General features: G+C 44.3%; 1 protein-coding gene and 1 long non-coding RNA gene across 7 annotated transcripts; one reads left to right on the top strand and one right to left on the bottom strand.

Moving 5' to 3' along the window:
- Window positions 1–33512: 33512 nt before the first annotated feature.
- ZNF652 (zinc finger protein 652) lies at window positions 33513–104021 on the bottom strand. 4 transcript variants are annotated; one of them, XM_032615713.1, is made up of 7 exons: window positions 103737–104021; window positions 65848–65944; window positions 54148–55307; window positions 51427–51574; window positions 50955–51070; window positions 50345–50489; window positions 42163–42674 (listed from the first exon to the last, which is right to left on the bottom strand). In XM_032615713.1, exons 3-7 carry the CDS (start codon window positions 55048–55050, stop codon window positions 42163–42165), a joined length of 1824 nt encoding a protein of 607 aa, XP_032471604.1. In that variant the 5' UTR covers window positions 55051–55307; window positions 65848–65944; window positions 103737–104021. The 4 variants fall into 4 exon arrangements, with proteins under 4 accessions (XP_032471607.1, XP_032471604.1, XP_032471605.1 ...); XM_032615714.1 differs by lacking the exon at window positions 65848–65944; XM_032615715.1 differs by lacking the exons at window positions 65848–65944; window positions 103737–104021 and adding an exon at window positions 55531–56283.
- A 222-nt stretch (window positions 104022–104243) lies between these two features.
- Window positions 104244–114765, top strand: LOC116744953. 3 transcript variants are annotated; one of them, XR_004347223.1, is made up of 6 exons: window positions 104244–104355; window positions 110301–110526; window positions 111303–111497; window positions 113346–113493; window positions 114379–114482; window positions 114709–114765. It is a non-coding gene; the product is annotated as an uncharacterized LOC116744953 (long non-coding RNA). The 3 variants fall into 3 exon arrangements; XR_004347222.1 differs by having other exon boundaries at window positions 114379–114755; XR_004347224.1 differs by having other exon boundaries at window positions 114352–114755.
- Window positions 114766–123370: the final 8605 nt, after the last annotated feature.

Below are 123370 nucleotides of genomic sequence, written 5' to 3'. Positions count from 1 at the left end.
TCTCCTTTGGGAAAGATGCCTGGTGTTCTCCTTATTGACTTGTTTTTGTTTTTGTTTTTTTGCCCTACTGCCTGGCTTGCAGGATCTTAGTTCCCCGACCAGGGGTTGAACCCGGGCCGCAGCAGTGAACGTGTGCTTTAAATGATAAATTCTTCCTTCTCCTGCTCTTTGGTTTGGTTGTGTCTTTGGCTCAACACCCACCAAGGGGCAAACCTAGTTTTCAGGTAACATAAATATTTTTCCATATGTCAGTTCATGAAATCCTCACCACCCTATGAAGTGGGTGCATGGCTCGTTTTACTGTTGGGAAATCAAGGCACAAAGAGTTGAGCTAGACTAGGGTCACTCAGCTGGTGAATGGTAGAGCTGGGCTTCCAACCTGGCTACCTGAATCATCACGCCACACCCTCTCATTCAGTGTCTGCCTCGCTGCTTCTCAGTAGGCAACACGAGGGCAGAGACCATGCCTGTCTTATTTATTAGTGTCCCCCTAGTCCCTAGCATATAGACCCTGGCACATGGTAGGCCTTAGATATTTGTTGTTGGATGAAACAAGTCCCCTGCTGTGTTCACCTCAACGTTAGTGCTCCACTTGTGTTCCCTGTTAAATCTTCACACCAACAGTCACTTCGGATTTATTCCCATTTTACAACAGGGAAATTGAGATCAAATGACTTGTCCAGGGTCACATGCTCTCAGGAGGCGCTAGATTCTAATCCCTTTGATGCAATTAGCCCTTTTAACCTTGTTTCCAAATTCACCCCTGGGGCTGAAGGAGGGGTGGGCAGAGAGCTTCCTGTAGCCGCCTATAGCGAGTTCTTACTGCCTGATTTCGCCTTCCAGCAGGAATACCGAAGTTCAACAGGGGCTTTGTGCAAAGCACCTTTATGGAATAAATGTAGAAACTCCTAGCTCTCCCTGCACTAAAATTTTCAGGACGCAAACCTATTTCTCTCTCTTTTTTTTTTTTGCGGTACACGGGCCTCTCACTGCTGTGGCCTCTCCCGTTGCGGAGCACAGGCTCCGGACGCGCAGGCTCAGGGGCCATGGCTCACGGGCCCAGCCGCTCCGCGGCATGTGGGATCTTCCCGGACCGGGGCACGAATCCGTGTCCCCCGCATCGGCAGGCAGACTCTCAACCACTGCACCACCAGGGAAGCCCTGTATTTCTCTTTAAACTTACCCCTCTCATTGTGCCAATGAGTAAGCAAGTTGGATGCTCAGCCATGTGTCTCAAGATGGGGACAGAAGGAATGGGAATTCTCACCTGCTACCACACCCTATCCCCACCCCCAGCAGGTTGAGGCCTCTGCCCAGCTCTCTGGCTGCAGAACTTCCTCCCCTCCCATGGGGTTCACCTTAGAACTCAGCTCAGTCCATCTGGCAGAGAGCTTGTGGAGATGGGAGTCATCTGAGGTGACAGGGACAGGAGTCCCTGGTGAGGCCTGACTCAGGTGGCCAGGAATGGAGCTCTCCAGCTGGTCTTCACAAAGAGGATGTAACTCTTGCCCGAGGTTTTGGTTGTAAGGCCTGGGAGGCCGGGAGGTCAGGAATGTGGCCTCTGACTCTCCAATCTGCCCGGTGGTGAGAGGGGCGCTTGGCAGAGGGAGGAGCAGATCGCCGCCGGGACGATGGCATTCAGGCACTGGGCACCAACTGGGCGCCAAGATCGTAATTCCCACATCAACCCTGGCAGATGGGTTTTAGTATTTCCATTTTACAAATAAGAAAGCAGAAGCTTGGGGACATTAAGAAAGCACCTTGCCCAAAGATGCTGTGTAGCAAGTGGTGGTCAGTCCCGATGCTCAGGTCAGCACTTCTCTGTCTGCAGAAGGTAGAGGTTCCCTTGGGGACCTGGTAACTGATGCAGGTGGGCTTAGTGGAAGAGGCCACTGGGAGTGACCCCGCTCAGGCAGTTCTGCAAGATCTGTTTTAGGTGCTCTGGGTCTAAGGCGTTGTGCTGGGGCTTAGGGATCAGGGCTGGATAAATCCCTTTCCAGGTTTTTCGGGTAACATTTCCCTCCCTGCCTTCTCCAGCCCCGGCCCCTTCTCCATACAACGGGCTCACCCGGACTGAGCTGTCTGCTGTCCTCCCCCATTGAACAACAAGGTTGGGGAGTAATGTGGCAGGGGGAACAGGATAGAGAAGTGAATGAGCAAATACCCTTTCTGCTACCTAGCAGACCCCCACTACAGGTGAAGTAGACAAAGTAATCCCCTAGGGCCTCGTCCGGGCCAGGAAGTCTGTGCTGTCTGACTCAGATCCCACTTGCTGGGGTAGTTCCTCTCATTTGGCTTCTAAGCACCCTCCTTCTGTGAAACAGCTTTCAGAGGCTTGAAATCTGCCACTCTAGTCTCTTCATTTTTGCAAATGTCACATTAGAGAGAACAGGGCGATTTAGTCTCTGCCTGCCTCGTGTCCATGGTTACTTCTTGCATCCCTCTCCTCCTCGTACTGTGTGCTCTAAACATACCAGCCTTATTTCAGACTTTCACATGTGCTACCACAGGCCCTTTGCACATACTGTAGCCTCTTCCCACACCATCCATGGCCTCTCACTGAGTTCAGGGCTGAGCTCTGTATGTCACCTCTAAAAGGAAATTTGTTATGCCCACAACCCCTCCTCCCACCTTGATGTCAGGACCTCCCATTCCACATCTCCACAGCACCCTGTACTTGTCCTGGGTGATTGATTAATGTCTGCCTCCCATCAGACTGTCACCTCCACGAGGATAGGGCCATAGTGCGTTTGCTCCCAGGATATCTGCTGCAGCTGCACAGGCCTTGATCTAGAGCAGCCAGCCGCACAATAAATACTTGTTGCCTGAAGGATTACAGGAGTCTCTACCTCATCTACTGGTATAGGGTGTGGCCTTAGGCCTGGAATGAGACCAAAGCAAGCTGTCTCAGCCTCAGTTGTGTTGCAACCTGGCCATCTGACTGTGGATATGCTAACAATAGATGGTGTTGGCAGCTCAGCATGTCTTTACACCTTCCTCTGAGCAAGCTGACCCACCCAGGAATCTCCCTATCCCAAGGCAGGCCTGTGCTGATGGGAGCTGGAGGCCTTGAGGGCAGGTTGATAGGAACATTATTTTGGGTTCCTTTTGCCTCGGTCCAAGGTGCACCAAAAATAAGAGTCCCTCATGTTTTCAGTAGACTTTGGAGCTTACAAAACACTCTGGGGACTTCCCTGGTGCTCACGTTTCCACTGAAGGGGGCACGGGTTCGATCCCTGGTTGGGGAACTAAGATCCCACAAGCTACGCTGCATGGCCCCCCCCAAAAAAAACTTAAAACAAAAAAAACACTCTCTGTAATTCACATTATTTTCCTGATGAGGAAAATGAGGCTGAGAGAGGTTAGGTGACAAGTCCAAGGTCATACAGTCAGTAGGATGGATAAGGCAAAACTTGAACCCAGGTCTTATGAAACCAGCCAGTTTTCCAGAGGTGATTATACCAGGGGAGATGATGTGCTGCTAGCCAGCAAAGAGTCCAAGATTCCGGCCTTTTTGGCAGTTGACTCTTTTGTTCTTTTTTTATTCATTCATGCATTAATTTGTCCAAGAGACATGAGCTCCTCATTGCCTTCAAGAAGGTCACGGTCCAGTGCTAGCATTTTGAATCTGTGGTCCATCTGGGAATGTCCTGAGTTTGTTACATATATTTTTGTGTGTTCATGTACCAACGTGCATTTTTTATGTAAACTTTCAAAAAGTTTCGTGACACCACCTGCCCTCCTCCCCCCTTCCTGCAAAAATGTTAAGCGCCACTGGGGTAACACATGCTACTTATTGTAAATGGACAGCGGCCCACGTGCTCAAAAGTCTGTCCTGCTTGTTTGGGTGACTAAGGCCCCAGCACGTGACCGTCTCTGGCCCACATGACCCATCCTCGGCACTGAGACCCTGGACAGCTCCTCTCAGCCACTTCTCCTGGAGGAGTCAACATATAGAAACACAAACACACGCCACACGCAGCTCTAAAACTGCTACTGACGCCAGGGAAATACTTTGGTTTTTCCCTCTGGTATTAGTAACACACAGTACGGCCCACGATGGCTACATTTCTTGAGGGCTGTGTGGGTCAGACACTGTGATGCTTACGCCCTCATCTCTTTTCATCCCCACAACAGGCCCGTGAGTTTAGCAGCTTGCCTGAGGTCACATGGCTGGGAAGAGGTGGAGGTGAATTATAAGACAGCATCGCGGGGACAGAGGTGGGGGGGAGGGGGAGGGAAGCTGAATGTGGTCCAGATCCTTCAGGGATGGGGCAGTGGTCACAGCTATTAGCGCCCCGCGAGAACTGATTTCTGCTGAAATCATTCCTATCTTCCTTCTTTCATTCTACAACTGTTTCTTGAGCATCTTCTCCGTGTGGAAGATGTGTTGGAGATTGGTAGCCAGCGTCCAAGATGGCCTCAGCGATGCCTGCCTCCCGGTGGCCACACCCAGGGTTAGTCTGAGTGACCAGTGGCATTGGGCAAAAACGAAGGGACGTCTCTTCCAATATAGGTTATAAGACTGTGGCTTCCCTCCTGGGGGCTCTCTCACTCTCTTGCTCTTCCTCTTTTTGGATCACTTGCTCTCGTGGCAGCAAGGTACCATGTCATGGATAGTCCTATAGGGAGGCACACAAGGCAAGGAACTGAAGCCTCCGGCCAGCAGCCAGCGCAGACCTAAGGCCTGTCAGCAACTACACAAGTCAGTGTGGACGCAGACCCTCAGCCTGGGTCAGGCCTTGAGGTGACTGCAACTTCACCTCTGGCTCTCAAAAACTGTGGGAGATAATACATGCTAGTTTTATGTTGCTAAAAATTTAGGGTCATCTGTTACACAGCCATAGAGAACTAAACGAGTGATACATCTGTACATATATTTCTTACATTCTGTAGAAAGGAGACAGTGGAAGGAAGGAAAGGATGGAGGGAAGGAGGGAGGAAAGGAGGGAGGGAGGGAGAAAAGGAACCCTATATGTTAGATAAGCAGTAAGTGCTATGGAGAAAAATAAAGCAGGGAAATGGGGTGGGAGTGAGGGAGGTTCCATTTAAATAGGGCGACCAGGGAAGGTCTGACTGCGAAGGGGTCAGTTAAACAAAGACCCATGGGTGTGAGCCCTAGAGAAACCTGAGGGGAAGAGCATCAGGCAGAGGGAACAGCAAGTGCAAAGGCCCTGAGGTGGGAGCATGTCTGGATCATGGGACCTACCAGAGCTCGCACTTTGTAATATATTTTGCCTCTAGATTGATTGTCCTAACCAGGCCTGGCTTTGGCCACATCATCAGGCAGCCTCCAGGAGCAGGGAGGTGGTGTGCTGAGCCCCCACTCTTCTACCCCTAAAAGGTCTGGGCCCTAGACCTTGGCTCTGTGGCTGTATTCCTGGGAGTGGGTCTCAGGCTCTTGGGAGGTAGAAGCAGCTGCAGTGCCCATATTTTCCCAGTCTCCTAGGCAGGCGGTCTGGGAGAAACTCAAGTGAAACTTCAGGATGAGAGAAACGATGGAGGAAATGCAATTTGGATGCAGAGATCAAATTTCAGAGATCCTCCAATAATTTAGGGGGATAACAGGTAGAACAATTTAACTCCAGCTTCATTTCTGTAGTTGTAGGCTCTTCTTTGCAATGTCTGTCTTTGGAGCAAGCAGAATACAAAGTGTGTGATACGGACGTATCACGGCAAAAAGTGCCGAAATAAGAACCCGCCTCTGCCTCCTAGTAACAGAATTGTTGCTTGTAAGTGACCCATGGCCTGGGGACTCCCTCTTTCGGTGCCTTCCTCCCTCTCAGCACAGGGGTGTCTGCCTTGTCCTACAGTGCGTCCTCAGAGCCCCTCAGGGCTCCGCAATGGCAGGCCCATGACGATAGCAACTGTATATTCCAGATCAGAACGGACAGACAGTACAGCAAGCCTGAAGTTATACTTAGAGGACAAAGGGACAGAACACTGAAGATGGGGCCTTCTGGGAAAATGAAGGGCCCAAAGCAGCAAATACCCCTGCCCCTAAGAGACCCACTCATCCTGGAGGGCAGAGGAGCCAACCCTTTACTCATCAATGAGTTCTTTCAACAAACTTTTTTTTTTTTGGCCGTGCTGTGCAGCTTGTGGGATCCTAGTTCCCTGAGCAGGGATTGAACCCGGGCCCCCTGCAGTGGAAGCACAGAGTTCTAAGCACAGGACCACCAGGAAATTGCCTTTCAACAAACTTTTCTTGAACACCTACTGTATACCAGGACTGGGCTAGGTGTTAGAAACAATCTGAGCAAGACAGAGTTCCTGCCCTGGGAGCACTTAAAGCCAGCAAGCGAGAGAGACAAAGTGTATAGGCAAGGGCCTGGCCCTTCAGGTGAGCCTGGGAGGGACACTCATTCCAGTCTAAGGGAGGACCTGGGAGGAGCGTGATGTGTGGTGATGTCAGGGGAAGGGTCCATGAGAAGTGACTTCTAAGCTAAGACCTGCAGTATGAGTAGGAGCTAGATGAAGAGAAGAACTCTTTGCTCGTGCAAAGGTCCTAAAGTGAGAGAGGCGGTAGAAAGGGCAGAGGGCAGTGGGTGTTATGAGCCTCATCCCTAAAGGCCATGGGGAGCCGCTGAAGGTGTGGAGCTAGGGATTGACAGAGTCACATTTGCATTTTAGAAACACCACTTTTGCTGCTGTTACTGACTGTCACACGCGCCCCCCCCATGCCCCCCACCCCACCCCTGTGGCTGAGAATGCCGAGCTGAGGCAGGGGCCTCTGGGGAGACCACAGCCTAAGCTGACCCAGTCCTCAGGGTGTTGGGGGCATAATGACAGGCTCTCCTCTTTTCTGCACCCCACCCGCCCTGGCAGACTGCAGGGTCAGGTTCTGAGGGCTGCTATATTGGGCTCTGGTGGGTGAGGGTTCCATCCTTCCTTTGCCCGCCTTGGGCTGGCTTTTGCTGGGATTGAGGGGTCATTTGTATCTCCAGGTTGGCAGGGCCTCCTCCCCAGAGCCACGGGCGCCTAAGATAACAGGGCAGCCTAAGAGCTGTTTATGAAAAGGCAGCCTAGTGGGGGTGGGCAGGGCCTGAGGGAAGGGTAACTGCTACCACAGATAGCAATTGGGGCGGGGAAGGCTGTCTAAATTACAGCTCCCAGAATAGAGGGACCCCGGAGGGAGCGCTGGGGCATCCTACCAAGGAAGTACTGGTAGCCTGCCAGGCCCGTCCGGGCTCCGGGCCCTGCAGCAGGCAGAGGTGGGGTGACCACACGCTGGCAGGGGCTGTGGGGATTGCCCTTCATCCTTGGCCAAGGCAGCTGTGAGGTGGGGCTGGGGCCCGGTGGCAGGGTGGCTCCTGGGGGTTGGGAGAGAATCAGCCTGGTGTGACCTTCTGGAAGGGGTGAGAGCAGGAAGGGAGTGAAAGCCTGGGATGAGGGAGGGGACGTCTTGCTCACCCCGGAGGAGACTCCATAACATGTCTCTGTGGATATTTCACATAGAAGTGTGAGAAACTGTAAAAATAACAAGAACGACAGGCCTAAAAATAGCAGCTATGTGTCAGTCACTGCTCTAAGCAATAACATGCATCAGTTCACCCTCACAGCTTGCGTGACATGGGTATTATTACCCGCATTTTATAGATGAGGAAACCGAGGCCCATAGAGGTCAAGTAAGTGCTAAGTAGAGCTAGTGAGCTGTAAACTTCGTCTGACTCCAAAGCCCGGGCTCAGAGTTGGGAATCTGGTTAGGGCCTTTACCCACTGGGTTTCGGTTTTCTCTTCTGTCACATGGATCATAGTCTCCTGCTCTGTAGAGATGCTGTAGGAATCACATGGGGACAGCATGCTGGGCTGGGAAGATCTTCAAGTCCAAAAACCTGGCTGAACTGTACGACTTACCCACTCTAGGCCTCTGTTTTCTCATCTGTAAAATGGGGATCTCATAGGACCCTCTGATAATCTGATGAGAATATATATGTGGAAAAGTATTTACATCTTTGAAGGCATTTTATAAATCAGAGAGTGCCACATTTCAAATGATTGTTATGTGGAAGTGGAATATTCATAAAGGCAACAATTTCCAGTTCACTAGGGGAGCTCACCCATGCCCACTATCCCCAAAGAGAGTCCTTCTTTAAAATATGGACTTGCTCCTTGGTTTATCCTCAGGAGCTATGCAGTTTTCCTATAAGTGGTGGCTTAAAGCAAGGCACACTCATATTCACTTTCTGTGAGGATTTGCTGCCTCCAAACTGTATTTCTTTTCTTTTTTTTTTTAACATCTTTATTGGAGTATAATTGCTTTACAATGGTGTGTTAGTTTCTGCTTTATAACAAAGTGAATCAGTTATACATATACATATGTTCCCATATCTCTTGCGTCTCCCTCCCTCCCGCCCTCCCTATCCCACCCCTGTAGGTGGTCACAAAGCACCGAGCTGTTCTCCCTGTGCTATGCGGCTGCTTCCCACTAGCTATCTATTTTACGTTTGGTAGTGTATATATGTCCATGCCACTCTCTCACTTTGTCAAACTGTATTTCTTCAACTACTTGTACCCCAGGTGCTGATTTTCAGCTGAGGCTGGGAACCCCTCCCCACCCCCAAGTTCCCAGCATCAGCTGTTTTTTGTGCTGGGGTCTCTATACGGAGACACAGCCTTGGCCCTGGATGACCCTTGACCCCAGGCTGCTGCTGGCTTCCTGAGCCTCCTGCCCGCCCAGGTGTATTACTTAATGTCACGCAAGATCCTCTGGCCCCGAGGGAAGTGCAGCAACAAACCCCAGAGGATGGAACTTGCTGATTCATCCAGGGAGCCAAGGTCAGGTTAAGGGTACTGAGTCAGGGGATAAGAGGGGACACCTGGCCACAGCCTCAGCCACTCCCATCACACATGACTGGCTTCTCTCTCTCTCTCTCTCTCTCTCTCTCTCTCTCCTCCACCCAAGCCCTGTGGTGGTCCTTCCCGAGGCCGGGTCTCCCTCTCTCTCCCCGGGATCCTCATCATTCACTGTGAGGAACTGGTTCAACTTGGCACCTGCACCTTCTGCTGAGATTTACGATCTGCTCTTATGACTGCTTGCGGTGAAATTGCCCCAGGACGTAGCTGGCTCCTACGCTGTCCCCAAACCAGAGCTCCTGCCACCATGAGCAGCCCTCTCCATCCTAGGGAGGATTCTACGGAGAATCCTTAAGGGGAAGTCATTCACGCACTCATCCGTTCAACGAATACTTATTACATACCTACTATGTGTCTGGTGCTATTCCAGGCACCAGGGGCACAGCTCTTTTTGCCCTCATGGAGCTCACATCTAATGGGAGAGGCAACCAATAAGTAAATGTATAGAATGCCGGACAGCTATATGTGCTATGGAGAACATAAGGCAGGGAAGGGTATTGAGAGTGGGGGGAAGGGCGATATTTACTCAAAGACAGCTGGACGAAGCCCAGCTGATAAGGTGTGGGTGCAGTGAGGGATCCAGCTGTGCAGATGTTTGGGGAGGAGGCTTCCGGCAGACCGAACAAGCAGCAGGAGGCCAGTGCTTGTGAGAGAGTCAAGTGAGCCGGAAGGGGCCACGGGAAGGATAGAGCTGCTATTTATGGAGAAGCAGGTTTGAAGGATGGACGTTTTGGCTGTGAAGATCTAAACCCAAGTCCCTCAATCCAGTTAGTTTAATTCAGCTGGAGTTAAGGTTTCAGGTCCCGACCTGCTGCTTCTTCGACTCTGACCATGTCTGGAGGGACAGTAGCCCAGCTTCCGCCCCGCAGGAAGGCTGTCCTGCTGTTCCTCCTGCCTTTCCACCCAAAGCCTTCTCCAGCTCCCCCAAATCCAGAGAGAAGATGACTTACCTGCCTGCTCGCCCGCCTTCACCCCTCACCCAGCACACACCTGCCTCATGCCATCACTTCTATTTATGTCTTCTCTCTCCAGGTACATTGAGGGCAATGGGAGGGCAGGGACTAATTTTAAACTGCTTGGAGTTTATTGCACTGGGCACATTGGAGGTCTCCATAAATGTACTTGAATTGATCGGGATGTAGCTGCTCAAAGGAGGCCACCTCTCTTCTTGGGGACGTTGGGGCTTCGAGCAGCTTTCTCTGTAAACTGCCTTCATGGGCTTGAGGGATTCGAGGAAGCCTGGTGAGTTTACCAGGCACCGGGGGTATCTAGGATTCCCCCACCTTGGATTTGACCATCTGAATACCAAGTTCCTGTCACCTCGAGGACGTCAGCTGAGACTGTGGTCTTTCAACCCCTGGGTTCCAAGCAGGTGCCACAGGGGCTGCCATAAGGCAGAGGAGGCTTGCTGAGTGCCCCCTACCCTGCCCCAATCCACTTCAACAGGAGGAGGAGCTCTACTTTTTTTTTTTTTTTTTTTTTTGGTACGCAGGCCTCTCTCTGCTGTGGCCTCTCCCGTTGCGGAGCACAGGCTCCGGACGCGCAGGCCCAGCCGCTCCGCGGCATGTGGGATCTTCCCGGACCGGGGCGCGAACCCGAGTCCCCTGCATCGGCAGGCGGACTCTCAACCGCTGCGCCACCAGGGAAGCCCCTTTTGGTTTTTTTTTTTTTTTTCTACTTTTATTTTACATGTGTACAGGTACATGTTCCTTTCGAAAAAAAGATTTGCTACAAATCACACACACACAGAGTCCGTAAAACACTGGGGTAGCTGCAAGTGTTGGAAACTCCGGTTCTAGGTCTGGCATGAAGCTGACCAGGTTTGGCCACAGTCTCCTCATCTAGAAATAGGAACATATGGAAATATCTTTCCAACCACAGGCTGATAAGCTGTCAAATTCTTCAAATCAAGTGTTCTCCAACTCTAATGACTGCAATTCAGGGAGCAGACACTCTGGTGATTCTGACTCAGGTGGTCTATAGAGCATGTCCTGACAAACATGGCTTAAAAAAAATTGCTAAAAGAGAGGGGAGGGATAAATTAGGAGCTTGGGATTAACATATACACACTACTATATATAAGATTATCTAACCAACAAGGACCTACTGTACAGCACAGGGAACTATACTCAATATTTTGTAATAACCTATAAGGGAAAAGAATCTGAAAAAAAGATACATATGTATGTATAACTGAATCACTTTGCTGTACACCTGAAACTAACACAACATTGTAAATCAACACTTCAATAAAAATAAAGAAGTTTAAAAAAAAGATCAAGAGGGCTTCCCTGGTGGCGCAATGGTTGAGAGTCCGCCTGCCAATGCAGGGGACGTGGGTTCGTGCCCCGGTCCGGGAGGATCCCACATGACGCGGAGCGGCTGGGCCCGTGAGCCATGGCCACTGAGCCTGAGCGTCCGGAGCCTGTGCTCCGCAATGGGAGAGGCCACAGCAGTGAGAGGCCCGCGTACAGCCCAAAAAAAAAGATCAAGAAAAAGACAAAAAAGATTAAATTCATTTTTCACTTTAAAGTTCCTTTAAATTTCATTTCAAAGTGAATGTTTTCACTTTAACAATTAAAATCATCTATCTAAAATGTGCCATAGGTCTTCCTTGGGGTCCAGTTAAGACTCCGCACTTCCACTGCAGGGGGCATGGGTTCAATCCTTGGTTGGGAAAGATCCCACATGCTGTAAGGTGCGGCCAAAAAAAAAAAAAGCACCATAAAATAAAGCAAACAACAATCCTCCTCCCCCCACAAAAAAAATTCCTAAAAGAGAATATTTGATTTCTGGAAGGACATAAAAGAAATTACTAAGAGTGGTTATCTCTGGGGAGGGGAACTCAAGGCTTGAGGGCAGGGGAGTGAGGAAGACTTACATTTTACTATATTCTCTTTTGTACCTTTTCAATTTTTTACCACATGCATGAGTATTTGAACCATATACATGTATGGGTAAATGTAAATTTATTTGAAAAATAAATGTAAAATATTTAGAGCATTGTTCAGGTACAAGGTAAGAAACCAAACATCCCAAATATGACCACCTGCTGTGTTTCCACTGCAGGTTGAAGCTGAACCACAAGGAAAGCCAGCAAACTTCTTCCGGAGGTTTTTGGGGAAAGGTTTTTGGAGACCTCAGGAAAAGGTGACAGAGAGTCACCCAACTGACCTCTCCCTTAGGTGTGGCACCCAAGCTGGGTGAAGGGTGGCAGGTCCTGAACTGTGCATATTTCCCTTAAGGGAGCTGCTCATGATGGCAGAGAAGGTAAAACAAAACAAACAAACAGAACAGAACCAACCAACCCAATACACTGGGAGGGGAGGTGCTGCTTACATGCCCCGTGGGGCTGTGTACTTCTTGAAAACCCGCCTTGAGGTTCTGTGCTCGTACCTGGCTGTCTTCTACCTCCAGCACTTGTCTTGCTCATCCTCTCAGTCCAGTGCCTATGCGCAGCCCTATTTATGGACCAGATGCAAATGTCTAAGGTAAGAAAGCTTCTCATAGCCCCACGCCAGGTCACAGTGTTACTGCTCCCACTGCTGCGTCCAACAACTAGCCGTTTAACAGCTTATAGACAGCCTTCCCTTCTAGTCCAGCTGAGCTTCCTTCAATCCTGTAAAACAGGCATTATTACTGTCTTCACTGAACAAATGAGGAAGTGATCTTGTATCTGCCATCTTGTGTTTTGTGGTATGCTCTTGGCCAAGTCACTTCACTTCTTCGGTTTTGTCACCTGTAAAATGGGAGCCGTTGTTTCTGATAAACCCACAGGCCAGGGAACACCTAAGACTCCAAGGGTTTAAAGAGGCTATGTGCCAGAGGCAGTAAGGGAGGGGCAGAGATCAAATTCAAACCCAGATTCTGAACTGAAATATTTCTGCTGCCCCACCAGCCTCAGGAGGTGGCTGTCAGCATCCCATCATGCAAGGTGATGCAGAGATATTTGGAAAGAGTTGATAAACCCACTTATTTTTTTCTTTGGTCATCATTAGGAATTTGTTAGGAGACAGCAGAGAGGCAAAGATATACCTTTATACTTACTTAATAGCCTTTTATTGAGTGCTACTATGGGCACAGGTGCTGGGGAGGTAAGTATAATTATGATATGGAGAAAAGGAAGAAAAGTTAACTCCTTACAGCAGGCTGTTGCCTGCAGAGAAAGTATCTGAATTAGAATCCTGGAATATTAGTGCTGGAAAATTTCTTAGGGGTTAATAGAGTCCTTATATAGATTGGAAAACTGAGGCCCATAATGGGGAAGGAGCTTGCTCAAGTTCCACAAGTTAGAACACTCAAGTGGTCTTTAATCAGATTTATTAATGAGAAAATAGGAGTGGTCCTTAGCCTCCCACCCTGATGGAGTGAAGCCAGGAAAGGTGGAGACAGGAGGGGTCAAGTGGAGCCATCCAGTAAAAGGAAGCCAGGGAGCCCAAAACAGGGTCCAGGACCTAGGTCCTGCCTCCCTTCTGGCTTACATCCTTGAAGCCTGCCATTCCCTCACCAGGGGATGCAGGCAGAAAAAGAGGGAGATTGGCCTGTCCAATACTGAGCCCTGCAACGGAGGGTTTTCCAGAGCTTCACTGTGGGCGCTGACAATGGAGGGATAGGAATTCTCTCGTTTCCGTTAGTTGTATCTCGCGATGCGCTTTTGGCTAAGTGGCTTCGCCCCTCAGTTTTGCCATCAGTAAAAGGGGGTTACTGGTCCCGCCGAGTCGCAGGTCCAGATGGCATGAGGATCAAAAGAGAGGCGAGCAGAGGCAAGATTATTTGTGCCCGGCTTTTCCCGAAAAAATTCCGCCCCCCTCCCCTCCAGGACCTGTCCCAAAGAGGCGTCTGGAAATTCAACAGAGCCAGCCAGTCTGGGAGTTAAACAATCAGCTGCCGACGAGGGGATCCGCGGAGACAGAACAGCTATTCAGACGGCGGGGGCGGTGAACGGAGGCCGCGCAGCGACACTCGGAGAGAGCAGCTTTGCACACACGTCCCCTCCCGTCCCCCACCCGTTGCCATGGCCGCCCCCTCCTGCTCCCAGCTCCTCCCCCACCCTGCCCCGCCCCGCGCCTGCCGGGCGTCCCTTGCGCTTCCTGGTTCGCGGTCGCGGGAATGCGGAGCGTGTCACGTCCGGGAAGGACGAGTTGACCCGCGGCAGGGCCGGCGGCGGGGCAGGCGGCGGGCTCGGGCGGGCAGCGGCCCCCTGGCCCCCGCCACGCCTCCGTTGGCGCCACGTTCCGGGACGGGTGCGGCCGCCGGGAGCGTCGCTTCTCTGGCCGGGGAGCCGACGCCCTTCCCGGCCACACGTGGCGCTCCCGGGGCGCGGGGCGGCAGCTCGCGGTTGCAGGGCAACGGCAACCTCGCTGGCCCCCTTGGTCACCTCAGGACACTTGCTCAACATGAGTTGGCAACTTGGGGGCTCAAACAACTTACGCTGGGCCCCCGCCTCCGATGCCCGGAGTCGAGTCACTAGCCGATCGTAGAACTAACTGTAGGATGGCGTCCCATGGTGGAGCGAGCCCAGGGTTTACCCTGTGCGTTTTACTGCTGGGGAAACAGAGGCCCAGAGAAGGGGGTTGATTTGTTCAAGGTCCAGGTCCCAAGGTAAGTTACTGCCCAGCCGGGATTGGGGCCTACGTTTTCGTCGCCCAGCCCTGGGCCCTTTCTCCAACACTCTCCTACCTACGTTCAATTAAATCAAACCCACCCTGGGGCTAAGGACAGGCAGACTTTTTGCCGGGAGAGGTTTGGCTAAATTAGTGAAATGCCAGAAAATGGAAGGTTTCTAATAAAAGCCTGCCTCCAGGGGCCCAGAGTGTTACGAGGTCTCACCCACTGGCTCCACAAATGGCCTGCACAACCTTGCCGGCCGTTTGCCGCCTGGCAGCAGTGGGCCTTCCAACAGCCCCAGGCCCCCTCTTCCCCCAGCACACACACACAATGGCATTCTCTTCTCTGGCACCTGGAAGGGGCGGAGATGCCCAGAGACCTGATTTGACCTCAGAATGCCTGTTTTTTCTCTACCTTTAAAAAATGCCCAGAACTGGGAAAGTGGGGATGGGAGGTGGATTTGATTATTCTACTATCTTGTACCTCTTGATGGGTTCTTCCATTCTACCCACAGGCGATTCTCAAACTGTGTCCCAGAGTAATATTTAGACATCCCTTCATTTCTCAGTCTTTATGGAGGGCTAATTCAGCCATTATCCAAACATACCATGGCAGTGTTTCAAACCACATCAAGGAGGACCCTCGGCATGTAAGTCCCACTTCAAAAGTAGCTCTTCCTAGGGCTTCCCCGGTGGCACAGTAGTTGAGAGTCCGCCTGCCGATGCAGGGGACACGGGTTCGTGCCCCGGTCCGGGAAGATCCCACGTGCCATGGAGCAGCTGGGCTCGTGAGCCATGGCCGCTGAGCCTGCGCGTTCGGAGCCTGTGCTCCGCAACAGGAGAGGCCACAACAGTGAGAGGCCCTGCGTACCGCAAAAAAAAAAAAGTAGCTCTTCCTAGATCCCTGCCCTGCTCCCAAACAGTTCAGCGAGGAAGTGGCCAGCTGTGTCCGCTGCGTTGATTGCAAACCTTAGCCTGGTCAAGACTTTCTTTGGTCAGGAAAACCCAGAGGGGAAACTGAGAATGTCAGCTGAGAATCTGGATCACCCCTCAACACGTGTGTGGTTCAGCAAATCACTCAACCCCTCCAGATATTTCTCTTTCCATCCCCATTCCCTTGGGGAACCACTCCATTTTCTCACCTATTAGAGAAACACCACGTCGTCTCACACTGTGATGAGAGACCTCATGCCCACAGATGACTGATCTATGCCCACAGAAATAAGAGAGGCACGTCTAAACTCCAGATCTTTGTCATGCCTGTGAACATGATGTATCCATGTAACTTCTCAGAGACTAACTAGGTTGGAACACTTGGATCGTGTACACTTGGTCTGAGGGTTTAGGAATCCTAGGTCTTTCACCTCTTTGTGCCTCTCAGGCATTAGGTCCCAATCCTGGAAGTCAGATTGGGGTCATCACAGACTCTTTTTTTTTTTTTTAATATATATTTTATTTACTTGTTTATTTATGTTTGGCTGCGTTGGGTCTTTGTTGCTGCGGGCGGGCTTTCTCTAGTTGCGGCGAGCGGGGGCTACTCTTCGTTGTGGTGCTCGGACTTCTCATTGCGGTGGCTTCTGTGGTTGTGGATCACGGGCTCTAAGTGCATGGGCTTCAGTAGCTGTGGGTCGTGGGCTCTAGAGCGCAGCCTCAATAGTTGTGGCGCACAGGCTTAGTTGCTCCATGGCATGTGGGATCTTCCCGGACCAGGGCTCGAACCCGTGTGCCCTGCATTGGCAGGCAGATCCTTAATGACTGCACCACCAGGGAAGCCCCATCACAGACTCTTAAATAAGGAACCCATCTTCAAGACCACCCTCTCATTTTGGAGAAATTCGTAATTACTTATTTGTATATTGAGTATCTTGAAAGATGAGATGATCAAGATAGTTCTCCTTCCTCAGGAGCTCACAGTAGGACGATACACAGAGGAAGTGGTGCTTGAGCTGGGTTTTGAAGGGTGGATGGTTGGCCCGGAAAGGTGGGTTGTGATAGAGGCTGGAGTTAGGACTAGACACGTGTTTCCTAGGCTGGTGCTCTTTGCGTACATGGTCAGTGTTTCTGTCATCTTGAGATGACTTGCTGGGGAAGCTGGAGACCTGAATTCCCAGCTGCCTGAAACGGGGCACCGATGCAGCAGTCTGGAAAAGGCCATTATGATGTTCAGCCTTGACCCAGCATCCATCAGCAAGACCAGAGCTGCCTGGGCCATTGAGGGAGGAAACGAGAGACAGCGTCGAAGACACACAGACCGAGCTGGCAGCAGCAGTGGGGATCTGAACCCTTTAAAATCTTGGCATCGCCTGGATGGAAACCAGGGTCTAGCGTTCCATTTATCCTGGTCCAGGAGAGGAGAGGTAGTTTCCGTTTCTCTCTCCACTCGTAGACACCACAAGGATAGCCTGGTGAATCTGAGCGTTTGATTCTCGATGATCTGAGTGTGGCTTATCCACTAGTGAAGAAACTATTTCCCAGTCTCCTTGGTCCCTGCTGTCTGGCATGGGGTGCTCAGAGGATGCAAATGTCTCAGCACAAGACAAAGCCAACTCAGAATGGCAAAGTGCCGCTTTAAACGCGCCATTATAGAATGAATATCCAGTAAAAATGAAGCTGGAACCTACAGCTGTTTCTTGGGTTGAATATATTGCTTCCCCTCCTTTAAAATATGAATGAATTAGAACTTTTATATTATTTTGAAAGACTGATATAAGAGAAATACCAACATGCAAGCGTAAGGATGAGGAAAGAGTGCTACACGGAGGTCCTGGGACTGACTTTCCAAAGGATGCAGCCTCAGCTCTGCCATGAGCTGGCAGTGTGGCCTTGATTGGTCAGTACTCTCCAGGAGTCAGTTTCCTCACCTGTAAAATGAGGGCTGAGACTCCAAGCACTGTGAAACGTGGAGTTTAGACCTAGGGAACTCAGACTCTTGAAACTGAAGCCCACCAGGCTAACTTTATCCCCTGTCACGTGGATAACAGTGTCTCCTGGTGACTCTCCTGCCCGTCAGTCTAGGACGCAGGAGTGAAAGTGGAGGAGGAGAGCCTGCGCCTGGGGCCCAGGCCTGCGTGAGCACGTGGAAGGTGAGATCAGGGCCAGGCGGAGGGGCCGTGTGGCGGTGAGAGGGCTGGTCCGGAGGAAGGAAGGTGGAAGAGGCAGAGGGGCTATAGACAGTGTTGCCAGTCGCCGGTCAGGTGGCCTTGATGGATCCTGCTCTCCTGTCAGGCCCACAAGCTGCGATTCAACTGATGGCGCCGCTCTCTGGATTCGCCGGAATGGGTCCCCGAGTACAGTGGAGGTTTCAGATGCTCCACCGTTGGTCTCCTGAGCTGAAGTCCCCAGCTCTCTCCTTGACCCTTCCGTACGGTCTGGTAACTTGGATCACAGAGAGGTGGAAAAAACCAAATCCTCTGAAAAGGGCCCTGTTCTTTCACTCGAGACAGCGGGTGTGTGTCTTCATAGACCCAACCCAAACGTGTCACATCATCCCCCAGTACATCATTCTGTTCATTTTCCTTGTGGGGCCGACCTGGGCACAAAGATGTGGCTCGCTGAGGGTGACGAAGGTAAATAAGAGTCTTAATTTGGTAACTAGCTAATGTTTGAAGTTCTAATTTTATAGCTCTCCAGGGTGAGCACTGTTTTGTGGTCTGAGATTGTCTGGGATATTATTTGCTAACCGAAGCCACCGTCATTTACCTCGGCCTGCCTGCATTCCCGTTGTTTAAAAGTTCTGTGGTCCTAGGCCCGCGCTGGGCTGGCATTTCCCCCAACGAGTTCCCTGATTTCAATCCTCCGCTGGGCCGGCCTACGGAAATGAATGTCCTCTCACCTGGGCCCAGCCTGAGACGCAAAGCCAGCTGGGAAATCAGTGCATCAGTCACGGCAGCCCAGTGGCTTCCTAAACGGATTTTTACAAAGTCACAACCAGAAAGCAAGAAAAGTAACTTGCAAACGCTGAACGCTGACCGTTCTCATTTTTCAGTTCAACATTCCTGACTCCAGCGGAGCACCTCTCATTCCTCTGACTGGTCAACCTCTCATTCCTCTGCTTCTGACCCCTTTCAGGGCTCGATCCGGTCACTTCGCACATGAGGGGACTGCAGGGGGCCGTGCTGCATTCATCCTGCAGAGACCCCGACTCCACCCCAACATCAGCACCTGCCCATCTCTCAAGGGGGAGACTTTCCGATGAAAGTCTTCTTTGGATGAATCTGTGCCCGCCCACTCAGGCTGGCCACACTCCCTGGTTACCATTCCTATCATCCACTGACAACATTACACAATGTGATTTGCCACCATCTGCGATTATTAGCCTGGAGAGTTGTGATCCTGAATAGTTTTCTTCCTCCCTGGTCGTGTATTTAACATCAAAGTCCACATTAATGGCTACCACACAACAGGTGCTTGGGACAGGTGAGCTGTGGCCTTAAGTTGGGTTCCCTGGAAACTGGTGATTTGGGAGCCGGAGGCTTCCTGTCCACTCCCATGCTTCTGTTTTTCTTAAAAGTAAGCCCTCAGAAAGTGATGCTGCAACAGGCCCTATATCAGCCAGGGCTCAATCAGAGAGACAGAACCAGTAGGAGATATATCTGTATCTATCTATAGCTATAGAGACTTACTGCAAGGAACTGGCTTATACGATTGTGGGGGGCTAGCTAGACATGTCCCAAATTTATTAGGCCAGCAGGCTGAAACTCTCAGGCGGGGGCTGATACTGCAGTCCACAGTGGAATTTCTTCCTCCTCAGGGAAATCTCACCGTTGAGCTTAAGGCCTTTCAACTGATTAGATGAGGCCCACCCAAATTATCGAGGATAACATCCTTTACTTAAAGTCAACAGACTGTAGATGTTAACTGCCTTCACAGCAAAACCTAGATTGAATTGGTGTTTGATTGAATAAGGGTGTTATAGCCTAGTCAAATTGATACAGAGAACTAACCATCACCGTCCCTGTGGCAGGAAAGGCAAACCCATACCCAGAATATGCGTTGACTCCAGTCTTGTCTTGCTTCATCCAGAGTGGAAGGGATCCAATGTGGCCAACTTGTTACCAAGTGGCTAGGTGATTTCTTTGAGGAGTGGTGGTGCCAAATCAGGGCCATGGCATTGGCCTCTTAGTGGCAGGTTGGTTGGCAGTAGCTAGGTGAATCTTGGTGAGTGGGAGTCCGTGCTAGTTGGACCAGTTATAACTTTCATTCCCTGCTCTCATGGATCTCCATTCATGCACCCGTTGAGTGAGCACTGGGTTGACCAATGATGGAGACTGGCTAATGTCAACTGGTTGACCAATGATGGAGACTGGCTAATGTCAACTGGTTGACCAATGATGGAGACTGGCTGATGTCAACTGGTTGACCAATGATGGAGACTGGCTAATGTCAGCTGGTTGACCAATGATGGAGACTGGCTGATGTCAACTGGTTGACCAATGATGGAGACTGGCTAATGTCAACTGGTTGACCAATGATGGAGACTGGCTAATGTCAGCTGGTTGACCAATGATGGAGACTGGCTAATGTCAACTGGTTGACCAATGATGGAGACTGGCTAATGTCAGCTGGTTGACCAATGATGGAGACTGGCTAATGTCAGCTGGTTGACCAATGATGGAGACTGGCTGATGTCAACTGGTTGACCAATGATGGAGAACTGGCTGATGTCAACTGGTTGACCAATGATGGAGACTGGCTAATGTCAGCTGGTTGACCAATGATGGAGACTGGCTGATGTCAACTGGTTGACCAATGATGGAGACTGGCTGATGTCAACTGGTTGACCAATGATGGAGACTGGCTAATGTCAACTGGTTGACCAATGATGGAGACTGGCTGATGTCAACTGGTTGACCAATGATGGAGACTGGCTAATGTCAAGCTGGTTGACCAATGATGGAGACTGGCTGATGTCAACTGGTTGACCAATGATGGAGACTGGCTAATGTCAACTGGTTGACCAATGATGGAGACTGGCTAATGTCAGCTGGTTGACCAATGATGGAGACTGGCTAATGTCAACTGGTTGACCAATGATGGAGACTGGCTAATGTCAGCTGGTTGACCAATGATGGAGACTGGCTAATGTCAGCTGGTTGACCAATGATGGAGACTGGCTGATGTCAACTGGTTGACCAATGATGGAGACTGGCTGATGTCAACTGGTTGACCAATGATGGAGACTGGCTAATGTCAGCTGGTTGACCAATGATGGAGACTGGCTGATGTCAACTGGTTGACCAATGATGGAGACTGGCTGATGTCAACTGGTTGACCAATGATGGAGACTGGCTAATGTCAACTGGTTGACCAATGATGGAGACTGGCTAATGTCAACTGGTTGACCAATGATGGAGACTGGCTAATGTCAGCTGGTTGACCAATGATGGAGACTGGCTAATGTCAGCTGGTTGACCAATGATGGAGACTGGCTGATGTCAACTGGTTGACCAATGATGGAGACTGGCTAATGTCAGCTGGTTGACCAATGATGGAGACTGGCTAATGTCAGCTGGTTGACCAATGATGGAGACTGGCTAATGTCAACTGGTTGACCAATGATGGAGACTGGCTGATGTCAACTGGTTGACCAATGATGGAGACTGGCTGATGTCAACTGGTTGACCAATGATGGAGACTGGCTAATGTCAGCTGGTTGACCAATGATGGAGACTGGCTGATGTCAACTGGTTGACCAATGATGGAGACTGGCTGATGTCAACTGGTTGACCAATGATGGAGACTGGCTAATGTCAACTGGTTGACCAATGATGGAGACTGGCTAATGTCAACTGGTTGACCAATGATGGAGACTGGCTAATGTCAGCTGGTTGACCAATGATGGAGACTGGCTAATGTCAACTGGTTGACCAATGATGGAGACTGGCTAATGTCAACTGGTTGACCAATGATGGAGACTGGCTAATGTCAACTGGTTGACCAATGATGGAGACTGGCTAATGTCAGCTGGTTGACCAATGATGGAGACTGGCTAATGTCAACTGGTTGACCAATGATGGAGACTGGCTGATGTCAACTGGTTGACCAATGATGGAGACTGGCTGATGTCAACTGGTTGACCAATGATGGAGACTGGCTAATGTCAGCTGGTTGACCAATGATGGAGACTGGCTGATGTCAACTGGTTGACCAATGATGGAGACTGGCTGATGTCAACTGGTTGACCAATGATGGAGACTGGCTAATGTCAACTGGTTGACCAATGATGGAGACTGGCTAATGTCAACTGGTTGACCAATGATGGAGACTGGCTAATGTCAGCTGGTTGACCAATGATGGAGACTGGCTAATGTCAACTGGTTGACCAATGATGGAGACTGGCTAATGTCAGCTGGTTGACCAATGATGGAGACTGGCTGATGTCAACTGGTTGACCAATGATGGAGACTGGCTGATGTCAACTGGTTGACCAATGATGGAGACTGGCTGATGTCAACTGGTTGACCAATGATGGAGACTGGCTGATGTCAACTGGTTGACCAATGATGGAGACTGGCTGATGTCAGCTGGTTGACCAATGATGGAGACTGGCTAATGTCAACTGGTTGACCAATGATGGAGACTGGCTAATGTCAGCTGGTTGACCAATGATGGAGACTGGCTAATGTCAACTGGTTGACCAATGATGGAGACTGGCTAATGTCAACTGGTTGACCAATGATGGAGACTGGCTAATGTCAGCTGGTTGACCAATGATGGAGACTGGCTAATGTCAACTGGTTGACCAATGATGGAGACTGGCTAATGTCAACTGGTTGACCAATGATGGAGACTGGCTGATGTCAACTGGTTGACCAATGATGGAGACTGGCTAATGTCAGCTGGTTGACCAATGATGGAGACTGGCTAATGTCAACTGGTTGACCAATGATGGAGACTGGCTAATGTCAACTGGTTGACCAATGATGGAGACTGGCTGATGTCAACTGGTTGACCAATGATGGAGACTGGCTAATGTCAGCTGGTTGACCAATGATGGAGACTGGCTAATGTCAACTGGTTGACCAATGATGGAGACTGGCTAATGTCAGCTGGTTGACCAATGATGGAGACTGGCTAATGTCAACTGGTTGACCAATGATGGAGACTGGCTAATGTCAACTGGTTGACCAATGATGGAGACTGGCTAATGTCAACTGGTTGACCAATGATGGAGACTGGCTAATGTCAGCTGGTTGACCAATGATGGAGACTGGCTAATGTCAACTGGTTGACCAATGATGGAGACTGGCTAATGTCAGCTGGTTGACCAATGATGGAGACTGGCTAATGTCAACTGGTTGACCAATGATGGAGACTGGCTAATGTCAACTGGTTGACCAATGATGGAGACTGGCTAATGTCAGCTGGTTGACCAATGATGGAGACTGGCTAATGTCAACTGGTTGACCAATGATGGAGACTGGCTAATGTCAACTGGTTGACCAATGATGGAGACTGGCTAATGTCAACTGGTTGACCAATGATGGAGACTGGCTAATGTCAGCTGGTTGACCAATGATGGAGACTGGCTAATGTCAACTGGTTGACCAATGATGGAGACTGGCTAATGTCAGCTGGTTGACCAATGATGGAGACTGGCTAATGTCAACTGGTTGACCAATGATGGAGACTGGCTAATGTCAACTGGTTGACCAATGATGGAGACTGGCTAATGTCAACTGGTTGACCAATGATGGAGACTGGCTAATGTCAACTGGTTGACCAATGATGGAGACTGGCTAATGTCAACTGGTTGACCAATGATGGAGACTGGCTAATGTCAGCTGGTTGACCAATGATGGAGACTGGCTAATGTCAACTGGTTGACCAATGATGGAGACTGGCTAATGTCAACTGGTTGACCAATGATGGAGACTGGCTAATGTCAACTGGTTGACCAATGATGGAGACTGGCTAATGTCAGCTGGTTGACCAATGATGGAGACTGGCTAATGTCAACTGGTTGACCAATGATGGAGACTGGCTAATGTCAGCTGGTTGACCAATGATGGAGACTGGCTAATGTCAACTGGTTGACCAATGATGGAGACTGGCTAATGTCAACTGGTTGACCAATGATGGAGACTGGCTAATGTCAACTGGTTGACCAATGATGGAGACTGGCTAATGTCAACTGGTTGACCAATGATGGAGACTGGCTAATGTCAACTGGTTGACCAATGATGGAGACTGGCTAATGTCAACTGGTTGACCAATGATGGAGACTGGCTAATGTCAACTGGTTGACCAATGATGGAGACTGGCTAATGTCAACTGGTTGACCAATGATGGAGACTGGCTAATGTCAACTGGTTGACCAATGATGGAGACTGGCTGATGTCAACTGGTTGACCAATGATGGAGACTGGCTGATGTCAACTGGCCCAGTTATTTGGCCTACTTGGCACGTGTAGTGTGGACATGGTAGATGCTTCAGATGGCCTTTAACGTGTATTGCGAAAATCTTCACACCCCATGCCCATTCCCACAGGTCATTCTGCATATCTCTTTACCATGCTTCCTTGTCGTGATCTTCCAAACTTTATTTCTCAAGTCCCTGGACAGCTAGTCAGACCATTTGCCCCTGTGCGTGTTTCTGGTATGTTCTTACCTCAGGCTGCTTCTCTTTCCACATGCGGTGGATGTCTGGGTGTGCCGCCGAAGCTCTGCCCACGGGAGGGTCCTCCCTCACTGCTGTTCCTCGGGAAGACCCAGAGAGGGTTGCAGTGCGTCCCGCAAGCCAGCCCGTTTGTGAACCAAGCTCTCCTTTTTTCTCCCCTCTTCCTTCAGATGATCATAAAGCCCCCCCCCCACTCCCATGTATCCACCAAACACGGATAACTAGTGGAGAGGTACCTATGTAGCGGGAGACATGGGGGACTGGGCCACGTGCTGTGTAGCTTACTCGTACGTCTTACTTGTGCCCTCTGTCTTTGCTCAAGTTCAACCGATGAATCTGACAGAATCGACCTCACGATAGGAAGTTCTGGCTGCATGAACACTGATGGCCGTGGTCAGGTGTTCAGTGGTATTCCAGAAGCTGTTCTGCAAAAAGTGGATAATGATCTTATGCAAATAGAATAGACCTGCTCCAGACCCCACGTGTCTACATAATTCTCCTATTTGGGCTTGCCATAAACTCCACATAATTTCTTCACGGATGCCTCTAATGCCACAGTTGTATGGCCCTTCTCTGCGAGGTGGTAGGCCAGCTTGCACCATGGCCTGGACCTGCTGAAGAACTCTTTTCAACTCTGGACTCTGCTCAAAGTTGGCATCCCTTTGTGCCTTCATTTACATGAGTTGAAGCAGCATTGCCAAGTATGGAAAGTTGTCTCCAGAACCCATAGAGGCCCACAAGGCATTGTACTTTTTTCTTTGCGTTGGGAGGTGCAGGATGAAATCATTTGTCCTTTCTTATGGATGCCCTAGATCACTGGACCCCTAAACATTTCACTGATGTGGCAGGCCCTAGAATCTTCTTAGGGATTATTTTCTACCCTCTAGAGTCAACATGTCTTAGCAAAGCCTCCAAAATACTTGCCACTTCTTGCCCCTCCAGTCTGATTAATATAATGTCATCAATGTAGTATATCAATGTGATGCTATTCAGGATGTCCAGACAGTCAGGTCTCTTCGGACTATATTATATCAGAGGGCAGGAGAGAGAACACAGGTGGAGGGTAGCAGGAATAAGGCCATAGTATGTACATTTATCCATTTAAAGTGAATGTAAATCTTTTCTGCTTCTCCTTGACAGGGATGGAAAAGAAAGCATTCACTAGATCAATGGCTGTAAACCATGTACCTGAGGCTGGGTTAATTACCTTTAGCAAAGATACTACATCTGGCACAGCAGTGCAACGGGGCTACGATTTGTTGAGTTTGCAGTGGTCCTTTTTTTTTTTCCTTTTCCGCTGTGCCACGCAGCACGTGGGATCTGCCCCAACCAGGGATTGAACCGAGCCCCCTGCACTGGGAGGGTGGAGTCTTAACCACTGGACCGCCAGGGAAGTCCACAGTGGTCCATTTTAATCCCCTAGGTCCTGTCTGTTTTTTGCAAAGGCCAGATTGGTGAATTTAGCAAGGATATAATGAAGACTGTCCTTCCTGCCATGTTCTATTAATCACCTCCGTAGCTCTCTGTAGATCAGCTACACCACGCCCCCAAATTCTGACACAGACACTCATTATACTTGAATCCACCTTGCCTCTGATGTTTAAGTGCTACCATCTGCCTCTGTTATGTACGGATGCTACCATCCTTATTGCTATTAGGGAGTCTAGCTCTGTACCATCAGCTCTGGTATGCAGAGGACAGACACATGGAGCTTCTCAGTGATGATGGTGTCCCTTACCAGAGATTTCTAATCCTTTTGGTAAAAGGGGTGTCCTTCAGGCCCTCCTGTGGAATATAGTCAGCTGTTGAATTTTCTAGCTCTTCATAGTATATCCACTCCAGCACTCTCACTTCTCTGGGCCTTCCATAGCACTTTTAACTTTTCTACTTCTCTTAGTGTAGACCATTTCTTTTCTCCCAATTTCCAACAGCCGTCTTAGCAGTGTATTAGCACCATCTCCTGGGATCTTTGCTAGGGTCCATTATCAGAATGCTCCCATATCAATAAACTGTCACCTATCCAACCTTACACCACCCTATATCCCTTGATCTAGTCCCATAATACTGTCCTGGCTTCTGTTAGTACGTGCTGGCTAGGTCCTGCAACTTCAGAATATGGAGCCTGAATCAGTCAGAGTCCAAGGAGGAGACAGAAACCACATTGTAATTTGGACAGGAAAAGTTCAATATGTAGAATAATGAAGTATAATAGGGAATTGGAGTAATAAAGGATTGGCTAGTACGAAACAAAGAGAACTCAAAAGAGTATAGGAGTAGCAGATCTAAGGAACAGCCACTACCCCTAATGCTGGGATGGAGTCCCCAAGGAAGAGGCCATCCACCCCTGGGCCAAGATCCGGATCTTGTTGAGAGGATATGGTCATGGCTCGAAGGACGGCAGAAAAGTCACTGTGGTGACGAGCAGGTGCACTTGCTGGAAGTTTGCCCTGCAAACTCACCAAAATCTGCCCTCCAGGATGCCTGGGGAAGCCATGCACGGGGAGGTGTGTCACTGGAGACAGTCCACTATGTAACTTACTGAGGGGAGTGCTGGGAAATGCTGCTGGCCGCTAGGTGCTGCTGACTGTCATGCACCAGAACTGGACAGTCCTGCTGCAGAAGCCAGGAGCTGGAGAAGCTGCAGGAGGCTGGCTTCCAGGAGTGATACACTAGAATTAGGAAGGAAAACCCCTTTCTCCTGCAAAGGTCCTCCATGGCCCTCTAGTGATGAAGCTTAGCATTTTGCCAACTGGCAAAGGAGAAATATTTCAAGGGCTCAGATCCATTCTTCCAGAGCAGGCAGTGAAGGGTACATTTGGAGCGAAGAGGCAAAAATTGACAATGGGCACAGTCCTTGTCTTCCTTTGGCAAGGCCAGCACTTCCCTGGCTAGGTTATGTTGTGGCTTGGCCCTAGTTACTGGTTTGGTAGCCAGGAGGAGAGATGGAGTAGACTCAGCAAGGTGTGCGAGGCAGAGGTCTCTGCATCCTCTTTAAGCAAGAGGGGGAAATTAGTCTCTTCCAGGAAGGAGTGAACCACTTCTGCAGTACCAGAGGGTTCAGGGAGACCTGGGACTCCTTGGACTCAGATGTGTCCCCAATACAGATCTCAGGGTTCCACCCCTTCCCAACCAGGCCCCTGAACTTGTCATAGTAGACTTGCAGTGGACGAGAATTCAACTTTATCTGGAGCTCTGCTACTCTTATACTTAAGTCCTGGACCTGATCAGCTTTTCTGCTTTCTGACTGCAGGAGATGAGAGTTTCTCCTTATATGCTGCCAAGGCAGTTCGTTTTCTATTGCTGCATAACAAGGGACCACAAACAGCTGTTCTAAACTACATCCACTTAGTATCGTGCAATTATGTAGGTGAGGAGTCTGGGCAGGCTGGACTGGTTTCTGCTCAGGGTGTCAGGTCAGCTGTGCCAGCTCATAACATAATCACAGGAGTAGAGTCCCACCGAATTAACAGGTTCCATGGATTAGGGCACAGAATCTTGGAGGGCCAGTTTTAGAATTCTGCCTTCTACAGTCTACCCCGTGGCCCCCGAAGATTCGCATCCCTCCTAAAAACGCAAAATACACTCATCCCCTTCCAATGTTCCCAAGGGTCTCGTCCTATTATAGCATCAATTCAAAATCCAAAATCTCATCTAAGTATCATCTCAAAAGTATAAAATTTCATCATGTAAGTCAGGTACAGATGAGTCTGCTGAGTACCAGCCAGTAAGTACAGCTCCTGGGCACAGTTCCTCTCCATCTAGGGACCTGTGAAGCTAAAGAAATAAGTTATATGCCCCCAACACACAATGGTGGGACAGGCTTAGGACAATGGTCGTGTTCTGGTTCAGAAAGTAGATGTCACCAGTCCAAAGCAGCTGTTAAATCTAGTCAAGCAAACTCTATTAGGTTTCAAGGCCTGGGAACAACTCTTCATGGCTCTTGACTCTGCCCTCTGGGCTCTTGGATCCCCCCTCTTTGTTTTTCATGAAAGACAGGACATGTTTGTAACTGAGACCTTTTTATCAAACTGCTTCCTGTCAGTGAAATTTGGGGAACCCAAAAGCCTTCTTTCATTTTCTACTCTGTCTTTCTTTTCCTGTGGGTATAAATTTCTCAAGAACCTTGTGGGCTTTGCATTCATGGCACAGGGAATCACTCCATTAGACAGAAGTCTCTCCCACATGTCTTTCTGGAATAATCCCTCTTCTATATTTGGCTTCTGCTGAGAAGGCTAAGGGGCAATAACCCTTAAGCTTCCTAGAGGACCGACCCCTGGATTGATTGAGATCTATGTCAAATCCCTTGATACAGATTGAATCGTGTCCTCCCAAAATTCGTACCTTGAAATCCTAACCCCCAGTACCTCGGAATGTGATCTTATTTGGAAATAGGGTTGTTGCAGAGGCAATTAAGATGAAGTCACCCTGGAATAGGGTGGACCCTTAATCCGATATGACTGGTGTCCTTATAACAAGGGTAAACATACACACACACACACACACACACACACACACACACACACACACACACGGAGATGCCATGAGAAGATGGAGGTAGAGATCAGGGTGATGCTTCTACGAGCCACGGAACTCCAGAGATTGCCAGTAACCCTCCAGAAGCTAGGAGAGAGGCATGGAACAGATGATCCGTCTTCAGAAGGAACCAACCCTGTTGACACCTTGGTCTTGGTTTTGTAGCCTCGGGAACTGTGAGACCATACATTTCTGTTGTTTAAGCCACCAAGTTGGTGGTACTCCATGGTGGCAGCCCTAGCAAACCAATACATCCCTTGATCTCTTGTGACCGGCTTTTAGATCTTTCTGAAGCCTCGGCAAAAGGTTGTACAGCCACATACCAGGGCTTTTCTCTACGCCAGTTTGTGGTAGCCATTTCTGATTTTTGTATCTTTTGCAATCTGGATAGGCTGAGAATTTCTCCAATCATCAAGTCCCAGTTCCTTTGAACGGTTCTTCCCATAATTTATTTCTCTCCTCTTGTATTTTACTCTCAGCAGCAAAAAGAAACCAGAAACCTAGAAAATCTCTGCTAAATATCCACATTCCTTGCTTACAAGTTCTGTTTTCCACGTAACTGCTAGACACAACTCTGCTAAGCTTTCTGCCACTACGGAACGAGAGTTACCTTCCCTTCAGTTCCAATAACACATTCGTCACTTCCATCTGAGCCCTTACCATCAGCGTCTTAAGTTCATCTTTCTATTAACGATCTGTTCATGGAGACTGAGGCTTTCTCTAAGGCAATTTAGCATCTCTACATTGTCCTCACGTTCTTTTGACCTGCACTGTCTTTAATGTACATATTTTTACTAAAAGTCAGTTCAAGGCAATCTACCTTTTTAGGTATTTGTTATGGCACCCTGCTTCCAGGTACCCACACATGTTTTAGTTTTCTATTGCTACATAACAAATATCACAAATGAGGGGGACTTTCAACAACACAAGGCCCTCCGGCTTTCACACTTGCCTTCAGTTGGTGGATAAACACCCTTGGCCATTCATTATCTTTCCCTAATGCGTCAATGGTGCTCACCTCACCGACAGCCTTCAGATTCCACTGTCTTTAGAATCCGTACCTCCCCCGCCTCTCAAAATCCTGTGATATCGCCGCCCCCCCCACCCTCTGCCACCCCAGAAGTGCATTCCCTTTTACAGGGTCACCACTGATGACAGTTTGAACAGTTGTCCCACCTGTCACTAGTGATGGTGTCTCCATCACCAGCTGCCTGCCAAGGGTACAAAATCCCGTTTTTGACTCTGCTTCTCCTATAGCCAGTCCTGGTACCAACCGTGTTAGGTCAGGGTCCCAAGAATCAAAGCTTGGAAAGTCTTCAAAGAAGAACGATTGGACAGAGGTCAAGTTGGGCAGAGTTGAGCTGTGATGAATTCACAATAAAGGCCTGGGCTGATCTCACAGGGGCTCAGGAGAGGGCAGCTCTTCAAAATTTCCCCCTTGAGGTAACAGGTCCGGTCATTACACCTCGGTGCCAACTAGTCATTGGATGTGGGCTGCCCTTGGGGAGGGGAGGAGGTGTGACTTTGGGGCAGGCGGCTGTCTTCAGCTGAGAGCCATTCCTGGAGAGAGACTCAGCTAAGAGCTGTCAGCACAAACGCTCTGGAGCAGCTGGGAGAATGAGTGCCTTGACCCTGAAGAGGGGAGAATCTGGGAAGCACAGCACAGCATCCGCTGCCATCATTGTTTTCTCCATCTGCTAATAGATAACATTTGTACTTCGTATTAATTTTCTATTGCTGCACAAATTACCCCCAAACTTAGTAGCTTAAAACAACAAACATGTATTATTCCATAGTTTGTTGGTCACGCATCTGACCTCAGCTTAGACAGGTGCCTCTGGCTCAGGGTCACCAAGCTAGTGGCTTGGGCTAAGTCACTTCTAGACTCTACTGTGCTGGAGAGCCCACTTCCAAGCTCACTCATGGGGTTGCTGGCAGGCTTCCGTTCCTGGACAAGTCCTCCATAGGCTGCCTTAAGTATTTTCATGACATGGCAGCTGGTGATTGGAGAGGTAGAGACCACGACCAAGAGTCTTTTTGTAACTAATCTTGGAAGTGACACTGCATCACTTCTGTCATATTCCATTCCTGAGAAGCAAGTTGCGAAACCAGCCCAACCAAAGGCGAGAGGATTGCACAGGGTGTGACTGGAGGTGGGGGCCACCCTGGAGCGGCCTGTCACAAATACTACCTGGCAAACACCAAGCTGAGCATTTTACCTGCACGGCTTTATTCAATCCTCACAGTGACCTTAAGGGCGTTGCTATTAATATCCTCCCTTGCAGATGTGGAAACAGATGCAGAGTGGTTAGATAACTTACTCACGGCCACAGAAGTGACGGTTAGAGGAGAAAAGATCGAGCCCAAGTTTGTCTGTGAACAAGTCTGTGTGTTTCTAACTCTTACACTGTCTCCCCGATAACATCTCGGGAAGGTCGATGTCATTGCAAAGATTGAAGCTAAGTAAGGGGCTACCATGCTTTAGGTGCAGGGACTGGGGGTGAGATGTACCAGTCAGAGGGCTCTAAACCCAGGCAGTACCTAACCCAGGAAGTTCTGGGAACACAGAAGAGCAGGCCAGAAATCTGGGTGGAGGGCAATTCTGAAATGGTGGCGTTCTTGATGAAATCAGCTGTGGACATGAGGAAACCCTCCTTCCTCTCTAAGTCCACAGTTGCTGAATAGGGATTGGAAATAGAAGTAGCAGGGTTACACATGAGCTAAAACTGTTACTTCGTCATGCCCCCCAAAGTTCTTGCATAATGGACTGTGCAAAGTTAGAAGCTCTTAGTAACTGTTAGACCTAAATCTGAGGGCGTTTCCAGGTTATCTTATTGCTGTGTAACAAACCACCCTAAATCTTAGTGGTTTCTAACAAAAATCATTTATTTCTGGTGATCCTTTGGGTTGGTTGGGCAGTTACTCTGCTGGCGTTACCTGGGCTCTTAAGCATGCGTTTAGTTGGAGTGTCAGCTGAACTGAAGGGTCTGCGATGGCCTCAACCACGTGCCTGGAACCTTGACAGGGACAGCTGGGACCTCTTCTCTCCACGCAGTTTCTCATCAGTCAGTGGTCTCACCTGAGCTTCCTCAGTCAGTGACGTTCCAAGAGAATTAAAGGCAGAAGCTGCACAGGCTTCAGGACTTGCAACGTTATTTCCCCACATTCTATTGGTCAAAGAATTCCTAAGACCGGCCCGGATTCAAGGGAGCTGAGAATGGCCACACTTCTTACTGGGAGTTTAATGGAAGGAGGGGCAAGGACAGACTACAAAAGGGTGTGGACACAAGGAGGCGTGACTCATCGAGGATCATTGTACCGGCCGTGGGTTAGAGGCCGCATGAGACAGGACTGACTGCAGTGCGCCCAGGATTTGACCTGTCTCGCTGCAGGGCACCGGAATGAGAGATGGCTAATCTGCGCAGGGAGCTTCAGAGCTTGGACCAAGGCAGAAACAGAAACACGTAAGACTTAAAATGTTAGAAGATCCAGTTAAAACAACCCGATTCTGTAGGAAATTGAATTCAAGCTGCTGCTGGAATAAAATAATACACATATACACTGCTTTAGGAAAAGATTCTTCAAACTGCAGGTAGGGCTTAGTGGGTCTTAAAATTAATTTAGTAGCTCACGATCAGCATTTAAAAAATAGAATAGAGGGCTTCCCTGGTGGCGCAGTGGTTGAGAGTCCGCCTGCCGATGCGGGGGACGCGGGTTCGTGCCCCGGTCCGGGAGGATCCCACATGCCGCGGAGCGGCTGAGCCCGTGAGCCATGGCCGCTGGGCCTGCGCGTCCAGAGCCTGTGCTCCGCAACGGGAGAGGCCGCAACAGTGAGAGGCCCGCGTACCACAAAAAAAAAAAAAAAAAAAGAATAGAAAATATCAAAGTGCAGCACAAAGATATTTTCCTTGGATTTTTAATTCACTTGTATAAATAAATTCATAGATATGTATATTGGATAGCCAAGTAATGAGAAAATACATTTCTTACTATGGGTCACAGCCAAAGTTTGAAAGCCACTGATTTAGTATACACTGGGGTAGGGGGAATATCTACTTTATATTCATGAAAAAAGTGTGTTAACATCAGCATCTAGTCAGAGTCACAAGATGATAAAGAATAAGAATGGTAATTCTATGATTTGGGCAGTTTTGTTCCGTTCTAAGAGGTTTGAAACAAAAGGAACCTTGAACAAGATTTCCTTTCTATGTGCTTAACTCCCTCACTGGAATCCTTAGACAGAAAGAAACGGTGGAATTCTGAGCTTGAAAGGCTCGATGGAAAATAGTTGATCCTCCAGTGGCTACAGTAATAGCTCTGAGGGCAAGCCTCACTGCTGGAGAATTATTTACTTGTTTGTTGTCAGGTTTCCTCCACTGGAACACGGGCTCCATGAGAGCAGGGGCTGTGTCTTGTTCACGGCTGAACCCCCGGTGGCCAGGTCAGGGCCCAATACATGTTAGGCACTCCATAAACATTTGTGGAGTAAACAAACGAGTGCACAAATTAATGGGAATAGGGGAAGGACAAGGAGCCTCATCCAAGTGCCCCATTGTATAATCACTGCTTTTCACTGAGCGTACTTTGTAAGCGCTTTCCATCGGTCTTCGTTTTCTTCAAACTGATTCAGAACCCAATCATGATCCTTTTTTTTCAAATACCGTTTTCTAGGATATGTTCAGGTTATCGTTCAGCTACACGGAGTGGTGTTACTGAAACCATCAGCACTGAGCCAGGCAGCCCAGAATGAAAGAGAACTAATCACTCTAACTTTGGCCAGCAGCCTTGAAAACGTTACCCTTCATAAAGAGGTCAGCAGGATTTGTGGGCTGGCCAGCCTATTGTGAGGACTGTCACATGAGGATAAGGAAGGAAGAAATGAAGAAATACACACGATGGATATGACTACTTTTTTTTTTTTTTTTTTTAACTGTGAACATTAGCATTAAGTTGGTTACCGTACACATCCAAAGGCCCAGCATCTCAGAAATATCATGAAGTGGCACACCTTGTACCAGAGTCTCGTAAGAATAAAATAAACAATGCTACATCAAGTGGTTAAAAATACACAGAAAAGTAGTTTTAACAGTCTATAAATTTTTTATACTTAAAATCATGATTGAGTTGAAATTAAAAAGTGCATTTCAATTGCTAAAAAAATAATATTGGTATAGTTAACACAAGGGGGGGAAATCAGTACATTGAGGGATCTGACAGGATAGTGGAATACAGAGGACTCAGGGAAGCTGGGCAAGTTTGGAGACTCAGGAGGGAAGCTTGGTTCCCCCTCACTACGGTTCCCTGGGGACAAGCAGCTCTCCTCTCCCCAGTATCTTTCCCATCTTACGAGATCCTGTCCTATTACCTGTCACCTCCCCAACTGAAAGACTCCTCTAAACTTCTTTGCAGCACGAGAGGTACCTGTCCTACATGAGTCCACCTTCACCTTCAATTGCGTCCTCACAGAGGTAGGAGAGGGACACTGCCCTCTTCTGGACTTGACACAAGTACCCCAGCTACGTGGCCTTAATCCTTATGACCTAGCAGGCAGAACAGGGACCAAGCAGCTTCTGTTTTGTCAAACTCCTTTGGACAAATATTCAACATTCAACAACAAGCTTTGTAAACCTAACGCTGAACAATTCCTGGCAAGCAAACTGGATTTTTTTCTTTAAGAAAAGAGGAAAAGTGCAAGTGATTTCAGTACTGTTGGGGAAAACAAAAATAAAGACAGACAAGTTACACCTGGGCCCCCTGTTACCTAAACCAATCCCAGCTTCAGTTTTGTTTTTTGCCAAGTGCTGGGGTTACAAGTGGATGCCTCTATCTGTCTGTATTGCTCAGGGTCAGACTTGGCTGGGGAAAAAGGGCCAGGCAGGTATCTGTTTGCAAGGCCATTCCAGGTACAAATGCCTCCTGGCTCTACGGGCTAAACAGGGTCTGGTGTTTCCTCTGGGTTGACTACTGACCTGCCTCTTGTGAGGAAGGTGCTGCTATGAGCACAAACAAAACTCATGGTCAGAGAGCCGATGAGGGTTAGGAGCCCTAAGACAAGTAACTGACACAGCGGGAACACACACTGGATTCTAACCGGGAGGAGCGGCTGCTGCAGGGGACTCCCTGCAGGTCAGGACACAGGGCTGACCCTGCTGACTTGGTCCCTGCCGTAACAGACATCTGCTTGGAGCAGAGAAGGTAAGAAGCACTTCCTCATTCAGACTCCAGAGCTACCCCTGCCGCTCGTGTCCTTCTCAGAGATGTAATGGCCCCGCGCTGGCGGTGGGACTTGGGAGAAAAGAAGCAAGGAGGGTGGCCTTCCTGCTCTGCGTTTAGCACACAACGGATCCCCCATGGGAAGGTTCTGGCTTTCGATCTCTGGCACCAATATGTAAAAAGGCTAATTCAGATGCCTGGTCCACAAGGACCTCTGACCCACATATCAACCTTTGTTTCCATCATGAAGGCTGAGCACTTAGTAATAAGGGAAATTGTCTTAAAAACCGAGATCTATAAATAAATATTGAGCCTAGAGAGAATGTTCTATAAGAGACTTAAAAGCGGGATCTTTCTTTAGAAGGCAAGAATAAAGAAGCTAAAGTATTTTGTTGCCCCCTTGTGGACAAAGCCAGTACTGCTGGTGGAGCAGAAACACGCTGCCCATGTCAAGAGGAAGATGTATGTTCAAACACATGGAAGATTGAGAAGAAGTCATCTGCTTTTCAGAGGCTGCAGAGATATGGTTGGGGATACAACTTCAGCAGTAAACACCAAAACTATGCCACACAGTTTCTTTCTTTTTTACTTTTGGAACAAGTCGAATGAGTTGAATAATGAAGCACAGAAAAGGTATTTCTAGGATAGGCTGGAGCTTCTAAAAGAACAAAATATTTCCCACCAACTTCTGAATGCGATTAATCGCAGCCTCAAGTCCTATGCAGAATGCGAGTTGGTGTCTCTGGCCTTGTGATCACACGGTCCCTCTTCACCTGTAAAAGTCAGGTAAGAAGGAAGCTGTGTTTGTTCGGAGGAGCTGGATAGTTAGAAACAACTTGATTCTTTGGCACATCCGCTATAGAGACAGGCTCTTTGGTTGATCAAAACCAACAATGCAAGTTCCAGATTTCCTTCCAAAGTTAAGCAAAATTCAGCTCCTACCCCTTCTTGCCCCATCCCCAAAATCATTTTCAAGTAATTTGTAACATCGCTGACCTCACCAGGGAAGCTCAAATAGTGTGAAACTAGAAAGCAGAGGAGATACTTCTTAGAGGCAAAGGCCCTTTGATACTCGTGCCAAACGTCTCCTACGTACAAAGACATGAAACAAGCCAACAGTCTGTCTCAGGGATGTGGCTCCTCAGGTGTGAGCGCCCCCCCACCCCCCCCCCCCGCTCCCCGCACGGCTCCCACTGCTGTACTGCCTGAGAGTCCCAGGAGAAAAGCCACAGATTCAAAGTGGTTACTTTAGGTAGCCAGTTACCACCTAAAAGAGGCAAACTTCTAGGTCTGGGGACTATCAAGGCATACTAAAGCAAGAAGATTTCAAACAACAAGAAACTCTTGTCACTTATTTCTGTAGAAATCTACTTTTTGCATTTTGTAAACAAGTATTCCCATTCCAAACAGCTAGTGACATCTTCAACTGTCTTGAATGTATCCATTATCAAACATAAGCATTCTCACACTGTCACACTACCCCACCAATAACATACTGTCGCCAGATAAAAGGAACAAGAATTTATTAACAGCTGCCTTCTTAGACTCCCACGTCACGTGGTGGTTAGTTAGCCTTGAAAACCTGAGTATCAGTATTATCAACTTTAAGGAAAGGGGCATGACGTCTTAAGTCAGAAAGGAAAAATTTCGACTAAGGCCAAAATAGCTTTCATTCACTTAAAAAAAAAAGCAATCTAATTTCCTCATTTTAATGAGGTCTGTTTGTCTTCAGTTTGGGAGGAGAACTGAAAGGGAGCCGGACACCTGTACGCAGCACGAACTGCGGTTCTGACCGTGAAAGATGAGCCAATCGCTACAATGTTTTATCAATAAGGTGCTCATATCACACGGAGAACACACTGAAACCTCCTTTTTATGACATCCTTCATATACTACGTATCAACAATATTTTAAAAATTAATTAGATGTGAACAAGTAGAAGAGAGTAACCGGAAGTTTCTGAGGGACAGAAGGATGAGAGAGGCAGATCAAAAATCAGTAAAGGACTTCGGATAAACCCAGAGAGCACTTTTAAATTGATTTGACTAAAATAACATTATGGGTACAACCTGGCCAAATGTTTCTCGAAGAGAGAGAGCGTATCAGAACAGGGCATAGCAAGAGCAGCAATCTGGATCCCTTAATCAGAAAGGGGAGGCATTTCAGGAAGACTAAGACGAGAAAAAGATGTTCAAAAGAGATACTCAATGACCTTTAATTTGAAAGGAACATCTACTTTCTGGTGAAAGAAAGGAACACGAGCAGTTAAGATAAGGATAAAGCCTTTCATCACTAGAGATGTAATACGTGAAGAAATAAGATATAAATAAAAGTTTAAAATGTAATCTAAAAGTGACATGGGGGAACAAAACAGAAATACATAAAAAATTCACATCCAAGGTTTTAGAGCTAGTTTGTAGAGACAAATCAATTGGAATAAGAGTGAGTTCCAATACTCATGGACGATGAATAATCAGAGGTAGGATTTAGATCAGGAAAAGAATGTTCCATGATGCTGGCTTTTTGAAGGCACTCAAGAACAGAGTGAGAGAGACTGAAGCTGCAGTGAGATAATACAGGATTAGTGAGAGATGTACACTCACTAATCTGTCATAAGGAAATAAAAACAACTCCAGGAACATTATGACAAGACATGTATTATCAAGTTATACACAGAGTCTAACAAGGTAGAAATCCGCTTTGTAAGTAGCTTCTTGCAACAATATAGCTTCTACTTAGGGAATGAGAAAGAGAAGTTTGTTTTCCCGATATGCAATTCTGCAAAATAGTTTAATGAAAAATTTGATAAGTGGTACATTATCTAGTTCTTTAAACAAATTTACTGAGGCTAAAGCTTCAAAGCTGGGACAACCAAGGAGTTTGATTTTCCTTTGAATCTTGCAAAACCTATCCTCTAAGACAAAAAGATCTGATCACAAAGTCTATAAAAAGTCTAGAGAGTATAAAAGTACAGAACTATGAAAGTAGATATATCGATGGCAACTTTTATGGCTTCCATAGAAAGTGTAGAGAGGATCTCTGGTTTGCTTTATCGAGGTAGTGTCCAGGGTTGGAAGGTCATTGTTATTTGTTATAAACACTACAGATGACAGAAGCAGGTTAGCTAGGGTGTTGCTAGTACATAATAATGCCAGTATCTCTAGTGGCTCATGACCTTTCATTCCCGAAAAAAATGATCTTTTGGGAAATTTCCTATCTTGGTTTAGGTAAATGAAAATTAAAACCCAATATTTACTTGCTCAATTTTATAGTCTGAAGAATTCCAAGTTAGTTGATTTTTGTAATGGGAGAGAGTTGATAAAATTCTTAGGTGTAACTTATCCCTTTTTCATCAAATACTTCCCATACAGTCTGGAACAGCATCGAAATGTTCATCGTGTGGATCAGCGATGTAATAAAAGTTGTCTCTTCTATGCAGTAGCTCAAACAGATGGGTTTCTCTAACTTTAGTTTTCTTCTCTCGCTCTCTCTCTCTTTTTAGACATTAAAACCCCACGTACTACCATTCTGTGTCTCACTAACGGAAATCTTCAAGATGTGGTAAATATAATACACGTCTGCAATGGATTTCTATTTCTGCTTGATTTTCTTAAGATTTAAAACTTCCAGTGAAATAAAAATTAAGCTAAACAAGCATATCCGTTCAAGAAACATAAAAAGTGAAAAAAATTTCAAGAAGTAGAAAAAGTGTACAAGTATCTCTTCAGAGTATTTTGCCTCCAGTTAGTATACAAGGGACAATCAAATTATAGGGAGCATTCTAACCACAATGAAAAGGTACTTTCAACCAATGTAGTTTTAAAAAAGACGGTACAACTGTGGTAATATCCACGCTCAGTCATTAATTTAGAACGGTTAATGGAAAAACGGTAGACTGTAAAAGTATACATAACTGATTTGCAAAGGTTACTTTGAACTACTGTAGTAAAGTTTTATGTGGAGACTTCCCTGCTTGCTAAAAATAAGGATCAAATCACAAATATACACGGAAAGGAAGCCACGTGCTTTTAAACCGTTCATCTTATCTTCTTCATTCAGATGTAAAATCTGACTCAGTATGAGCCCGCCCCACTCAATTTGAGAAAGCAACAAGCAGCCTTTCATTCAGGCTAAGGAAGAGTTTATATTTGAATGATACATCTATGAGAAAAGAATAGGAAAGTGCAAAAAAAATTCAAAAAGCAATAGCAACTCAAGCTGGGAATTTTCAAGTAAGTCTTAACTCTAGCGACGACACAAGCCTTTGAAGACAGTAAAATTAAGTCAGGAGAAACAGCCTCAATTTGGTATCTATATAATGCTGAAATGTGGCCTTTGCTGTCTTTAAAATTTAAGTACAGATAAGGCCTGAGAACTCAAACTCCTCCACAGTTCTTTTTTTCATAAACAGATAACAAGTAGTTAATAAGTTTTGAATAAGTCACAGGGCGCTGTACTATAGGTGGGAGGGAACACACCATATATAAATGCAACTTTTATTTTAGTAAAGGACCCCAATCAAAATTTTAACCCTGAGTTTGAGTCTTAAGCGTGTTAAACCTGATGCACGTATACGTTTAAGGCTTAATTCTTCAGTCCTTCTATTCAGAAGCATTAATGGCATGAATATTCTTAATGCATTTCATTAGGCATATGTAATATGACACTGGTGAGGAGTCGTTATATTCTGAGCAGTTTTCCCGAAGACCACAAACCCCAAATCAGGGAGGGTATGCTTATCTAGGGAAAAAAAGTTGGAAGTTTCCAGATTGTTCCACAATACATTTCACTAAGAAATGTATTGTTTGACAATGCTGATTTTTAAAAAAAGATAATCCTTTCTTTGCTTCTGTTAAGGGTGGTGGTGATTATTTGCTTAATATTGGTTTTCCTATGTAGTAGATATTTTCTTATGGCTATATTCACTTGAATGGAAAATCAAATATGACTACCTGAATTTTCCAGTGTGTCATTATAGTACACCTCATAAAATGGTTGATTCAATGGTCTCAAGTCTAGAATTCAGAACTGCTGCCCAATATTGTAAATTTATTTAGAACAAAATAAGGTATAACCAATTAACTAAGCTGTAATTTACATCTTAAACATCATTTTAATATTACAAGCTTGGACATGAAATAATGGTATGTCCACACATATACCACACATGGTATATCCACAAACTTGTCATGGAACGCCAAGGAGACTGTGTAAATAAGGGGAGGCAGCCACTAAAGATATAACAGTCATAAATAAGGAATTAACTTTTCTTATTGGTTTGGGTACTTGAGTGTTCAAAGAATGTATACAAATATTTAATACCACATTCCTTAGAAGTTACATCCAGAAACAGGAAAAGTATGTCTTGAGATACTTTTCCGCCTCATTCCCAAATTCTCCTATGCTCATTATAGAAGACAAAGGCAGTAATCAGAAGGAAAAAATCTGGAAATATTAAACCAAAAAGCTAACAGAGAATGCGATATTTTAAAAATAGGGACTTAACCTCAATGGAAAGAGTTCCAGTTTTCCTACCACAGAGCTAATCAGCCAGAAAAAGTGCTGTAAGTCTATCTGCACACTTAATATTAAAAATAAAAAAATAAATAAAAGTCAGGGTTCTGATTCAGGCAAAGATTTAAAACCTTGAGGAAAGAAAAATGAAGAAATTTCAAGATTAAAAAAATGAGAGGGGGGGGGGGAGAAAGAAAGACCTCGCTTTGAAACTCAGTTCGCTGAGATGAAAAATTACAAAACTTTTATCTACACTGAGTCTGGATAAATGTGATCAGTTAAATATAACCAATCTGTCAGCCCTTCTGTTCAGCCTTTCTTATAATGAGCTCCTGACTGACCATGCTCTTTAGAAGTTACCCAAACTCTTTCAAACCTGCCCCATTTGCGGCTCTCCTTATCACCAAGAAGGCTGCTATCACATCATCGCTTGCAGAGGACAGGGCAGCAAAACGTCATTTTCTCTCTCTCACCACAATTTAAACTGTGTCAGAATAGCTCGAAGTTGTGACTACATCCATGGATAGAAGAGACATTTTAAAAGTCATAACCAATTTGTGTTCTTATCCAAATTTCTCAGCCGCTATCAGGCAACACCACGTTTGTGATTTTAGTGTACTATTTTATCTTTTTGTGACAATTAGAAAAATAAAGCAACCTTAAAGTGAGCAGTGTATTAGGAGACTTCAGTTGGTCGTCCCACAGAGGCTGAACCTGAATACATTTCTGGGGGAAGCGAGACGTGACTGAGAGGAAACAGCCTCCGCCACCTCCTCCTCTTGACGGCGAACGGCTTTACTCAGATTTTCAAAACAGGCCAGCTTCAGGTGACCTCCCTGGAAAAGGCTCAACCCTCTGCAAATCATTCCATTCAACATACTAACTGAGCCGAACGAAACACGGAGGACACAGCATGTCCGTGAGCCTAACAGGCCCCCGAGTGTTAAGCAGAGATTAAAAAACTACCAAGGACTTATGCCAAATTCCGAAAGCAAAACCTCATTTTCGCAGTAACCTGGTCTGGAGACCCTTTCAGATACATCTAGTCTCTGAAGCACCTTTGAGTTGTACGGATGTAAGAATAACTTTGAACTATAGAAGTTATATGCATCTTTAAGAATCACATTTTGATGATTATAAAAATTTTTTCTATTTTACAACATAGGTCCAGCTACACTGAAAAAATTACACTGCTTATTGAAATACATTTCATTTTAGAAACAGACTACTAAAGAAGTCTATACAAAAACTCTAAAATAATTTCTGTAGTAAAATAAAGAGTGCATTAGGAGAGCTACACAAAGAAGAAAATTTCTGTCTTTCTCTATAATGCTTGATATACTGTGAAACATGGCTAGCTCAACTCTGAAGCCAGCACCAAAAGCTGAAAAGAATGTTACAATACACAGTGATACAATTAATGCTCTGGATTAATGTCACAGCCTTCCCGATTAGTACAAAGGAAACCAGGCCTGTCCCCTCTTTGAGGAGAAGTCCAGGATATAAAAGCAAGCATACCTCATCAGCTGATATGAAATTATAAAATTCCACAAGTCTGAGTATTTGAAATTTATAAAAGTCACCAGAAAATGCAAGCAAATTGGGCTTTAGTTCGGTGGTTCCCTGGTTCGACAGTTCCCTCCGTGAGCTCAGGGTCTTCTCGTCCACTCCCTCGGATGTGCTGATTCACCAAGACAATGACAAAGCTCTTGGTGGAGACTGAGGAGAGTCTGACAGCTACAGAAACGCTCACCGACCCCCACTCTGCAAACTCACACCGGGGCACGGAACTCGCGGAGAACACATTTAAGGAGATGGATGTTAGTGATGCTGGGCTGAACTGTTCTTCTCTGCCAGGTGCCGCAGAAAGGTGTCCTCACCCTGGCCCCTGTTATTTAAAGGCTCGCTCTTAAAGAGAGCTGGAGGTGGGGGGAGGTGAGGGACCGGGGGGATAGGAAGGTGGTGTGGGTGGTGAGGGTGTGCGTGGATGTGCAGGTGCGAGAAGGGGTGGGGCATGGGCCGAGGCGTTAGCGTGCTGACGGGGTTCATGCTGATGGGAGGGGCGGGGGTCGTGGGGGTGCTCCCCACAGAAGGAACTGGGGTGGCCGGGGAGGTTGTGAGTGGGATCTGGACAGCAGGCGGCACGTTCACGGGGCTGGTCACCCGAAAGCACTTCTCTTTGTGGGCCTTAAGCATGTTGGAGAAGCGGAACCGCTGGCCGCACACATCACACGGATAGGGCTTCTCGCCTGTATGAGTTCTGCGGTGCCTCTTCATGTTGGGGCGGCTGGTGAAGCTTTTGCCACAGATTTCACAGATAAAGGGTTTCTCTCCTGAGACGAACACAGACACAAAAACAGGATTAACACACTAGGCGGCAAGTATGTGCCCCAGCTATTCCTCATACCAAAAAAGGAGGTTACCACTCCTCTCCCTTATGGCATATTATATTCTAGTAGTCATAAAAGAGTTCCCCAAAGTTGGGACTTAACAAAAAGGAGCAGATACAACTAAAACTTACTTACAACCTACCATCTGGGCTTGGTTAAAAGAACAAGAAAGGCTTCTACAGTAGTGATCTTCCACATCCTACAGGAAGAAGTGTTCAAATGGCTTTCCTGTGTTCCAGGGAACCAAGCCCACAGATGAGTCTCTGCCTCTAAGCATAGGCGAGCCGATCTGTGAGCAATTTCTGACATTCCAACCCAGAGTAGGACTTTGCTGATAATGTCTTGTGGAGGACATAAGTCTCCGCACGTCTACTCGAACATAATCCTTAGAATGCAGCTTACGCTTTGCTGTCTGGGGAAATTCTGGACTGACTCACCCTACAACACAGATTTCGCACCACAGTGTTTCTCTGCAGGCGGCTCTCCATTACGTGGGGCTGTCTGCACACCTGAAGAGCGCTCAGTGGTCCTGGCGCCAGACTACTTATATGCCCCCAAGAAATTCTGACCATCAAGAATGTCCCCACACCATTGCCAAATGCCCATGGGTGTGGGGATGGTTGAGCGGCAGGCTACCGTTCTTGGTGGAGAACCACTGGGGAAATGAGCCAAAAAGGAAACAAAACCCCCTAGCTCTAAGGGCACTTAGGGAGGAAATTAGGTCTGGGTTCTAAGGGCTTATTAAACTTCCTAACTTTCCTTTGGACTTACTGCTTAGTTCTATGCTATGTCTGCCTGCCTCTCTCCCCAGGCCACAGGGAGAAACAAAATGATGTTTGGACACACACGTCCATGGTCACTGCATCCAGAATGCTGTGGTGCGGTGCGGAATACCTGTCCACGTGTGCTTCAGCGACCATGTGCTTGTATTTAGCAATTCCTTCACCAATGCTCAGTGTATGTCGCTTGTATCTCGACTGTAGCTCCTGCTACAAGAGTTTGCTCTCACTTCAATGATTACTCCCTCTGTTTCTAACAGGTGTCCTTATTCTACTCTGTATAAATAAGAGCTGTTGTGTATGGAGTCTTAGTGCGTGCTTGGCACTGTTCTAATCCCTTGACACCTTATTAACCTCTGGTGATCCTCACAGCCTTATGAGGTAGGTACGCTATTATCCCTATTTTACTGATGAGGAAATTAAGAAACTTGCTGGAGGTTCTACAGTCAGTGGAGAGGCAGGATTTAAAACTCTGCAGTCTGGCGCCAGACACGTAAAACAACGGCGCTTCACACCTCAACGTCTTGTGCATTCCTGAACACACAAAGGAATGTTATTTTCTTACTGTTTTCCTCCACTTTGGGACTCCTTCTAACACTATGCGCAAACTCCCCTTTATCCATGTTGTAGTCCTTATTTCTTCTCTCTGCCTTTGAAAACTGACATCTCCAGTTGCCTCCTTCCATGGGAGCCAGACTTTTCCTCACTTCCCATGAGAGACTGAATCGAACCATCAGGAGGGATCAGTTTTCTCCATGGTTACCGGTACTATTTGCTGACTATAATATTTCTTTTATCTTCCTACCTTTCATTATTCAATCACTGCCACTGCTAGGCTCTTCACTGTGATTCATACTCATCTTTCTAGATAAATTCTGTACTGGCTTGTGTTCCTTCTTTTTAATCCATTTCCTCCAATTAAAAACTTCAAATTCTATGTTAAATGGAATTGATTAAATCAGTTGTGGTAATGCCCATCTAATGGAGAGTGCTATTAAAAACAATATTATAAAAGTATAGAAATGTAGTTATTAACATGAAAATCTATAATCTGTTATCTATAGTCTATTAAGTAAAACAAGCAAGTTATGAACACGTACACACGGTATTATCCATTTTTAATGAAAAATACGTGTAGGAACATATGGAAAGAAATAAAACAAATGTTACCGGTGATCATCTCTAGATAATGGGATTATGAGTGACATTTTACTCTATTTTTGATGCTTATATGTACTTCCTGTTTTCTAAAATAAACATGATTTACTTGTATAATAAAATGTTTTAAAAGCACACCTGTTTGATAACCTATCAATCCCCTTGACCCCTTCCTCCTTGACTTCATTGCTAACAGCCATGCGGAACCAGAGCCTAAGGACCTAATGTTTGAATTGTTAGTCTAATACGAGCAAACATTCTCCACTTAATTCACTAATCACTTCCTAGGTTCACTAGACACTTTATTCATTGATAGTTTACTTAATGTATGGACATGTAACTTTCTGTTATGTGCTCAAACCTGGATCCAGTCCTGGATCTCTCTCATCATCCATCTCTCATTTGTAGTCTTCTAGGCTATAATGATTTGCCACAGAAAGACTAAAAACTGTTAGAACTGGCCTACCATAAATCCATGTATTCCAATTTAAATGGGTCCTCTTAACTACTTAGTCATCTTTTATCCATTTCTTGATGTCCTACCAAGTTTTCCACATTTGTTACTCAGACATAAACCCACAATCCCACCCAACTCTAACTCTCATTATTCATTAGGCCTCATCTCCTAACTGTGCTAATGACTGATGATAAGGTTTCCCTGAAACCTCAAGGTAAGATTACAATGAGGCTGAAACAAGGAAAAATCAAAATGTAACATTTGAAATCAACCACCTGCACAATGTCCCACCTTAAGGAAGTGCTAGTAAATGGGTGGCTGGAGGAGATACTAACAGCTAAGTCCTTAGGTAACTAGAAAGCACATATGTCGATACATCTTATGATGTAACCTAACTGTTACATACAGATAAAGCTAACCTAATTATAAGAAACGGTACTGTAATGAGTCTGAAGAACGCACATAATAAATGAAGACAGAATCTGCAGGGAAGATAGAAAGAGCAAGAATTCGGCTACTTAGCTGTCTATTGAACTTTCAAAGGAAAAAGTGATCTGGCCAGTGAACACAAGCACCCCAGTCTGCTTATGAATATCCTGGAGCAGCATCAGAAATCTGTGTATCTATATATCTGGCCTACCATCACGTTACAATCGTTCCCCTGGATTACTGCAATGTCCCCCCGACTGGCTTCACCATCTCTATTCTTGCTCCCCACCCTCCAATCCACTCTTCACACTGTAGCCAGAGAGACCTTTCAGATGTGTCACGTTCTGCTTAAAGCCACCGAAGAACGTCCCACTGTCCTCAGAATAAAGCTCAAACTTTTCTACATGGCTCATTCTGTGATGCGGTACTTGCTTACTGCTCTCCGGTATCGTGTCTTATTATACTCCCTGCCTCCCCTCCTCCCCCAATCCATCAAACTCTAACCAACTTCATTTAGTTGTACTTACTGTGCTCTCATCACCAAACCACTGTTAGGCCTTGCCTGTCTATCACCCCAACGTGACTATAAGCTCTGTGAATCTAGGGACTATTTCAGTCTTGTTCGCTACAGTAGCCCCGTTTAGTAGATTCTTGATTAATATTTATAAATAAATATTAGTTAATTCTAAGACATGCATTTCCCCCCAAATATTTACATCTGTGAAACTGACATATACCATAACAATCGGTGACGTGTCATTCTTTAATTTGCAGCATTTTCTTAGCGATACATAAATGAGGTTTGTCTTAAAACTGATGGCTTCTTGGATTCCATGAAGGATGGTACTCACAATTAAGATCACTCAATTACCTTCCTTTGCTGTAATTTTCTGTCCCTGATGATCTTGTGATTATAATTTAGCTTCTCATATAAATTTATTTTACGCAAAGAATATTCAGACCAAAGAACATAAGAGTTCGGAAGCACTTGTCACTCACTCAGGCTTTTCACTGTAAATTAGCAACTTTATTTATATATTATTCAGATTGTTTAGCACAGATCAATCCCTCTGACCCTCATCTGCTTGGGTACACTGACAAATTCTGGAAGCTGAGAACCAGACTCTGGGATGGTGCTTTTTGCCCTCATGATGTCCCGCGTATCCCTCCATTTTATTACTTGCTTCATTAAATTTGTATCAGAGTAACTAAGTATGTGTTTCTGGAGTCAGACTGCCTTGGACAAGTTCTTTACTCTCTGAGCCTCATCTGAAAAATGAAGATAATAATAATAGGTTATTGCGGTAAGTTAGAAATTCGAGGAAAGTGCTTAGAACAGTATTTGGTACGTGGCAGACATTCCGTGCATTTTAGTGCTGCTATTATCATCATCATCATCATCACTACCGCTGGACTGTAAGCTCCTTGAGGGCAAAAAGCAGGTCATAATTCATCCTGTATCCCTCGGCACTTAGCACTGTGCCTGGTACAAAGAGAATCAACAATTATTCTATGTTGAACTCACCCCATGTCCACACCATCCCAGGAAACCCTGCCTGAGGGCTGGTCGGCTTCCCTAGATAAGATCTACCTCACTTCTCTTTTAACTGCAAAGAAACAGCCCAATCAGTGTCAGTTCCTGCAATGGCCTTAACCCCCACCAAAACATACTCTAAATGTGGTTTCATCCAGCCTTAAAAGACGTATCCCTTTTCTTCTTTAAAAGCTAACCCTTCTCGGATCCTTTCAGGTACTATTGTAATCCTTATTTAGTACCAAGGAACCAGAGGCCCACAGGGGTTGCATAATTCACTTAAGGTCACACTGCTAGTGAGCGGCAGAGCCAGGTGTGTCCAACTCCACCATCCAGCGCTTTCCCAGTGTGATCATTACAAACAATACTAAAAGGCAGATGCAAACCAGGGAAAAGGATTTTAATATTGGTGTTAGACAAGGTCCCATATATATAAATATACACAAAGAGCTATATATATAAAGAGCTATCATAAACAATAAGAAAAAGCCAAACACTGCAATGGCAAGATGAATACAGAAAAGGCACGAGCAATTCAGAAAAGAAAGTATACTGATACGCAACGAGCATATGAAAAAGAATGTGCAAATTAACACAGTAAGAAACCACTTTTCACCGATTAATTCAACCATGATTTTATTTAGCATTGGACAGGGTTGGGAAAATGGGTATTTTCACGTGCAGCTGGTAAGAGTGTACGTGGATGGCTATTTTGCAATACATACCACCAAGTCTTAAAACTATACACATCCCTTTGACCTAATAATCCCATTTCTAGGGATTTATCCTAAGTAAATAATCATGGCTGTGTTAGCCACAAAGTTGTTTGTCACAGTATTATTTATAACAGTAGAAAAATTGGAAACAGAAACCATCTAAATGTCCAAAAGGGAACTGGCTAAATAAAATAGAGATAACATCCTTAACAGGACCACTGTAAAGGTTGTACTGATTAAATGAGATAATGTATGTAAAGTATTTAAGATAGTACTCAGCATATATGTGCATAATAAATGATGGCTATTATTACAGCAAATTTATAAGAAGGACTATTATACAACCATTAAAATGATATTACTGTTAATGACATAATACAGTAAAATAAAAAGCAGGTTGTAACAGAGCGTAAAGACCCAATTTTTGTTTCGTTACTATATACATGAACGTATAAACACTTATGCATAGTATATTAAGAAACTATAGAATTAAAAAAATATGTGCTAAAGTGTTAACAGTAGTCACCTCTCATTGATAAGATTATAGATCATTTCAATTTTCATATTTTCTAATATACTTTAATAAGTATGTACTACTACTTTTAATGAGACAAATAAAAACTTAAGTGAATTTAGGTGGCTGTACTCCTTTAGAGGAAACAGGGAATGTTCAGCTTGCCTATTTGGTCAAAGAAGAATACTTAACATAAAGTTTTATTCAACTTACACATTAATCACAAAATGTACACTTCAGTTTCATATTATGGACATTCAAGGGCCTGAAGAAAGAAAGAAGGACAAAGGGGAAAGAAGAAAGAGTAAGAAACGCAGAAGGAGAAGGAGAGAGGGGGGACCCGGGAGGAAGAAGCACAGGGAGACGGCAGAAAAGAGAAGGTGAGCGCAGAGGCTTAAGTGGTGGAGGTTCCTTCCAATCTTGCGACAAACATTTACTGGGCATCTACTATGTGCCAAGCACCGTGTGTAAATATGACACAGCTTCTGCCTTCAAAAAAACTTATTTTCTGTCTAGTTCCATAGTTTCCTGCTGAATTAACAGAAAACTGCACCCTAAATGCTACTCAGAACTAAAAGCCTATCCAAGAGCCACCAGATTTTAAGAGGAGAATTTGTTAAAATACTCTGACATATCCTGCTATCCACTTAGGCTTCAAAGTTATCACTACCTTTTGAGATGTAATTTACATAAACTCCTCTCATGGCTCTTCCTCTGGCTTATTCCTTGAAATCAGAGGTCCTGCTCCGAATGGGAAAGAAGCCCACCAGGCAGGTGTTTTTCTTTGGACTTAATAGAGATGGGAACTACAGAGGCGCAGCTACGGGCAGAACTTCCTCACCACTAGTTAAGCAGGCTAAGGAAGATATGTCTTGTGGTTCTTTCTGGCTCTGCTACTCTGTAGACTAACAGAACCTAGAGTCCTGTGATTAGATTTTATTTAGAAACTTGAAATATGTTTCACACTGTTCAATTTGTGCCAAGACAGCTAATTCCAGAGCGTCAAGATAAGACAGACGTACAATGCCCCAGTGTTTACAGGGGGCTATTATTCTAACTAGCTTCCTGGAGGCTGTATGATCCAATGCTTTCAAGACTCAAATCGACGCTATGAAGCATATACCTCTGAAAACACAATGTAGTTAAAATACTACTTAAACTCATTTGATGGATGTGTTCGTAAAAAGTAGTGAATTTTGGTAAATAAAATCCAACCAAACTTTAAGAATATTGAGAGGGTATCCTATTAAAAACAATGTCCTCAGGGACTTCCCTGGTGGTGCAGTGGATAAGAATCCATCTGCCAATGCAGGGAACACAGGTTTGAGCCCCGGTCCAGGAAGATCCCACATGCCTCGGGGCAACTCAGCCCGTGCGCCACAACTACTGAGCCTGCGCTCTAGAGCCCACAAGCCACAACTACCGAGCCCACGTGCCACAACTACTGAAGCCCGTGCGCCTAGAGCCCGTGCTCCGCAACAAGAGAAGCCACTGAAATGAGAAGCCCGCGCGCCTAGAGCCCGTGCTCCGCAACAAGAGAAGCCACTGCAATGAAAAGCCCGCACAGCGCAAAAGAGAAGCCCCCGCTCACGGCAACTAGAGAAAGCCCGCTCGCGGCAATGAAGACCTTAACGCAGCCAAAAATAAAATAAATAAATAAAACCCCCCAAAAAATGGCCTCCATTTTTTAAAGACCCAGAACCCTTTCCTTAGAAAAATAACATAGACACATATGCAAAACAATTTTCATATAATTTCAGGAGATCCTGTGTCCCAAATAAAGAGTCCATCATCTTGAAGGAACCCACAGTTAAAAGGCACTAACAATCCTTTTTTAAATAAATAAAATTATGAAAGCCTAACTTTTCGGTATTATAAATTTGTATTTTTATATATCAGGTTTATTTAAAGCGGAATTTGCACTTAGAATGCAGACTCGTGGCTTAGAACTTTAAGTAAACAGACTCACAGGTGATCATTAACAAGTGCTTGAGACATATCTGTACCTTTCCCAAGAAATTCTTACCAGTGTGTGTTTTCATGTGTTCGTCGAAGTACTGCTTCATGTTGAAATCCTTGCCACACCACTGGCACATGAACTGTTTGTGCCCAATGTGGATGCTCATGTGGGAGCGTAGCTGGTACTTGTACTGAAACCTTTCGTCACAGTTCTGCATTGGACACAGTGGAGATTTTTGAGTGCCAAGCATAGCAGCTTTACCTGCACCCACCCTACATAGCCTGAGATCAGGTATATTTTTCATACTCAAAATAGAACCTGCTTGTGTCAACTATTTGGCTCTGCTATATTTCCGTAGCTGAGTTATAATAAAAGGGAAAATTTCCCAAATAATTATCCCTGAAGTATATCTAACTTCTCTGAATTACTGAGAAAAGTAAAATGACTCGTCACGTGTTATTCCCAAACTTAACCTGATCTAAGTGAGTTAACTCTGCGTTAAAAATGACCGCTCTCTATCCAGCAGTGAGATAACGCAACGCTCAGAGCACGGGTCTGACGGCTCTGTGGAAACGCAGCCTTGTGCCTCGCACGAGGCACGCCTCTCTCCCACGGCTCACCACGTCAACGCAAGCCAGCCCCCGCGCCTGGGCCTGGTGGGCAGCGCGCGCCTTACCTCGCATCTGAAGGGCTTCTCTCCAGAGTGCTGCAAGGAGTGCACCTTGAGTGACATACTGCGTTTGAATGACTTTCCACAGGTTTCACAGGTAAATGGCATGTCTTTCGTGTGTGCTGCAACACAGAATGCACTTATGCTCAAAAACAGTCCACCAAAGGGCTCAAATGGGAAAAGAGATATGTCCTACTGTAAGGCGGTCCTGCCATCTTAATTGATGGTTCTCTAATCTGTGAGGCTTTAACGGCAAAGTTCTGAAGGAAAAAATAACGTTGAAAAGAAACCTGGGTGTGGAAGACTCTACCATCCAATTTGGTGATGCTTACCGAAGACACGTTGTATTTAGTTTCAACAAGTCAAAACTGATTCAAATAAGGCAGTTCCTCATATCCTGCCCAATCCAAAGTATAAAACACACCAAAAAACAAGGGAAAATTATAGGTGTACGAGAAAAGCAACAGAAAAGACTTACCAACCATGTGTTTCCGTACGTGAGCCATGGTATAGAATTTCTTCTCACAAATTTCACAGGAAAATTTCTTTTCTGCATATCCATGGACGATCTTGATATGTTCGTGAAGGGACCAGAGTTTCTTGAATGATTTATTACAGGAAACACACTGAGCAGGATAAATAGAAATAATCTTTATTTATAGGAGCTTCCAGAAAGCCACGCCTGCTGACTGGCAGCTGAAATGGGTGTGCCTTATTATTATTATTATTATTTGGCCAAGCTGCACAGCTTGCAGGATCTTAGTTCTCCTGACCAGGGACGGATTGAACCTGGGACACGGCAGTGAAAGTGCCGAGTCCTAACTACTGGACCACCAGGGAAGTCCCATGAAACGGGTGTGCTTTAGATTTGTGGCACAGGCCAGAATCCAAAACAAATCCACAGAGTCCAGATTCCAACACCAACGTCCTTGTGTTCTATTTTCCAAGATGAATTTTTTTAGAGACACTTTGGGAGTATGAAGACAATGGCAAAACGTAAGGCAAAAAGAAAGTTCCACTAATGTCGAAGAACTGACTGAATTAGCATTATACCTTTGAAAAGAACCTTCAAGTTTTTTTTTTTTAATATATGGATTACCAAGAGCAGCTGTTTCCTACACGTGGGTTACTATGCAGTTAATACGTGTTTACCAGAGAATACAAACTAATTTTAGATTAACATAAATAAAAACAAGATAAAGCGTACATTAATGGTTATATATCTGTAGAAATATACCAATGTTTTTGTAGCTTAGAGAATGCATTTGGAGCCTTCATTGACACAGATTATTGAGATTTTATTATATTTTCCCAAATCTAATTTTCTCTATTAAACATTCCCCCCTGACAGAATTTAATATGACCCCTCAGCTGTTGGTCTCATCCTCCCTTTTCCCGGGGAGCCCAGCTCCAGATCTCTCACATAGGCATCTGTAGGAGACACAGGCGGTCCTGCCTAGTTCCCTGTACTATGGATCATCACTAGTCTAGGCTATCATAACATGTGTCAAAATAAAATACTTCTGGTTAAAAGCAATATTAGGAAGTTCTAGGTAACCATCGGACTCTGGGATGCTGAAGGGAGCAAGCTGTTATTCACTGTAAAAAAAGATCTCTGAACACATTATCCCTTCAGGAAACAAGGACTCTGAGAAGAGTCACAGAGATAAGCCTCTGGTTGGATACTGCTCGAGAGAAGGACAGACAACTCCTATAAGCTATTTTGTAGGGCACAGTTTTAATTTTTACTTGTTACCAGGTCATCAGGATTAGAAACGCAAGAAGAGTTCCTTTAGCAGAATCCACAAAACCTAAATACAAGTTTAAATGAAATTATGGTGAGGAATAGTGAAGAAAGTCACACATGAAAAGGATTTATTAAATGTTTTCTGTACTTAATGAAGCAAATTTAAGTAAAAAAACCAAACAAACTATATAAACATCAAGATCAAGATATACCTTTTTCAGCAACGAATCATTACAGAACTAAGTTTGACCCCTAGGGTGCAGCACAGCATTGCACTCCTTTTGGCCTGAACTGTTGCAACCAATTCAGAACCAGGCCCTGGGCACCAGTAGTTATTGGAGGGTAGGCACCATGATCCAGTCTTCTTTTATTTACCAAGCGTGTCAGAGATCAAGTCACAACTGACAAATCAAAAAGCAGTGAATTTTTAGCAAATATAATTTATATTTTTTAAAAAAACCTCTTTAGAGTAAAGCAATGATCGTGGTTGTCGATTAAAAGCAAGAAAGAAATGTGAAAAATAAGGAGCGCTCCAAATCAGGAGTATTCCAAGAAACACACTGAAACAAAACAATTTCATCTTCTAAAAGAAGTTTAGCTTAAACATGGTACAAGAAATTTCTATTTCACGTATCTTTTGGAGACATTAATAGACTTACCTTTTATGAATATTCATTAATATGCATTCACACGTGCAAACCGACACAGCTCAACATAATATAATTCACTCAGCAAGATATAATTAGCGCACTTCTTAACCTATCACAATACAGTCCTTTCAAGGACTAGCCTGGTTTGAATACCATGTTTTGTTACCTTAACAATACCGCACAGTAGCATTATATAACCCTACTGCCAGGTGGGCAACATTTTCAACCAGCTCAGCCTCGTTTAAAGTCTGCATATTCCCATGGGCTCAGCCTCTTGACAAATTTAGTGTTGTCATCTCTCCACTGGTAAAAGCAAACTCACTCCTGGAGATCTTCCATTTCCACCAGTCTGATTCATTATGGTTTTTGTCCCCATCAGCTACACTAGCATCTGGCATCCTTTCAAACCTTAGAAAAGGACCTCTCTCTACTCCTGACCTTTACTTGATATCTCCCACCTTGACAGAGAAGATGCCAGAATGAATTATATTACACGTCTTACAAGAGTAAATCTCCGTGCAAAGTCGGTGTTGACTTTACCTCCTTGTCAATCACCTATAACAGATCCCCCTTCCAATGTACCTGGGTTCCCGCTAGTCCAGCGTCAGTTAAATTTAATGCTTTTGCAAGAAAATGTTAAGGCTGCTTTTGAAAAGACCAAAGCAGGGGCTTTCAAAAAGATAAGTTGGTGAAAACTGTCCCTTCGGCCTCTATTGTATTTATTCTCTGGGGCAGATACCAGGTGAGTGTGAACAGCCAGGTTCTATCCTGGAAAGTTTGCCCTCTTGGTGATGAAACCTACCTGAATGTTTTTTTCACAGTCTGTTTGCTGGTGAAGGGACAGCTCACTTTCCAGGACAAACTTCTTGCCACACTTATCACAAATCTGCATGCGCCTATGAGTGACGTTCATGTGCTTCTCCAGGTACCAGCGAGTATTAAACACCCTGGGGCACTTCTCACAGGTCAGAGTCTCTTTCTCTTCACACTTAGCTTTCTGGACTGGCGCTTTGGGCTCCTTTGCGGCCCGCTTCTTACGCTTAGGTGGCTCTACACTCTTCCTACGACCTCTTGTAGCTCTGGGAGTAGGGGAAGTGGCAGCTGCGGCAACAGAGGCAGCTCTCCTCGTTCTCCTTTGGGTAACGCTGACTTTCTCCACTATCTTCTCCTTCTTCTTCTGCCTTTCGTTTTCTCCATAGTCATTACTGTCATCCGTGGCCTCTTCCTCACTCTCTTCCTCTTCCTCCTCACTGCTTGTCTTAAGAACAGGAGTCTCTTTGGACTGAGAAGAGACACCCTTTTCCCCTTTAGATACATTTAATGTTTGATTATTAAGGTTTACCTCCACTATGATCTGCTCCCTTTTGTAGGAGACTTCCTCCTCCTCCTCCTCTTCTGTGTCATCAGAATTCTCCCGGTCTTCTTTCACAGCATGCACGTCAGACACTGCTCTTGTCTCCCTGAAATACGGCTGCTCCTCTGTTTCATGGAGATGTGGTTTGCTCATCTTGGTGTCCACTAACACAGAATAAGGACTTCCTGATTCCCTTTTGTACACTTTGGTGGACAGGTCAAGCTCCTGGTTGGCACCATGATAAAAGGTAGATGGCACTTGACCACGACGGCTATCTTCTTGTGCCATCCCTGCTACATGCACAGCACAGTTTTCAACCAGCTCCTGACAAGAACTGACTGTGTGGCTCATTGGTAAGTGGCCTAATTTGTGAAGCAGTTCAGACTGTAGAGAAATAGCTTTAAAACAGGGTAATTATTAAGACTCAAACCCTTTTCCATCCACAAAGAATCACTCAGATGAAAAAAAAGGTATTCCTGGAACCTGTGTGCAATTCTTCCAGTGTTGCTGCACCAAAGCATAAGTCAAAAGGTTTGGTATTATGGCAAGAGCGGAGCACTAGTGCTTTTTCTTTTGAAGAAAGCTGCAAATGACGTGGAGCATCTTATCTGCAAAGAAAAGCAAAGACAAAAAAGATCAGATATCTCTTATTTCCTTCTTATAGCATGTACTGACATCATACAACAAACATATCTCAAAATGATTAAACTCTTTAGATATACAATTCTTTATCCTGCTTAAATGGCTCATTGTGGGCCATCATTTTACTGGGTTACATGAATTCAACAAACATTCTGTTAGAATGTAAATTCTAAGACAGCAGGAGTTTACCTGTCCAGTTCACTGAGGTATTCTTAGAGCTTAGCACAGTGACGACCAGCACTTAGTAGGTGTTCAGTGTATATCTGATAACTAAGTGAATATCTGTTTTTGCACGGCATTCATTATCCTGGACGTACTGACATGGCAGAATATATGGTCTGTGTCCCCAAGGAGTTTACAGTCCAGTTACACAATATGTGTTGTCCATGAAACATGTAAGGACCTTATGCTGGCTGGTTTTCTTTTCAATATCAGTCACCACCATCCACCATGGTGAGAGCTCATGGAACAAAGGTAGTAGTGGGCTAGGCACTGTGGACCAGGAAAATAAAGCAGCTAATTGACAACTACAGAAGAGAGAGAAATGTCACTGGCCTTAAATAATTTATAATCTAGGTATAGATATCATTGTTTTCAGGTTTCTTAGAATAATTTCAGAGTTGCTACGTATTTTTAAATTTGTTCTATGCATGGCTCTCTAGATCCACTCAATGACCAGGTGATTTTTCATGTGTCAGTTGAACAGAAGTCTAAATTCTAACCATAAGGTTGACATGGCTCCAAGGAAAATAAAACCATCCATTAAAAAAAAAAAAGATGAGAAAGGCACATAATTTGCTTTGTGACATACCTCACATTGCCGCTTAGCCAACCAGCTAACCTCTGAGTCATAAGAATGTCACTGCAAGCACATACCCTATCTAATTGACAAAAGGAAGGAAACTAGTATTTTCTGAATACCTGCTATGTGCACAGAATTGTAAAGGTGCTCATTATTTATTATTTTTAGTTAATATTCACTACAAAACTTTGGGGTTGATTTTTTTTTTTTTTTTTTTGCGGTAAGCGGGCCTCTCACTTCTGTGGCCTCTCCTGTTGCGGAGCACAGGCTCCGGACGTGCAGGCTCAGAGGCCATGGCTCACGGGCCCAGCCGCTCCGTGGCATGTGGGATCCTCCCGGACCGGGGCACGAACCCGTGTCCCCTGCATCGGCAGGCGGAGTCTCAACCACTGCACCACCAGGGAAGCCCTGGGGTTGATTTTTAAACTTATTTTAAATTTTTTTATCAAAGTAATCACTCAAAAAAATCATACATAGTTTTACAAGTCAAATATACTGCAAGGTTTATGAAAAAGCAGCCATCCTCTGCCTGCTCCATCCCATCTGAGTCCCATACCTGAGACAAAAGTGTTCCTTTTAGCTGTTCCTCTTCCCCTTCCCCTTGTATTCTTCTTCTTTTTTAAACATTTATTATTTTTTTAAAAATTTTAATTTATTTTTTATACAGCAGGTTGTTATTAGCCATCCATTTTATACACATCAGTGTATACATGTCAATCCCAGTCTCCCAGTTCATCCCACCACCACCCTCACCCGCTGCCGCTTTCCCCCCTTGGTGTCCATACGTTTGTTCTCTGCATCTGTGTCTCAATTTCTGCCCTGCAAACCAGTTCATCTGTACCATTTTTCTAGGTTCCACATATATGCATTAATATATGATATTTGTTTTTATCTTTCTGACTTACTTCACTCTGTATGACAGTCTCTAGACCCATCCACGTCTCTACAAATGACCCAATTTCGTTCCTTTTTATGGTTGAGTAATATTCCATTGTATATATGTACCACATCTTCTTTATCCATTCGTCTGTTGATGGGCATTTAGGTTGCTTCCATGACCTGGCTATTGTAAATAGAGCTGCAATGAACATTGTGGTACATGACTCTTTTTGAATTATCGTTTTCTCAGGGTATATGCCCAGTAGTGGGATTGCTGGGTTGTATGGTAATTCTATTTTAGTTTTTTAAGGAACCTCCATACTGTTCTCCATAGTGGGTGTATCAATTTATATTCCCACCAACAGTGCAAGAGGGTTCCCTTTTCTCCACACCCTCTCCAGCATTTGTTGTTTGTAGATTTTTTGATGATGCCCATTCTAACTGGTGTGAGGTGATACCTCATTGTGGTTTTGATTTGCATTCCTCCAATAATTAGTGATGTTGAGCAGCTTTTCATGTGCTTCTTGGCCACCTGTATGTCTCCTTTGGAGAAATGTCTATTTAGGTCTTCGGCCCATTTTTGGATTGGGTTGTTTGTTTTTTTAATATTGAGCTGCATGAGCTGTTTATATATTTTGGAGATTAGTCCTTTGTCTGTTGATTTGTTTGCAAATATTTTCTCCCATTCTGAGGGCTGTCTTTTCCTCTTGTTTATGGTTTCCTTTGCTGTGCAAAAGCTTTGAAGTTTCATTAGGTCCCATTTGTTTATTTTTGTTTTTATTTCCATTACTCTAGGAGGTGGATCAAAAAAGATCTTGCTGTGATTTATGTCAAAGAGTGTTCTTCCTATGTTTTCCTCTAAGAGTTTTATTATGTCCGGTCTTACATTTAGGTCTCTAATCCATTTTGAGTTTATTTTTGTGTATGGTGTTAGGGAGTGTTCTAATTTCATTCTTTTACATGTAGCTGTCCAGTTTTCCCAGCACCACTTACTGAAGAGAGTGTCTTTTCTCCATTGTATATCCTTGCCTACTTTGTCATAGATTAGTTGACCGTAGATGCGTGGGTTTATCTCTGGGCTTTCTATTTTGTTCTACTGATTTATGTTTCTGTTTTTGTGCCAGGACCATACTGTCTTGATTACTGTAGCTTTGTAGTATAGTCTGAAGTCAGGGAGTCTGACTCCTCCAGCTCCATCTTTTTCCCTCAAGACTGCTTTGGCTATTCGGGGTCTTTTGTGTCTCCACACAAATTTTAAGATTTTTTTGTTCTAGTTCTGTAAAAAATGCCATTGGTAATTTGATAGGGATTGCACTGAATCTGCAGATTGCTTTGGGTAGTATAGTCATTTTCACAATATTGATGCATCCAATCCAAGAACATGGTATATGTCTCCATCTGTTGGTATCATTTTTAATTTCTTCCATCAGTGTCTTATAGTTTTCTGCATACAGGTCTTTTGTCTTCCTAGGTATGTTTATTCTTTTCTTTTTTTTCTAAATTTATTTGTTATTTATTTTTATTTTTGGCTGTGTTGGGTCTTTGTTGCTGTGTGTGGGCTTCTCACTGCAGTGGCTTCTCTTGTTGCGGAGCACAGGCTCTAGGTGCGTGGGCTTCAGTAGTTGTGACACGCGGGCTCAGCAGTTGTGGTCCACAGGCTCTAGTGCACAAGCTCAGTAGTTGTGGCACACAGATTTAGTTGCTCCATGGCATGTGGCATCTCCTGGGCCAGGGCTTGAACCCGTGCCCCTGCCTAGGCAGGCGGATTCTTAACCACTACGCCACCAGGGAAGCCTCGGTAGGTTTATTCTTAGGTATTTTATTCTTTTTGTTGCAATGGTAAATGGGAGTGTTTCCTTAATTTCTCTTTCAGATTTTTCATCATTAGTGTATAGGAATGCAAGAAATTTCTGTGTATTAATTTTGTATCCTGCAACTTTACCAAATTCATTGATTAGCTCTAGTAGTTTTCTGGTGGCATCTTTAGGATTCTCTATGTATAGTATCATGTCATCTGCAAACAGTGACAGTTTTACTTCTTATTTTCCAATTTGGATTCCTTTTATTTCTTTTTCTTCTCTGATTGCCATGGCTAGGACTTCCAAAACTATGTTGGGTAATAGTGGTGAGAGTGGACATCCTTGTCTTGCTCTTGATCTTAGAGGAAATGCTTTCAGCTTTTCACCATTGAGAATGATGTTTGCTGTGGGTTTGTCATATATGGCCTTTATTATGTTGAGGTAGGTTCCCTCTATGCCCACTTTCTGGAGAGTTTTTATCATAAATGGGTGTTGAATTTTGTCAAAAGCTTTTTCTGCATCTACTGAGATGATCATACGGTTTTTATTCTTCAATTTGTTAATACGGTTTATCACATTGACTGATTTGCATATATTGAAGAATCCTTGCATCCCTGGGATAAATCCCACTTGATCATGATGTATGATCCTTTTAATGGGTTGTTGGATTCTGTTTGCTAGTATTTTGTTGAGGATTTTTGCATCTATATTCATCAGTGGTATTGGTCTGTAATTTTCTTTCTTTGTAGTATCTTTGTCTGGTTTTGGTATCAGGGTGATGGTGACCTCATAGAATGAGTTTGGGAGTGTTCATTCCTCTGCAATTTTTTGAAAGAGTTTGAGAAGGATGGGTATTAGCTCTTCTCTAAATGTTTGATAGAATTCACCTGTGAAGCCATCTGGTCCTGGACTTTTGTTTGTTGGAAGATTTTTAATCACAGTTCCAATTTCAGTGCTTGTGATTGGTCTGTTCATATTTTCTATTTCTTCCTGGTTCAGTCTTGGAAGGTTATACCTTTCTAAGAATTTGTCCATTTCTTCCAGGTGGTCCATTTTATTGGCATAGAGTTGCTTGTAGCAGTCTCTTAGGATGCTTTGTATTTCTGCAGTGCCTCTTGTAACTTCTTTTTCATTTCTAATTTTATTGATTTGAGTCCTCTCCCTCTTTTTCTTGATGAGTCTGGCTAATGGTGTATCAATTTTGTTTATCTTCTCAAAGAACCAGCTTTTAGTTTTATTCATCTTTGCTACTGTTTTCTTTGTTTCTATTTCATTTATTTCTGCTCTGACCTTTGTGATTTCTTTCCTTCTGCTAACTTTGGGTTTTGTTTGTTCTTCTTTCTCTACTTCCTTTAGGTGTAAGGTTAGATTGTTTATTTGAGATTTTACTTGTTTTGTGAGGTAGGCTTGTATTGCTATAAACTTCCCTCTTAAAACTGCTTTTGCTGCATCCCATAGGTTTTGGATCATCGCGTTTTCATTGTCATTTGTCTCTAGGTATTTTCTGATTTCCTCTGATTTCTTCAGTGATCTCTTGGTTATTTAGTAACATACTGTTTAGCCTCCATGTGCTTGTGTTTATTACGTTTTTGTTTTCCCTGTAATTCATCTTTTTTTAAAAATTAATTAACTTTTTTGGCTGCCTTGGGTCTTTGTTGCTGTGTGTGGGCTTTCTCTAGTTGCGGCAAGTGGGGGCTACTCTTCGTTGCAGTTCGCGGGCTTCTTGTTGGTTGGCGTCTCTTGTTGCAGAGCATGGGCTTTAGGCGCATGGGCTTCAGTAGTTGTGGTATTTGGGCTCAGCAGTTTTGGCTCGCGGGCTCTAGAGCGCAGGCTCCATCGTTGTGGCACACGGGCTTAGTTGCTCCGCGGCACGTGGGATCTTCCCGGACCAGGGCTCGAACCCGTGTCCCCTGCACTGGCAGGTGGATTCCTAACCACTGTGCCACCAGGGAAGTCCTGTAATTCATTTCTAATCTCATAGCGTTGTGGTCCGAAAAGATGCTTGACATGATTTCAGTTTTCTTAAATTTACTGTGGCTTGATTTGTGACCCAAGATGTGATCTATCCTGAAGAATGTTCCATGCGCACTTGAGAAGAAAGTGTAATCTGCTGTTTCTGGACGGAATGTCCTATAAATATCAATTAAATCTATCTGGTCAATTGTGTCATTTAAAGCTTCTGTTTCCTTATTTATTTTAATTTTGGATGATCTGTCCATTGGTGTAAGTGAGGTGTTAAAGTCCCCCACTGTTATTGTGTTACTGTCGATTTCCTCTTTTAGAGCTGTTAGCAGTTGCCTTATGTATTGAGGTGCACCTATGTTGGGTGCATATATATTTATAATTGTTACGTCTTCTTCTTGGATTGATCCCTTGACCATTATGTAGTGTCCTTCCTTGTCTCTTGTAACATTCTTTATTTTAAAGTCTATTTTATCTGATAGAAGTATTGCTACTCCAGCTTTCTTTTGATTTCCATTTGCAGGGAATATCTTTTTTCATCCCCTCACTTTCAGTCTGTATGTGTCCCTAGGTCTGAAGTGGGTCTCCTGTAGACAGCATATAGATGGGTCTTGTTTTTGTATCCATTCAGCAAGCCTGTGTCTTTTGGTTGGAGCATTTAATCCATTCACGTTTAAGGTAATTATCAGTATGTATGTTCCTATGACCATTTACTTAAATGTTTTGCGTTTGTTTTTGTAGGTCCTTTTCTTCTCTTGTGTTTCCCACTTAGAGAAGTTCCTTTAGCATATGTTGTAGAGCTGGTTTGGTGGTGCTGAATTCTCTTAACTTTTGCGTGTCTGTAAAGCTTTTGATTTCTCCGTTGAATCTGAATGAGATCCTTGCCGGGTAGAGTAATCTTGGTTGTAGGTTCTTCCCTTTCATCACTTTAAATATGCCATGTCACTTCCTTCTGGCTTGTAGAGTTTCTGCTGAGAAATCAGCTGCTAACCTTATGGGAGTTCCCTTGTATGTTATTTGTCATTTTTCCCTTGCTGCTTTCAATAATTTTTCTTTGTTTTTAATTTTTGCCAGTTTGATTACTATGTGTCTTGGCGTGTTTCTCCCAGAGTTTATCCTGTATGGGACTCTCTGCGCTTCCTGGACTTGGGTGGCTATTTCCTTTCCCATGTTAGGGAAGTTTTCGACTATAATCTCTTCAAATATTTTCTCGGGTCCTTTCTCTCTCTCTTCTCCTTCTGGGACCCCTATAATGCGAATGTTGTTGCTTTTAATGTTGTCCCAGAGGTCTCTTAGGCTGTCTTCATTTCTTTTTATTCTTTTTTGTTTATTCTGTTTCACAGCACTGAATTCCACCATTTTGTCTTCCAGGTCACTTATCTGTTCTTCTGCCTCAGTTACTCTGCTATTGATTCCTTCTAGTGTATTTTTTATTTCAGTTATTGTATTGTTCATCTCTGTTTGTTTGTTCTTTAATTCTTCTAGGTCATTGTTAAACATTTTTGCATCTTCTCGATCTTTGCCTCCGTTCTTTTTCTGAGGTCCTGGAACACCTTCACTATCATTATTCTGAATTCTTTTTCTGGAAGGTTGCCTATCTCCACTTCATTTAGTTGTTTTTCTGGTGTTTTATCTTGTTCCTTCAGCTGGTACATAGCCCTTTGCCTTTTCATCTTGTCTATCATTGTGTGAATGTGGTTTTTGTTCCACAGGCTGCAGGACTGTAGTTCTTCTTGCTTCTGCTGTCTGCCCTCTGGTGGATGAGGCTATTGAGAGGCTTGTGCAAGCTTCCTGATGGGAGGGACTGGTGGTGGGTAGAGCTGACTGTTCCTCTGGTGGGCAGAGCTCAGTAAAACTTTAATCCGCTTGACTGCTGATGGGTGGGGCTGGGTTCCCTCCCTGTTGGTTGTTTGGCCTGAGGCAACCCAACACTGGAGCCTACCTGGGATCTTTGGTGGGGCTAAATGGTGGACTAGGGGAGGGCTCACGCCAAGGAGTACTTCCCAGAACTTCTGCTGCCAGTGTCCTTGTCCCCATGGTGAGCAACAGCCACCCCCTGCCTCTGCAGGAGACCCTCCAACACTAGCAGGTGGGTCTGGTTTAATCTTATATGGGATCACTGCTCCTTCCCCTGGGTCCCAACGCGCACACTACTTTGTGTGTGCCCTCCAAGAGTGGAGTCTCTCTTTCCCCCAGTCCTGTTGAAGTCCTGCAATCAAATCCCACTAGCCTTCAAAGTCTGATTCTCTAGGAATTCCTCCTACCATTGCTGGACCCCCTGGTTGGGAACTCTGACGTGGGGCTCAGAACCTTCACTCCAGTGGGTGGACGTCTGGGGTATAAGTGTTCTCCAGTCTGTGAGTCACCCACCCAGCAATTATGGGATTTGATTTAACTGTGATTGCACCCCTCCTGCCGTCTCACTGTGGCTTCTCCTTTGTCTTTGGATGTGGGGTATCTTTTTTGGTGAGTTCCAGTGTCTTCCTGTCAATGATTGTCCAGCAGCTAGTTGTGATTCCGGTGTTCTCGCGAGAGGGAGTGAGAGCACGTCCTTCTACTCCACCATCTCGGTTCCTAATCCCCTTCCCCTTGTATGTACTTTCATATTTCTAAACAATTTGATTGTATTTCCTTTTTTTTCTGGCCATGCCGCGTGGCACGTCGGATCTTAGTTCTCCGACCAGGGACTGAACCTGGGCCCTCAGCAGTGAAAGCACCGAGTCTTAGCCACTGGACCACCGTGGAAGTCCCTATGATTGTATTTCTATTTCTTGACTTTTTTTTTTTTCAATTTTAGATAGTACCACTTGTCTCCCACTATCGTTTTCTTACCTTATTGCTCCCAACTCTTCCTTCATCCTCCCCATACAGTTGTATCACTTTTTTGTTAAGGGATTTATTGCTTACACTATCATGACTATAATATGTAATTCACAACTATTTCTATCATTCCTCTGCTATTGTCTCTCTTCCATTTTCTCTCCTTATGGATTTATTCTTTTAAAAAAATTATTTAGGGAATTCCTTGGCAGTCCGATGGTTAGGACTCTGTGCTTTCACCGCCGAGGGCCTAGCTTCAATCTCTGGTTGGGGAACTAAGATCACACAAGCCGTGTGGTGTGGCCAAATCAATCGATTAATTAATTATAAAAAATTATTTTACTTTCATTTTAGTAGAATTTCAGAAAGAAACAGTGATAAATGCCACCATGTTTTACTTGACATCTGAATAGATATATTTATACTTTTTTGCATTTATAAAAGAGGAAATTATGCCTCTGAGAGGTCAAATTATTTGTCTAAGATCACCTAACTATTAAATGACAGAAGCAATGTTTGACTCCAGGCCTGCCTGACTCTAAAGCTCATGGTCTATTTCTACTATGATAAGTGACATTCCAAAATAATTAAAACTCAATTATTCCTGTAACCACATACCTTTTTGCATCAGTTTTGTACCTTGCATTTTAAGTAGGAAAATCATAGTAGCTTTATTTTGTATTGCCCAAACTTCTGACCCGTGGAAATAATGTAAACTACTACAAGTACAAGTAAATAAACTTAACCACATTAATTATCTCAAATTAAGCAAGGGAGGAGAGACAGTAAAATTCAATTAACCAGAAAAAGAGAGGAATAAAACAAAATCATGAAGACAAAGAAAAATAAATGAAAGGATATCCTCTGTGGTGGTGGCCAATTTGTTTTTCTGAAATACCCCTGACCCTCGGCCTTCTGGGCACATGACAGACCTGCACTTTCTCACCCTGCCCCCTCCCCTGTAGTTGGGTGGGGCTGTGTGACTATTTCCAGCCAGTACAGCTGAGTAGAAGTGATACATGGAAGAGCAATATGAGATCCTCCAGACCTCTCTTCCCTCTGAGACAGGGACCAGCAATCCTTAAGGTGATAACTGCTATCAACCTGGGACACCAAGTAACAAAATGACCCACAGGATATGCATAATGCTGTGGATCTTTAAATTTTTTTGTTTTTTATTTGATTTGAAGGAGAGCATGTTTTCAAAGCCACTGAGATTTTTTTTTTTTTTTAAATACGTCTTTACTGGAGTATAATTGCTTCACAATGCTGTTAGGTGTTAGTTTCTGTTGTACAACAAAGTGAATCAGCCATATACATACATATATCCCCATACCTCCTCCCTCTTGAGCCTCCCTCCCACCCTCCTCATCCCACCCCTCTAGGTGGTCGAAAAGCACTGAGCTGATCTCCCTGTGCTATGCTGCTGCTTCCCACTACAAAGCCACTGAGATCTTGTGTTGTTTACTACTGCAGCATAACCTGGCCTCTCCTAGCTGATACAGGTGGAATCCAGAAGTGTGGTGCTGCCTCACCAAAAAACCTAAAGTATATGGTGAAGGCGTAGGAGCTGGGTAGAAGGAGGCAAGGAAAAAGCTATCAGAGGCTAAAAGGAGAGCAGCTCATATTGCACAGTGGTGACGAGAGCTAATATGCCATAAAAACTTACAGCTCTAGTGGGAAAACGGACTATTAAAAGAGTGTGTTGGTTACTCTTGGCTGTATTTGACAAATTATTATTTGAAAAGGATGAATTCAGAAAAGAATCAGTCAGTTTCCAATCATAAAAAAAGGAGTCCAGAAGGTCAGTGATTTGTAGGGTTAGAAGAAGCAGGTGCTTAACACACGACTGAGAAGGTCTCTGAGATACAAATGCTGATCAGAATTCAGTCTTGAGGCAAGGATCAAGTGAACGTTTTGGCCTTCACAACCACTGATGAAACCTCCCAACTGATTAAGGTAGTGCTGAATAAAATAGCTTTTCTAAAAAGAGACTAAAAAGAGGTTCTCTCGCCAAAGCAGTCTCTTAGTCCGTTTTGCTACAAAGCACGTTTCTTTGATGTGAATTAGTTCAAATGCTATTAGTAAATAGGGAAATGATGTCAATATAACACAGAAGTCATGTTGGTTTCTACGAAATTTTCCTGTTGGAAGTGATCAGGAGAAAGCTTTCCCAAATTAGAAAGAAAGCTTTAGCAATATATGAAAACACTAAGAAAAATGCTAAGCATCCCACTTCTGTACCTTCCTTTAATGCAAGTTGTGGCTGGTTCAGCTGCTTCATGAACCACTGCACTTTCCACTTTATATCTGGTAAAGTTGAGGGTATATGTTTTTCCTCCTGTGTTTAAAAAAGAAAGAAAGTTTTTGATTGCTGAAGCATACACCATACCATAGATCAAATTTTTACTGTGATGAAATTAGTCCTATTATACGTAAATGTCTTCAACACCCCAAAATCTCAGAGGAGGAAACAAGCACCCAGGGGACTGAGTCTGTAAAGCTCCAAGCAACTGATGCTGAGTGCATATGCCGCTGGAGATTTAATATGCTACTGTTTTTATTTTAATTAAGTTTGCTTTTATTAGTGCACTGGTTACAGTGTTCCACAGCTTTTGAGTGGTCTGCCCAATCCTGTTTTTCCCATAAGCCCTGTTTATTTTAGTGGGCAATTTTGCAGAATTCAGGAAAGCATATACGGCATTATGGCAGAAACACCTGTATTCAAAATTACGTCAAGGAAGAAGTATGAGACCAACAAGGCAGAGTTATGCAGCAAATCTATGAAGTATGGCTAGAAAAGACTGGTGGACGTGGCTAGGGCACATGGAGCTGACTGGAAACAAATAAGTAAAAATCCAACTAAGTTTTTGAGAGTTATACTGCCAAAACGACCACCAGCCTGGGCTTGAGAGCCTATGACTATTCAAACCTTCTTAAAATGATCTTTGGGTTCCCAGGCATCTATGGCGGGAAGTGGACTAAGAAAGCTGTTCGTCCCCTTAAAGGGGTATATTCCTCATTGTCCATTTGGGATACAGCCAAGGAACATAATAGGAAAAAAAGGAGGAGGAGGTCCAATAAGATGGAGCCAGGGGAGCAAAGAAAGAACAGACAAGTGAGCTAAGGAGCCAAGTCAGGGTCTCTTCAAGAACATTCCCCATCCCTGGAGGGGTCCTCTCAATGACTGCTCAGAGGAATTGCAGAATTTGCTGCAGTCCACTGGCTGCTATACGTCTCCTGTTCTTCCCCCTTTCAAATGGGGGTGTTTATTTTTATCATCCTGTCGCTACTCACCACTGTATATTGTATGTGATGGCAGCCAATCATTTGCCAATTTCTTTCACAAATCTATGGATCAAAAAGAGCAACATCTGGGCCTGATATAGAGACTACTATGTGCATCATCTCCTCGCGAATAGACCACCAGTCATCACATCCTTGCATCACTCAGAGATCCTGGACTTCAAGCTTGATGCAATGATTTGATAGGACCTTGGGGTTCCCTACTTGGGGAGGAAGTGAGTGTATTTTGCCTGTGAGAGAGGGTAGATCGACTATCTGGTGACCAAAAGAACAGCGCTGTTTATTATATATTTTCAGCTGTCGCCCTGGTACCGGCAGTGTTGTGCTCCCTGGCCCTGCCTAGTTACATGGGACTACATGACTAGATCTGGCCATCGTGTTGCGAAATAAGCAATGTGAATCACTTCTGAGCTGGTGAGAGACCCTCCAGACTTCACTTCCCTCTTAGCATGGTGACCAATAGTGTACAAGAAGGTGGTTCTTCCATCAGCCTGGATCACTGAGTGACACGAGCAGAGCTGCCCTGCTGATCTATCATGGCCATGTAGTGAGAAACGAATCCTTCATTGTTTAAGCCACCTAGATTGGGAGGTGGTTTGTTGCTGCAACATAACCTAGCTAATGCAGTTCTTTATGAATATGTATATGTATTACATATATCAATGGTCTCAGTCTTAAGCTAGACAGCAGAGACAGAATTGCTAGGTGAAAAGTTTAAAGATCAGACAGGTGAAGGGATCAATTCACATGGGGATTCTCTACTTAGTAAGTTAGAAAATAAGACTTTTCCTTATTTAAAAAATTACAATTAAAGTGCTGTATTCTATTTTTTTTGGGGGGGGAGGGGCGCGCTGCCCTGCGTGGCTTGTGGGATCTTAGTTCCCCCACCAGGGACTGAACCCGGGCCCCGGCAGTGAGAGTGCTGAGTCCTAACCACTGGACCACTTGGAAATCTGCCCTTTTTTGCTTTATATGATTTTAAATGATGTACACATATATAGGATTACCATATGAACCTGCAGTGGAAGAGCTGAGTCTTAAGCACTGGACCACCAGGGAAGTCCCCCCACGTGAACCTGAAAGTGACATCTCACCACTATTAAAATCAGGAAGGCTCACAGAAACACCAATAAATCACCCTGTCACAATAGAAGACACAATCTAACTGTTCACTTTGAGACACACATGGGCATTCTGCCCACATTTTCTTCATTTGGTTTTGGCACCTTTTCCCTTGTCTGAGTTTTGGTGATAATCTTTCTTTAGTCTCTTTCCAGAAAACTTAAAATATCTCCTAAGGGCACAACACAGTAACCTTTAAAATACCAAAACCGCATTAGGGAAATTAGAACCTTCCATGTTCCATTATCCAACTCTTCATGCGTATCCTCGGTTCTAACTTACTTATTACAAATCATCTTAGTTTTTTAGAAGACTCTCTAAGTGCATGTATTGAGCTCTAAGAACCTGAAGGTAGACAGAAGAGGCAAAGAAGAAATAACCCTCAGTGATATTTAAAGCTGCTTAAATTCATCTCTCTATGGTATTAAAACAACACAAGTTCATCTGTCCTTAAAGATAATTGTCTGAAGTGTCATAAAATAAATTCCAAAATGAAGTGGGTCATTCCTTAGTGTCTTGCTATAATTAGTGTACACAACTTGGGGGAAAACGTGGTGTGTATGTCAGGGGTTCACCAGCTGAGAAGCAGTCAGTCCTAGTACTATAAAAGCTGGACCAGCTACTGGGAAGAAAATACAGTTTTTAAAAAAAAGTTAGAACATATGACAGCATATATACAGATAGTAAAGTACAGCTTCCAGAATGTGCTTTTTTCAATGCCATTTTTTCCCCACGTGGACCACAAAATAAGTTTATGCAGTCTTCAAGAGTGTTTATTAGTTTTAAAAGGAAAACAATTTTGTTCCCTGAGAAGTTTTAATAGTTACTTTCAACAAATTTAATTTTTTTCTATTAAAATATGTACCTATGCATCCTCCTTGTATGTTAAAAAGACACTATTTTGGACGAGTCTTTGCAAGTTGAAAAGGCAGCCTGGTAAGGTATATCAGTCTGATACCTCTGCTTATTCCACTCCTTCAGAGCCATGGCCCCTGACCTGTTTCCAAAGCTCAAACCACCCATGTACTGCCAGACCCTGGTCCTGCTGAATGGAGAGGTTTCTAAAGCATACAACTACCTACGAGGATCAGGCCAAAACTAAAACCACCAAGAAATGGAAAGAATCAAGGAGGGAAAGATAAATGCCTATCAGCAAAGTTCTTTCAAAAAAAAGAAAAAAGATCCACTAGGAAGAACGGACAGGATGACATTTGGGTCTGTGATAGCAATGCAATGGTCTGATACTTTAGTCAAAGCTTTCCTGCTTTTGCCGAAGGCTACTCATTTTTTTCTCATTAGGAAACTATGTCAGTGATACATTTGTCAAATAACAACTGATCTCAAAGTCTTTGGATGGTCAGGTAATTATTTAACAACTACTAACTATGTGCTTACTATGAGTTAAAAAAAAAAAACTAGAAATCTGAAAGTTTGGAAGAGACACTGCATGCAGGTGGGAAAATCAGTAAAAGTTTTGTGAAGGATAGTACATTTCAGGAAAACTTCAAGGGCAGGCAGGTTTTAGACTGGCAGAAGTGAAAGCAGAAAAAGTCACTTCTAGTAAAGCGAAATTCGAATGGGGTAATAGTGAGGTATATTCTTAAACAAGAGACCGTGTAAGCTGTTTAGTTTTGCTAGAATATAGGGCTTGAGGAAGGGAGAGGTGGCAAGATAAGTGAGTTATTTTTAAAATAAATTTATCTATTTATTTATTTTTGGCTGTGTTGGGGATCTTCACTGCTGCGCACGGGCTTTCTCTAGTTGCAGCAAGCGGGGTGTACTCTTTGTTGTGGTGCGCGGGCTTCTCATTGTGGTGGAGACTCTCCTATCGCGAAGCATAGGTTCTAGGCGCGCGGGCTTCAGTAGATGCAGCACGCGAGCTCAGTAGCTGTGGCTCACGGGCTCTAGAGCGCAGGCTCAGCAGTTGTGGCGCACGGGCTTAGTTGCTCCGTGGCATGTGGGATCTTCCCAGACCAGGGCTCGAACCTGTGTCCCCTGCATTGGCAGGTGGACTCCCAACCACTGAGCCACCAGGGAAGTCCCAATAGGTGAGTTATTGCCATATCGTGGCCAACCTTGAAGGCTGGACTGAATTTGTAGTTAATATGGATGACAAGATAGAGCATCAAAGGTTTTTAAGGAAGGAACTAATATAATTAGAGTTGTGTTTTAGGGGTCAAATTACATGACGGCAAACAACTGTAGACCTATATGTAAGTATATCTTTGAAACATATATATGATAAAACAGATATACAATTAAATAGAATAAACTTAAAATAAGTAAAGAAATTGAAGTAGAAAAGGAGTAGGAAAATAATACCAGGAATTAGGATAAAAACAAAATAAAAGCACAAACGATTTTACACTAAATCCTATATTAGTACTGACTAAAATAAAATTTAAAATATCCAAATTGTAATTCTAAAAAGTTCTCTACAAGAATGCATTCCTTATGAAATAATTAATTTCCCTACCTAGTAATTAAACTGAGTTTAAGACTCATGTCCACACTAAAACCTTAATTTTGTTTTTTTGATAATACAGTAGGTTCTACTTTCAGTAGGCCTAAAATAAATGAAATCTCACCACGTCCTGTCTTTTCCTTAAAAACAATCTGTAAGAGCAGCCACTATGGAAAACAATATGGAGATTCCTCAAATAATTAAACATAGAACTACCACTCGATCCAGCAATTCCACTCCTGGGTATATATCCAAAGAAAACTCCTATGTTCAATGTAGCATTATTTACAATAGCCAAGAAATGTAAGCAACCTAAGTGCCCATCAACAGTTGAATGGAGGAACTTCCCTGGCAGTCCACTGGTTAAGACTCTGCGCTTCCATGGCAGGGGGGCACAGGTCCAATCCCTTCTCAGGGAACTAAGATCCCGCCTGCCATGCGGTGCGGCCAAAAAAAAAAGATGAATAGATAAAGAAGATACGGTGTGTATGCATACATATATATTTACACACACACAAATATTACTCAGCCGTGAAAAAGAATGAGATCTTGCCATTTGCGACCATATGGAGGGATCTAGAGGGTATTATGCTAAGTAAAATAAGTCAGATACTGTATGATTTCACTTATATGTGGAATCTAAAAAACAAAACAAGTAAGCAAACAACAAACCAGAAACAGAGCCACAGATAGAGAACAAACAGGTGGTTACCAGAGGGGTGGGGAGCCGGAGGGGGGGAGGGGGGAGGAGAGAAATAAGTGAGGGAGATTAAGATCTTGTTATTTTATATAAAACAAGCCATATTATTATGGTAAAGAATGTGTGACCATACAGGCTTAATGATGGGATCGATAATTAGGGTTCATTTTTTTTTTTGGCTGTGTTGGGTCTTTGTTGTTGCGCGCCGGCTTTTTCTAGTTGCGGGAGCAGGGACTACTCTTCTTTGTGGTGCGCGGGCTTCTCATTGTGGTGGCTTCTCTTGTTGCGAAGCATGGGCTCTAGGCGTGCCAGCTTCAGTAGTTGTGGCACGCAGGCCCTAAAGTGCAGGCTTCAGTAGTTGTGGCGCACGGGCTTAGCGGCTCTGAGGCATGTGGGATCTTCCCAGACTAGGGATGGAACCCACGTCCCCTGCATTGGTAGGCGGATCCTTAACCACTGCACCAACAGCAAAGTCCCGGGGTTCATTCTTAACCTAAATTTTGGTACTGTCAACCCTTAAATTTTACCAACCTATGCCTCAGTCTGCCAACCTGAAAAGCGGGAGCCAAGAAAACAAACTGCAAAACTGAAAAACTTGGTAAATTCTACCCTCTGATCTACGAAACACATATGGTAGTGGTGACAGTTATATGCATTTATATGATACTTTAAATTACATAAAGCACATTTATCATACATTTGTTAAACATTTATTAAATGCTTACTTTCTAAAGGTGCTCACAAAATCGACCTGGGATGCACTAGAAAAGCTACCAACACCAACATGTAAAAGTCAACTTTACAATAAACAAAACCTCAAATGACATATATCATTGGACCATATTTTAGATAAACATCATAAAGTGTTCTCAGATGCCTATATTTAATACAGTTGAAAAATATAACTAGTTTTAATGCAATCTCATCTAACAAAATTTAATGTCAAATAATTATTTTTAAGCAGTCCATTTAATCCGTTATCTGTAAGAAATGAAACTGAGAAATACCTGTCACCTCCAACTTTGGACAAACCTTTTGTAAAAATAAAACTTCACTGCAGTGTTTCACATATGCATTTATTTATTATAAATTTATTTATCTTTGGCTGTGTTGGGTCTTCGTTGCTGTGCGCGGGCTTCCTCTAGTTGTGGAGAGCGGGTGCTACTCTTCTTCGCGGTGCGCGGGCTTCTCATTGCGGTGGCTTCTCTTGTTGCGGAGCAGGGGCTCTAGGTGCGTGGGACTCAGTAGTTGTGGCACACGGGCTTAGTTGCTCCGTGGCATGTGGGATCTTCCCAGACCAGGGATCAAACCCGTGTCCCCTGCATTGGCAGGGGATTCTTAACCACTGCGCCATCAGGGAAGCCCCACATATGCATTTAAATGGGACTGTCGTTGCGTTTCCTCAGTAATATGCAAGTGAAGCTAGTAGAAGAGTACAAAGGAGAGGTACTTTTCCTAAGCACTACCTAATTACCTCCAAGCATCAACAGTCTCCACACTTCCTTATAAGATAATAAAAACTAATGTGCATTACTCATCACACAGTGGCTTAAGCAACCTTAACTTTCACCAATAACCCCTAGGGCCAAAGACGAAATCTAATACTAAGTAGGTTACACTGCAGGACCTGGATGATTACAACATATTTTTACAACATCTTTCCATTATTCAATTCAATTCACAAAAGTCATCTACAGACAGGAGAATGTAATTTAAACAAAGGAGTTATTTTTAAAAGAAGAGTAAGAGTTTTGTATTACTTAGAAAGTCTCAGTCTAGCTTTAACCAAAGGTTTTATGGAACGCAATTATCACATTTAATGCACTAGTCCATTTTCAAAATGGCTATCAATGTGAGTACCTTGACCATTAGTAGTTGATATCCTGCCTATTAGCTTTATTAAGAAAAATCAGAGGCTTAAAAGGCCTTGTGAATCTTACTTTTCTTAAACTCCTTAAAAGTAACACTTTAAGTTAGAGCTGAGACCTGTTTAGCAGGTTCAGATGTCCACATTGTGACTACCTATAATGTAAGCCGTTGTGAGAGGCCTATGTATACATCAAGTTGACTAGATCATTGTGCACTTGAATTAAAAACTCATTTAGAAAATGAAAATAACTGAGAAATGCCCTCATTACACTCATACGTTATATTTTACAATGTGTGAACACCACCAGGAGATGTTGGAATTTAATTTATATATTTGACCTACCGAAAGACAAAGGATTGTTACCATTTTCTCATTAACAAAAAATTTTTGACACTTCAAAAATTAACATTTGGAAAAAAGTTTAACTGAACTAGTCTTAAACCAGGTATAAACAGCTAATCTAAAACAAATTATTTGAAACCCTATGGGAAGGTTTAACCCAAACCATGACATACCCAAAACATGTCCAATGGAAAAAGATGAATTGCTAACATACAACTTGCCTTTTCCTTCCTAAGTCTGTATTTTCCTCTCCTTGGCTGTAATTCTTAAACTTTTTTTTTTTTTTTTTTTTTTTTTTTTGTGGTACGCGGGCCTCTCACTGTTGTGGCCTCTCCCGCTGTGGAGCACAGGCTCCGGACGCGCAGGCTCAGCGGCCATGGCTCACAGGCCCAGCCGCTCCGCGGCACGTGGGATCTTCCCGGACCGGGGCACGAACCCGTGTCCCCTGCATCGGCAGGCGGACTCTCAACCACTGCGCCACCAGGGAAGCCCCTGTAATTCTTAAACTTTTAAGAATCTTTGGAAAACTACAAATCCTCTCTCCCCACAAAAATGAACACACAAACATTTACATGCAATTTCAAGGAGTCTGCCCATTTTGAGAAACCCATCCATGGATCCCAAGGATCTCCAAACCCCCGTCTAAGAACTCCTGTCGTACAGCAGCTTTTACTTTTCTATATTTGTAATATACATTTAGATTAGGTTTGTAAGTTAAAATTTCCTCTACCTCCTTTGCTCTTCTTTCCTACATCTTTTTCTCTGAATCTCTCCAGCGTATCTATGGTCATAAAAGAATTAACAGTTGAATGAAAGAACTGTGCTGAGTAACATCATTAAATGTAGAATAAAAGATCTTAGTATAAACCCCAATATGCTAACTAACCGGATGTATAACCTCAGACAAGCCAATTAATTTCACCTGATCTCAGTGTGTTCCCCCGTAAAAGAAGAATAATAGTACCCACACCTATTTAATCTGATAACACAGGCAAAGTTCCCAGGACATAGGGGGCTTTCAGTGTTGGCTCCTTTCTCCTTCCTACTTGAGAGGATCATTCCTAAAGAAGTTATAGGTTATGGATAGCAGAGCAGAGATTTATGTAATTTTAGAGTTTGTTGCATGCATTTTTCCACAGTGAACATGATGCAGTGGAGATGAAAGAAAAGAAAAGATGGGGAACGGAAAGTTTAAAAACTGAAGTAGGCCATAAGCAACCAAAGAAAGAATATAAACTGAACTTTACCAAAATAGAAACCTTTGGGGTGCCAAAGGTCACTATCAGAAAAGTAAAGAGATAACCCAGAGAATGGGAAAAAATATTTGCAAATCATAGGTCTGATAAGGGTCTAGTATCCACAATATATAAAGAACTCTTACAACTCAACAATAAAAAAGATAACCCAATTTTTAAATGGGCAAAACACTTGAATAGACATTTCTCCAAAGAAGATATACAAATGGTCAATTTGTACAGGGAAAGATGCTCAATATCTTTAGTCATTAAAAAAATGCAAATCAAAACCACAATAAGATACCACTTCATACCTCCTACGGTGGCTATGATAAAAAACTGGAAAGAAGCAAGGGTTGGCTAGGATGTGGAGAAATTGGAAGCTTCATACATTACTGATGGGAATATAAACTGGTACAGTCACTTTTGAAAACAGTTTGACAGTTCCTCAAAATGTCAAACATAGAGTTACCACATGACCTGTCATTCCACTCCTAGGTATGTACTCAAGAGAACTAAAAATATACGTTCATACAAAAACTTGTATGTAAATGTTCATAGCAGCATTGTTCATAATAGCCCCAAAGTGGAAACAATCCAATTATACACCAACTGATGATGAATGCATACATAAAACCTATATCCACACAATGGAATACTATCAGTCATAAAAAGGAATGAAGTACTGAGACGTTGTACAGCATGGATGAATCCTGAAAACATTATGCTAAGCAAAGAAGCCAGACACAAAAGACAACACATTGTATGATTGCATTTACATGAAATGGTCAGAATAAGCAAATCCATGAAGACAGAAAGTAAATTAGTGACTGAGAGGAGCTGGGGTTAGGGAGGAGCAGGGAGTGACTGCTATAATGGATTCCAGGTTTCCTTTTGGGGTGCTGAAAATATTTTGGAAATAGATATTCGTGATGGTTGCACAGCTTTCTGAATACACTAAAAAACACTGACTTTGTACACTTTAAAATGGTGAATTATATGGTATATAAATTATATCTCAGTATAAATAAATAAATGAAATGAGATGAAATAGGCTATCTGGATACTAGTACAAAAATGACATTACTGATTTACTGGATAGGTCATAAGTGATGAACTGGGCTCTAACAGCAGTGATGCAGTGAGATTGAGTGGAAAATTCAAAACCACCCACAGTGCTGAGCGTCACAGAATTTGGACTGGCTCTATTTAGGGCTTTTCCATACTGCTCTGGGCAGGTGACTTTACTTTTCGAACCCTCAGTTTTCTCAGCTACACACTTAAGGGATTCCCTCCCACCAGTGACACTTAACTGTTTGTCCTGATTGTTTCTTTCCATTTTCTTGCCTAGCTCATCTGGTCACCTACTGCCACACAGTATTCCCAACCTTTTCAACATTAAGGGCTTTAATGTTGAGCCCTTTAATTAAGGGCTCGTCCCTCTTCCTACGCCCTTCCCACGTTCCCATGGAGCACTGTTTTTTTTGTTTTTTGTTTTTGTTTTTTTTCGGTACGCGGGCCTCTCACTGTTGTGGCCTCTCCCGTTGCGGAGCACAGGCTCCGGACGCGCAGACTCAGCGGCCATGGCTCACGGGCCCAGCCGCTCCGCGGCATGTGGGATCTTCCCGGACCGGGGCACGAACCCACGTCCCCTGCATCGGCAGGCGGACTCTCAACCACTGCGCCACCAGGGAAGCCCTGGAGCACTGTTTTTAAAAGTTATGTCTCAGAGGGACTTCCCTAGTGGTCCAGCGGTTAACACTCCACACTTATAATGCAGGGGGTGCGGGTTTGATCCCTGGTCCGGGAACTAGGATCCCACATGCTGCATGGCACAGCCAAAAAAAAAAAAAAAGTTGCGTCTAAGAAATTGCATTTAGGTCATACTTTTTTATTTTTTGCTGACCAAATATAAAAAAAGTAGCCTAACTTTTTGGTTAGACTCTCCAGCTTTTACCATAATTTCCATTTGACTTTCTGAATACTAAAATTAGTTTATTAATCTCAGGCTGGGGATGCCTGAGTTAAGGGAATATGCTATCTACAATCTTGAAATAAGTATGACACTAAATGGGACTGGCCCATAGCCTTAACCATGGTATAGGTAACTTTTTCCAAAAACAACACTAGGTCTACCACACCTTCTCAGAGTAGAGAGAGGTATGACCACGTATAACACCATTCCTTGATGATTCTGTTCAATCCTCTGCCTTGATCAGAAGGCGTTTAAGGCAACATGCCAAATGGGATGTAGAAGCAACCTATGAAGCCTCAGATAACGTGCCATATCCATTGCTTCCTTACTGTTAATAGTCCTTTCTTTTTAAAACATAAGTTGTAGGCTGAGTAAAAACAAAGCCAGGTAGCAATGCCACAACTGTGTCAAAATTAAAGGCAAAAGTGCCCAATCACTCTGTAGGTGGTGTAGAGCACAACTCTACCCAACAGAAGTGTTCTATGCTGGATGGTGGCAAACTGAGCCAATGGATCCTCCCTCCCTTTTGGGAAGTACAGCTGAACATAGAGAAGAGGTTGATTCTGGGGTCTGGGTTGTAACCCTAACCACACTGAGTTATGGTTAATGAATCCTCACGAGATATCCAGTGTGTCACAGTCTTGGAAGTGATAGGACTCTTTACTAAAATTGCTACTTCTCAAACATAGGGTCTATTTGTGAATGCCCAGATCTCCTTTATTCCTCTAAAGAGAGATATAGCTTTTAACTTTTTTTTTTCTGATTATAAAGGCAAAGTTTATAGGTCAAACGGGTTTATGCACTGTGTTTTCTGTCCAATTACCGCACTCCACTCTTCATTCACAAGCTTTAACTATCATCTACACACAAAGTACCAAGAGTCTAATATAAGAAGATATTTATTTATTTATTCCTTCAAATAATTATTGTATTGACCCCAACCTTCACAAGCTTAAATTTGTTTGGGGAGCAAGAACTATACACAAAAAATAAGTCACAACTGGGTCTTCCCTGGTGGCTCAGTGGTTAAGAATCCACCTGCCAATGCAGGGGACAGGGGTTTGAGCCCTGGTCTGGGAATATCCCACATGCCACGGAGCAACTAAGCCTGTGTGCCACAACTACTGAGCCTGTGCTCTAGAGCCCACGCGCCACAACTACCATAGCCCGTGCGCCTACAGCCTGTGCTCCGCAACTAGGGAAGCCACCGCAATGAGAAGCACGCGCACCGCAACGAAGAGTAGCCCCTGCTCGCTGCGCCTAGAGAAAGCCTGCGTGCAGCAACGAAGACCCAATGCAGCCAAAAAAAAAAATATATAAATAAATTTATTTAAAAAGTCACAACTGCCAAATAAAACAAATGGTATTTTTTTAAAAGGTGCCATATAACTATTTAAAAGGGCAAGAAAGATGTAGAATGGACAGGCTATGGAAAGCCTTGTGAAGAGCATGAGATCTGAGCTAGGTCCTGAATGATGGAGGGATCTGAAGAAGCAGAGAGGAAATGAGAAGACAGGATGAGGAGAGTAAGGCTGTTACCATGAAGAAGCACAGTATACTCAGGCCCAGTCAAAGGGACTTTACCAGGGATTAGCTGGTGATAAGGTTATAAACGTAGTCAATGTAGGGACAGAAAATGGAAGGGTTTGACTGTAGAGCTGAGAGATGTGGGCATCACTAACAGTGGCAGAGAGAGTCAAAAAAAAAAGGGGGGGGGGGAATCAACAGAGCTTTCTCATTAGATGTGAAGGATAAAGAAAGATATCAAAGATGATTTAGACAATTTGAATTTCCATACCCATATCTAACAGGAAAATAGAGGTGGGAGAGCACATCTTTTTTATTACTGTTAAGACAATCAACCTCAATCCAGAGATCTAGTTCTATCTTTTGCAGAGTGACTAGATAAGTTTTTTGCTAAATATTCCTAACATTCCTTTGCAATGAAAACCACTACCAAAAAATTAAGTCCAAACCTCCTTCAAGATTAGACCCCACGGGCCACAACTATTGAAGCCTGTGTGCCCTAGAGCTCGTGCTCTACAAGAAGAGAAGCCACAATGAGAAGCAACGAAGAGTAGCCCTCACTCGCCACAACCAGAGAAAGCCTGCGTGCAACAACGAAGACCCAACGCAGCCAAAAAAAGATTAGACCCCTCACTTTACCTTTCTAGCCTCATCTCCCTCCACATCCCTCCACAAACTCTATTAAGGTCTGTCTACTCAACGTTCCCTGAGCATGCCATATGACTTCTCATGCCAGTCATTTGTGTATCCTGCCCCATCAGCCGAGAACGCCCTTATTTCTCTCCCTATCAACTGAATCTCACTAATCTCTCAATATTCAGTTCAAACACCACTAACTCTTTCTAAAAATCCCCAGCCCCTATCACTTTTCCTGTGTGTATTTCTACTCTACTACTCCTGGCTTTATTATACTTATTTCATCCCGTATTGTATAAAATTTGTTTATATGACCACATTCCCATTGCCAGCGATTGATTTAGAGGTGGGTCCATGATTAAGTTTTGGACAGAGAGATTTAAGGGAAATCAGCTGGAAGGCTTCTGAGAAAGATTTCCAAACTCTTAAAAAAGCATAAGAAAGCACTAACCACCACCCTCTGCTGGATGTCATCTTGTCTGGATATGATGCCTGGAACTGTGGTACCCATCTTGCATCCATGATGAGAACTGGCTAAAGGACAAAGCAGACAAGTCCAAGATGGCAGAGCAGAAAGGTGGAAAGAATGTGGGTCCTTGATGATGTCACTAAACCACAGATTTAAGCCAATCCTAGACTGAGGCATCTTGTTACTTGTTATGATACATTTTCCTTATTTTCAAATTATTTTGAATTGGATTTTCTATCATTTGAAGCCCAAGGCATCCTAATTTATAGAGTCATGCTTGAGATGCAAATTAGACATCTATGCAGAGACATCAAGTAGTCAATTGGATAGAAGATCAGGGGAGAAGTCAGGACTGGACCCATATATTTGGGAGACAGCAGCATACAGAAAGAATTTACATTTCAGGGCTGGGAAGACAGGATCGATAGAGAAAAGAAAGCTTTAGGGCACCCTATGGGCAGAGGAGAAAAAGCCAACAAGGAAGAGAGAAGAAATTAACACTGAGGTAAAATGAAAACACTAAACTGCAATGCGCAGAAGCCAAGAGATTCAGCTTCAAGAAAGAAGAACTGGGGCTTCCCTGGTGGCTTAGTGGTTGAGAGTCCGTCTGCCAATGCAGGGAACACGGGTTCATGCCCTGGTCCGGGAAGATCCCACGTGCCGCGGAGCGGCTGGGCCCATGAGCTACGGCCGCTGGGCCTGCGCGTCCGGAGCCTGTGCTCCACAACAGGAGAGGCCACAACAGTGAGAGGTCCGCGTACCGCAAAAAAAAAAAAAAAAAAAAAAAGAAATTAGAACTGTTCAGCTGCAGCAAACGCTGCTAAAACACCGAGTAAGAGAAAAATGACCACTGATTGTAGTGGCTGAATAATTCCTTAACATAAGGGCCACCTTGTCCTTCCACAGACTCCTTCTCCCTGGAGAAACGGCCGTCTTGAGTTAATTAGTGTAATGGTTAAGGGCTCAGACTTGGGCTGAGTTATGGAGCTACCACTCCTAGCTGTGGGGCCTGCTCAATCAACCAGCCTACCCTGTGAGGAGGAGGGGATGGCAGCTGAGGAATGGCAGCCGGAACTGGACTCCAAATAGACAAAAAGTTCGCATTCGGTTTTTAAAGATGGGAGAGACTTAAGCGTGTTTAAATGCTGATGGGAAGGAACACCTTTTACCACAAGGAACCCATTACAAGAAAACATTTTGGAATTTATTAGAGGTTAGTTTATTAAACTTTAAAAAATTATATACAGGGCTTCCCTGGTGGCGCGGTGGTTGAGAGTCCGCCTGCCGATGCAGGGGACGCGGGTTCGTGCCCCGGTCCGGGAAGATCCCACATGCCGCGGAGCGGCTGGGCCCGTGAGCCATGGCCGCTGAGCCTGCGCGTCTGGAGCCTGTGCTCCACAACAGGAGAAGCCACAGCAGTGAGAGGCCCGCGTACAGAGAAAAAAAAAAAAAAATACAGATGAAAAAGTATAATAAAGCCACAAGCTTAATCTCTACCTCATTTCAGAACCTATCAACCAAAAGAAAAAAGATTATCTATCACAATAAGTAGTAATAGTAAATAGTTAATAAAAAGTGCCTAATCTTCTCTTGGTTATACTAAAGATGATTCCAATATTAAAACACAAAGTACTAAATCATAAAAGCTCAGATATTTTAAAAGCTAAGGAAATCTATAACATAGCTACCTAAAACTGTTTGGAATACCCTCCTAAAACACTTTGTCTTTTATATATACATATACAGCAGGTCCTTATTAGTCATCAGTTTTATACACATCAGTGTATACATGTCAATCTCAGTCTCCCAATTCATCACATCACCCTCCCCACCACCACTTTCCCCCCTTGGTGTCCATACGTTTGTTCTCTATATCTGTGTCTCAATTTCTGCCCTGCAAACCAGTTCACCTCTACCATTTTCTAGGTTCCACATATATGTGTTAATACATGATATTTGTTTTTCTCTTTCTGACTTACTTCACTCTGTATGAGTCTCTAGATCCATCCACGTCTCTACAAATGACCCAATTTCATTCCTTTCTATGGCTGAGTAATATCCCATTGTATACATGTACCACATCTTCTTTATCCATTTGTCTGTCGATGGGCATTTAGGTTGCTTCCACGACCTGGATATTGTAAATAGTGCTGCAATGAACACTGGGGTACATGTGTCTTTTTGAATTATGGTTTTCTCTGGGTATATGCCCAGTAGTGGGATTCCTGGATCATATGTTAATTCTATTTTTAGTTTTTTAAGGAACCTCCATACTGCTCTCCATAGTGGCCGTATCAATTTACATTCCCACCAACAGTGCAAGAGGAAAGGTTCCCTTTTCTCCACACCCTCTCCAGCATGTGTTGTTTGTAGATTTTCTGATGATGCCCATTCCTACTGGTGTGAGGTGATACGTCATTGTATCAGTCTTTAATACATTCTCAAATCTGAAGTATTTTTTCCCTTTGGTCTTATTTAAGAAATACGCTGTCCGGAGATAAGACTTCTATAAGCTTGTGTACACAGCCACATAAGAAAATATTAAAACATTTTAATGTTCACTTCAGGAAATTCTAAAATTTAAAACCACTCCAAATTAAAATATGACCACTTCAAAGAAAAGGGAATAATTTCAAAGTTAAGACAAAAACAGCTTTTGATACAAACCACTGCATGTTGCAGAAGCAGTAACCTAGTTTCACTTTGAGTGTAGTGTTTGTTGCCCTCAAGGGATCTGCAACTTTCGAGCAAGATTTTTTCATTAAATGCCATATAACAGGTAAAGCAGAGGAGGAAAAAAAGTCAATACATCTTCATGCTACAACACATCTCAACTGTTCAGTTTAAGGGAAGAAAAGCACAGTACTTACGAACACATACATATACAAACACGCACACTTATACACGTATCACATTGATAAGCTTCTGTTAGCTACTGGTGAGATAACACTAAAATGTTAACTCAAGGCTAACCTATAGAACATGTGGCAATTTAACAATCCGCTTGTGAGGCACAAAAATCCCCAGCATCACACAAAATTACGCTTGACTATTTGCTCCCTGGTTCAATAATTGGTCAGTAATAACCTGAGCAGAGAAAGCTGGTGGAAGATGTTCAAATATACAAAAGTTTTTCCACATAGAATTCTTAATTACTTTTTCCCAAAACATGGTTCTCTATATTGAGCTGTGAATACTATGCATATTTCAGAAAGACAAAACTCCCAAACAGCCACATTTCTGAGTGAACAACCTGTTCCAAGACACTATCTCCCTATAAGCCCCAGAGGAATTACTTGGAGGGTATAACATAAATTAATTAGTAACAATACACACTTTAGACATTTATATTTTAACTGCACTGGAATGTCTAAAAAATGAGCCTATGAACAGCAAAGGCACTGAGCCCAAGAGGAAGTGAACAGACTCCTGGCTTGCAGACAAATGAGTGGGTGGAGGAAATATTTATGTGGGGAGGATGATTTTTACACGATGCTTTTCTTAATCTAAAGAAAACCACAGCTCTTCGCAATATATGTGCTATAAATAGATGTAATCAGTCAAAAACCTGAATAAATACTTGTTTGCCTACTTGTTTTTGTTTTTAAATAACTTTTGTCACAACCCAAATCCAATGGGTGATCAAGATAATCAAGCCAACGTGACCAAGCAGGTTGCCCAGTTAAAGGCCTGGGGACATAGGACCAAGACTAATTCCCCTGCACCTGTTTATGCTGAAGAAAATATTTTAATTAGTAATGTGGGTTTTTCTTGTAAGAGCTTTAAATATACTTCCCTCACCAAAATCAAAGAGTTTTCACACTGGTTCACATCAATGTAAAATTTCTACCAACTACTTTTGGCAACACCTTTAAGAAATGTGGCTAGAGCAATCAGAGTTTTGATCACAGAACCATTGTTCTAGTAACTGCTCCCTCCTTCCCCAGCTCCTCCCCCCCAAAACCCCACATCTATCTATGATCACAAAGTTCCTGTCAAGTAAGTATTAGTCTCTTTCATAAATAGAGGAAATTCAGGCCTGCTGTCTAAAAGGTGAGAGGGGCTCTGAGAGAGTAAGAACTAGTTGAGTATATAACTGCTATGCTCTTTTCTCCCTTAAAATAAAACCCAATCGGAGGACAGATGACTTTTTTTGGAAGTGAAGTTGAGGGCTGCTGGTAAAGAGGTAATGTAATCTAGGTTTTCTAATATTTTTACAATGGACATGTATTTTTTTTTTTTTAAATAAATTTACTTATTTATTTATTTTTGGCTGCGTTGAGTCTTCGTTGCCGTGCACAGGCTTTCTCTAGTTGCGGGAAGAGGAGGCTATTCTTTTGTTGTGGTGCGCGGGCTTCTCATTGTGGTGGCTGCTCTTGTTGTGGAGCGTGGGCTCTAGGGGGGCGGGGTTCAGTAGTTGTGGTGCACAGGGTTCACTGCTCCACGGCATGTGGGATCTTGCCGGACCAGGACTCGAACCCGTGTCCCCTAAATTGGCAGGCTGATTCTTACCCACTGTGCCACCAGGGAAGTCTCTATTATTTCTATAATAAACCAAACAACTGATCCTAAACTTAAAAACTAAATGAATTCATCAAACCTATTCAGATTCAACATATAAGATCATTTAGATGCAAGTGTTGATGAAAGTGCAAACGTAAGTTAACTAAGCATAAAAAACACTTAAATCTACACCAAGCCTCAAAATACCAGCAGACTTTCAGTAACACTCAACAAATATTTATTGAGTACCTACCATGTATGAGGTGCCACAGACATGACTACGAACATGATACATATGACCCCTGGTTTCAGAAGCTTACAATATTGCCAATTAGACAGGGTGGCCCTATATCCTATTTTAATGAGCAAAGTCCTGGTTTATACCTGTTTCTCCCAGAAAAGAGGGACATATGACCAAGACTCCCTTCTCTCCCAGGGAAGCCCAGATTAATTGTTAATAATGCCCCTCTCACATATCTCTCCCAGTCTGGATAATAAATGGTTACCCATTTATGCAAAAAACAAATATACTACTGTTCCTATATGGCAATAGGTTTGTAAAATGTGTATCATTCCCAGATTTTATCTCTTTAAATTCATTTTATTCATTTTTATTACACATTAGATTTTCTTAAATTATACAAAGTAACTTATTTTAGACCTTCATCTCATTCTGATATATACCTGTCAGACAATAAAATCAAAGATTTGCTTTAATCAAATAAGAGAAAATCAAAATCTGATTTTACCACATCAAAATGTATACAGAGGGACTTCCCTGGTGGCGCAGTGGTTAAGAATCTGCCTGCCAATGCAGGGGACACAGGTTCGAGCCCTGGTCCGGGAAGATCCCAAATGCCGCGGCGCAGCTAAGCCCGTGAGCCACAACTACTGAGCCTGTGCTCTAGAGCCCACGAGCCACAGCTACTGAAGCCTGTGCGCCTAGAGCCCGTGCTCTGCAACAAGAGAAGCCACCGCAATGAGAAGCCCGCGCACAGCAACAAAGACCCAGTGCAGCCAAAAATAAATAAATTTATTTTAAAAAAATGTATACAGAGTAAATAAATCAAATGAATAAAAAAGAAACTTTAAAGACTATAAGCCCCTTGAGGAGAGATAGTTCTTTTAAAAATACTACTTCAACATTCTAGCCTGTGTCTAGCCCAGTACTGAGAACATAATGAGGTCCAGATTGAGGCCTGTGCTCTAGAGCCTGTGAGTCACAACTACTGAGCCCATGTACCATAACTACCGAAGCCTGTGCGCCTAGAGCCCGTGCTCCACAACAAGAGAAACCGCTGCAATGAGAAGCCCGCGCACTGCAATGAAGAGTAGCCCCCGCTCGCCACAACTAGAGAAAGCCCGCACACAGCAACGAAGACCCAACTCAGGCAAAAATAAATAAATAAAAATAAATCTATAAAAAAAATAAAAATAAAAAAAGACTCAGGGGGGACTTCTCTGTGGCGCAGTGGTGAAGAATCCGCCTGCCAATGCAGGGGACACGGGATTGAGCCCTGGTCCGGGAAGATCCCACATGCCCCAGAGCAACCAAGCCTGTGCGCCACAACTACTGAGCCTGTGCTCTAGAGCCTGTGAGCCACAATTACTGAGCCCATGTGCCACAACTACTGAAGCCCGCATGCCCAGAGCCTATGCTCCGCAACAAGAGAAGCCACCACAATAAGCCCGCGCACTGCAATGAAGAGTAGTCCCCACTCACCGCCACTAGACAAAGCTTGCACGCAGCAACGAAGACCCAACGCGGCCAAAAATAATAAATAAATAAATTTATATATTAAAAAAAAGACTCAGGAGCCAGCCTGATAAGCTCCTAATGGACAAAAACAGGACAACTGAGTATCGACAAGGATGAATAATAGTAATGCACTGCAACACTTCAAATATGCTTAAATCCATTGGTCACCTTTAGAGGATGCTAAGAGAACCAACTCATTCTTCTGAAAACTGGTAAGTGAAGGGCAAGAATCAAGCATTTAGTCTGCCATTCCTATCAGATCTGTACCTCAAGGAAACTAAATCTTTGTTGAGGGGAAATTTTTTTTTTTTTTGCGGTACGCGGGCCTCTCACTGTTGTGGCCTCTCCCATTGCGGAGCACAGGCTCCGGACGCGCAGACTCAGCGGCCATGGCTCACGGTCCCAGGCGCTCCGCGGCATGTGGGATCTTCCCGGACTGGGGCACGAACCCGTGTCCCCTGCATCGGCAGGCGGACTCTCAACCACTGCGCCACCAGGGAAGCCCGAGGGGAAATTTCTTTTTATAGAAGCATTCCAGCTAATAATTGAAGAAGAAGTTATAGTGTTTGGTATTATTTTGCAACCCATAATGATTTAATAGATATAGGCAAAGATCATCAGTGGCTGGTAACAGTACCAAAGAAGAAACAACCAGCACTGTACGTCTCCTGGTAGAATTACACACCACCAGCTATTAGTCTTGCCCCGCACCCACAAGAAAAACTGAACCTTGATCTGATCAAGCCTGTAGATCTAAAAGCCAATTTACAGGAAGGCACCGAGTAACATGTTAAACGATATCACGTGGATACAAGCAGCACAATCCAGACTATGGGAGACTATACACCAAATGATAGGGATTCTTCAACAAAAATTCCAAGGAAAAAGAAAGAGAAAGAAAGGAAGGAGAACTTATAAAGAGACTTAACAGACATATTAACCAATCACTTCTTTTGAACGTAATTCAACATTCTAGCCTGTGTCTAAATGTTGAAAACACTAACTGAAAAAACAATTATGAGTCATTTGGGAAGTACAGACACTGACTGAACACTTAATGATGGTCAGGAAGTCTTTTAGTATAATCATAGTATTAAGTTGTCTTTTTTTTTTTTTTCACACACACACACTGTATTTTATTTTTACAGGAGATAAACTGACACCAAGCATTGTAAATGGATGACCACAACAAAAGCAACAATGATTGCAATTACCAAACACGAAACACTCTCATACTACGTCATAATATTGACATTCAGTCCAATAATCCTCCACTGTGACAGCTCCTTTACTTTGCAGTGAAAATTGATTTGTATATTTTTTGCCTCTGAGTCGTTGTGGGATTTTTTTTTTTATTCAAACAGAAAGTCACAAAAATTATAATCATCCTCATCAGTTCACTCATTCCCACGTAATTAATTTTTTTTTCATCTTGATCTTTTGTTAACACTTTTATGAAATCATCAGTTTTCCATTAGAGTTCTGAAAATGCTTATTCATTCAGTTCAGCAGTATAGTCAGTTACCAGAAACCTGTACTTGTCAGAGCCTTTTCCATGAATTCCTTGAAGATGAAACCCTTTTATAGGAACATTTTTGCAAAAGCATCAGAGTACACCCAGAACTGTCTGTAAATGACAAAAGACTTAAAAAAAACACTGAACACTTAATGATGGTCAGGAAGTCTTTTAGTATAATCATGGTATTGTCTTTTTTTTTTTTTTTTTTTTTTTTTTGGCGGTACACGGGCCTCTCACTATCGTGGCCTCTCCCGTTATCGAGCACAGGCTTCGGACGCGCAGGCTCAGCGGCCATGGCTCACGGGCCTAGCCGCTCCGCGGCACGTGGGATCTTCCCGGACCGGGGCATGAACCCATTCCCCTGCATCGGCAGGCAGACTCTCAACCACTGCGCCACCAGGGAAGCCCTGTCTTTTTTTTAAAAAAGAATTTTTGTATATAAAAATAGTATGATATGACATTTAGAATTGCTTCAAAGTAATTGGAGGGAGGGAATTATAGTGAGGGTGGATATATATGAAACAAGATTAGCCATGTACAATAATTGTTGAAGCTGGGATATGGGTATATTTCGGCTCATTATATTTTCCCTTTTTTTATATTTGAGAATTTCTATAATATAAAAAGGGTTTTGAAAGACCAAATATAATATCATAATTTAGAAACATACAGGCCACTGTAACCTGACAACAATGGAGAAAAAATATTTTATGACAAGTACAATTAACTCTAAATTAATCTTTTGACTAAGGAATTACAGAAGTAAAATATAGTGTGAAAATCCCTCTGTGTTATGACTACATTTAATATTCTTTTATACAACTTAAATTTTATATCTCTAAAAACTATAATGTAAGCAATATGGTATATTTCTTTTTTTTTTTTTTTGCGGGAGAAAAAATATTTATTATTAAATAGAAATAAACCCAGCTATACATTATGGTGAGTGTAGAGTACTTTGTGTGTACTTTTTTTTAAATTTAATTTTATTTACTTTTTTAAACACCAGGTTCTTATTAGTTATCCATTTTACACATAGTAGTGTATATATGTCAATCCCAATCGCCCAATTCATCCCACGACCATCCTCAACCCACACCACTTTCCCCCCTTGGTGTCCATACGTTTGTTCTCTACATCTGTGTCTCAATTTCTGCCCTGCAAACCGGTTCATCTGTACCATTGTTCCAGGTTCCACATATATGCATTAATATACGATATTTGTTTTTCTCTTTCTGACTTACTTCACTCTGTATGACAGTCCATAGATCCACCCACGCCTCTACAAATGACTCAATTTTGTTCCTTTTTATGGCTGAGTAATATTGCATTGTATATATGTACCACATCTTCTTTATCTATTCGTCTGTCAATGGGCATTTAGGTTGCTTCCATGTCCTGGCTATTGTAAATAGTGCTGCAATGAACACTGGGGTACATGTGTCTTTTTTTTTTTTTTTTTTTTTTTTTTGTGGTACACAGGCCTCTCACTGTTGTGGCCTCTCCCGTTGCGGAGCACAGGCTCCGGATGCGCAGGCTCAGCAGCCATGGCTCATGGGCGCAGCTGCTCCGCGGCATGTGGGATCTTCCCGGACTGGGGCACGAACCTGTGTCCCCTGCATCGGCAGGCAGACTCTCAACCACTGTGCCACCAGGGAAGCCCCATGTGTCTTTTTGAATTATGGTTTTCTCTGGGTATATGCCCAGTAGTGGGATGGCTGGGTCATATGGTAATTCTATTTTTAGTTTTTTAAGGAACGCCCATAATGTTCTCCATAATGGCTGTATCAATTTACATTCCCATCAACAGTGCAAGAGGGTTCCCTTTTCTCCACACCCTCTCCAGCATTTGTTGTTTGTAGATTTTCTGATGATGCCCATTCTAACTGGTGTGAGGTGATACCTCATTGTAGTTTTGATTTGCATTTCTCTAATAATTAGTGATGTTGAGCAGCTTTTCATGTGCTTCTTGCCCATCTGTATTCTTCTGTGGAGAAATGTCTATTTAGGTCTTCTGCCCATTTTTGGACTGGGTTGTTTGTTTTTTTAATATTGAGCCGCATGAGCTGTTTATATATTCTGGAGATTAATCCTTTGTCCGCTGACTCGTTTGCAAATATTTTTTCCCATTCTGAGGATTGTCTTTTCATCTTGTTTGTAGTCTCCTTTGCTTTGCAAAAGCTTTGAAGTTTCATTAGGTCCCATTTGTTCATTTTTGTTTTTATTTCCATTACTCTAGGTGGATCAAAAAAGATCTTGTTGTGATTTATGTCAAAGAGTGTTCTTCCTATGTTTTCCTCTAAGAGTTTTATAGTGTCCGGTGTTACATTTAGGTCTCTAATCCTTTTTTTTTTTAGCCGCTCTGCGGCACGTGGGATCCTCCCGGACTGGGGCGCGAACCCGTGTCCCCCACATCAGCAGCCGGACTCTCAATCACTGCGCCACCAGGGAAGCCCCTCTAATCCATTTTGAGTTTATTTTTGTGTATGGTGTTAGGGAGTGTTCTAATTTCATTCTTTTACATGTAGCTGTCCAGTTTTCCCAGCACCACTTACTGAAAAGACTGTCTTTTCTCCAGTGTATATCCTTGCCTACTTTGTCATAGATTAGTTGACCATAGGTGCGTGGGTTTATCTCTGGGCTTTCTATCCTGTTCCATTGATCTATATTTCTGTTCTTGTGCCAGTACCGTATTGTCTTGATTACTGTAGCTTTGTAGTATAGTCTGAAGTCAGGGAGTCTGATTCTTCCAGCTCTGTTTTTTCCCCTCAAGACCGCTTTGGCTATTCGGGGTCTCTTGTGTCTCTATACAAATTTTAAGATTTTTTGTTCTAGTTCTGTAAAAAATGCCATTGGTAATTTGATAGGGAGTACATTGAATCTGTAGATTGCTTTGGGTAGTATAGTCATTTTCACAATATTGATTCTTCCAATCCAAGAACATGGTGTACCTCTCCATCTGTTTGTACCATCTTTAATTTCTTTCATCAGTGTCTTATACTTTTCTGCATACAGGTCTTATGGTATATTTCTGATTTAATAAAACTTTAATCCCAAATACGCTAACACAGAATGATCAAAAGTATAAAAGAAAAATTAAACATGTTAGAAGTAAAACAATTTGCCTAGTAAGGTCATCACTCGGTCAAGATCAGAATCCAGCCTTCAGAGAGTAGACATTACTGTATCCCAGATACTAAGTTAGCTTTTAATGTTTCAGTGACAGGACAATAAAACTGAACCACAAACTTCTGTCTTCATGTGGAACTTACTATGTAGACCTGGCTACAGGTAAGGTTTTAGATCTATATTGCTTAAGTACATAGCCAATATTTCAGTAAGAACTGCCATTAAAGCTGCTTTATATTTGTTCTCCAGCTGATATACTACACAGTACATTCTGCCACCTTCATACTTACAGGTCGAACTAAGAAACCACTATCCAAAAAAATACATGTATGCTTATATAGAGAGACTTGTGGGTGTGCAGAAGACCATTTTAGATGATTTTCTAAGTCTGCTGTACTATGAGGTGACCAGGATTCTCTTCTTATTCAGTCAGTGTTGTGGTGTTGCTATCACCGTAAGTGCAATGGCCGTAAGCATTTCACTGTATAAAAGTCAGATGTAAGCACAGGCCATAGCCACGGTTCTCACCACTCAATGAAAAACTACCTTCTTCCTTCCTTGGTTTTCTCCCTCCATCATGAGCCAGCAAATATCATGTATTCTCAGTTCTAAGCTCCATTTTATTGTTTTTAAAACAAGGATGCTACATACTTTTCCTCAGTTCTAGGATGCTATTGGTTTTTTTTTTTTTTTTTTTGCGGTACGCGGGCCTCTCACTGCCGTGGCCTCTCCCGCTGCGGAGCACAGGCTCCGGACGCACAGGCTCAGTGACCATGGCTCACGGGCCCAGCCGCTCCGCGGCATGTGGGATCTTCCCGGACCGGGGCACGAACCCGTGTCCCCTGCATCGGCAGGCGGACTCTCAACCACTGCGCCACCAGGGAAGCCCTAGGATGCTACTGATTTTAAGTTCTTATTTTATGGTCAAGTTTGTGGAAGATCCAAATGAAGCAGCTATAGTCTCTGACTGAGGATCCAAACCTCATATTCATTTGGGGCTTGTTCCTTCTACCTTACCACAATACCTAAGGAACCAACAAGTCCTGTTTTTAAAAACTGCCCTGTCCTCCCTGTTCCAATTGCTAACGTAACCTCTGAGTTCAGGCCCTCATCACCTCATACACAGATTACAACAGGCTTTCTGCCTCCCTCTTTCAAACCACCTTACATAGAGATTTTTTAAACTACATTTTCCTAAAGAATTTGGATCATGTCACTCCCTAGCTACAAACCTTTACTGGTCTCTAGAGCCTTGGAATAAAGTTCAGTTCCTTAGCAAAGCATTCAGAGGCCCTCCACCATCTGCGCCCAGCTGACTTTTTCAGTCTTGGCTCCCAAAGTCCTCCCCTCCCACCTAACGTCCTCATGCTAGTTTTCAAATGAACCTTGACTTTTTCCACTTCTAAACCTTTGACTATGTCATTCTTTCCTTCTACCTAGAACATCATTCCCCCTGCCATCCATAGAACCATAACATCCTAGCCGCCTTTCAAGACCCAGCTCAAATGTACCTTCTTCATGAAGCTTTTCTTGACCACCATTTTTGTTTCGTAGAATGCTTAGGAGGGTTTTAATTTTCTTTTAAAAGGACGTGTAAGCTAATGGAAAGAATACTCAACAGTTCTGTTTAAGCTGGGGGGAAAGTGATTTTTAAAAATCCCTATCCGTGTGATATGGTCAATTTCTTCCTCCTCTTCCATAAAATAAACTGTTTCAGGGAATGATTTAAATTAATGTAGAGTTTGGAGGTCACGGTTTGCCTCAGGAGGGATTTTTCTGCATTAGCAAGCGCAGAGTGAAAGATACTCAAGCAGTGCCCCATCTGTAATGGTAGTCTGCCTCAAGACCAGCACCTTTTTCTCCTTCAGGAACTGCTTAATACTTATATGCTCTCAGAGCCAGACACTGCAGACAGTGTAACCATCTGGCACAAGTTAATCTTCTAGTAAACAAAAGGTGGCTATTTTCCATGTGCTCCTGGAGACAGGGACCTGTGACTGGACTGAAAAGGGTTATCACTATGCAAGAGCTATACTCATCCGTGTTATAAACCATTTTTCTGCATGGACACAAGAAGGGTGGGGGAAAAGACCTTCAAACTTACCCTAAAATAGCCTTGGAGAGAATGACTGTGAACGTCAAAAGATAACTTTCAAAGATAATAATGTCAAAGAAACCTTAAATTTGTCTAAACAAATATAGACATCCAGATACATTATATATGGTATATACATAGGTACATTGTATGACTAAAATTAATCTATGAACAGATATTCAAGCTTATTCAAGTATAGAGTTTAAAAGCTTGATTTAGGATGTTTCCAAATAGAAAACTGATGTTAGTTGAAAAACTAGAGAAATCTGAATTAAGTTTGGAGTTAAGTTGATAGTAATGTACCGGTGTTGGTTTCTTAGTGTATGTAAGACTGTAAACAATAACAGAACTAGATGAGGTTCCGGAACTACACTCAATATTTTGTAATAACTTATAAGGGAAAGAATCTGAAAAAGAAAAAATATATATATATATCTGAATCACTTTGCTGTACACCTAAAACTAAGATGACATTGTAAATCAACTATACTTCAATAAAAAATTAAATTAAATGAAAAAGTTTTTAAAAAGAGTAATATATGTGAAAAATATCTCAAAATCCTATACAAACGTTATACTCATTATTATGCTTTGTTTATATGGTTTTCTACTTTATTCATAAGATATAACCAACTGCAATATTTTCATATTTCTACTTTTATAACTAAACAACAAAATGTCAACACAGTGAAGTAATTTTCAAATGTTAGTTTTCATAGTTTGCCAAACATACAATAAAAATGTTCCAACTTTAATGTTCCTACCATTTTATTTTACCTGTTCTAACAATTATAACAATGAATTTAGCTAAGAATTATTTCAGATTAACTTCTCTAATATAAAGCACTCAACTTTTATAATATATGTGGAGCAAGTAATAAGCACAGAAATATGTAATTGCTTTTAAAGAAATATATGTTTTCAATTTAGGTTTCAGAGTAATGTGGAAGACTAAATTATTTTATCTTAAATGGCTGTTAGGTAAAACTCTAAGTATCAGTAATAGGTTAGGAAATGGAAGCATAGTTATAGAAAAAAGGAAAATAAACTTTTAAGAGCACTGGACCTTAAACTCTACCATTATTCCATAAACCACAAAAAGACCACACAGTTATTAAAGATTATAAATCACAATTTATAATATTTCTATATACAGTTAGTTGTACTCTGTTATTATAATATTTTTAAGTGTAGATTTTAATCCAAGGTTTTCTTTTTATAACCAAGAAATAAATGCATATGTGTTCATTTTGAGGAAGAAAAAAGAAGAGAACTGGATGAGGTGGTATATAGGTACTCTCTTTGTAACTTTTCTGTAAATCTAAAAGTATTCCAAAATTTAAAATTCTTTATTTTAAAAAAGAGAACTTGGGCTTCCCTGGTGGCGCAGTGGTTGAGAGTCCGCCTGCCGATGCAGGGGACACGGGTTCGTGCCCCGGTCTGGGAAGATCCCACATGCCGCGGAGCGGCTAGGCCCGTGAGCCATGGCCGCTGAGCCTGCGCGTCCGGAGCCTGTGCTCCGCAACGGGAGAGGCCACAACAGTGAGAGGTCCGTGTACCGCAAAAAAAAAAAAAAAGATAACTTACTGGGATAACACAAATTGACATAATCACATTAATTAAAAGATTTTCTTTGAATTAAAAAAGCAAGTTGGTTTATTAGTTTTTCTCAAAAGTGAGTTTTTTAAAAACTTTTTTTTGGGGGGGGCGAGCTGTGCCGCTAGGCTTGCAGGATTTCAGTTCCCCCACCAAGGACTGAACTGGGGCCTTCAGAGTCTTAACCACTGGACAACCAGGGAATTCTCTAAAAAACTGTTTTTTAACTTTGATGTTTTTAAACTTTTTCAGGTTTACTTGGTAAAGACTATCAATTATGAAACGGGCTGGGTTTTTTCAGCCGGATTCACCTACAAACATGTATAGGTATGTTTTATGGCTTAAATCCCAAACTGGCTAATGCCAAGATAACCTGACTGACTTCTGACATCGGCTGGTATGGCCGACTATAGATCAGAATGCTATGTGAATATGGAATAACCTTCCTTAGAACAGCTTAGCACTATTTTCCTAAGTGTGAAGTGTGCATATTTTTGGACCCAGCCATCGAGAATTCCTCATTAGTAGATAATACCACAGGTATACAAAGATGTGTACACAAGGGCATTCGTTATAGCACTATTTAATATAACAAAAATTTGAAACATAAATAATGATATACACAGACACTGGCATACTACATAACCGAATTATGACATAGGTTTATATTAACAGACACAGAAATATGTCCACATGAAAAAAAAAGCCACTAAAGAACATGTGGGAATGGAATCATGCAATCTCACTATGTAAAACTATGCATATACAATCATGCATATATATGCTCATATTGAGAGATATCTCAGGACAGGGGTAAAGATGGGGAAGGAGATATTTTATTTCTTTCTTTATATTTTCTGTAATCCTTAAATATATATATATATATATATTTTTTTTTTTTTTGCGGTACGCGGGCCTCTCACTGCTGTGGCCTCTCCCGTTGTGGAGCAACGGCTCCGGACGCGCAGTCCCAGCGGCCATGGCTCACGGGCCCAGACGCTCCGCGGCATTTGGGATCCTCCCGGACCAGGGCACGAACCCCCGTCCCCTGCATCGGCAGGCGGACTCTCAACCACTGCGCCACCAGGGAAGCCCCTTAAATAATTTTGGATAAGCCTGTACAATTTTTTTAGAAAAATCATAAAGCTGTTCTTCATAATGCTATAGAAGCAATTTGTTTCACACTCAAATAAGACATTAAGTACCCAAATATGTAATTTTAAAAAAGTGATCCCCTGTTCACAACTGAAAACGGCAAAATATTTGTCATTAAACTTACTGTAAACTATAAACGTAGAAAGCTGAGAAATAGTTCTACTATAAAAACATCAGACATTAGCCAAAGACTCTAGGTTGTCAGTGTTAACTGCAACATTAGCTATATAATAGCTAATAGACATGACACGCCACAGTATCATTATGCTTAGCTAGAGCTACACTACAGTTATAAATATCACGTTATTTCACATAGATTCTATTTATAAATATGTACCTTAGCTGAGATCAGTCAATAGATTTTGCACAAGCAACAGAAATCTGTCCTCTTGCCAAGGATTTATCTTTCCGTACCAATGAATTGGGGAGCTGCAAGAGAACTTATAACACATTCAGTATTCTCCATTATATGAGAGATGAGGGAAGATGAGGCTTTAAAATGCTAGATGGTTCCTGTAAGGTCAACAGCTAGTTGATGGCAGAGCTGGGCCTATTACCCAGATTCTGGTCATAAGGCTCAAAATGAATTATTCCTACATACCCATTAGGATGGCTAAAATTAAAAATACTGACAATTTCAAGGGCGCCAAGATGCAGAACAAATGGGACTGTCATGTGTTACTGGTGGAGATGCAAAAGGGCACACTCTCTCTGGAAAGGAGTTTGGCAGTCTCTTATAAAGTGAAACATACACACACCATAGCATCAAGCAGCCCCACTCCTAGGTATTTACTCTAGAGGAATGAGAACTTACATTCACCCCACACTAGAAACAATCCAAATGTCCTTCAACTGGTTAATGAATAAACAACCGGTGGTACATCCATACAGTGGAACATTACTTGGCGATAAAAAGGAACACACTGTTGATCCACACAAAAACTTGGATGAATCTCATAGGCACCATGCTGAGTGAAAGAAGCCGGTCTCAAAAGGTTACATACTTAATGATCCCACTTACATAGCATTCTCCAAAAGACAAAGCTATAGAGACGGACAACAGATCAATGGTTGCCAGAGTGGAGGGTGGGGGAGAGTATGAATGAAAAGGGATTACAGAAGTGATGGGTGATGGACTTGTTCTGTATCCTGATTGTGGTGGTGGTTACACGAATCTATATAGGTATTGATACTCAAAGAACTGTACACATGTCAAAATGTCAATTTTACTGTACATTAATTTAAAAATTAAAATAGGGACTTCCTTCCACGCACTGCAACTACTGAAGCCCGTGCACTCTAGGGGTCTGTGTGCTGCAACTACTGAGCCCACGTGCTGCAACTACTGAAGCCTGCACGCCTAGAGCCTGCGATCTGCAACAAGAGAAGCCACTGCAATGAGAGGCCCGTGCACCACAACAAAGAGTGGCCGCCACTCGCTGCAACTAGAGAAACCCTGCGTGCAGCAACGAAGACCCAATGCAGCCAAAAAAACCCCCAAAACAACAAAAACCCCAGGGACTTCCCTGGTGGTCTGGTGGTTAGGACTCTGCGCTTCCACTGCAGGGGGCATGGGTTCAATCCCTGGTCGGGGAACTAGGATCCCGTATGCTGTATGGTGTGGCCAAAAAAAAAAAAATACATAAAATAAAAAAATTAAAACAAATTACTTACTCAGTCTCTGGCTTCTAAAAGCCAGAAATATTTATGGATTTTTAAATTCAATTTTAAAATTAATTTTTCAATTAGCAAAAGAAAATGATTTGATGGGTCTTTTCCTATAGAATCTCAATGCCAAGAAAAGAATACATTCAACTTGGCAAGTTACACAGCCTCATTTTGTCTTAATTTCTCCGTTGGCAAAATGGGGATAATAATACCTACCTCAAAGGGTTATATGAGAATTAAATGGTAGATACATAAATAAATAAATAATAGACATATTCACAGTATACACAACTTTGGGTATGGAAATGGAAGACATCTCCAACCAAGTAACTTTTAAGTTTTGTCCTTCCAGAGAACCAGGTTCTGATGATTGCTTTTCTGATAAAGCTGTCTCTGAAATACAGTCCAAGCCCGGCGTCTGATTTTCACATAGAAGTAAAAATTCACTACTGAGTCCTTGATGTATTTTTATTCTGTAACCACTCTACACAAATAAATTGTTGTTTAAACCAGACTCTGTGTTAAAGAAGATTACACTGTATATATTTGTATATATTTGTTTGTATGTATTTCTTAGTCCTCTTAATTCTACCTCACTTAATGAATAAACAGGTAGCCAGTGCTCTCGTGTGTGTGTGTGTGTGTGTGTGTGTGTGTGTGTGTGTATTAAGTAATAGTAAGTTTCCTACCTCTCAGAAGAACACAGTTTAAATGCTAGGCAAAATGAGAATGTAACCTTAACCTTTCCAGAGCTTCAGGTCTTTAAGAATTACCCCTCTATACGGAGTAAGGTCATAAACATGATGATTTTCTTCATGCCACATTTCATAGCTTTCTACTTTCAAACTCATACCTTTAAGCCCAGCTTTTTGTTTTATCACTCCCCCACCCCCATTTAATCCAGTAAGCATTTGCTTAGCACCTACTTCAAGAAAATACTTTTTGTTAAGCTCTATTTTGGGCAGTGATTTTCAAACTGCCTGTCCCAACCCAATTTTTACAAATGAAATAGAATAAAATAACAGACTGCCTCACAGATGGTAAGGGTAAATACTGTTTCATGAAGCTTTTGTTTCAGTTGTGGGTGGGGACATGTATGTGAGTGAATAACGTAGGCATGCATATACTGCTCTTACTGTGGATCATGGTCCAAAAGTTCGAGAAACAGTGTTACAGGGATTAAATAAACATCAGCTCTAGATTTAGAACAGTACAACCCTGCAACAGTTCGCTTCTCTGGACGTGTTTTTTGGTACTCACTGCACCACCTGACCTTAGAGACACAAGTCATCTTTAAAGAAAAAAAATCTAACTTTCCATTTGAGGTGATGAAAAGGTTGAGGAGATACTGAAAGGCAGAACAAACTGTCCTTTGGTTATTGTTACAATCCCCGACAAGTTGGAATGGATGCAGAAGTGTATACTTTCTTTACCGCAACCTGACAGGAGGAAACTAGCCATTTGAAATGAGATAATTTTTAAATTAAAAAAAAATTATGTAGTATACACTTGCATGGATCAAAAATTCTAAATACAGAAGAGAATACAGTGAATAGAGCATTACTCATGACAGCTATACCAGAAACAATCCAAATGTCCATTAATGGTAGAATGGAGAAATAAATTATAATATACGCATACAATGGAATATTATATGAGAATAAACTAATTATTCTTACATATAATGATATGGGTGCATCTTATAAGCCATACTCAAACGAGTACATACTGTATTACACTTACATATGGCTTAGAGATTTTCCATAGTAATATACAGTTTCTTCATTCGTTTTTGTAGCCATATAAAATTTATTCAATTGCATGAATATATGTTAATTTATTTATCCAATTCTTACTGATGGGCATTTAGGTTTTTTCCAAACTTTTGATGAGTTAATTTAAATGACTCTGCATGCTTGGTATGCTAAGAAGAAAACTGAAGGGCTCAGGATCTTTCAGGCGAGGTAACTTCAAACTCTAGCTCCTAGTATATTAAAACAGGAAAAGTCCCTGGGCATCTGGGTCACAGTTTTAAGAGGAACTGGGAAAAAATACATATTTATTTATGCACAAAATTGAGATCATAAACACTCTCCTTGCCACCCCCTCAAAAAATGAAACACTTCCCATGTATTTCAATGTTTCTAGGCCACTGATACTACTCTAGATCTATTAAAATGATACATTCAGAAGGGTGAAAACAATTCATAAGGACCTAGTTATAGAACTCATTTTATAGCTCACGCAGTGTAATTAAGAAGTTATATTCCATTGAATTCCCCAAACTGAATCAAAATTCCAAAGTTGAAAAGTATAAATGTGTAAAAGACTATATTCTACACTAGCATTAAAGACAAAAGGAATCACCTACCACTGCATGTCTTGGTGAAATCCAGGTAGAGTCACAACCCTCTGATGCCACATGCATAGTAAAGAACAAAAAATCAGGCTAAGGAGCCATTCTTTGCATCATTTCCATTCTTATTCTCTTCCAACAAACCCTTCTCACCACACACTGATTCATCTATCAAGAAACTGACAAAAAGCAACTAGCTATCTGCTAAGCCATTTGACTCTAGTAAACTAGAAAAAATAATAATTAAAAAAATAGTACCCCTTTCCAGGAAAAATTTTACTTAGCAAAATGTATTATAGTTGAGAAAAAAATATGTTACTCAATCATCTAAATTTTATTTGTTTAGTCAGCCTGGGCTCACACAGCATTAATGATGGTGTTATTAATATTATACATTCTGGCCGAGGTTAAGTTCTTTCAAGTGTTCTGCAAAGTCTAAGGAGAGTCTAAGACCATTATTTGCCAATCCCTCTTTATCAGCAACCCAATACTAGTGACTGATTCCACTGATGGGCAAGCCCCTAGGTGGCTCAATAATAAAAGAAAATAAGGCTTAGCAGATTCCCTTGAGGTAAATTCTAATGCATTACTGATGTGTCTACCTTATGTGAAAAGTCTCTAGCTAACTTTGGTGGGTTCATAGACTTAACACAGTGATATTCTGCAAAAATGACAGAATAATTTAATTCTATAGAACCCAAGAAATCCTATTTTAAAAGCTCTGTGCACTGAATAAAACTGTATACATGCTCTTGAATTACTTTTCAGAGTAACCAGTCTCTTAAACTATATTTTAAAAAGGAAACAGATAATGTCATATTTTACCATAAACTGCCTTTCTGACGAAAACCTCAGAAGAGCAATGGGGATCTTTTAAGAAAAAAATGTTCATAAGTGTCTTCAAAAATCAAAGGTAACTGCTATATAAACAAACAGATTAACTAAAGCATCTGATGATCTTCACTGATTCTACCAAGCACTTTAATGGCTTGCATTAACCATGAAAAATTTACACAAGGCTTTGCACGCGATTCAACTCTGGACACAGAACTTATTGAGCTACGTTAATGTCCTAAAAACACCCCTTTCACCCCATAAGCTCTGTAAAGGCTTAAAACAAGCACAGCCTGTGGTAACACTGCAGAATTTGGAGCCAAGATTTATTGTCTCCACGAAGTTCAGCCAGCCATAGAGCAACAAATCAAAGTTTCCAGTAAGCACAGTGCACCTGCAAGTCTCAGGTATGCTCCAAGTCAAATATTTGCAATTTTTTCATCCCAAATCAGCACAGATGAAAGTATGCAGATCGCAGAACCAGCCCTCTAATCCTGTAAGCCAAAATGATCTGTAGTTTCACTCCCCATCACTTGTGTCCTACCATTTATTGAGTCCTTAATGTGCATATGTGCCAGGAACTGTTCTAGAAGTTTGCATACATTATCTCTAATACCTATAACAAATCCTGTTCTGATGGGGAAAACTGAGGCTAGAGAGGTCCAAGGTGACTTGTCTAATGCCATAAAAGCCAGTGGCGCTTTATTCAAACTTCGTTCTCCCTGGCTCCAAAGAGCCACCTCTGTGATCCTCCCTCAGCTAAAGTCACTAACATCCAACAGCAGCTCTCCTTTATCAAAGTAAATTCAAGGGCCAACTGTCTGAAATGATGACAAAGACGAGAAAATATCATACCTAAAACCATGGCACAAGACCCAGGAATTCCCAGCGAGGAAACTCAGTCACCTCCTCAGAATAACTAGTTCCAAAGGCTATGATTCAAAATCAACTGACTTTTTGGAAACAAGGGGAAATGAAACTCAAGAGTGTATTCACATTTTTGGTGAAATTTCTCTAAAACTCTTGAGAAAAAGGTGATTTCTGAAGCAATTTCACTTTACAGTTTACTTCTTTGATAGGCTTCAGACATTCCAAACAAAATCACATCCACAGCATTACTAATCAACTTTTTTCTACAGACTTGAAAAAGTATCTTCTTACCACACTACAAGATTACTTCCCATACTTAGAGCAGAAATGGAAACAGCTCTGGGTGTCACGAATCAGATCTTGAGGCCACAGTTGCAGAAAGTAGGTGCTGTTTCCCTTGAGTAGGAGCTGCTGATCTGAAACCTCCCAAGGGAAGGGTGTCTGAAGAAGGGTGTCTGACAAAGAGCATTGAAAAAACTAAAGCAAGCTGTTTGTATTAATGAGAGTGAGCTGCTGGCACCACTACTCCGTAAGTGTTTCACTGCTATGCAATTGTTTTCCAGCTTCCAAGCTCTGAATCTGGCAGAGAGAATGCTGTTCTCACAGCCATATGAGTTACATGATCAGCTGCTTTGTGGTGTGTGGGTGTTTAACTAGGTAAGTGACTGGTTAGAAGAGGTTCTGCAATATTAAATCAAGGAAGCACACACTGTCCCCGGAGATTTTAATGATTTGTCACTATACTACACTGACAAAGAAAAGCAACATATTTGCAACTTTTGAAATACTTTTGAGTTTAGGATAGGCAAATAATTTCTGACAGTAAAAACTTTAGGCATGGACGTTGAAAAAAACATATAACCTGTAATATAAGCCACTTCAATCACATTTATTGAAAATCCTTCCATTAAAACATTTAAAAATGGATGATTCTGATGGCAACATCACCCTGAAAAAAGACATGAAATCATATTTAATAAAGTTGAAAAACCTTCACAGAGCAGGTGCTCTATTAGGGGAATGATAAGGCCTTCTTTTAAGAGATGGGATCAACCTCAAAGAACACAAAACAATTCCAGATAGGCATCACAAAACAGACCGCTGACTGTTGTTGAAATTTACTACATTTAGAAGATAGTGTAAGGAATATATGTTATCAACTGGTCAAATTTAGGCAAGTTATTTTGAGTTCAGTTTTAACTGTTTCTTAAACCCTCACATACATCTCTTTACAGGAAGACAGGGAAATGATACCTTACAAATACCTAACTCACTGTAATCAAAGAACAGAACACAAGGATACATATTTAATCTACTTTGTTGCTTATTGCTCAGGATCAAAGTAATGCCAATCCTCAAGAGACGAACAAAACAAAGCAAAACACAAAACTCAAATTCCTTTCACTTTTGCATAATATAGATCTTAACCTGAGGTCCCAGGACCAGGCTCAAGATGACTGTAATTGCATACAAAATTATGTGTGTCTATTTCACCGAGAAGAGGGCCCTAAAGGCTTCCGTGACTCCAAAGAAAGGTTAAGAACCACTGAAGTAGACTTTTCCAGAATCCCTAAAACTCAGCAGTGAACATTTTAAACAAAATTATACTAAAGGTAGTATCTATCTGAATACATGTGCACAGTCCTGATACAAACATCCAAGATGCCCGCCAGCCCTATCACAGTACAGCTCACCACTCTCAAATCAGCCCTACATGGGAACATCACCTGCACACACTCTCACATGCCAGCCACAGCAGCTCTTCATTCCCTAAGCATATACATGTGTCAACAAAGCATGTGCTAGTTGCCATTTCCAGAACAATATGGATCTGACCGTCTCTGGGAAAAAATACACGTTCTTCCTAAAATATTACCCTATATATTTACTATGCCTTGACCATAGATGTTAAAAATTACAACAAAAATAAATGAAATTTAAAATACAATGAAATTCCCACACACCATATGTATGTAATTAACTGGGAAAAAAGCATCACTCAGGTATTACTGAGGGTCTATGGGAGATGCACATAGGGAAAACACTGTAATAATGATGCTTGAACACGGGACAATCAAAGCCAGACTCATGCAGCACCATCCTGAGAACATGGTTGTGGGAGGCACCCTTCTCCAAAGGCAAAAGCACATTCCTTTGATTGGCACAAGCCATTCCTGACAATGGATCCGCGATGACAGGGACTGTTCCCGCAATCAGGAAGTGTGCGTGTGTGTTTTGTGGGGGAGGGATATGCTAGATGTGATCAAAGACTGGCTCTCTTCAAGAAGAGCATATGGGATCTTAAATCGTGAAGACGTCTTCGAGGGTGAGGCAGGGGCATTTATCATTTCTACAGGAGACATTCCTCGACAATGAACATGTTCTGTGCAGATGTAACGCGGGTGTCACTACCTTTAGTGGCTCCCATCTAAGAATCTCAAGCAGAGCCTGATTGGAGGGGAGGAGGTGGTGGGGGTGGAGAAAGGTCTGCATTACCCTCCGGGTGAGTGTTGGGCGGTTGTACACTAGATACATTTTATCTCAGGCGGCACAATACTCCCGGGGGTTGGGGGTTTGGGCGCAGCCGCAGGGAAGGGGAGGCAGGGGGTGCAAGCCACCAGCTTCAGGGCAGGCGAATCCTCGGAGGAGGACCGGTGCAAACCTCCCCCTCGGCCCGCTAACCCGTGCAACACCAGCCTCTTCTTGGGCCGCGGGGCGAGCGGACTCTGCAAAACTGGAGTCCGGCCCGGGTCCGGGAAGGAGGGGGCGAAGGTGCAGAAGCGAGCGCCCCCGGCCCAGGCTCGGGGCCAGAAGAGCGCAGCGCCCCGGGCCTCCCCGCCGGATGGGGGCTGCTCCGGCCTACTGGACGCAGCTGCCTTGGCGAAGGGCTCACCCGGCGCCCAGAGCCCCAGTCGGCTCAGCGGGCGGCGGAGAGGAAGGGCTGCTGCCAGGGGCGCAGCCGCGACTGTGGCGTGTGCGTTGGGGGCAGGGGCCCCTACTCACCCGGGCCGGCCGCCTCCGCCTCCGCCGCCCCGACCACCGCCTCGGCGGTCCATCCCTGCGGCGGGGGGCCTGTAGCCGCGGCGCTCGAGTAACAACCGCCGGCCGGGCCGGCCCCTCCCCCCTGCCCAACGTCTGTCCTCAGGGCCGCTCCGCAGTCCCGGCCTCGGCCGCCGCCGCCGCCGCCGCCGCCGCAGCGCTACGTGGCCGCCGCTCCGACGTCTCGCGACTCCCTTCCGAGCGCGCGAGGGCGAGCGGGGCCGGCGGGGCGGGCGGCGCGCGGGGAGGAGGCAGGGGAGGGGGTGTGCGTGTGTGCTTGTGTGTGCGGAGAGGAAGGCAGGGAGGGAGGGAGGGACGGCGAGCGCCGGCGAGAGCGCGCGCGCGCCCGCGGCCCCTTCCCTCTCCGGCCCCCCCGCCCTACGGGGAGCCCGACACCTCCCTCCGCCCGCCCCCCTGGCATCCCGGCCGCTGGGCGCGGCGGCGCGCATGCGCAGCCCTCGGCGCCGGCCCCGGCGCACCTTTTCTCCCTCCCGCTCACATTGTGAGCGCTCCGCCGCCCACAAAACTGCCGATTCCCGCTCCACCCCCGCCTCCCCCACTCCACCCACTCCCGGGCACCCAGGTAAAGGCGTGGAGTGCGCGTGCGCACCGCTCTTCTTGGGTTTGGGGGCGTGGCTGCTGAAAGGAAGCCAAAATGTAGAGTGGGAGGGAGCTTTGGGTTCTGGAGGGTGGGATTCCACGAAGTAGGGGGCGGGTTAAGATTAGGGAAAGGTGAAGTGAAGAAAAGTAGGCCCGAGTGAGATTTAGAAGTAAAAGAGCTTCTTTGGTTTATGAAATAAGGTAAGAAAACAAACACTTGACTCTGGCCTCCTTGTTACTGAAGAGCAGTGTGACTGACAGAAGACAGAAATAAAAGAGGCAAAATATAAGCAGTAGTGGTCATTCGCTAGAGTAATGGGACAGCTAATAAAAACGAGAAATTTAGAGATCACCCAGGGTGGTCAGAAGAGCCGTGCTTGTTCTGTGGCCAGAAATAGGGAAGGGGATATGTGTGTGTGTGTGTGTGTGCGCGCACACGCGTGGACTTGAGACAGGGAGCTGCTGAAAGAAAGGAAGCCTCCATTTAAGTATTATAGCATTATGACTAATTAGCTATTAATCATTAATATAATTAAGGGTACTATTAGCTAACAAGGTAGCATTTATCCAAGTTCATAGCCGAGAGAAGTAGTCCATAATTGAAAGTGCTTGGAGTACAGAGAGGGGAAATGAACCCAGCAAGGTAAAGGCCTTAGATGGAGTAGAACCAAGGCATGACCTTTCCCACCATAAACCAAACTTCCTTGATGATTTCCAAAGTTTAACTTTTTTTTTTTTTTTTTTTTAATGTGGTACGCGGGCCTCTCACTGTTGTGGCCTCTCCCGTTGCGGAGCACAGGCTCCGGATGCGCAGGCTCAGTGGCCATGGCTCACGGGCCCAGCCGCTCCGCCGCATGTGGGATCTTCCCGGACCGGGACACGAACCCGTGTCCCTTGCATCGGCAGGCAGACTCTCAACCACTGTGCCACCAGGGAAGCCCTATCCTTCCATGATTAAAAGCACACTTAACAAATGTTCTTGCACTGAGGCTGAGCTCTCAACATTTTGAAGACACATGCAGGTATTTCTCCCCAAAATAGCAGCCCCCCAAAAATTCCTGTGGAGAGTAAAATGACCTGAGTCTGGGAAAAGGTTAGGGAAGAGATTGAAACTTTATAAAGGGGTTTGAGGGTTAACTCCGTCCTTAGCTACTTCCAAAAACTTATGCTTGGTTTTTATTACACTTGGACTCCATACTCTAGGGATTGCAATTTAGCAACTTTGGGTCATGTTCTTCAATAGTGAGTGTCTTCAGTAGGTAAACAGTAAAAATGATATCATATTTTAGCAAGTAGAGAAAATCTTCAGGCAGAACAGGAGGAAGCAAGCATAAGTAGTAAAAGAAAAGACTTAGATTCAGTGTGAGAAATAACTTGGCATCCGTGGAGGCTGGTGAGCCTAGAATATCTGACTGAGGTGTCCAGCTTTGCCTTCTTGGATATTTGATCCATCCCCCACCCTCTGCCTGTCAGGGCTATCCTGCTTGGAAGAGGGGTATGCAGAGTGACGGCTAAAGAACCAAGTCTCTAGGAGTTTCTACCCACAGGCCAAACCTCTGAAGGGCTCCTACTCATTGGAATAGTAATATTGTCACCTTCCATTTGAAGCATGCTTTATGGTTTTTGCAGAAAGGTTATGTCCATTATCAGATCTTGCAACAACCCCATGAAGCAGGCAGAACAGGTATTATTCCCAGTGAAGGAAATCCAGGCCAAGGTATGTTTACTGGCTCAGCCCATGTCACCCAGCCCAGTCAACAATGGAGGCAAAGCAGGACTCCCAATGTGCTGTCCTGTCAAAGGGTTTAACAGGCCTTCTCGGAAAAACAGCTACATATTCCTCTGGATTTAAAACAGGTAGCCTGGCCATGTGAGGGACAATAATTCTAATATTCAGTTCTACATCTGCATCTCCTTTTTTTCATGTTTTTTTTCATCCTTGCTCTCTCCAGGACCCTGGCACTTGCCCTGTGTATCTGAAGCCTTGGCAACTGGTACTCTGGAAGGCCCTGGGCCTGGCAAGGCGAGCCCAGTCCCTCTGCTCTCCCTCAACTCTTCCCCCTTGAGAAGCTATAGGAAGAAGGGCTGTCATCACTTTGCTAGTCCCAGTGCCTCCCTTCTTCGTCTTAGCAGTCATTATAGGCAACATTTAGCACCCACATCTGGCCTTATTGGAAGACGAGGCTTCTGTCATCCTGGTTTCCTGGCCCTGGATAGTTCTTCACTAACTTTCTCATTAAGGCCGTGGGCAGAAACCAACTGCCCCCCCCCCTTTTTCTTTTGGTCACGCCACGTGGCTTGCGGGATCTCAGTTCCCTGACCAGGGAATGAACCTGGGCCATGGCAGTGAAAGCCCGGAATCCTAACCACTAGGCCCACCATTTTTTTTTTTTTGATTTAAAAATTTTAGTGAAAATTCTTTATATTTTGACAGCTCTGGAAACCTTCACAAATTTAATTTAAACAGCAGCAGAGTTATCTTGTTCCTGTAAGGTGAGCTGGACAGGCTGGTACAAGCTCCCTATTCACCGCGTTTCTTTGCTCCCCAAGTTTCCAGGGGTGTACCCCCAGTCAATTATAGTCAATAATAGTTCTTGCCACCTGTACTTATAGAGGGGCAGTGGTTGTGGCTCCCTGCCCACCCATTAACTAATGTAACCCCGTCCTACTGCACCGGACTTGGGGCCAGAGCCCTGGTCGTGGTCTCCTAGGCCCTAATACTCATAGTGCTATGACCTTGGTTCAATCACTCCACCTTTGAGGCTTTGTAAAAAGAGGGGATTATATAGCTCTTAGTGCCTTTCAGATCTGATACCTAGGATTCTACTTTAGAAAGTTGACTGTGTTCGTTAATACCTTGGCATTCCATTCCTTTCCTAAGAGTTACTATCCAATTCTCATCTTTAAGCCCTTCCTATTGGAAACTGCCCCTTTTACAGAATGGATAAAGCTGTCCTGGACTCCCCTTTCGTATTCACTTCTTTTTTCTCAGATCTCTAAGCAATAATGTTTAAAGACAGCTCAGAAAGCTGGACTTTTGGCTTGTCTACCATGGGGCTTGTACGTGTGCATGCACTTGTGGACATGTGTATATGTGGTCCATGGGCACTTTCATTCTGTGCCCCCTCAGCTCCCACCACCCCCACTAAAATTCCAGAGAAAAGTTAAAACAAATGCCAGAATGCACCAAAAGGCCAGGTGTGTGAGTGGAGCTGTTTTGCTTTGGGGATGGAGATGAGGGAAGCCATTGAGATAGCCGGTGTCACTTCAGTCTCAGCTGGTTTTAGCTGTAGCATGGCCTGGGACCATCATTTGGTCCATAGTTCCCTACAGCTGTGGTCTCTATACATCAGCTTCTCCATTTGAAACATCTCAGAGTTTGGATCATGATTCCTCTGGTGTCCTTATCATCAAAATGCATTTCATAAGTTTTTAAAAAACACACATATGGGGACTTTCCTGTTGGCGCAGTGATTAAGAATCCGCCTGCCAATGTGGGGGACACGGGTTCAATCCCTAGTCTGCGAAGATCCCACATGCTGCGGGGCAACTAAGCCCGTGCGCCACAACTACTGAGCCTGTGCTCTAGAGCCCACGAGCCACAACTACTGAGCCCACGTGCCACAACTACGGAAGCCTGCGCGCCTAGAGCCCGTGCTCCACAGCAAAGACCAGCCACCGCAACGAGAAGCCTGCGCACCGCAGCCAAGAGTAGCCCCCGCTCACTGCGACTAGAGAAAGCCGGCACGCAGCAACAAAGACCCAATGCAGCCAAAAAAAACCCCAAACCAAAACTGAACAAAAAACCCAAAAAACAAACAGAAAACACGCATGTGACAATTTCTACAAATCTTCCTTTTACAGTATTTCATTTAATGCTTCCCTCAACCCTGGGAGGTAGGAAGGGCAGAAAACATTTCTGCTATTTATTTTTAACAGCAAATTAAAAACAAGGTCCGGATTTTAAGAGTAACATGGCCAGAATGAAATCCTGGGTCTCCAGGGTCCAAGTCCAGGACTTGTCTGTGACACGGTACTGCAGCCCTTTGCCGGACACCATACAAAGCACATGGAACAGATGTGGTCTCTGCTGTCTGGAAGTTTGGACTCAGATGGCCAGCCACGATTCTGGCCAACATAAAAGGACAAAGTGATTCACGGTCGACTCACATACGCCAATAAAGAAATGAGTTAAATAGATAAGGAAAGCCATGTTTACCTGGCCTATGAATGATTTTTTAAATTCCAGTTGGGTAGAAAGGACAATGTTAATGAGGCTAAGGTTTTAGGCCAATCCCGTTCTGCCTACTTGCTTCGCACACGGAAAAACTATTTGTAGCTGCACTGCATGCTCTTTTCCCTTCTTGTCTTCAACATTCTATCAACCTTCCTGAAATAACTACTAAGTGTCTGTCATGCAAGGTGGGAATCAAGGACCACGAAGAAATCATCTCTACCCTCAAGCAGCCTCTCTAACCATTTTCCTCATTCAAACCACTTGTGAAAGCATTAGTTAACCCTGCGTCTACCATCTCTACGGATGGAAGGACAGATTAACTTAGCCTCTGTCCTGTTGTGTGAGGGTCTGAGATTCATCTTTATCCATGCAAGATGGCCAGTTAGGACAGTAGAGAGGTGGGCTTTGGGATCTGAGGGACGCTGGTACTACCCCAGAGAAAACAGGCTACCACACTACCTGCAATAGCTTAGCTTCCTGGATATCTAAGCAGAGGCCAAGAGGAATCCTGGGGTTAGGGAGTGTGGGCAGCCCAGGGCAGGGACCCACAGCGGGAGAACAGCTCCCATCTCTAAATGGACTGTTGCAGCCCAGTTCCTCCCCTGGGGGGGGTTCTGCCTCAAGGTCCATCTACAGGGCAGTGATCTAAGGCAGTTAGGCCCGAATTGTGTTTGAGTCTTTAAAGAGGTTCTGGGATTCTTTTAGGCAGCATGCTTAATTGTTGTCAGTAATTGATGTGACATATGCCCCAGAGGCATGCACTGAGGTCCAATGGAAGACATGGTTTTTAAAAATTGGAATTAATTAATTAAAGAAGGCAGCTGCACGGGGCTGTGAGTTCATGCCAAACTCCGCAACCCTAAACCTGGCAATCCACCCAAACGGCCTCGCTACCTGAGGAACAATCCCCAAATTCTCACAGAGGTGGGATGGGAGACCTGGGATGCAGTGCAGGACATGGGGGCTGCAAGGGGCAAGGACAGGGCTCAGGGAACCCCCTCTTAGCTTTTGTGACCCTCAAAAGGCTTGTCTCAGGAGAACAGTTTGGGAGCCCCAAGAAACGTGTTGGGGGGGGCCATAAAACTGCAGAAAAGGGGAAGGCATGGCCAAAGGAGGTGTGTGAGATTACGGGGGAGGGGTGGCAAAGGGGATGAGGGTGTCTGAAACTGGGGGCTGCAGTGGGACCTGGAGTTGTTAGCAGGGCTGAAGAATGATGGAGCCCCTCAGGTAGCGCCTGGGAAGATCTGGGGGTGGAGAGGACCCTGAAGGCGGAGCTCAGAGGAGGTGGAGCCTGGATGTAGTGGGGGGGGGAACCCAGTGCCTGGGGCCTCTGGCATTCAGAGGTATTCATTAAACCCCTGACCCGAGGTCGTTAACAAAGCTGTGGCAGCTTTTCACAGGAGTTGGGTTAAGAACAGCAACAGCAACAATAGTAACAACAGTTAACGATACTGAGACCTTAGGCGCAGCAAGTTGTCCCTAGAGCTTTGTAGGCATCAAGTCATTAATTCCCCTGGCCCCTCAGGGCCACCTTTTTCTAGAAGTGACCGAGGCGCTAGAGGACACAGTTAATCCTGTGGGGCTCAGCCTCCTGCCATTGGCTGGGTGGGTTCGTTCACATCCAGAGGGGTAAAATCCAGGGTTCACTTCCCATTTCATAAACTGTTATAATCTTTTGCACTTACTTATAGAGTCTCTGAAATGATACTTAAATGGGGTGAGTATAGAAATGTAGAAATCAGCCATCACACGTCTAAACAACTTGGATGTGAAAACTCCAGTCCCACCTGACGGCACCAGGCTGGATAACATGCTGCAGTGGAGAGTGGCCTGCAGATGACCAGGGAGTGACCAGGAACTGACCATCTGCTTGAAGCCCTAACTGGTGGCAAGGCTGAGCCTTGGCCTGCAAACAAGGTAAATTGGAGGATTTCAGGTGTTTACCCCCCACAGACCAAGGACGGAAGTTTAGAGTGAGAGCTAGAGGTGAGTAAAAAAAAAAGGAGGGTCATTCCAGATCGCAGAGTCATATGGGATGCAGCCTGGGAGCCAAACCCTGAGCAAACCTAGTGCCAATAGTGACTACCCTTGCAGATTTCAACCGTTCTCTTATTTATGTTTTTCACGTAACAGTGACTACAAATTACACACACTCAATCCAAAGACGGACTTTCACTTACATGCCATAGATGGTGAGAGTCATCATCGTTATCCGATTCAACATCAAAGACAGCATCCCCGTTAATGACGAGGGCAGGTGAGGTACAGAGCAGGGTCTGAGCTTCTCTGAATCTCAGAGTTGGGCAGAAGAAGAAACTGTGTCACAGCTGAAGTGCCGTCACCGTTCATATCAGGGAAACAAGAGGGACCAGTCCTTACTCTTCTGACCCTCGCCATCCCTCTAGAAACACAGCCTTCCCTCCCTTCCCTGTATTAGTACAGAGAAAGCCACCTTGTAGAAGGTACTAGGACTTTCAGGGCTTGACTACCAATCTCCCTTGCAGATTACATCACAGAACATAGAGTAAAGTGTTATATGGTGGACTTAGGGAACGGAGTATTCTGGTTAATCAAATAATCTGGTTTTAAAGTAGTACTAAACACATAGTAACATTTGGGACCTACTAAAATTATTCATTGTTTATCCAAAAGTTCAGATTTAACTGGGTGTCCTGTGTTTTATCCACTTGCAGGTAAACTTCTAGGAGATCCAAAGCCACTCCTTTGGAGTTCCTTAGAGAAAAAAGCAACAGGAAAGAGATATTCTTTTATAGCTTCAGGTTCATTGGTGACAGAAAAATGGGGACAGAGAAGATAGGGAAGCAAGAGGCCCTAAACCAGGTGCCCATCGGCTCAGAAGCACGCTTACCATCACACTGGGTGCATAGGTAAGATGTCACCAGGTCTTTAACTGGCCCTGTGTCAAACCAAACAGTTGTTTCAGAGATCTCAGGGAAGAGCTTAAGACAAAACATCACCTACTCTCTAATATTATCCAACACAGACAGAGCCTCACCTAAGAATGGGAACAGACAGGGGCAACTTAAATCCCTCATTTCATTTGGCCAACAGAGACGAGGGAGGTGAGTGTTGCACTGAGCAGTGTGGTGCCATTCAGAGGAGCTGCATATTTCCTCTGTGCCAAAGGATCCCCTGGTGCTTGGAGACCTCCTTCCTGTCGTGTTGATGGTCCTGTGGAAATGGGCCCCATAGGAAGCTTGGTTCTGCTCTGCGTGGCATTGACTGTGCATGTCTTTTTCCTGACCAGGTTGCTGTTCTTAGCACCTACTAAGCACCTAGGTGTCCCCAACTTATTGAGTGCTTTCCACTGTCCTAAATGTTGCACCTCTGTTATCCCATAGAATCCTTCCAACTTCCTTTTGAGGTAGGTATCCCCGTTTCACAGATGAGGAAACCAAGGCAGAGGGAAGTAAAGTAGGAAATGACTTAAGGTCACATAAGCCTTAGGTGACAGACTCAGGATTGGACCCAGGTAGTCAGACTCCTAAACCTGCTCTTTGAACCACAGTGCTGTACTGCCCAACACCCCAATTCAGTCACACCACTGTCCTGCTCAGAATTCTTCAATGGCTCCTGTGATAAGCAGAATAATGGCTCCCTAAACCTGGAACCTGTGAATATGTTACCTTACGTTGGTGGAAGGGACTTCGCAAATGGGATTAAAGTTAAGGATCTTGAAATGCAGACCTTAGCCTGGATTATCCAGTGGGTCCAATCTAATCACAAAGGTCCTTAGACGAGAGAGGCGAGAACATTAGAGTCAGAGAAGGAGATGTGACCAGGAAGCGGTGGTCAGAATGGTGTGATTGCTGGCTTTAAGATGGGAGAGGAACAAGCACCAAGGAATGTGGGCAGCTTCTAGAAATAGGGATAGGCAAAGAGCTGACCCTTCCCTAAAGCCTCCAGAAGGAACACAGCCCGCTGCCGCCTTGATTTTGGCCAAGTGAAGCTCCTGACCTCCAGAGCTGTCAGATAATACGTCTGTGTTGTTTCATGCCACTCAGTTTGGGTGATTTGTTACAGCAGCAGTAGGAAACTAATACAGCTTCCATTGCTTAAAGGGAAATCTGAACTGCTTTGCAAGGCGTTCAAGGGCCTCATGTTCTCTTGCCCCTGTCTAACTGTCTGGCTAGCTTATGCCCCCCACCCCACGCTTTACATATTGAACTTCTTCAGGATCCTCAACAGCTGTGCCCTTTCTTACGTCAATGCCTTTGCCTGGAACACCCTATCCTCTCTTGTTTGTCTGGCAAACTCCTCATCCTTTATGTCTCAGCTAAAACAATACCTCCTCTGTGAGGCTTTTCCTACTTCTCCCAAAGGAACGTAGGGCTCCTTTCCTGCATTTCATGCCTCTGCTGCAACTCATATGCACTTCTGTTAAAGCAGATGTTAAGGACCGGTCACTTCCCTCCCTGGGTTAAAAGCTATTTGAGGGCACAGGACCTCTCTTCTCACCTTTGGTCTCCCTTAGTACCTAGCATGGTCCCCGGCACATCAAATAAAGTTCCCCAGAGAATAGAGCTCTTATCCTGACCTGTGCACTGGACCAGTGATGCAGCCCCTCCAGCCCCGTTTCTCCGTTGATAACAAGCGTTAGGGGGGAAATCATCCCTTCCCTTCCCTAGTGAGAGGTAATGACAAAGAAAGTGAGACATGGGAGTGTTTCAAGTTAAAAAAGAAGAAGTGCTAATCAAAGTTTTGTAATATTCCAGCTGTACCCACGGTAGACAATGCTTCCTCTCCAAGTCTCAATTTTTTCAGCTGGGAAATGGGTCTAGAGACGAGCTGTACGGAGACAGGAGCTGTGGCCACTTCGCGGCCTATCGTATCCCCTGCATCTACACTGCTCTTGATTCTCAGGTGAATCCTCTGATGGTTGGTGAAGATCTTGAGGGAGGTTTTTCCACATTCTTCGGATTCATGGTTTCTCTCTAATGTCCACGCCGATGTTGGGTCTCATCTTGAGCGAAGGTTTCCGCACATCACATTCTATGTAATTAAATTCCTGGACACTGAGTCAGATGTGCCTTCCAAGCCTCCAGACTCACCCGAGGGCTCTCGCACGACACATCAGATACAGGTTTCTTTCCAGTAAGAATTCTCTGATGTTGTATAAGACGGTTGGTGACTCTACCCAAATGAAGGCTTATTCACGTTTATTACACTTATGAATTTTTTTTCCTGTGTGAATTATCTCATGTTTAATGAGAAGTAAAAGGCAAATGAAGGTCTCAAAAAAGGCCTATTACATACCCAGCCCTGGGCTGAGGGACTCCAAAATGTAAGGAATGGCCTCTGCCCTCTAGACATCTACAGCCTGGCTGGGGAGACAAGACTCATGTACATAAAACAGCTGGGGAACACGAGACACTGTGTCGTCATACCAAACCCCAGAGTGTAATATAATTCAATGGGAATTCAGAGAAAGGAGCAGACCACCAGAGATTGACTAGACGGGAAAGTTGTATGAAAGAGGTTGGCCGTTAGCTTGACCTGAAAGGATGGTAGAATTGAGGCTGGAAGAGAGGAGAAAGGTGTTTCCCTTGAAAAAGAGAGAGAAAAGAAAGGAAGGAAGAAAAGAAGGGAGGGAGGGAGTGAGGAAGGAGGGAAAGAAACTCTTTCTAATGTAGGGATTTGCCCGTTGATTCAGGAAACTCCCACAAACGTAGGGCAGCAGCCTTTGAAAATTTTATTTCTCTGACGCTTTTCTTGTTTTAGAGCTCAAGCCCCTTTCACTTCTACCAGGCACCCCTCAGAAGGAATGCTCTACTGCTGCCCTGCACATGCCAGCCACGCCTCGCCTGCTACCTCCACAGCATTCTTGGAGCCCATTCCAGTTTCACAACCAGGTGACAGAGGCACCAAATAGGGAGAGACCCCCACCAGGAGAGGGGCCCAGGAAAGCACCCAGGAGGCTTGTATTCAAGAATGTGTCCCCCCCACCTACACCCACCATCACTACCTCTAAAAAAATTTCCATATGGGATGCTGACACTTAGAGAGAATGAGGGTCATCAGATCTGAAGCCCTTTAAAATATGTCATGTGTTTTTTTGTTTGTTTTGTTTTTTTGCAGTACGCGGGCCTCTCACTGTTGCGGCCTCTCCCGTTGCGGAGCACAGGCTCTGGACGCGCAGGCTCAGCGGCCATGGCTTACGGGCCCAGCCGCTCCGCGGCACATGGGATCCTCCCGGACCGGGGCACGAACCCGCGTCCCCTGCATCGGCAGGCGGACTCTCAACCACTGCGCCACCAGGGAAGCCCTGGCAGGCAGATTCTTAACCACTACGCCACCAGGGAAGCCCCGTATGTCAGTTTTACAGAAGTTTTCTGGGAACATCAGGAGTAGGGAATGCTTTATAACTTTTCCTTATTTTCTGCATCCCACAGAGAGCCGCAGATGAGCAAGAGGGTGGAATTTGCAGTGTCTCTTCTTGGTTAGATAGTTGGAGGACTTTTTCTGCCAATTACAGTGGCTAAACACTGACTCAACATCCAACATCTGCATGAGAGGTTAGAGCCTTCATTCATGGACAAGTTTCCAAATGAAACACAGGGGTACTACCTCTCATGGGCGATGTAGTCAGAGAAGAGAGGAGAGTGGATTTCACCCTCAACAAGGTGGCTGCTTTCTGGAGAAGTGGCGGGACCTGGTATTTCCCAGCATGGTGAAATCGGGAAGTGCCTTTTGCAGCCCTTCTCAGTTTCATGGCCCAAATGGTTTGTTTGGACGTGGAATTCTTTTTTTTTTTTTTTTTTTTAAAACATCTTTATTGGAGTATAATTGCTTTCCAATGGTGTGTTAGTTTCTGCTTTATAACAAAGTGAATCAGCTATATGTATACATATATGGACGTGGAATTCTTAAGCTCTTAATTCTGTCCCTGCTTCCTGTGTCACTTCCCTAGGAGACTGAATTCATGAAGGGCGGGACCTAGGCACCCCCGCCCCCATGGGGAGAACAGAATGGGGGCTGATTCCCTTGGGGTCTTACCATGTGGACATCCTGTTGGAACATTCTTCACTCCTCCCCAGCAAGGCACACTCTGCTCTGTGAAGAATCCAAGCAGGAAGTAAAGGAGATCTCTGCGGCCACAGTGGAAATGCCCAGACTCTCAGGAACCCCGGATGGTCATCCAGTCTGACCACACATACCATTCTGTTTTCATTATTAGTGTCTGTCCTGACTGCTAGTTCATGGGCTCCCCCAGGACAGGAGGCATGTGTGCCCTAGACACCAGTAGAGCCATTTCGGTGTGTTTCAGAGTGCCTGGTACAGAGCGGCTATTATTAAATATTTGTTGAATAAATCAACTATAAATGTGGAAGTGATTCCCTTAAAGAGCTCTTCGCTCTTGCTTAGATGTTGAGTTACCTTACAAGATGGGTGTGTTGGGGGTGCGTAGGGACACCATTGGGTAAGAAATGCATGGGAGGGCTCTGGAAAATAGCCCCAGAGTTCCATTTGTATCTGCTGAGTAACAGGGAACCCCTGCAGGTTCTTCGGGTCACCGACAGGAGAAGGCAAGCAGGCGCGGGTTTTACAGGCTGTATTTGATCTGGAAGAGGGTAGGGTTACCCGAAGAACAGTGCGTCTTCTTGGAGCCGCTTAATCACAGTGGCAAGCTCCAGAGATGACTTTTGTGGCTGAAGGGTGAATGTTTCAGCCGGGTGAGTGTCAAGAATGCGGTAAGAGCTCTAGTGAGCCTTGCTGCTGTGTGAACTCAGAGCCGACGGTGGAAACAGAAGAGCCAGTGCAGTAATAGCCAAAAATGGCCAAAGAGGAAGACGCCTTGGGACCCAGCCCGGGATCCTGGCGTTGCACTGTGTGGAGTGGGGGTGAAACCAAATAGGAAGATGTGTCTTTCTCCTGAGGGCAGAGGCCATGTCTTAAGCATCTACACCCACAGCTCCAAGCAGAGTGAGCGCCCTGCACACAGTAGCTGCTTAATAAATCCTAGATAAATGAATGCTGGTTGGCTGGCTCTGGGAGGCACTGAGGATGTGAGAGCTTGTGCGGGCCCCTGAAGCCCTGTTTACTGTCTTCTCTCCTCCAAACTCCTCAGCCCACTCTTCTGTGTTGTCCCACCTCTGCTTTAAGCCAGAAGATGTTCCCAAAGATCGCTCCTCTCTAGGTGGACAGCAGAGCGTAGGAAAGGTGACTCTAGCACCTGCCAACTGGGTCTCAGCCTCAGCTGGTCAGGTCACTCCCTCCCTTCTCCTTGGGGTTCCCACTGCCGATAGGATCCCACCCAGCCCCCCCACCCAGTCATCAGGTGTTGTTCACGTTTCCTCCTAGTCTGTCTCTCTTTGATCTCATCTGGGCAGGCAGGGACATGTCACTGCTGGAAGCCTGGCATAAGCAAATGTGTGCGTGCAGGCACACACGACCCTTTCCCTGTCTCGGAGCCATCGTCTGGGCCTCTGCCCCTGGCCTGACCCATCTTTATGAGACCGGGGCTCTTCCTCTCCGGGTGCTGAATGTCGCATCTGATGCGAGAGAGCCAGGCATTTTGCACATCCGTGTCTGCGGCGTTGGCCTCCCTCAGGGGCTTGGGGAAGATCCACCCATAAGGACGGAACTTCCAGAGAGACAAGAAACCAGGAGCCTGACCTCGTGATGCTCACAGCACCTGGCAAGGAAGGTACCAGTTCTGCTGTCCTGGCCCAGACCCAATTCTCTCTTCCAGCATCCACGCCTTCCCTGGCTCCCCTCCAGGCCGACAAGATCTGCTCCAGTTGGGGAAGGATAAGTATGGTCTAATGAGTAGCGGCAGGAGAGGGAGGCCCCCATGATCTCGGTCACATCATACCCTGGCTCTGTGCCTAAGATTCCCCCTTGAGAAAGTCTGCCCCTGCTTCCAGGGTTCGGACGTTCCCTGGTCTCACTGGGGAAGACACCCACCATGGTGTTGTGTTCCCTTGCAGCCAGGAGCCGCCCGCCCTGCCCTGCCCCACCCCAGTAGGACTTGCTAGTTGGTGAAGCCCGGCCAGCAAGGCAGGGTCCAGCAGGATGAAAGCTCGGAGACGCCAGAGCAGGAATAATAATGATAAGCATCAGCTGTGGCGTCTCAACCGTCCAGGAATGCGAGGCCCACGCCCTGCGCGCCCCACGCTCCGAGACACTCCGAGGGCTCCTTTCCCTTGATTTTACTGCAGTGATCCCACACTTAGCCATTCCCAGCCCAATCCATTCGGGTTCCCAAGGACTGCAGTCCAGCTCCCGGCTCATCCAGCCCCCGGGTTCCATGGGAAGAGTGAGCTCGACTAGAGGGTCGAGGGTAGGACGCCAGGCTCCCTGGAGGCTCGGGCTCCTGGGTTTCCCAGAGAAGCGCTCTGGCCATCCCTGGCCTGGAGCGCTTTCCCACAGACCCATTTTTGTCTGGTCAGCTTGAGGTCCAGGAGCTTTGCCGGTGTCAACACAAATCAGAATTCAAGTCCTGGCTGGGCCACAAATTAACTCGCGGTAGGACCTTGGGCAAGTTTCGTTTTGTTTTTAACTTCTTTGGGTTCACTGTCTCACCTGCCCCAAAACTTCCAAGGTTCCCCCTTGTTCACTGACGATAAACTCTGAATCCCGTAGTCCAGCATATGGCTGTTGAAGGTCCGGTTCTTTGTTTTTTTTTGGCCGTGCCGTGCAGCCTGCGGGATCTTAGTACCCTGACCAGGGATCGAACCACGGCCCCCTCCAATTGAAGCGTGGAGTCTTAACCACTGGACCACCAGGGAAGTCCCAAAGATCTGGTTCTAATTCACCTTTCCAACCCCATTCTTCTTCACCCTCCAGATGCCAGCCACAGTGACTCCTCGCTGTTGGTCATGCCTATCCCATGCTTTCCCATTCTGGGGTTGCCATCCTTCTTTGGGAATGTCATTTCTACCTGGCCAGACCTTCCTAGCCTTTGAGGTCCAGGCCAGAGATCATTGCTTCCATGACTGCCTGACTCTCTTCCCACCTTGGAATGCTGGTTCTTCTTTGTCTGAACCTCAAGCCCCTGGGTCCACCCTCTGCCCTGGTTACGTGCATATCTCAACTTGCCCACTGGGGTCGTCAGTGTGCTGAGGTCTCCGTCTCTGTGTCCTCATAGCGCCTAGTACAGCATCCTGCATACATGACACATGCTCAATAAATAAGTGTTGGGCATAAATTGTGGCAAATAATCATCCCCACCCTACTAACTTCCCCACACAAATGTGCTTTGAAAAAGTAAAAGTAATTATTTTAATATAAAATTGTATGCATGTGTGTTCTCCCCAGTTTCCTCAGGGTAGTGGAACGCAGGTACCCAAGCATCCGGTGAAGGTATTAGCTCCCTAGCATTGGGCCAACATGCAGAAGGCTTTTCTCAACCAGTCGCTGGTCCAGTCTGAACTTGGACTCTGCCTAGCAGGAGACGAGCTCTTCCCTTCCTCAGAGAATGGCAATCCCATCCCTTGGGGGCTTCCGTTTTTCTAAGCCCCATCAGCCTCCATGTGCCATGGGACTCATATGCCAGCAGGACCCCTGGATTCAAGTGTTGTTAAGAGATGAGAGGTTGGATGTGTTTAGAAGCCTCTCACCTGGATCCTTATGAGAACACCTTGGAGCAGTGTTCACTTCAGCTGCCTGTTACTGTTGCTAATAACAGTAAGAATAACGTCGGCAACGCCTTGTATTTACTTAATGCTTTTCTCCAGGGAGCTCAACTAATCTTTCCCTCATCCCCAGAAAGAAGAGAAGGACCATGGCAATGAAAGAGAAGTGAGCCATCGCGGCCACACTTTGAGTACAAGCATCCTTTGTTCTAAGAGGTAAATACAATACATAGCACTTCAGATGTGTGGAACTGATAAAGTAGGAAAGCAGTTCATGCCCTGGGACCCGAAACCTATGACTTAAGAATTTTCCCCCAAATCAAATCCTGAGTGAGATGGTAACTCTCATACTGAGAAGTTACATCTCATCAATTATAAAATTTAAGCATGCGCGCTTCATATAAGTTCAATTACTTACAAAGTGTACACACAGCCTACTATCCTTGTATCTCAGGGCACGATATATACTTGGGTGAGGTTTGTTTTTAACAATGGTGGCAAGTCTAATTCACATATCAAATAGTGACCTTGATAATTACAAATTACAAAAAACAGTTTTGTGGCTGTCATCGTGTTAGACCTGATCAGGTTGTCCCCGTGTTAACCTCCTGATGGGGCTGACAAAGAGCTCGTGTGACAAGTACCAGTGGTGCCACTTTCTTGTGTGCCAGTGCAGTGCTTGCTGAATTAGTGTGATCTTTAACCTGCAGCTCCTTTGCAGGAATCTTTTTAAACCCCGTGTCCATTTCGTGAAGGTTAATTTAGTTCAATTTAGATAATATAATCCACAATGTCATTTAACTAGGCAATGGAAACTGTGATACTTTGCGGGTTTCTAGCCATGAGCTAGGGAGTGGGGGAGCCCTGTCAGTCCCTCTGGTACCCTTGCTTCTGTGTTTCCCCCTGCAGACCCCACGTGTCATACATCGCCCATGGCTCCGTGTCCAGGGTTCCTTGATTCACTCTGAAGGGAGTCTCCTGCAACCCCACCTCATTTCCATCACTGCACTACCATTTCCTCTTTCTCCAAGCCCCTCCTGGCTATATCAGCCACCGCAAGCTCGCGCTCGCTTTCTTTCTTTCCTTTTCTTTTTCTTTTTTTTTGGCCATGCTGCATGGCTTGCGGGCATCTTGGTTCCCTGACCAGGCCCTTAGCAGTGAAAGCGCGGGGTCCTAACCACTGGACCACCGAGGAATTGCCTCAAGCTCACCCTTTCTAAACCTTCTTTGTCAAGCCCACTCTGCTCCCTTTCTTCCCCATCTCCAATAAGGACACCACTAAACACTCAGTTGCCCAGACCAGAAACCACAGGGTCAGTTTCCCCTCCTTTCTGCTCGCCATCCTTCCAAATTAGTCCACTTTCTTTCTTTTGTTTTTTCCCTTGAGCAGTATTTTTATTTTAGTTTTTAATTGAAGTATAGTTGCTGTACAATCTGATATGTTATAGGTGTACAACATAGTGATTCACAAACTTTAAAGGTTATACTCCATTTACAGTTATTATAAAATATTGGCTGTATTCCCCGTGTTGTACTATATATGCTTGTAGCTTATTTTTTTAAATTTAATTAATTTATATTGGAGTATAGTTGATTTACAATGTTGTGTTAGTTTCAGGTGTACAGCAAAGTGATTCAGTTATACATATACATATGTCCATTCTTTTTCAGATTCTTTTCCCATATACGTTATTACAGAATATTGAGTGCTATACAGTAGGTCCTTGTTGATTGTCTGTTTTGGATATAGTAGCGTGTATATGCTGATCCCAAGCTCCTAATTTATCCCTACCCCCCATTAGTCCACTTTCTAAGGGCCCTCTCTTTGGTGTCTCTGGCCCTGACCATTGCTGGGTTACTTAACCAATTGGCCTCCCTGCCACTGTTCTCGACCCCGCTCATTTCCCCTCCACATCTCTGCCAGAGAATTCTTTCAAATACAAGAGTCTGATTTGGGTCCCCCCTTCCTAGCCTCTCCACTTGCCTCAGGCCTAGAGGCTAAAGTTCGAACTCTTGGCAGAGTATTGCCAGCCCAGGCCCTGCTGACCCTTCCAAACTGCTCACTCCCAGCCACCTGCCCTGCTCTCGAGCCCTGGGCAATCGCCCAGGAGCCCCACCTTGAATACCACGTTCCCTTCTCGGCCTGATGACTTATGTTACTAAACCTCTAAGGCTAGCGTGCCCCACACCTCCCAAACACTGAAGGCAGGGAAAGTGACTCCATCTTCCAAGCGCTTCCAGCACTTGGTATGAAACACTCTTGTATTATGCTGAAATGTGATTGGTTAGCTGTCTGTGTCCTCCGTAAACCACTGGTTCCTGAGAGCTTAGACCACATCTATCTTATTTCTATCCCCTTCTTCCTAGCGTGGTGTGGTGCAGGCTCTCTGTGAAGCGCTGTCCCATGGACATGAGGTGTTGGGAGCTTCTTCCCACCCATCACCTGCACTGCCCCCTACTCCACCCCCCAAAGGCTAACACTTAAAAAACAATACTAGGTACCAGGTACTGTTCTAGAAGGCTTGGGCATATTTGCTCACTTAATCCTCTCCTCCCCACAACACCATGAGGTTGCCACTCCTGGCATCTCCATCAGTCCCAGGTCATGCAGCTAGTAAGTGGCTGAGTCAGGAGTGAAACTCAGCATCCTGGATCCAGAGCCCTGATTGTAACCTCGGTGGCGTGGAGTCGGTGCCATGCCACTTCACTCAGCCTTCTCACCGTTCTCCCTTCCCTCCACAAGAGTGGCTGCTGTTCCAAGGCCAACTGAACACCCTTCCACCCTGCCCAGGCGTGAGCTGAGGGTCCGGTGGCTCAGGTGGCTCTCTCCCCCGAGAGGGAAGGACAGACATGACAGTCTGCCTCTGGTCACCCCTGCCCCACTCTCCTTTGGGGCGGCCCCATGCCCAGCCACTCCATTCCTGGGCCAAGGGCTCTTTGCGGGGGATCTGAATCCTGGTCGCAGTAGGTCCAAATCATCTCTCTGGGAGGGTGTGCCTGCACCACGCACATGATCCCCTCCCCTGCCCACCAGCCCCTCGGGCACCTGGAGGGCTTTCCCCACCTGTTCTACCTGATCAGCTTCTGGCCATTAATAATATCTCATTCTTCTCTGGGGCTTTTTGTCTATTCTGCCTTGCCTGCCCACACTTCCTTCCTGTTCTTTCTCTTTACAACAAGATTGGGTATTTTTAAGCTGAGGTTTCCACTCATCTCTTACTGTCCAGTAGTTTGCTAGCCTTGGAGGCTACAGTTTGTGGCCTCATGCTGGGCCCAGCCTTGGCCCTCACCCTTAGCCATCTCTATAAAGCTCTCCCTTCTCTACTTACGGGGGAAACACCCTAAACTGGCTGTTGGTCGAAGCTTTGGAAACTGTGCAGGACACATAGGGAGCTGACCCCCTCCCGCGATGCTATAAGATTGTATATGGAGCCAGGTGAAGATCACGAGTGCTGGAACCTCACCAGGCCTCCAGGGTCACCTCTCGGTCCACCTGTGTGACCCACATTAGGTGGCGTCAGGGGAGCTGCTGGTCCGTGGTGTGCACCCTCTTTGCAGCTTTGGAGATGTGGCTCAGGGAGCTCCAACTCCCTCTCTGCCCTCCTGTGATGTCCAGGGTCCCCACCTCCAGGCAGCCCTTCTTGCTTTGCCTTCCGCTTCAGCCCCAGCCTGGCCCCCCATCGCTCAGTCCTCACGGATGGCCTCCAACCTCCACAGGCTTCTCTGCACCACGGGTGCTTAACAGAGAAACTTTTGTTTGAAGCCCAAACAACTGCAAAGGGAAGATAACTGAGCTTTTAGGGTTTCCTAGTTATTGTTTGTTTTTAAGTTTGGTTTCTGTCCTTGGCTTTCTTAAAAAAAAAGAGAACAGTGGCAACTAAACGAGTTGATAGCCGAGATTTTTGTTTTTAAGCAGCTGATAGTGACTCACTGCAGGCTGCTGGGCCCACGGCTAATGTTCTCTAAAGTAATTGATAGGCGTAAGGACAGCCCCGAGCACCGAGGTGTCCTACTGCGCCCTCTGAGTCACCACGAAGGATTAAAAGTATAGTCAGCATTGTTTTTATGTTGACTGTGCTTTATAAATTTGAATTTGTTAAAAAAAGGGCCCCCTCCCCCCGCCCAGCCCCTGGTGTAGCGCATATAGCAACTAACTGATTATT

The sequence above is a fragment of the Phocoena sinus genome, chromosome 20 (genome assembly GCF_008692025.1).
Source record: "Phocoena sinus isolate mPhoSin1 chromosome 20, mPhoSin1.pri, whole genome shotgun sequence".
NCBI classification, from domain to species: Eukaryota; Metazoa; Chordata; class Mammalia; order Artiodactyla; family Phocoenidae; genus Phocoena; species Phocoena sinus.
The sequence above is the reverse complement of the archived record's forward strand: the minus strand, read 5'-3'. Positions and strand labels throughout refer to the sequence as shown.

Excerpts from the sequence above, each read along its gene's own strand:
- ZNF652 (XM_032615713.1), bottom strand. The coding sequence starts at position 55,050 with ATGAGCCACACAGTCAGTTCTTGTCAGGAGCTGGTTGAAAACTGTGCT. Across the intron at positions 51,575-54,147 it reads ACTGTGAAAAAAACATTCAG|TGTGTTTCCTGTAATAAATC; the intron begins GTAGGTTTCATC and ends TATCCTGCTCAG. Across the intron at positions 51,071-51,426 it reads CGTACGGAAACACATGGTTG|CACACACGAAAGACATGCCA; the intron begins GTAAGTCTTTTC and ends TCTGTGTTGCAG.